Genomic DNA, 144,179 nt, shown 5'->3' on the forward strand with positions numbered 1-144,179 from the left:
TATATTTTATGACTATTGATGCAAAAACCCTAAACAAAATACTAGCAAACCAAATCCGACAACATATTAAAAGAATTATAGGAATTACTGCTACTGCCTCCAGCACTACCAGCCATGATGGAGCTGAGGGGAGACCACAGGCCCCACCATCCAGCCTCTCTTCCTTCCTGCTGCTTGCTGCCAACCTCCTCAGGACCTGTTCCAATAATCTGTTAAAACATGGTGGATTACTATGAAGTTCTAGGCATGCAGAGACATGCTTCACTCACAGATATTAAAAAGATATATCGTAAATTGGCACTCATGTGGCACACTGATAAAAATCCTGAAAATAAAGAAGCAGAAAGAAAATTCAAACAAGTAGCTGAGGCATATGAGGTGTTATCAATGCTAAAAAACGAGACACCTATGACAAATGTGGCAAAGAAGGATGAAATGGTAGCAGTGGAGGTGGAAGTCATTTTGACAGTCCATTTGAGTTCGTCTTTACATTCCGTAATCCAGATGATGTCTTCAGGGAATGTTTTGGTGGACGGGACCAATTTTTGTTTGATGTCTTTGAAGACCCATTTGAATAGTTTTTTTGAAATCCAAGAGGCCTCTGTGGAACCAGAAATAGGAGCACAGGATCTTTTCTCTCTGCCTTCAGTGGGTTTCCATCTTTTGGAGGTGGATTTCCTTCTTTTGATACAGGATTTACTTCATTTAGTTCACGGGGGCATGGAGGCCTTACTTCATTTTCTTCAACATCTTTTGGTGGTAATAGGATGGGCAACTTCAAATCTATATCAACTTCTACTAAAATAGTTAATGGCAGAAAAATCACTACAAAGAGAATTACTGAGAATGGTCAAGAGAGAGTAGAAGTTGAAGAAGATGGCCAGTTAAAGTCCTTAACAATAAATGGTAAGGAGCAGCCGCTATGCTTGGATAACAAGTAATTCAGTGCAAGCATTTAACAGAAATGTTAAACTATAACAAGCACCATTTGAGTATTAACAGGAACATTTTTTGAAGGTTTCAAACGAATTCAACTTTCAGTATAAATGTACCTAAAGTATTTATAAACAGCCCATCGAAGCACCTATTTGTCATAGACTTTTGAGTTTATTGTTGGGACCATGTTAATAGGACCATTTTTTTTCATTGTTGTCTTTAAAAATTGTTGTAAATTTCTGTATGCACTTTGCTTTTTTATTAAACTTAATCTAAGGTGAACCGTGATTCTTTAGTAGTGCTAGGACAAAATTGTACAATAGCACTGGCGTGGATCTTGCTTTTTCTATTTTGTTTGAAATGTGAGCCAAGTAGTTTGTTTGCTGCAAAGTTAACATTGCCAGGATGAATCTTCTAAAAAAAAATTTCATTTTTTCCCCAGTATTTAGTAGTGAAAGATATTAATACATTAATAGTGATACATTTCTGGTTTAATATAAATTAAGGATGTTTTCTAGTCATGCATGAATGCTTGCAACTTAGTAGGTTTTGAGAATTTTTAAAATATGTAACATTAAGCTTAGGTTTGGTAAACTTTGTCTTTGTCATTTGCTTACAAAAAAAGAAAATAAATGCTAATGTGTTTGGTGTATTCTTTCATGGATGGCATTTGTAACCTTCTTGTGTCTGTGTATGATTTTTGTGCCTGGGGTTCATGTCATAACTTAGCATTTTATTCTATCCATTATAGGTGGATACAGAATTTCATTATATGTAGACATTTTCTTTGGTCTATTTGGAGAGTATATGAAAATTTTCCTATTTATGTTAAGTAATTCAGCAATTTATTAAATATTTAATTATGGTAACATTTGTACAGGGGAAGGAAGAAACAGATGCAGATTTTGATTTTTAAAAGTATGTTGTTCTTTAGTATATATTAATTGATGTAAGCTCATTCAAGGACAGTATGCATGGTTCATGGATTGATTTAGATGTAAACCAAAATAAAGGTATTTTTTTGTTAAAAAAAATTATACATCATGAGCAAGTGGGATTTATCTGTTTAGCATGCAAGATTTGTTCAACATAAGAAAATCAATTAATATAACACATCACATTAACAAATTGAAGGGGAAATATAACATAATCACCTTTATTGTTGCAGAAAAAGCATTTGACAAAAAACAGAACCCTCTCTTGATAAAAAACATTTAAAATGATAGGAAGAGAAGGAATTCTCTTGACATGATAAAGGGCATATATGAAAAGGCCACAGCTAACATCCTACTTGATGGTGAAAAACTGAAAGCTTTCCCTCTATGATCAGGAATGAGACAAGGATGCCCACTGCAATGATAGTTATTCAATATTTTATTGGGAGTTCTTGCCAGAGCAATTAGACAAGAAAGAGAAATAAGAGGCACCCAAATTGGAAAGGAAGACGTAAACTTTCCTTGTTCACATATGATATGTTCCCATATAAAGAAAAATCCTTAAAAATCCATGACAAAGCTCTTAGAGATAATAAATGAATTCAGCAAAGTGGCAGTATAAAAAAAGATCAATACCTCCAAATCAGTACTGTTTCTATAGAGAAGCAATGAACAATCTGAAGAAATTAAGAAAAAAAAAGATCCATTCACAATAGCAAATAAAGGAATCAAATATATAGCAATAAATCTAACTTAAGTATGTACAGGAGTTGTACACAGAAAAAGACTGCTAAATGAAATTAAAGCCCTAAATAAATGAAAGGATATTCCATGTCCATGCAGTGGAGAATAGATATCATTAACATGTCAATACCCTCTAAAGCAATTTATAGATTCTGTGCAATACCAATCAAAATTAGAACAACCTTCTTTGAAGAAACAGAAAAGTCAATCATCAAATTTATATGGAAGCATCAGGGGCCCCAAATAGCTAAAGCCACTTTGAAAAAAACAAGAATTAAGTTGGAGGACTCACACTTCCAAATCTTTAAATGTATTGCAAAGACACGGTAATCAAAACACATTGTTCTGGCACATAGACAGACATATGTAGACCAATGAAATAAAATTGAGAGATCAGAAATCAATCCTCACATTATGACCCACTGATTTTTGAAAAGGTGGCAAAGACCACTCAACTGGGAAAGAATAGTCTCTTCAACAAATAGTGCTATGTAAGCTGGATTTCCACTTGCAAAGTAAAAAAAAAAAGGAGGACCCCTACCTCACACCATATACAAAAGTCAATCCAAAATGGATCACAGAATTTAATATAAGAACTGGAACTATCAAACTCCAAGAAGAAAACAAACAGAAGCATATTCAGGCAATGGTTTCTTAGACTTTACACCTAAAGCACAAGCAACAAAAGAACAAATTAATAAATAAGACCTCATCAAAATTATAAACTTTTGTGCCTCAAATGATTTTATTGTAACAATAAAATGACAACCTACCCAATGGGAGAAAATATTTTGATACCACATATTCAATAAAGGTTTAACATCCAGAACATTAAAAGAAATACTTCAACTTAACAAAAAGACATTCTGATTTAAAAATGACAAAAGATTTGAATAGACGACTATCCAAAGAACAAATGGCCAGAAAGCACATGATAAGATGTTCAATATCATTAGCCATTAGAGAAATGCAAACAAAAACCACAATGGGATGCCAGTTCATAACCATTAGAATGGCTGCTATTTAAAAAACAGAAAATAACTAGCATTGGAGGAGATGGAGAGAAAAAAGAACATTCATTCATCACTGATTATAATGTAAGTGGTGCAGCTGCTGTGGAAGACAGTTTGGCAGTTCCTACAAAAGCTAAGCATAAAACTACCATTATGACCCAACTATCCCATTACTAGGTATATACCCAAAAGATCTGAAAACAGGTATATGAATGGATAATATCCCACTGATGTTCATAGTGGCATTATTCAAAGCTTGCAAAAGATGGAAACAACCCAAGTGTCCATCAACTATTGAATGGATAAATTAAATGTCCACACCATGGACTATTATTCAGCCATAAAAAGTAATGAAGTCCTGATACATGCAACAACATGGATGAACCTTGAAGAAATCATGTTCAGGAAAATAAGTCAGACACAAAAGGGCAAATACTGTATGATCTCACTGATTGGAAGCAATTAGAAAAAGCAAACTCATAGAGTCAGCACCTAAAATATAGGCTACAAAGGGGTGGGATGGGAAAAGGGAATGGGAAATTAAGGCTTAAAGTATACAGGGTTCTAATTTGGAAAGATGGAAATATTTTGGTAATAGATGGTGGTGATGGTAGCACTACATTGAGGTCACAAATATATATATAGCAATATGATTAAAAAGGGTAAAGTTAGATTGTATATATGTTAAGAGAATATATTTTTTTTAAATCCATGGAACTAAATATCCAAACGTGGATCCCTAAGTTAAACTGTGTGACTTTAATTGATAGTACAATTGTAAAAATGTGCTATGATCAATTGTGGCAAATGTTCCACACCATAACAAGGTGTTGGTATTGGGGTGGCATATGGGAATCCTATATTTTATGCATGATTGTTCTGTCAATCTACAACTTCTTTGATAATTAAAAAAAGGAAAATTAGGGTGCTGGAATATAGGCAATTCTGAAACCAAAAAAAAAAAAAATGTTCCTTTGAAAAAGCTTAAGAAAGTTGGGGAGATAGTTAAGAAGACTTTAGGAAAAAACCTACCAACTGTCTTCTTGGATTTATTTTCTCTACAAAGAGAACCAACTTTGACAGCTACCCAGAGGACTTCAGAATCTTTGGGAGGTACTTGTGCCAATCTCTATTGATTTGACATTTGACTAGTATTGAAAAAAACCAAACCCTTAATTGGTAATTCTGAGACTTTGGAGATATGCCTAGGATTGCTTGAAATTTAATTAATGACATCAGGCACAGGCTCATCAGGGAAGAAACTTTATTATGTTTTCACAGAGATAAAATGTATGCTACTAAGAAACATGGTCTTTAAACTTAAATTCAATTATTTGGTCAATTGCCTTTTTATGTCCAGGTAAATGAAACACTTTCCCCCCTTTAGTTGCATTTTTCCTCTCCCATATGTTTTTATTTTCCTTCCCATGTTTCCCTTCTATAAAGAAAAAGACTTAACATATATGTTACTACTCTGGAGAGTTGGGCAAAAAGAGTAATGGGAGGGGTATTTTTGCTAAGTTCTGTGAATACAAAGATAAATAAAATCCAATTCCTATTTCTCAAAGAACTCATAATCTATGTAGAGAAAAGGTATCTATATACTCATTTTATAGTCATTAGTCAATGTGATCACTACCTTAAAGGAGTTTATATATAAAGTGCTATAGAAGAATAAGAGAACAATTAATTTTGCCTTGGTAGGTTTAGAAAGGTGTCACAGATATCAAATAGTAAATGGGGCAGAAATGGAGAGGGTGTTTTGCATATTTTAGCCCTCTACTGCTCAGGGCTGGTCTTTGGGTTTGAGATATGACTGATTCCATAAGGAACCATCAGTTAAACAGTTTCAGGGACAGAAGACAAAATATGAACAAAAGCAAAAGCAGAAACTGAGGGAAGCTGTCACCAGAGATTACTCTAGTCAAAGATGCCAAAGGTGCCACCCGCTTTGGGCCAAAAGTTTAAGAATCAAAGCAGCTGCCATCACATGCAGACCTCGAACATTCTTGCAATTTCATCTGAAAAAGAAAAAATGAAAGTAGAAACAAAGCACATAGTCTCACATGGCTGTCAGGAATAAGGTAGGTAAATGAGTCCCAAGCATCCACAAAAGGTACAGTTTAGGATTTTTCAAATGGTACTAGTGATTTATGAGAGCAGCAGACAGGGGCCAACTTACCTGTTTTCTCAAGAGGTGAATCTTCTAAGAAGTCATCTGCATTCCGCAACATCTGCCTCACTGCAGAGAGGATCAGAATATCCTTTAAAAGGTCCAGCTCCCACTCTGAAGCATAATTTCTTACCCTCAAAATGTTAGCAATAGGAATGCCTAGCATTCTGTTGACATTCATTATCTGTGGAAAAAGATATCTAATAAGCATAAGTCTGGTTGATTTTAAATACAATTCAAGAAAGAAACAAAAGATAGAGGAGGTGCCAAGAGGGCAGCTTAGCGAGGTGTGGGATTTAGTTCATCCTCCAGAACAGCTATTAAATACACAGGAACAATACAGAACAACTGCTGGCATGTCAGTGACCAGACACACAGCATTTCCCAGTCTGGACAAGCTGGACTGGCTGCAAGCCCCCCCAGAATTGTGAGTTCCCCAAGCCGTGGCAGCTGGCACCCCTCCCCCACTGGCTGCTTCCCAGAGGGGAAAGGAAAGAGACTTTACCAGCAGCAGAGGCTGAGCACAACTAAGCTTCAAGTGAGGAATTAATTCACAAATTCCAACTAATAAAAATAGGCCCCCAGCTCAGGTGAATCTGGTCAAAGCGGCTGTCACTCATTTTTGCCCTGGTGCAGAGGGGGCAGGGCTGACAGAAAAAGAAAAAAAAAAAAAACAGAAGTTTTTGTGGCTGTGTTTCTACAAAGGCTGGGCTACCTTTGGATACAGTGGCAGGGCTTCTCAGGCTACAACTGCCCCAGGGATAAGCAGAAACACGCTTGTTTGAGAGCTTGTCTGGAGCCTGTGCCTTCCCCAAGGGAGGGGTGAGGCCCAAGTCAGGTGGAATCCCTCCCTCAAGGAATTCAGACCCCAGGGCTTGGAAGTTGGAAGCCATTAAAACCAGCCTACAACCTCTCCTCTGTCTCCACCACACCTCCAGCAGGGAGAGTCTGCCAAAGTTAAGGTACCACATTATCTTATGCTGGTGGGACCCACAGGCAGACAAGCACCACATACTGGGCAGGATAAGAAAAACAGAGTCTTTCAACCTGCTGGGTCTCACCCGCAGAGAAAACTGATGCAGGTGACTCTTTCTCCTGACAGGAGGCCAGTTTGGTCTGGGAATATCTGGCTGGGGTGCATACTACCTAAGTAGACCCTCCTAAGGGTGGGAGGAAAGAGGTACCATCCAGGCAAGGTAAGAATCAAGAAAACAAGAACTGAAAAGTTCTGCTCTGTTAAACAAAATCTAATCTAGTGGTCCAGAACAAGCTGAACTGAATCTCAAAGAATAGACAGACAACAAATTCATCCAGCAAGAAAATCCTGGGTAAAAGAAATGAAAACAATCTCCAGAATTGTTGGGACAATTAAGGTAGCATGTATAAAATCCACCCTCAGCGATGCCGGAAACATGCAACATGGCCGCCAGGGCTGAAACAAAGAACAGCCTAAACTATAATCAGCCTTCTTCACGGAAGTAATTGTAGTTCGCGCCTAAAGTTCATGCCAAAAGTACTAACCTACATCTGCCCTCTGCCTTAGCAACAGCAGTCACCAATCCCAAATCATCCCTTTATCCTTATTCACCCAATTAGAGATCATCACCTATTCCTACTAGCTACCCCCTCCTAGAGTATATATATACCTAGCCTTTTCAATAAACTTTTGCAGCTTGATCAGAATATTTGTCTTGCTGCCATTCTTTGCGTCTCTTTGTCCCATGCCATTCTTCCCTCACAGGAGTTCGAGCTTCGGTTGATCATCCCGCGGGCCGGGACAACGAATAAACTAATTAAGGTAGTTAAATGCCTAGATGTCAGCAAAAAATAACAAATCACACTAGGAAAATTGAAGATATGGCCCAGTCAACAGATCAAACCAACAATTCAAATGAGATACAGGAGATGAAGCAATTAATTCAGAATGTTTGAACAGACATGGAAAGCCTCATAAAAAAATCAAATTAATGAATTGAGGAAGGATATAAAGAAGGCAAGGAATGAACAAAAGAAGAAACAGAAATTCTGAAAAAACAAATCACAGAACTTATGGGAATGAAAGACACAGTAGAAGAGATGAAAAAAAAACAAGGGAAACCTACAATGTTAGATTTAAAGAGACAGAAGATAGGATTAGTGAACTGGAGGATGGAACATCTGAAATTCAACAAGCAAAGGAAAATATAGAGAAAAGGATGAAAAAATATGAGAAGAGACTCAGGGAATTGAATGACAATATGAAGCACATGAATATATGTGTTGTGGGTGTCCCAGAAGGAGAAGAGAATGGAAAAGGAAGAGGAAAATTAATAGAGGAAATTATCATTGAAAATTTCTCAACCCTTATGACATACTTAAAATTACAGATCCAAGAAGTGCAGTGTATCCCAAAGAGAATAGATCCAAATGGATGTACTCCAAGACACTTACTAATCAGAATGTCAGAGGTCAAAGAGAAAGAGAGAATCTTGAAGGCAGCAAGAGAAAAGCAATCTATCACATACAAGGAAAGCCCAATACGACTATGCATAGATTTCTCAGCAGAAACCATGGAGGTGAGAAGACAGTGGGATGATATATTTAAATTACTAAAAGAGAAAAATGGCCAACCAAGAATTCTATATCCAGCAAAATTGTCCTTCAGAAATGAGGGAGAAATTAAAACATTCTCAGACAAAAAATCACCGAGAGATTTTGTGACCAAGAGACCGGCTCCACAAGAAATACTAAAGGGAGCACTAGAGGCAGATACAAAAAGACAGGAGAGAGAGGTGTGGAGAAGAGTGTAGAAATGAAGACTATTAGTAAAGGTAAAAAGAAAAAAAATTAGATATGACATATAAAATCCAAAAAACAAAATGGTAGAATAAAGTACTACCCATACAGTAATAACACTAAAGGTTAATGGATTAAACTCCCCAATCAAAAGACATAGATTGAGAGAATGAATTATAAAACAGGACCCATCTATATGCTATCTACAGGAAACACATCTTAGACCCAAGGATAAACATAGGTTGAAAGTGAAAGATTGGCAAAAGATATTTCATGCAAATAACAATCAGAAAGAGCAGGAGAAGCTATACTAATATCCAACAAATTAGAATTCAAATGTAAAACAGTTAAAAGACACAAAGAAGGACACTATGTATTAACAAAAGGAAAAATTCAACAAGAAGACATAATAATCATAAATATTTACACTCCAAGCCAGAATGCTCCAAAATACATGAGACAAACACTAGAAAGAGAAATTGCCACATCTACCATAATAGTTGGAGACTTCAATTCCACACTCTCATCAATAGTCAGAGCATATAGACAGATGATCAATAAAGAAAAAGAGAATTTGAATAATACAATAAATGTGCTAGATATAACAGACATTTATACACATTACACCCCACAACAACAGGACACAAATTTTTCTCAAGTGCTCATGGATCATCTCAAAGATAGACCACATGCAGGGTCACAAAGCAAATCTCAATAAATTTAAAAAGACTGAAATCATACAAAAAACTTTCTCAGATCATAAAGGAATGAAGTTGGAAACCAATAATAGGGAGAGCGTCAGAAAATTCACAAATACGTGGAGGCTTAACAACACGCTCTTAAACAACCAGTGGGCCAATGAAGAAATTACAAGAGAAATCCATAAATATCTTGGTACAAATGAAAATGAAAACACAACATATCAAAACTTATGGGACTCAGCAAAGGCAGTGCTAAGAGGGAAATTTATTGCCCTAAATGCCTATACCAAAAAAGAAGAAAGGGCAAAAATTGAGGAATTAACGGTCCACTTGGAAGAACTAGAGAAAGAACAGCAAACTAACCCTAAAGCAAGCAAAAGGAAAGAAATAATGAATATTAGAGCAGAAATAAATGAAATTGAGAACATGAAAACAATTGAAAAAATCAACAAAACCAGAAGTTGGTTCTATGAGAAAATCAATAAGATTGATGGACCCTTAGTAAGATTGATAAAAAGGAGAAGAGAGAGGATGTAAATAAATAAGATCAGAAATGAAAGAGGAGACATAACCACTGATCCCACAGAAATAAAGGAAGTAATGATAGGATACCATGAACAACTTTATGCTAATAAACTAGATAATGTAGATGAAATGGACAACTTCCTAGAAAGGCATGAACAACCAACATTGACTCAAGAAGAAATAGATGACCTCCAGAAACCAATCACAAGTAAATAAATTGAATCAGTCATTAAGAAGCTCCCAAAAAAGTAAAGTCCGGGACCAGATGGTTTCACATGTGAATTCTACCAAACATTCCAGAAAGAATTAGTACCAATCCTGCTCAAACTCTTCAAAAAAATTGAAGAGGAGAGAAAGCTATCATTCCCATCATCCTCAATGGGGAAAAACAGCTTTCCCCCTAAGATCAGGAACAAGATAAGGATGTCCACTATCACCACTGTTATTCAACATTGTGTTGGAAGTTCTAGCCAGAGCAATTAGACAAGAAAAAGAAACACAAGGCATCAAAATTGGAAAGGAAGAAGTAAAACTCTCACTGTTTGCAGATGATATGATACTATATGTCAAAAACTTCGAAAAATCTGCAACAAAACTACTAGAGCTAATAAATGAGTACAGTGTTACAAGATCAACACTCAAAATTCTGTAGTGTTTCTATACACAAGTAATGAATAATCTGAGGGGCAAAGCAAGAAAAAAATTCCATTTATAATTGCAACCAAAAGAATAAAATATTTAGAAATAAATTTAACTAAAGAGACAAAAGACCTATACAAAGAAAATTACAAGAAATTGTTAAAAGAAATCACAGAAGACCTCAATAGATGGAAGGGCATACTGTGTCCATGGATTGGAAGACTAAATATAGTTAGAGATGTCAATTCTACCTAAATTGATTTACAGATTCAATGCAATACCAATTAAAATCACAAAAACTTATTTTTCAGAAATAGAAAAGCAAATAACCAAATTTATCTGGGAGGGCAGGGTGCCCCAAATAGCTAAAAGTATCCTGAGAAAGAAAAATGAAGTCGGAGGTCTCACGCTACCTGTATTTAAGGCATATTATGAAGCTACAGTGGTCAAAACAGCATGGTACTGGGATAAAGATAGATATACTGACCAATGGAATCGAATAGAGTGTTCAGATATAGACCCTCTCATCTATGGACATTTGATCTTGGATAAGGCAGTCAAGCCAACTCACCTGGGACAGAACAGTCTCTTCAATAAATGGTGCCTAGAGAACTGGATATGCATATGCAAAAGAATGAAAGATGATCCATATCTCACACCCTATACAAAAATTAACTCAACGTGGATCAAAGAACTACACATTAGATCCAAGACCATAAAACTGTTAGAAGAAAATATAGGGAAATATCTTATAAATCTTATACTAGGAGGTGGTTTCCTAGACCTTATAGCAAAGCAAGAGTATTGAAGAAATAAATAAATAAATGGAAACACCTCAAAATTAAACACTTTTGCGCAACAAAGAACTTCATCAAGAAAGTAAAAAGACAGCCTACACAATGGGAGACAATATTTGGAAACAACACATCAGATAAAGGTCTAGTATCCAGAATTTATAAAGATATTGTTCAACTTGACAACAAAAAGACAGCCAACCCAGTTACAAAATGGGCAAAAGACTTGAACAGACACTTCTCAGAAGAGGAAATACAAATGGCCAAATGACACATGAAAAAATGCTAAACTTCCCTGGCTATTAGAGAAATGCAAATGAAAACCACAATGAGATATCATCTCACACCCACCAGAATGGCCATTATCAATAAAACAGAAAATGACAAGTGCTGGAGAGGATGTGGAGAAAGAGGCACACTTATCCACTGTTGGTAGAAATGTCAAATAGTACAACCGCTGTGGAAGGCAGTTTGGCAGTTCCTCAAAAAGCTAAATATAGAATTGCCATATGACCTGTCAATACCATTGCTTGGTATCTACTCAGAGGACATGAAGGCAAGGACACAAATGGACATTTGCACACCAATGTTTATAGCAGCATTATTTACAATTGCCAAGAGATGGAAACATCCAAAACGTCCATCAACAGACGAGTGGCTAAACAAACTGTAATATATACATATGATGGATTGTTATGCAGCTGTAAGACAGAATAAAGTTAGGACATATGTAACAACATGGATGGACCTTAAGGACATTATGCTGAGTGAGACTAGCCAAAAACTAAAGGACAAATACTGTATGGTCTCACTGATATGAACTGACATTAGTGAATAAACTTGGAGAATGTCCCAACAGAGACCATTTAGGAGAGAGAAAGAGGGTAAGATATTGGGTAATTGGAGCAGAAGGGATACAGATTGTGCAACAGAACTGATTGTAAAAACTCAGAAATGGAAAATGGATAGCACAATACTACCTAATTATGTTAAAACACTGAATGAAGCAGAATGCGAGAATGATAGAGGGAGGAGGCTGGGGGCACAAATGAAATCAGAAAGAAAAATAGACGATAAAGACTGAGATGGCATAATCTAAGAATACCTAGAGTGTATAATGATAGTGACTAAATGTACAAATTTTTAAAATGTTTTTGCTTGAGGAAGAACAAAGGAATGCCATTACTGCAGGATGTTGAAAATAGGTGGTAATTAATATTTTAAAATTTCAACTTATGTGGGAAACTAAAGCAAAAAATGTTTATTTGGTATGAAATTGATATTTTAACTAGTGCATTTCCTAATATAACTCATGTAGACAACTTAATTGAACACCAGAAGTACATAGAACCTTGAGTAGGGCATGAGATTTTGTTGGTTTCTCCAGAGTGATGCCCCAATAAATCCCAGAGTAATTTGAACAGTGAATAAAACAGTATTTGCAAAGTCTGTTTGCAAATGGTGAGAAAGGGGGAAAATTCAACTTCCTCAAGTTGAATCCTTGATCTTCTCACAAGCTGTGTGGACAACCAAAGCTATAGGCTGAGCCCCCAATCTTGGGGTTTGTTCATATGAAACTTAACCCTACAAAGGATATGTCAAGCCTACTTAAAATTAGGCCTGAGTCAACCCCAAGAGAACCTCTTTTGCTGCTCAGACGTGGCCTCTCTGTCTCCAGCCAACACAACAAGAAAACTCACTGCCCTCCCCCTGTCTATGTGGTACATGACTCCCAGGGGTGTGGACCTTCCTGGCAACGCAGGACAGAAATCCTAGAATGAGCTGAGACTCAGCATCAAGGGATTGAGAAAACCTTCTCAACTAAAAGGGGGAAGAGCAAAATGAGACAAAAAAATAAAATTTCAATGGCTGAGAGATTCCAAAGTGGAGAGGTTATCCTGGAGGTTACTCTTACACATTAATAGATATCACTTTGTTAGTCAAGATGTAACAGAGAGGCTGGAGGGAACTGCCTGAAAATATAGAGCTGTGTTCCAGTAGCCATGTTTCTTGAAGATGATTGTATAATGATATAGCTTTCACAATGTGACTGTGTGATTGTGAAAACTTTGTGTCTGATGCTCCTTTTATCTACCTTATCAACAAATGAGTAAAACACATGGAATAAAAATAAATAATGGGGGAACAAATGTTAAAATAAATTTACATTGAAATGCTAGTGATCAATGAAGGGGAGGGGTAAGGGGTATGGTATGTATGAATATTTTTCTGTTGTCTTTTTATTTCTTTTTCTGAATTGATGCAAATGTTTTAAGAAATAATGATCATGAATATGCAACTATGTGATGATATTGTGAATCACTGATTATATATGTAGAATGGAATGATCAAAAGTTAAGAATGTTTGAATTTGTTTTACATTTTTTTTTAAAATTTTAAAATATATTTTAAAAATTCAATATATAAAAAAACAAAAGAGCAATGGCTTAATAAATTTTCTTCAAAGTATAATTATAATTCAGATAATTATAGTTTTAAATTAGAATATAAGCATGAATTAATCTAGCAATGATCTAATTCTTCTTTCACCTGTGAATATGTTGTATATATACATACACATACATATACACATAGTATGATTGTGATACTCTTGCAATAGTATCTAGTTAAAACAGTGTTCTTTACCTGGTTCTGATAAGTTGAAGATTTATTCATGTTTAGAAAGTTGTCTTGAAGAATTTCATCACAATTATTCACTTTAGTAAGTAAGGCCACCTGTGCTACACCTATATTAAATAGATAAATAAGTTATTTTACATTATAAACAGCAATGTGTCATCAAAGTTAGCTAAATGTGTATGAAAGAGGCTTCCTGTGGGGTGATTTTAAGACTTAGAGAATGAAATATTCACAATAAATCTCAATATGGGGACTGAAATTCTAGTAGGAGAAATGATCTTCATCCAACATGAGACATTACTTCAAAATGTAACTACATTCACACTAAATTACAATAATCCATTTTCCAGTCAAATGGTGTGTTTTAAAGTGGTTAGGGGAAAAGAAATGATTTCTGGGCCTTGGGTATAGCCAAGGACCCCCAAAAAGAAAGGAAGGAGGCAGGTTATGTTATGTGAAAGCATTTATAAAAGCAAACTGCATTGATTTCACAGTTTTCCCTTAAACTACAGATTGGATGAGCAAATCACATTCCACTTCTAACTGAATCAAGGCTCTGCTTTTCTAGAAAAAAACTGTAAAAATAGACGTGGACTTCCAGTCAATAGTACCACATCTCTCCAAGACTGCTTTACTAGAGTTTTTAGCTTTTCTTCCTTCCAAAATTCTTGGGCCTGTGGTGATTCTCATTCTCAAATGATTGTCCTTATTGTCTTCTCTTCATTCAAGCCTCAGAAGAACAACTAGCAAAATTAGTTAATTAAGATGTGGTCTCTGGTAGATGGCAGTTCTCAACTGGCATGTATTTTTCAACCTCTGTAACAATGCGATTCTTCTGTTTCAAGTCAAAGCAATGTCTTCTTGGGGATCTAAAGTCAGCACAGTTAGATGAATTGGGCACTAACTCAGTAGAGTTATATGGATTCGGCACAGCCAACAGCATGGCATGTCACCATATGTCCTTGAAATAACTCACTTAGCACTTCTTTTCAGGCTCAGACTTATCCCAGACTCACCATAATATTAGAGTTGTCAATGATTATATTTTCTTATATACTTACATTTGACATAGCTAATATTTATTACAATCTTGAGGTGCAGAAGTTACTGTCCTCATTTAACAGTTTAGAAAGCTCAAGTTCAAGGCATGTACACTAACCTTCGCAAGATCCAAGTTCATAACTATTGAAATATGTAGGTTTACACAGCCAATAAAGGCCATGCTTTGTATAATAAACTGTACTACTTTCTCCAGTAGCTAAATATAGGCTATTTTTCTACCAATACACAAAGCAATAACACCATAGAGTATAAATATCCAAACAATTCTTTATACCACAACTTTCTAAAAGTTCAGTGAGAAGACATCCATTTCTAGCTTTTATGGTGTAAATATACTTCTCCCTAGTCTTTCTGATAAGTATAGCTAAAAACTTGTGAGCATAATATATAAAACAAACAGAAGAAGAATGAAAAGTAAAGAAAAAAATGAAGACTTTCTAGGAACCTCCGAACCTATGATGGTAGGTTTCTAGGTTATCTTTCTACTTCATATAACCTGCAGAAGCCTGCAACTTGGGAATGCCAATGGGAGCCGACCATAAAAATAAACAAGCAAACAAACAAAAAAGAAAGCATGCTCTCACTAGCCAAAGCATAAGGAAAGTAACAACCTAACTGGACAGAAAACTTTTAGAAAGTAGCCACATTACTCCAGTCAAACCCCACAGGGAAAAAAGTAAACAACAACAACAACAAAAACATCCCTACCTCCCACCACCAGGGAAGCACTCCTTATCACCAACCTCCATAATCCACTAGGAAAGCATCAAAGAATAGGTAGGGATCTCAGACATTTGTGCCTGCAATTTGCTAACTAATGCCCAACCCCTCTTGATGGTGTCAGTGGAGGCAACATGGAGATCCAGGACTTTTACCCAACCAGCAATAATGACATTCCCCTCTCCCTCCCTACCAGTGTCAGAAGAGGGCAAGTGGGAAGCTGGAACTCTCCGCCAGCCATAATAGGTTCCCCTACCAAATGAAGCTTAGTGGGAAGATGAAGTAATCTCACCTGCATCTGGCTGTTAAGAGAAACAGACCCATTGCCTACAAGTGCAGGGCATAGGAGGCCTGCTTAAACACACAATTTAAATAAATAAGATCCAGGGTTTTATAGCATTAATACTCAAAATATCCAAGATACAATCAAGAATCACTTGTCATACCACAACCGAAGAAAATCTCAACATGAATAGGAAAAGACAATCAACAGATGCTGACACTGTTCAGATTGCAAAGATGTTGCAATGATTTGACAAGGACTTTAAAGGCAACTGTCATAAAAATGATTGAAACAAATGAAAAAAATAGAAAGTCTCAGAAAAGAAATAACATATCCAAAAATGAACCAAATGAAAATTTTAGAACTGGAAAATACAATAACCAAAATAAAAAACTTAATGGATGGGCTTAACAGCAAAATGAGAAAGGGCAGAGTAAAGAATCAGTACATTTGAAGCCATAATAATAGAAATTGTGCACTTTAAACAGAGAGCAAATAAACTGAAAATAAAAATGAACAGAATCTCAAGAATCTGTGAGACTAAAACAAAAGAATTAGAATTAATGTCATTAGAGTCCCAGAAGGAGAAAAGAGAGAGTGTGGGGCTAAAATAAAGTATTTGAAAAAATCAGGGCTGAAAATTTCTCAAATGTAGTAAAAGGCATAAACCTAAAGAATCAAGAGTCTGAGCAAATCCTAAGCTGGATGAACCCAAATAAATCCATGCCAAAACATATCCTAATCAAACTTCTACACACTAAAGAAAAATAAAAATAGCAACAGAAGGAGAATAGCTTCTTATCTATAGGAGAAGCACAATTTGAATGACAAAGGATTTCTTCTCAGAAACCAAGAAGACCTAAAGAAAGTGGACATTTTTCAAGTGCTAAAAAAATACAACTATCATATCCTAACTCTATATCTGGTAAAATTTTCCTCCAGGAAAGAAAGAGAAATAAAGACATTCTTAGATGAAGGAAAACAAAGAGAATTTCTCCACAGCAGACCTACCCTCAAACACTGGGTAAAGGAAGTTCTTGAAACAATAAGAAAATTATAAAAGAGATAATCTTACAATGTCATGAAGGAAAAAAAGAACAACAAAAAGAACAAAACTATATTTAATACAATAGACTTTCTTTCTCTTACGTGTTTTAGAAATTATGTTCAACAGTTGAAGCAAAAAGAATCGCATTGTCTGATGTGGCTCTCAACAGATGTAGAGGAAACATTTAAAGCAATTTTATTATAAAAGGGAGAGGATAAAGATAATTAAGCAAAGTAAGGTTTCCATGCTTCACTCAAACTGGTAAAATGTCAACATTAGTAGACTGTGATAAATCATGTACGTATAAGCAATACAAAGAGCAACCCCTATAAAGTCTACATAAGGAGATATATTCAAATACATTATAGATAGATCAAAATAGAATTTTAAAATATTCATACAACCCACAGGAAGACATGAAAAAAGAAACAAATGAAAAGCAAAGAGTACAAGCAGAAAACAAAAAACAAAATCGCAGACTTAAGCCATAGCATAGCAATAATTACTTTAAATGTAAATGGTCTAAAGATATCAATTAAAAGACAGAGATTGGTGGTGTGGATAAAAAAATGATCCAACTCTAAACTGACTATAAGACATTAACTTTAAATGTAATCACATAGGAAGGCTGATAGAAAAAAGATGGAAAAAGGCATATAGTGCAAAAAATCAACAAGAAAAGTAGAAGAGGATCTATTAATATTGATTAAATAAGACTAGGGCAACAAAAATCACAAAGAACAAAGAAGCAAACATTTCCTTTACATACACTGAGACCTACATCAGATAATGCTATTCTTTTTGCTTCATTATATAATGATAAAAAGGTCAATATTCTAAGAAAACACAGCAAAATCCAAATGTGTATGCACTAAAAAAAAAACAAATAAAGCAATTAAAATAAAAGAACACATGATAGAAATGAAAGGAGAAATAGTCGAATCCATAATCGTATTTGGAGATTTCAATACCCTTCCTTAACAAATAACAGAACTACTAGAAAGAAAAATCTAGAAAGTATATCGAAGTAGTCAGCAACACTATCAACCATTGAGATCTAACTGACATCTGTAGCACACACCACACACTATTTTGAAGTGCCCATGGAACATTTACTAAGATAGGCTATATCTCAAATAATAAATCAAACCACAAAAAATTTAAAATAAATGAAATCAGTCACAGTGTGTTCTTTCACCAAAATTTAATCAAAGTAGAAGTCAAACCAGAAAGGTAACCAAAAAACCTCCAAGCACGTGGAGGCTAGACAACACCTGCTAAATAATTCATTAATCAAATCTCAAGGAAAATTACTTTTAAAAAAAATTACATTGAACTGGATGGTAGTGAAAATGCAATATATCAAAAGTGTGATATACATATAAAACAATGCCAACACAGTAATATATAGTACTAATTTTTGTAATAGAAAATAGAAAAGTCTAAAATCAATCATCTAAGTTCCCACATCAAACATTAGCAAAAGAAGAGAAAAATATACTCAAATCAAGCATATGAAGACAATCATAAAGAAAATAACATAATTCAATGAAATTAAACGCAGCAGAAGAATTTTTTTAATCTGTGAAATAGAAAAATGATTGCTTGAAAAGATTTTAAAAGTTCAGTGAACCTTTTGCAGGCAAAGAAAAACAAAAAAGGAAAGGCACAAGTCACCAACATCAGGAAAGAAACAGCGTAACTTACAGATCCCCAGACATCAAAAGGAAATACTATAGAGAATTCTACATAGTTAAATTTGACAACTTTGATGAAGCGGATTAAAACAAAGACAACAAATTACCACACCACACCTAATATGAAGTTAGTAATGTGAATAACTCTATAACTACTAAATAAATTGTATTGTAATTTAAAAATTCCTACAAAAGAAATCTCCTGTCCTGCATGATTTCACTGGAGAGTCAATGCAACTTTTAAAGAATTAACACCAATTCTATACAATCTCTTCCAGAAAACATAAGAGAAGAGAAATAATGCTCAACTAATTTTATGAGGCTGGTATTATCCTGATACCAAAACCTAAAAAAGACATTAAAAGGTACAAAACTGCAGTCCAATATCCCTCATGAATATAGATGCAAAAATTCTTTTAAAAATTACAGATTAAGATTCAGGAATATATAAAAAGAATTGCACACCATGAATAAGTGAGTTTTAGTCCATGGAGGCAAGATGAGGCTCAAGATTTGAGAATCTATCAATATAGATAGTTAAGAACAGACTAGAGAAGAAAATGACATGATTATATCAGTTTATGCAGAAAAGCCACTTAAAATATTCAATACCCATCCACAATAAAAATTTTCCAAAAACTATGAATAAAGGGGAACGTCCTTAACTTCACAAAAGACATTCAGCTAACATAATGGTGAAACACTGAATGCTTCTTCCTAAGATCGGGAACTACATAAGGATGTCTGTGCTGTACTATTACTATTCAAGAGAGTCCTAGAGGTCCTGGCCAGCACAGTAAGACAATTAAAGGAATTAAAAGAATAGAGATATTGGAAAGGAAGAAATAAAACTGTCCCTGCTTGCAAATGACATGGTGTTCTATACAGAAAATCCAAAGGAACTCAAAATCTTCTAGAACTAATAACTGAGTTCAACAAGGTCAAAGAAAACAAGATCAAAATACAAAACTCAACTGTATACCATATACTAGCAACAAACATAGCAACCAAAATTACAACTACAGCTTGACTGACAGGCGGCGGCGGCGGCGGTGGCGGTGGCGCGGTCACTACAGCTGGTGAGTTCTGGATCGCCCCGGGTTCCTACAGGGGGCCGAGCCTCTCCGAGAAAGGGTGACCCTCTCGCAGCTGCAGACCGGCTGGGGCCTGACCTTGCCAGGTTCACCCAATGCTGCGGTCAGTGACTTCCGGAGAAGATGGTGGCTTAGTAAGACGCGCGGAGCTTAGTTTCTCCTCCAAGACAGCTACTAGGGGAGTAGAAATGATACAGAACAGCTCCCAAAGCCACGACAGAGATAAACAAGACAGTGTACCCCATCCTGGAATGGCTGGCTGGCTGAGAGAACTCGCTCTGGTGAGATCGCCGAGGGACGCAGGCTTCACCGGGCGGGGCGGCAAGCGGCCGGAGTCACTCCCTTCCCCCTTCCCGGGCCTGCAGGGAGAATTGGACAGGCAGTCCCCTCAAACCATAGCGGTTGGCGCCCACACCACGCGCAGCCCCCCGGACCAACTGAGAGAATTGGATCGGAAACCCCCAGGCCGCGGAGAACGATGACGGGGGGGGAAGGGCCCCTTCCGAACCCGTGACTTCCCGGGAACGTGCACTCTCCCGGGCGGGCCGCTGCCGCTGGTGCCCTCCCGCCACGCTTGTCGCCCCGGGCTGACTAGGAAATTTGGACGGGCGCTTTCCCGGGCTGCGGCGGCCAGTGACCCTCCCCGCACTCGGACCCTGGGCCGGCTCGCACTCTTCCAAGCCGCTTCGGCTAGCGAACCTCCCGGACGGCGAGAGTTTTCCAAAGTTAAAGGACCCACAGTACCTTTTGCTGGTGGGACCCGCAGACAAACGTGTGCCACGAGCGCCACCTACTGGGTAAGATAAGAAAAAACAGAACCCAGAGATTTCACAGAAAAATCTTACAAACTTGTTGGGTCAGACACCCAGGGAAATCTGACTAAATGCCCAGACGCCAGCAGCAGAAGATAACGGTCCACACTCAGAAGATTGAGAAAATGGCCCAGTCAAAGGAACAAACCAATAGTTCAAATGAGATACAGAAGCTGAGACTACTAATGCTGAATATACGAACAGAAATGGAAAACCTCTTCAAAAATGAAATCGATAAATTGAGGGAGTACATGAAGAGGACATGGGCTGAACATAAAGAAGAAATAGAAAAACTGAAGAAACAAATCACAGAACTTATGGAAGTGAAGGACAAAGTAGAAAAGATAGAAAAAACAATGGATAGATTCAAAGAGACAGAAGATAGAATTAGTGATTTGGAGGATAGAACATCTGAATTCCAAAAACAAACAGAAACTATCGGGAAAAGAATGGAAAAATTTGAACAGGGTATCAGGGAACTCAAGGACAATATGAACCGCACAAATATACGTGTTGTGGGTGTCCCAGAAGGAGAAGAGAAGGGAAAAGGAGGAGAAAAACTAATGGAAGAAATTATCACTGAAAATTTCCCAACTCTTATGAAAGACCTAAAATTTCAGATCCAAGAAGTGCAGCACACCCCAAAGAGATTAGACCCAAATAGGCGTTCTCCAAGACACTTACTAGTTAGAATGTCAGAGGACAAAGAGAAAGAGAGGATCTTGAAAGCAGCAAGAGAAAAACAATCCATCACATACAAGGGAAACCCAAGAAGGCTATGGTGCAGATTTCTCAGCAGAAACCATGGAGGCTAGAAGACAGTGGGATGATATATTTAAATTACTAAAAGAGAAAAACTGCCAACCAAGACTCCTATATCCAGCAAAATTGTCCTTCAAAAATGAGGGAGAAATTAAAACATTCTCAGACAAAAAGTCACTGAGAGAATTTGTGACCAAGAGACCAGCTCTGCAAGAAATACTAAAGGGAGCACTAGAGTCAGAAACGAAAAGACAGAAGAGAGAGGTATGGAGAAGAGGGTAGAAAGAACGAAAGTCAGATATGATATATATAATACAAAAGGCAAAATGGTAGAGGAAAATATTATCCAAACAGTAATAACACTAAATGTTAATGGACTGAATTCCCCAATCAAAAGACATAGACTGGAAGAATGGATTAAAAAACAGGATCCTTCTATATGCTGTCTACAGGAAACACATCTTAGACCCAAAGATAAACATAGGTTGAAAGTGAAAGGTTGGGAAAAGATATTTCATGCAAATAACAACCAGAAAATAGCAGGAGTGGCTATACTAATATCCAACAAGTTAGACTTCAAATGTAAAACAGTTAAAAGAGACAAAGAAGGACACTATATACTAATAAAAGGAACAATTAAACAAGAAGACATAACAATCATAAATATTTATGCACCGAACCAGAATGCCCCAAAATACATGAGGAATACACTGCAAACACTGAAAAGGGAAATAGACACAAATACCATAATAGTTGGAGACTTCAATTCCCCACTCTCATCAATGGACAGAACATCTAGGCAGAGGAACAATAAAGAAATAGAGAATCTGAATATTACTATAAATGAGCTAGACTTAACAGACATATATAGGACATTACATCCCACAACAGCAGGATACACCTTTTTCTCAAGTGCTCATGGATCATTCTCAAAGATAGACCATATGCTGGGTCACAAAGCAAGTCTTAACAAATTTAAAAAGATTGAAATCATACACAACACTTCCTCAGATCATAAAGGAATGAAGTTGGAAATCAATAATAGGCGGAGTGCCAGAAAATTCACAAATACGTGGAGGCTCAACAACACACTCTTAAACAACGAGTGGGTCAAAGAAGAAATTGCAAGAGAAATTAGTAAATACCTCGAGGCGAATGAAAATGAAAACACAACATATCAAAACTTATGGGATGCAGCAAAGGCAGTGCTAAGAAGGAAATTTATTGCCCTAAATGCCTATATCAGAAAAGAAGAAAAGGCAAAAATGCAAGAATTAACTGTTCACTTGGAAGAACTGGAGAAAGAACAGCAAACTAATCCCAAAGCAAGCAAAAGGAAAGAAATAACAAAGATCAGAGCAGAAATAAATGAAATTGAAAACATGAAAACAACAGAGAAAATCAATAAGACCAGAAGTTGGTTCTATGAGAAAATCAATAAGATTGATGGGCCCTTAGCAAGCTTGACAAAAGAAGAAGAGAGAGGATGCAAATAAATAAGATCAGAAAGGGAAGAGGAGACATAACTACTGACCTCACAGAAATAAAGGAGGTAATAACAGGATACTATGAACAACTTTACGCTAATAAATACAACAATTTAGATGAAATGGATGGGTTCCTAGAAAGACATGAACAACCAACTTTGGCTCAAGAAGAAATAGATGACCTCAACAAACCAATCACAAGTAAAGAAATTGAATTAGTCATTCAAAATCTTCCTAAAAAGAAAAGTCCAGGACCAGATGGCTTGACATGTGAATTCTACCAAATGTTCCAGAAAGAATTAGTACCAACTCTCCTCAAACTCTTCAAAAAAATCGAAGTGGAGGGAAAACTACCTAATTCATTCAATGAAGCCAACATCACCCTCATACCAAAACCAGGCAAAGATATCACAAAAAAAGAAAACTACAGACCAATCTCTCTAATGAATATAGATGCAAAAATCCTCAACAAAATTCTAGCAAATCGTATCCAACAACACATTAAAAGAATTATACATCATGACCAAGTAGGATTCATCCCAGGTATGCAAGGATGGTTCAACATAAGAAAATCAATTAATGTAATACACCATATCAACAAATCAAAGCTGAAAAATCACATGATCATCTCAATTGATGCAGAGAAGGCATTTGACAAGATTCAACATCCTTTCCTGTTGAAAACACTTCAAAAGATAGGAATACAAGGGAACTTCCTTAAAATGATAGAGGGAATATATGAAAAACCCACAGCTAATATCATCCTCAATGGGGAAAAATTGAAAACTTTCCCCCTAAGATCAGGAACAAGACAAGGATGTCCACTATCACCACTATTATTCAACATTGTGTTGGAGGTTCTACCCAGAGCAATTAGACAAGAAAAAGAAATACAAGGCATCAAAATTGGAAAGGAAGAAGTAAAACTATCATTGTTTGTAGATGATATGATACTATACGTCGAAAACCCGGAAAAATCCACAACAAAACTACTAGAGCTAATAAATGAGTACAGCAAAGTAGCAGGTTACAAGATCAACATTCAAAAATCTGTAGCATTTCTATACACTAGTAATGAACAAGCTGAGGAGGAAATCAAGAAACGAATCCCATTTACAATTGCAACTAAAAGAATAAAATACCTAGGAATAAATTTAACTAAAGAGACAAAAGACCTATACAAAGAAAACTACAAAAAACTGCTAAAAGAAATCACAGAAGACCTAAATAGATGGAAGGGCATACCGTGTTCATGGATTGGAAGACTAAATATAGTTAAGATGTCAATCCTACCTAAATTGATTTACAGATTCAATGCAATACCAATCAAAATCCCAACAACTTATTTTTCAGAAATAGAAAAACCAATAAGCAAATTTATCTGGAAGGGCAGGGTGCCCCGAATTGCTAAAAACATCTTGAGGAAAAAAAACGAAGCTGGAGGTCTCGTGCTCCCTGACTTTAAGGCATATTATGAAGCCACAGTGGTCAAAACAGCATGGTATTGGCATAAAGATAGATATATCGACCAATGGAATCGAATAGAGTGCTCAGATATAGACCCTCTCATCTATGGACATTTGATCCTTGATAAGGCAGTCAAGCCAACTCACCTGGGACAGAACAGTCTCTTCAATAAATGGTGCCTAGAGAACTGGATACCCATATGCAAAAGAATGAAAGAAGACCCATGTTTCACACCCTATACAAAAGTTAACGCAAAATGGATCAAAGATCTAAACATTAGGTCTAAGACCATAAAACAGTTAGAGGAAAATATTGGGAGATATCTTATGAATCTTACAACTGGAGGCGGTTTTATGGACCTTAAACCTAAAGCAAGAACACTGAAGAAGGAAATAAATAAATGGGAGCTCCTCAAAATTAAACACTTTTGTGCATCAAAGAACTTCATCAAGAAAGTAGAAAGACAGCCTACACAATGGGAGACAATATTTGGAAATGATATATCAGATAAAGGTCTAGTATCCAGAATTTATAAAGAGATTGTTCAACTCAACAACAAAAAGACAGCCAACCCAATTACAAAATGGGAAAAAGACTTGAACAGACACCTATCAGAAGAGGAAATACAAATGGCCAAAAGGCACATGAAGAGATGCTCAATGTCCCTGGCCATTAGAGAAATGCAAATCAAAATCACAATGAGATATCATCTCACACCCACCAGAATGGCCATTGTCAACAAAACAGAAAATGACAAGTGCTGGAGAGGATGCGGAGAAAGAGGCACACTTATTCACTGTTGGTGGGAATGTCAAATGGTGCAACCACTGTGGAAGGCAATTTGGCGGTTCCTCAAAAAGCTGAATATAGAATTGCCATACGACCCAGCAATACCATTGCTGGGAATCTACTCAAAGGACTTAAGGGCAAAGACACAAACGGACATTTGCACACCAATGTTTATAGCAGCGTTATTTACAATTGCAAAGAGATGGAAACAGCCAAAATCTCCATCAACAGAAGAGTGGCTAAACAAACTGTGGTATATACATACAATGGAATATTATGTAGCTTTAAGACAGGATAAACTTATGAAGCATGTAATAACAGGATGGACCTAGAGAACATTATGCTGAGTGAGTCTAGCCAAAAACTAAAGGACAAATACTGTATGGTCCCACTGATGTGAATGGACATTCGAGAATAAATTTGGAATATGTCATTGGTAACAGAGTCCAGCAGGAGGTAGAAGCAGGGTAAGATGATGGGCAATTGGAGCTGAAGGGATACAGACTGTGCAACAGGACTAGATACAAAAACTCAAAAATGGACAGCACAATAATACCTAATTGTAAAGTAATCATGTTAAAACACTGAATGAAGCTGCATCTGAGCTATAGGTTTTTGTTTTGTTTTGTTTTTACTATTATTACTTTTATTTTTTTCTCTATATTAACATTCTATATCTTTTTCGGTTGTGTTGCTAGTTCTTCTAAACCGATGCAAATGTACTAAGAAACGATGATCATGCATCTATGTGATGGTGTTAAGAATTACTGATTGCACATGTAGAATGGTATGATTTCTAAATGTTGGGTTAATTTCTTTCTTTTTTTCCATTAATTAAAAAAAAAAAAAAGAGAAGGGGTAATTGGAGCTGAAGGGATACAGACTGTGCAACAGGACTGGATATAAAAACTCAGAAATGGACAGCACAATACTACCTAATTGTAATGCAATTATGTTAAAACATTGAATGAAGCTGCATGTGAGGTATAGGTTTTTTTGGTTTTTTTTTTCTCTCTATTATCGTTTTAATTCTTATTCTGTTGTCTTTTTATTTCTTTTTCTAAATCGATGCAAATGTACTAAGAAATGATGAATATGCAACTATGTGATGATATCAAGAATTACTGATTGTACATGTAGAATGGAATGATTTCTAAATGTTTTGTTAATTTTTTTAATTAATAAAAAAAAATTACAACTACAATGCCTTATATAAGCACTAAAAATAAAATGAAATACTTATGTATAAACCTAACATAACATTTGCAGGGCTTTTATACAGAAAACTTAAGAATGCTGATGAAAGAATCAAAGAAGAGCTAAATAAATTGAGAGGAATGTCATGTTCATGGATTAGAGGACTCAGTATATTTAAAATGTAAGTTCCCCTGTGATGATGTAAAGCTTTAAGAACCCCAGAAAAGACAGTGTTCTTAAGCTAATCCTTTCCCATGGGTGTACATAACCTATGGTCAGTGGGACCTTTTGATTAGGTTATTTTATTTGAGGCATGTCTCAGGTAGGGGTAATCTTCTTATTGAAGTACTACATAAGAGACGAAATTCAGAGAAGTACACAGAGAAGCTGAAAGAGAAAAGCCAGAGAAGCTGAGAGAAAAGCAGCCAGAACCCGACAGCAGTGAATCCCAGGAGAGAAGGACCAGCAGATGCCAGCCATGTGCCTTGCTGTGTGACAAAAAAAGTCCAGATCACTAGCATCCTCTCTCCCGGAAGAAGGTATTCTCCTGTTGATGCCATTTTTGAGGCCTCAGAATTGTAAATTTGTAAGCTAATAAATCCCAATTATTAAAATCCAGTCCATTTCCAGTATAATGCATTTTGACAACTTTAACAAACTAAAACATCCCCCAAAGTTGACATATGTGTTTAATTTAATTTCTATCAATATTCCAGCAAGATGTTTTATAGATATAGAAAATATAATTTAAAAAATTCCTGAAAAAGGAAAGAAACTAGAACGGTTAAAATGTTTTTGACAAACAAGAATAAATTGAGAAGAATCACTCCACACAGTTTTAAGACCAATTGTGCTTTTATATAGCTACAGTAGTCAAGACTTTGTGGAATTAGTGGAGAGACAGATAGATCAATGAAAGCAGATAGAGAATCTAGAAATAGACCTAAACAAGCAAGGACAATTGATTTTTGACAAAGGTACCAAGTAATTTAATGGAGGAATGAGTCTTTTCAAAAAAAATGGTGCTGAAGCAATTAGATATTCATCAGCAAAAAAAGAACCTTGTGCTACACTTCAAACCTCATGCTGAATTTACTCAAAATGGATCATATATCAAAATGTGAAACTTCTAGAAAAAATTTGAAGGACCTAGGACTTAGTGAAGAAATGACATCAAAAACAGACATGACACAGCACTATTCTTAAAAGAAAAAAAATCATAAACTAGACAATTAAAATTTTTCAAACTTTTCTTTTGTGAAAGATCCTATTAAGATGTTAAAAAGTCTTCAGATTTGAAATTATTATGTACCATGTTTTAATCTTGATCCAATTTTGTGGGGGCAGAAACCTTGATTGGATTGTTTCCATGGATATGTGACATATCCAGCTGTGGGTGTGACCTTGATTTGATTACATCCATGGAGATGTGGTGCATCCAAGTGTGGATGTGGCCTTTTTATCAGACAGAGATATGACTACCCATTCAAGATGGGTCTTGATTGGTTTACTGGAGTTCTTTAAAAGGGGAAACATTTCAGAGAAAGCTCAAAGCCAACAGAGACACCTGGAGAATGGTTTCTTCAAAGCCAACAGAGATGCTTGGAGTGCTGACAGAGAGAGCAGATGCCTAGAAGGGGACATTTGGAGTCCAGCAGACATTGCCACGTGCTTTCCCGTGAGATGCTAAGTAAGCCAGAACCCAGAGTAGTGTCCTATAGGAGCTAAATGAAGGCCCACAGATGCTCAGAGAAGAAACCACTGGCATTGGAAGCTGGAAGCAATGGAAGCAGGAACAAGGACCAGCAGACACCAGCCACATGCCTTGCCATATGATAGATGTCGGCTTTTCTTGAGTCACAGTATCTTTCTCTCAATGCCTTAGTTTGGACATTTTTATGGCCTTAGAACTATAAACTTGTAACTTAATAAATTTCCTTTATAAAAGCCATTCCATTTCTAGTACACTGCATTCTGGCAGCTTTAACAAACCAATACAAAAAGACTACAGACTAGGAGAAAATAATTGCAAACCACAAATTTGACAATGGATGTATACCTGGAATTTATAAAGATCTCTTAATACTCACAATAAAAGCACAAACAATCCAATTAGAAAATGGGCAGAAGATATTTAAAAAGTTTCACCAAAGAGGCTATTTGGAGGCAACTAATTTTTCATTAGGGCAATGCAATTTAAGACCATGATGAGATATCACTACATATTGATTATAATAGCTAAAAATTTTTTTTAAAAGACCAAATACCAGTGAGGATGCAGAGAAATTACATCTCTCATATATTTCTATTGGGAATGTAAAATATTACAGTCATTCTTGACAGCAGTTTGGGACTTTCTTAAAAAGCTAAATACAAAACTACATTATGACTAGCAATCACAGTCACTTAAGAGGATTGAGAACTTATGTTTATATAAAAAACTTTGCATTCAGCTAGAAGGAAAAATATAAGAGGATCGTACAGTAGCCCATGACAAACTCTGGGATCTATCCTGTAGTTATTTGTTAAAGAGTGCTTTGAAAACTATTGCTTTTTTGATTTCTTTGCTTTGTATATATGTTATACTATACAATTAAAAAAGTTTTAAAAAAAAAAACAAACTTTACATTAATGTTCATAGCAGCTTTATTTGCAATAACCCAGAACTGGAAGCAACCAAACGCCCTTCAAAAGAGAATGGCTGAATGAACTGTGGTATATCTAAGCCATGAAATACTACTCAGTAATAAAAAAGACTGCATGATAAATACATTCAACAAATGGATGGATTTCAAGACATTAGTATGAGGGAAAAAAAACAGTCTCAAAAGATGACACATTTTTTGGTTCCATATATAAAATATTCTCAAGATTACAAAATTATGGAGAGGGAAAAGAGCTCAGTGGTTTCCAATGTTCAGGGACGGTGGACAGGGAGGGGATGGTAGCATGTTGCTATGAAGAATTAGTATGCAAGAGAGCTATATTTTAAAACTTCCTGTGTATCTATTATTACTTCAAAATAAAATTTTTTTAAATATTATGAGACTTACCATGCTTTAATACTTCTTTCTGAATTGTTTTTAACTTTGACACCATTCTAGAGGAGATATTTTCGATGGAATTCACATCTAAGACATACACCACACAGTGAATCCTGTCCTTTGGTAATGGAGAAGTGATGAAGTCAGGATGATTGGGTGTAATTGCCTTACGGGGATTAAACTGTTATAGAAACACAAAGGTGGCATTTAGAGAGTCTCTGCTCAGTTAAGACACAGTTCATACTTCAAACACCATAACCACTATCTTCCAACCTGAAATTTCCCCTGACTCCCTGAAGCTAATCTTTCCTTTTAGTTAGCAGCCTCATTCAGTATTTTCCTTCGACCATGAGCATAATGACATTAAATCTTTCCTAAAGTAAAATCATGTCATAGCTTTGGTAAAAATAATGATTTACCATTAAAAATTAAGGAAAGTATGAAGAATCTTTAAAATAAGCCTACTTCAAACTCCAATCTTCAAAATTTACTACAATTAATATCTGTTATTCACCATTTAAGATCTCTAAGGATCTAGCATACCTAAATGGACAAATGGATAGAGGGGAAAGGAGAGCAAAAAATATATTGAAAATGACATTTCAGAGAAAATAGAAAATATTCCCTTTAATTTTGTAGAAGAAAAATAAACTTAAATAAAATAGATGAACCACCAAATTTCTAATTATTTCCCCCTTACCACAAGGCAATAATCTTTCTAGGGTTAAGTGAATCAAATATAAATACAGTAAATGTTGGATTCGTTAATTTTTTAGCTATGTTTCAATGTTGGAATAAGCAGATTGACTTCCTACTATAAACAATAAATGTTACTAAAGTCAGGATTTTCCCACATCTCTGGCTGGTAATTCATCCCTTTGTGAGAGATGTCTCCCTTTCCTCTGACTAGACTGTGAGCTCCTTGAGGATAAATTATTACATTCTTATTGAACTATGTGTTCCCAATAAATCGCTTGGTGTCTGGAACATACTGAGTTTTAATAAATGCTTTTAAATATGAATACATGGTTGAAGTGTCCAATTATAAACAACTGTTGGCAAAAGAAGTACCTATTTAGAACTTGAGGCTGAATGTAGTATACCCAATACTTTAAAGAAAAATTAAATTAACAGTTAACTTTCTTGAGCAAAGTACATCGTCTCATTTAATCTTATCAACTACCCAATGAGATGGTGCTTTAGTTTCCCAGGTTGCTGAAAGCAGATAACATGAAATCAGTTGGCTTAACAATGGGAATTGATTGATACTGAGAAAAATGTCCAAATCAAGGCATCATTAAGACAATGCTTTTTTCCCAAAGACTGGCTGTCAGTGATGCTTGACTCCTTGGCCACATGGCAAGGCATGTGGTGGCATCAGCTATCCTCTACCTTCTCTTCTGGATTTTGTCTCTTTCAGCTTCTGGCTTCTGTGGTTTTCTCTCCATGTGTCTAAATTTAATTCTCTTATAAAGAACTCCAGTAAGGGTAGCAGCCAGACTCTAGGCTCCACCCCCATCAAACAATAGGGTGGCAGCCAGGCTCTCCACAACCCCTCAGATATATGAGAAAACCTGGGTGATAATACTGTATCTGAAAAATGAGGTGAAAGACTGACCCTCAACAAGTGCCAGGGCAGAATCACATTTTTCACACGGGTGGGCTCATTCTCTTGACCTGAGATGTCTTCAGTTCAAACCTCAGTTTTCATGGTTCTGCCCTTGAAATTACTTTTTCCTTCAAACTGTCCCTTTTAGATCTGGCTGGTGGTTGTACCATTCATATAAATCTCACACACACAGAAAACTCGTCATCAATACACTGGGTTCCAAACTATCAGACAAAATAAATTTCTACATATCCTTTCTGGATAACTGCATTTCCAATCCTGACTTGTACTGAAATGGCTGACAATAGATCCATGTTCAGTTAAACCCTCACCGGTAGTACTATCCTGTGGGGACTTGCTTTCCAGAAGCTCCGAATTTTCTAAACCATCAATTTCTGGTTTCTTTGACCCTATAAATTCACACCTTAGCTTATCTTTTCCCTGCACATTCTCCTATAAATCACAAGGAAAAACCAGACTACTCTTTCCAATACTCAGCTTGGAAATTGCCTCAGCTAAATACCCAAGCTCATTACTTTCAAATTTCTGTCTTCCATTAACATCAGAACACAATTTTTCCAATTTCTCTGCCACTTTAAAACAAAGAGGGCCTTTCTTCCAGTTTCCAATAACACATCTATCATTTCTGACTAAGGCCTCAACAGAAGTACCTTTATCATCCATATTTCTACCAACAGTGTCTTGAAAGCCACTTAAGCCTTTTCTATCAAGCACTTCACAATTCTTTCAGGTTCTATCTATAACCAATTCCAAAGCCATTTCCACATTTTTGGTATTTGATATCTCAGTACCTATATTAGTTATTAAGCTTCTAGAATGCAATATACCAAAAATGGAATAGCTTTTAAAAAGGAAATTTATTAAATTGCAAGTTTACAGTTCTAAGCCTATAAAAATGTCCAAAATAAGGAATCCAGGGAAAGCTATCTTAATTCAAGGAAGGCCAATGAATGGGGACTCGTTTTGTCAGCTGGGAAGTCACTTGGCTGGAATCTGGTGGTCCCTGGCTCCTGGGCTCTGCTGCATCCAGCTTTTGTTCCTGTGAAATTACAGAATCCCAAAGGTTTCTCCAGGGTTTGGCTTCCCTTGGCTTTCTCCAGGTACTGGGTTGCTTAACATCTCATGGAGATGTCTGCTGGGCTTCAAGCATCTCCAAACATCCATGTCTCTGTTCTCCAAGTGTCAGTATCTATGTCAGCTCTGCTCTCTCCAAAATGTGTCCTCTTTTAAAGGACTCCAGTAAATGAAACAGGACCTACCCTGAAAGGGTGGAGTCACATCTCTATCTAATCTAAAGGTCACACCCACAATTGCGCACATCACATCTCCATAGAGATAATCTACTCAAAAGTGTCCACCTATACTACTGAATTGGGGTTAAAAAAAATGGCTGCCTCCATAAGATTGGATCAGGATTAAAATAGCTTTTCTGGGATACATAATAGCTTCAAAAAGGCACAGCACCCCACTCTCCTTGTACCAAAATTTGTCTTACTTTCTTAGGCTCCAGCAAATACTGTGAAATGATTCAGCTTAAACAATGGGAATTTATTTGTTCATGGTTGGAGACCAGAAAAAATCCAAATCACGGCATCATAAAGGCAATGCTTTCTTCCTAAAGTCTGAATGCCAGCAATCCATGGCTTCTCTGCCATGACAAGGTACTTGGCATTGTCTGCCGGCTTCTCCCTTCTCTTCCGGGTTTCATTGCTTTCAGCTTCTTGCTTCCATGGTTTCCTCTTTCTTTCTCTGAATTTCATTCTTTTAAAAAGGACTCCAGTAAGAGGATTAAGACCTACCCTGGATCTTGACTTAACTGAAGCAACCTCATCAGAAGGTCCTACTTCCAAGAGGTTTACACCCACATGAATGTATTAGCTTTAAGAACATGATTTTCTGGGGTACATACAATTCCAAAACTCTGATGGGTACTATTATTACATACATTTCACATGAAAAGATTAAGACTTAAAGGACAAGTATGTGACAGAGTCTGTCTTTGGATCAGTTATGTACTTATTGTATAATATTACTCTTAAATATAAAATAGCTAATTATTCCAATATTTTGTCTGTGTGACTTCAAAAATGCAAGAGGTTGAGGTATACTGTGGTATTAGTATGCATTGTTTTAAAGAGCTATGTCCTGCAGTTTTCCCAGGAACTTTTCTGGAACCTGGATGAGGATAATTCTGCCCTATGGCCTTGTTTCTCAATGCTATAGAAATGAAGAGCATTTACTCTAATTCATTTACATGAATGCTTATTCCTTTAAAGTAGAGCAGTATCCATAGATATTGAAACTATCCATAGAAGCTTTTGCATTAAATGTTATATATATATTATATATATATCCTATTGATCCTGCTTCTCTAGAGAACCTTGACTAATACAGGGCAAAAATCCAAGAAAAACACTGACAAAAATGATTTGAAATGTTTCAGATGCTGCAGAAATCCTACCTGATATCTGTTTGGCACACAGCCTTTCAAGATGTAAGGTATATCTTCCATGCACAGTCCTACTCCCTCTTTCTCACCCAGTCCCATGGAGTCACAGAAGGTAAAAGGCAGATATTTGCCATCTTCTTCATTTTTAACAGAATATATCCTATACTGTAAGGAGGAAAAAAAAGTTTTTTTCAAGTGGAAAAGTTCATTCTTTAGGAAGCATTGAAAACACAATGATAAAAACAAGAGATTGGTGAATGTTTTAAGCACAATGGTCCACAAATGTTTTCTCTAGACCTTTTGAGACTCTTAAAAATTATTGAAGAGGTTGAAGATATTTTATTTACATGGGGTACATTTAATGCTATTTACCTGTTGGAAATTAAGCGGAAAAAATTAATTTTTATCTATTTAGTTCATATTAGGGGAGTTGATTTATAGAACAGTCATGCATGCAAAACAGGATTTCCATACAACACCCCATTATTAACAACCTGCACTGGTGTGGTACATTTGTTTCAATTGATGAAAGCAAATTTTTGTGACTGCATTATGAACTATATATAGTCCATAGGTGAACTTTGGGTTCACCGTGTTGTGCAGTTCCATGGATTTTTAAAATTTTTATTCTAACAACATATATACAACCTAAATGTCCCCTTTATCCACATTCAAATATAATTTGGTGTTGTTAACTACATTTACAATGTTGTGCTACCATCATGACCATCCATTACCAAAATTTTCCAATTTTCCAATAGAAACTAGGTACCTTTTAAAACTTAAGTCCTTATTTCCTACCCCATACTGTTATCTGATAAAACCTATTCTACATTTTGGCTCTATGAGTTTACCTGTCCTAATTATTTCATACAATGAGATCACATATTTGTCATTTTTGTGTCTGGCTTATTCCACTCAACACAATTTCTTCAAGGCTCATCCATGTTGTTGTATGCATTAGAATTCAATTTCTTTTTATAACTAAGTAATAGTCCATTGTGTATATATACCACATTTTATTTATCAGTTCATCATTTGATAGACATATGGGTTGATTCCATCTTTTGGAAATTGTGACTAATGCTATTATGAACAACAGTGTGTATATATCTGTTCAATTCCTTGCTTTCAATTCTTATGGGTATATACCCCAGTGGGATAGCTGGGCCATATAATAATTATAAACTTGATTGTCTGAGGAACTGACAAACCGTCTTCCAGCAGCTGCACTATTTTAAATTCACACCAGCCATGACTGAGTATTCTTTTGACTTCATAACTTCTCTAACTTGTAATTTTGTTTGTTTTTTTAATAGTAGCCTCTCTACTGGGTGTGAAATGGCATCTCACTGTGGTTTTGATTTGGATTTCTCTAATAGTTAATAATGTTGAGCATCTTTTCATGTGCTTTTTGGACATTTTTATATCTTCTGTTGACAAATGTCCATTTAAGACTTTAGTCCAATTTTTAATCAGGTTACTTGTCTTTTTTGTTATTGAGTTGAAGGATTTTTTATATGTTCTAGTTATTAAACCTTTACTGGATATGTGGTCTCCAAATACATTCTCCCATCGCTTAAGTTGTTGCTTTACTTACATGATAAGGTCATTCAAGGTACAAATGTTTTTTCTTTTGATGAGATACAATTTATTTATTTTGCTCATGGTTTGGGTGTAATGGGTTTAAGAAACCATTGCCTACACAAGGTCCTTAAGAGGATTCCCTATGTTTTTTTCTAGGCATCTGTAACTGTGTTAATATGGTATATTACATTAAAAGATTTCCTTATGTTGGGCCACCCTTGCTTATTTGGCATAAACTTCACTTGATAAAGGTGTATAATTGTTTTAATATACTATTTGATACTACTGCATGATAGCATTTTGTTGAGGATTTTTGCAGTTATAGCCATAGGAGACATAAGTTTGTAATTTTCTTTTAGTATCTTCATCTAACTTTCACATGAGAGTGATCTTAGCTCCACAGAAAATTACAAATGATTCTTATCTTTTGTAATTATGAAACTGTGACATCTAACTTACATATTTTTATGAGGAATAAAAGTATTTTCCCAAAATATTAGATAAGTTTTATATTTTTATTTACTTTTTGCAATTAATTTTTATGATTCTCCTTAATTTCTGGCTTAATAGAAGATAGCTTGATTCTCATATCTTAATAGAAGATGGATGGATTTAATAGCTTTTAATAGCTTTTCAGATAATTGTGGCTAGCCCCCATTAATACATCAAAACAAAACAAGTGTTAATTTCTTAAAGATTAGTTGCATTGTGGAATCTGAAAGCTTATCAGTGAAAAATTTTCCCACTTGGTTACATTAAATCCATTTGGTTACATTAAATCCATTGGTCTGTCTTACATTTTGAATGTATCTTTTTACCCATGCATGATTTTGGAATGCACTGGTCATTTGGAAAATAATGGGTCATGCAGATCTTCCAAAACTGCCATATTTCATTGTATAACATTAAAATTACATATTCTTTAATAACACTATTAATCTCATCACTAAGTCACTAAGTGTTCAGAACCTTTCAAGCTCAAAATAGAGGATGCAAGTTTTCCAAAGTTCTAACTTTTGTTTAACAGTTCAAATTTTATCATTGAAACAAACATCATCAGTTGTTTTTCCTGAAATGATAGGCACAGTTTGTGCATTATTTTAACAAAGCAGTTTACCAGACTCTCCTGTGTTTTCCTGAATACTGTACAGTGTTTGGCTGGACTCTAGATTTCTTAAAGTTAATTAAGACAGTACCTACCTGTTTAATAATTGTTCTGGTGGAGGGACTGACTCCTAGAACTTACTACTCTTACCTTCCCACAATCTTCCAGATGTTTATTACATTTTGAGGTCCATTTTTACTCATGTCCCTCATGGATTTACCTGGATTAGAAAGCTCTTCTCTTTTTAAATTAAATTAAAATAATGTAATACATAAATGTTCCATTATATAAAAACAGTCTAGAACTGATCATGGAAAGCAAAACAGTGATTCACTTTGAGGTATTAATCTTCAGTGGACAAATCTATGTATACTTTAACACTATCTTTTTTTATTTTTTCATTTTTTATTAATGTATATTATATATTCACATACCATGGACTCATCCAAAATGTATAATCAGTGGTTCACAATATCATCATACAGCTGCACATTTATCATCACAATTGACTTTTTTTCTTTTTTGTGAAAAATGAAATATACAAAAAAGCAATAAATTTCAAAATACATTGCAACAATGAGCTGTAGAACAGATTTCAGAGTTTGGTATGGGATACAATTCAACAATTTTAGGTCATCAGGTAGCAGTGAGGCATGGTCCCTAGTGTACCTTACCAATGCAATAAAGGGACATAAAAACCCAACTCACCAAGATCTGGGGTGAGCATGAGCCAACTCCTGATCACAGCTTTTGATTAGCTACTTCAAATCACTGGGGACCTGGCTCTGAAGGCATTCATTGTTCCAAACCAGTACAGACAATGAAGGCAGAGGAGATATAAGAGCAGTATACTTTCTAAAAGCTTCAGGGGACAGTTGGGTGATTTGCTGGGCAGGTTAATAAAGCTTTGAGGAGCCCTAGAAGAAGCTCTTGGCACCTTTTCTGGTTCCCCCTTCAGACCTCTTTGTGGATCCCTGACCTTGTTCTAGCTGGGAAAGAATGACTTTGAGAAACTCTTCTCTGGTGTGCCCTAATCCCAGAATTTGCACACCTAGCAAAAGTAGTATGAGACAAAGAAAACAGAATAGGATACAATAGATGGCCTAGTGCAAAGGCTTTAAGTCTATTAGTGGAACAACCGGGAAAGGAAGATGGTAGGCCTCCTGGGAAGTAGGACTCCCAAACTCCTGTAAACAGGGGAAATTCTGAGGCCACTATTAAGTACAAGCCCAGGACAGGACATAGGCCCAGAAAGGTCAAGGAGGACCAGTCACTGTGGATTTTCCCTGGGCAGAGCAACCTAATAGGAGGGCTGACAACCAGTACTATCTATGTCACATCACCAGCTGGTTACAAGCACAAGAAATAAACATTAGCGAATAACCAGCTGGTTACAAGCACAAGAAATAAAACATTAGAGAATAATTTAACATACTAAAATGTACAGTGTCCAACAAAGATTATAAGGCAAACAAGAAGCAGGAAATGATGGCCCATCTAAAGGAAGAAACTAAAATTCCAGAGGATATAAATGATCATACTGTGGACATACTGGTCAACAAAAACTTTTTTAAAAAAATGATCTTCAATATGCTGAAATATGAAACATGGAGAAAGAATTTTTAAAGTATTAGGAAAGCAAGGAATGAAAAATATGAGACTCTCAATAAAGAGAAATAAATTTTTTAAAGGAGCCAAAATGAACAACTAGAGTTGAAGAACACAATAACTGAAATTAAAAATTCTGAGGAGGGTTTCAACAGCAGATTGGAGATGGCAGAAAAAAGAATCAATGTACTTGAAGATAAGACAATTGAAACTGGTCAGGCTGAAAAGCAGAAAGAAAAAAAGACTTTAAAAAACCAAAATAGCCTGAGACCTCTGAGACACAATCTGTGTATCAATCACTCATAATGGAGGCTCCGAAAGGAGAAGAAGGAAGACAGGGCAAAAGGCACATTTAAGAAACTGAGATAACACCAAAAGGACAAACTTGAGAAAAATAGGTCCCAGACTTACTGATCAAACAGTCACATACAAAGTATAAAAGAGTTATGAAAGCTCCAAGAAAAAAGCAACATGTTACGTCCAAGAGAATCCAAAGGAGATAAAATGTTGACTTCTCATAAGAAACCAGGGAGGCAGGAAGGTGATAGGTTGAAATACTTAAGAATGCTGAAAGAAAACAACCGCCAACCAACAATATCATATTGAGCAAGACTTTCTTTTGAAAATAAGGGAAGATTAAGACATTCCCAGATAAACAAAACCCGAGGGAATTCAAAACCACTAGTCCTGTCTTACAAGCAATGCCAAAAGGAGTTTTTCAGATTGAAAAGAAAGGACAATAGACAGTGGTCCCAAGAGGCATAAAGAAATAAATACCTCTGCGAATGTAACCATTTGGGTAAAAACAAATGCTAGTATCACTGTATTGTATTTTCTGGTACATAAATCTACTTCCAAATTCCTATAGGAGACAAACTGTAAATGTATAAAAAGTAAAGATAAATCTATGATTCTGGACATACAATGTATGAAGATATAATTTGTAACAAGTTTTTAAAAAGCTGAGATGGATGGAGGAGTATAGGGATAGTGTATATGTATACTATTGAAGTCAAGTTGGTATGAAACTGAATATGACTGTTATATATTTAGGATGATGTATTTTAACTCCATGGTAAGAAAAATATATACCGATAGAAATGAGAAGGAACTATATATTCTTAACTATAAAAAAAACAAATAAAAACGAATGCAGGCATTAACAGAAGAATTGAAGGACAAAAGAGGCATAAAACTTACAAAAACTAAATAACAAAATGGCAGAAAATGTCCTTCATTATCAATAATGACTAAATGTAAATGGACTAAACTATACAGTTCAAAAGCAGAGATTGGTAGAATGACCCATGCACACTTGAAAAGAATGTGCATTCTGTTGTTGGGTGAGGTGTTCTATATGTCTGTTCATTCTAGTTCATTTGAGTATCATTTAAGTTTTTTATTTCCTCATTGGTCTCTCTAGCTGTTCTATTATTGAAAATCATATTTTAAAGTCTCCTACTATTAATGTAGAACTCTCAGTTTCTCACTTCAAATATGTCAGTATTTGTCTCATATCTTTAGGGGCTCTGCTGTTAGATGCATATATACTTATAATGTTATGTTTTCTTGTTGAATTGACACCTATAACAATGTTTAAGGACCTTCTTTGCCCCACACAACTGTTTTTGATATAAAGTTTCTCTTATCTAATATTAGTTAGTGACACCAGCTCTTTTTTGGTAATACTTGCATTGTATTGACTTTAAGGTGAGTTTCTTTTAGAGAGAACATAGTTGAGTCATTTGCAAAGTCCCTACAGGGATTGGAGAAAAAATATGGAACTATTAAACTTACCTACCTGGGAAATTTCTGATTTTTCCTCAAGCATTGGGGACTCCCAATTTAATAAGCCAAGTCCTCTTGAGGCTGATATTTATGAAATTTACTTCCATAATGGTGACACTAAGTCTACTTATAAACACACTTAAGAGTCACTTCCAGAGAACCTATTTTATTGTTCAGATATGACCTTTCTTTCTTTAAAAAAGCTAAGCTCTGCAAATAAACTCATTCACCTCCCTGCTATGTAAGACATAATTTTCAAGGATGTAACTCTTCCTAGCAACATGAGACATGAATCCCAAGGATGAGCTTGGCCCTGAACCATGCAATTGAGCATGGCTTCTTGACCAAAAGGAGGAAAAGAAATGTAACAAAATAAGGTTTCAGTGGCTAAGAGATTTAAAATAGAGTTGAGAGGTCATTCTGAAGGTTACTCCTATGCAAGCTTCAGCCAGATATTACAAATTTTCATGGTCTGACAAGCCCTAACTAACAGTATTCCTTAAAACCCTCAAGAAAACCCAGGGTTCTATTTAAGACTCTACAAAAGTTTTACTTATTTAGTTTTATTTTTCAGCGAGTTAAAACCTCCAGATTTTTCCTATGCCAGGTAAGACCTGAAACTTAGAGGTTACAGTCTCTCCCAGGCCATCAACCAGTTGTATTCCTCTACCCCATAATGTCGGCACCCTTTTAAACATGAAGAAATTAGAAAGATCATTGCTCAAATATCCCTGGAGATTCAGAGAATGATAAAATGAGAGGGAGGAGTTGTAACAGAGAAGTTAGGATTTAGCAAATGATGATGACTACTGAGTCATCATATAAATATCTCTCTTTTAGTTTCTAGTGTATTAGAACAGCCAGAAGGAAATATCTGAAGTTGTGGAACAGTAACCCATACTATATTTTGAAATTTGCTTTATAACTACTTGTTAAATTATATTTTGAAATGTATCATTTTTATGTGTACGTTATATTTCACAATAAAAGTTAAAAAAAAACAGCCTCCCCAAAAGTTACATCCAAATAGCAAAGACTTTCCCTAGAAAATCATCCCTCAGAACCTACTAATAAAAGGACAAATTCCACTTGAATGGAACTCTGGAAAGGAATAGAGATTGGAGAAGGACTCCATAAACACTGAATCAAGAAAAAGGAACATAAACATAAACACAAAATTCAAGAAAGAAATTCACAACCCAGTCCTTCCACTCTGGATACCTCCACCTCATTTATTCCTGCACAGCATGAAAATTGCACAGAAGCAGCATGGCCAGGGTCTATTCTGCCTTAGAGGCAGACTATAGAGGCACTGATAGCAGCAAATTAGAGGCCTATGTACATCCAGGCACAGGGACCCAAGTATGCAGAGGCTTAGGGCAGAACACAAATGGTTGAGGAGTGCCACATACAAAAGTACCCCAGGGAAAAAAGTGACAACAGAAGAAGTTTTGGTAAGAGGTGCACTCAATTCAGTCTGTTTGCTGGATCACCAAAAAGCAAAATGCACCTTGCTGGATTGACCCAATACGACTCCCCAGGGTAAAGCAAACACTTAATGCGGGAAGAAACTGAAGGCAGAAAATAAAGGAGGAAACTGAATTGCTGTAAGACGGGATGGATTCCAGAACTGAAAACTATAGTGAAAAGGGGGCAATGAGTGAGGAAGAGGATTTATACAAATCATTGGAGATGAGGAGAAAATTCTGGGTAAAAAAAAGCAAACAGAACAAATGAAGTTTCCTGCAGAAGGAACAGAGGAAAGGAAGCTTTCTCTTGGAGTTAAAACAATGGCACACAAAAGGGAAATTTCAAAAATTGTATCATTATCCAGGACAAGAATAAGGTAAAGAAGAGCTGACACAATCAGGACATTTAAAAAATGAGCTAACCTAAAGGTGCAGAATAAGTTGAACAGGTGTCAAAGAAGAGCCTTAACACAGGCCAATACACACACAAAAAGCCTGGACAATAGGGTGAAACTGACCTTCAGAGATAACACCTCAAAATAATCAGATGTCCAGACATCAGCAAAAGTTTACAAGCCATAAGAACAAAAAAGATAAGGCTTAGTTAAGGGAACAAATAAAAACAAAACAAAACAAAAAGACAACTCATCAAAGAAATTCACACAAGAAATCTTGTAAAACGATTCAAGGAGATGAAAGAAAATATGGAAAATGTAAACCATACCTATAGTGGATATAGAGTTAAAGGACATTGTGCTGGCTTGAAGCACAGTATCAGGACAGGATCCAAAAATGACAGGCTCTTTTCACCTTGATCCTCTTAATTAGGTTGTTTCCATGGAGATATGACACACCCAATTGTGGGGATGACCTTTTGTTTAGATGGATATGAGATGCCACCTATTTAAGGTGGGTCTTAGTTTACTGGAGCACTTTAAAAGGGGAAACATTTTGGAGAAAGCTCAGATGCACATTTGAAGATGCTTAGAGTCCTGACGCAGATACTTGGAGAGCTGTTACATACAAACCTGAGCCTAACAGATAGTGCCATGTGCCTTTCCATGAGATGCTAAACAAACCAGAACCTGGAGAAAGCCAATACAGAGAAGCTTAGTGAGGGTGCACAGATGCCTTGAGAAGAAGCCAATGGAATCAGAAACACAAAGCAATGAATGGGGAGTGAGGACTTCAGACACCTGTCACGTGCCTTCTCAGCTTAGAAAGAATCATTGTTTGGACATTTTTATGGCCTTAGAACTATAAACTTGTAACTTAATAAATCCCTTTATAAAGGATGATTCATTTCTGGTATATTGCATTCCAGCAGGTTTAGCTAACCAAAACAGATTTTAAGAAGACAATGTGTGAGCAAAAAGAAGAAATACAAAGTTTAAGAAGAAATATAGAAATTAGAGGAATGAAAGACACAATAACAGAGATTAAAAATACACTAAAGGAATACAACAGCTGATCTGAACAGAGAGAAAAAAGAAACAATGAAATAGAAGACAGAAAAATTGAAATCAAATAGTCAGAAGAACAGAGAGAAAGTGGAATAGAGAAAATTGAGAAATGTCTCAGAGACTTAAATGACAGCACAAAGCATACAAACATATGCATCATGGGTATCTCAGAGAAGAGAAGGGAAAATGAAAATAAAGAATATTTGAGAGAATAGTGGACAAAAATTTCCCAACTCTTATGAAAGACATAAATACCCATGTCCAATAAATGCAAAGTACGCCAAACAGAAAAAATCCTAATAGTCCTGCTCAGAATCACAAACTAAATAAAAATATCAAATGCAAAATACAAAGAGAGAATTTTGACAGTGGCAACAGAAAAGCAATTTGCCACATACAAGTGTTCCTCAATAAAACTAAGTTCTGATTTCTCATCAGAAACCACAGAGGCAAGAAGGTACTGTTATGATATATTTAAACTACTGAACAAGAATAACTACCAACCAAAAATTCTTTATTCAGCAAAACTGTCTTTCAAACATGAGGGATAGGTGATGTCATCAACATGATGATGTAAGACATCCACTGGAAAAACTTCACCAGGGATTCAGCAACAAAAAGTACAAATCTCAAGAGCTTAGAAATCTGAAGGAAGGTAGAGACTACAGAGAGATTCCTAAAGCTCTGAAGTGGCAAATAAACTATAAGATAGGAATAATTCATCCCAATTGGCCATCCTCTTCCTTCCCCCTCACTTTGGTCCCATACTGCTTGGGAAGTGCACAGAGGCAGTAGCCAGGATCCTTCCCATCTCCTACCAGGGATAAAAACTATAAAGACACTCACACAAGTGAGTGAGACCACCTAGAATATCCAGACTCTGGGATCCAAATTCACAGAGACCTGGGGCAGAACACAAGCCACTGAGGAGGGCCGAATATAAAAGAGCCCTAGGGGAGGCCCAAGGAGGATTAGGGAGAGAAAAATATAATGTACTTCTCTCCCAAAAGTAGCCAGGAAGAAATTGTCCAAATCAACTAGAGATCTGGGGAAACAGGGGTGGCCCAGGGAAGCGTGGGTCAAAGAGACTGAAAAACCATAGGCAGGGGTTCCCCCCATGGCTCCTGGTACCCAACCTCATCCTTGAGGGGAGCAGAAGTGTTGACTGCATCCTTGCCTGGTGGACCGTAGGGGTCCTCATCCCCAAGTATGGAAGGCGACCCAGCTGAGTACTGGCCCAGATAGATGTCAGTGAAGTGAGAACACTGGACTGCCACAGATTCAGCACCTCCAAGTCAGACACTGGCAACCTACCTTATTGCAACTGTTTCAGAGGGGATATAGATAGTTAAAGCATCTCATCTGCTTGGCAGACTGGGAAGTGCAGAAAGAAAAAGGCTTTGTTCTATGCCTCCTGTACAGGCACCTGGCCCCGTCTGGAGGGAAATACTGATGATCCAACTGGCAAAGAAGAGCTTTAATACAAACCCAAGCAACAATGAGATCCTAGACAAGAGAGACACGCAGATATTCAGAATATACACATCAAGAAAATCAGATGACAAGATATTGGGAAAAAAAATCACAAATCATATAATGCATAGAAAGTTATGGTCTGGTAAAAGGAACAAATTAAAAAGGTGGAAGAGACACAGAAAGTAAAATGGTGCAGCTGCTGTGGAAACAGTCTGATGGTTTCTCAGAATGCTAAGCAGAGAACTAAAATACGACCCAGCAATACCACTACTCGCTATATAGTCAAAAGAATGGAAAATAGGAGCATTTGCAATCCATTGTTCATAGCAGCACTATTGACAATTGGCAAAATATGGAAGCAACTCTACTGTTCATCAACTGATGAATGAGTCATTAAAATGTAGTATACACATATGATGGAATATTATTCAGCTACAAAAAGAAATGAAGTCCAGGTAACATGCCAGAACTTGGATGAAACTTGAAGATATCAGGTTGAGTGAAATAAGCCAGAAATAAAAAGACAAATATTATATGATCTCACCAATTTGAAACAACTAAATAAGCAAACTCATAGAGTCGGACCAGCACATATAGGTTACCAGGGGATGGGTGGGGTTAGGGAATAGGAAGTTAAGATTCAAAATGAACATGGTTCCTATTTGAGATGATGAAAATGGATAGGTAATTGATGGTGATGATGATAGCACATATTGCAAGTGCAATTAAATAGCACTGAAATATATACCTGAATATGATTAAAAGGGAAAATGTTAGATTGTATATGTGGTAACAAATAAAAGTTTAAAGAATCATGAAACTGCATTATACAAACTGTGAGCCCTAAGTGAATCCATGGACTATTATTAATGGTACAATTATAAAAATGTGCTACTACCAATTGTAACAAATATTCTACACCAGTTTAAGGTGTTAACATTAGGATGGTATATTGGAATATCTTTTTCTTGTATGAATGCTCTGTAAATACACAACTTCTCATGTGAAGGAAAAATGTGAGTTAATTTCTGAGTTTGCAAATCAATTATCTTGTCATACACGTCTGTCCTTGTGCCAGCACCACACTACTTTTATTACCATTCCTTTTTTACTATGTTTTAAGATCAGGACATTTGAATTTTCCCACTTCATTCTTCTTTTTCAAGATGGATTTTACTATTTCAGGCCCCTTACAATTTCAATAAATTTGACTATTGACTTTTCCTTTTCTGCAAAGATTGTTGAAATTTCCATTGGATTGCACTGAATCTGCAAATCACTATGTGTAGAACTGACAACACTTAGCCTTCTAATATTTGAACATGTGCTGTTATTCCATTTATTTGTGTCTTCTTAAAATTTCTTTTAGCAATACACTGTAATTTTCTCTGTAGAAGTAGTATGCATTCTTAAGCATTTTCATGATAGTTGATTCTTTTATCTGTTAACATAAATAGAATTATGGGCTTGATTTCTTCTTTGAATTGTCCATTACTATTGAATGGAATCATTACTATTTTCACATGTTGATCCTTTACCTATCTTCTTTGATAAATTCATTTATTGGAGCTAAATTGTGATCTTTTAAAAATTTATTTATTTATTAATTAAAAAAATTAAGAACAAAATCGTTAACGTATCATTCTATTCTACATATATAATCAGTAATTCTCAATATCATCACATAGTTGCTTATTCATCATTTCTTAGAACATTTGCATCAATTCAGAAAAAGAAATTAAAAGAATAGAAAAAGAAATACAAGGATAAAGAGAAAAAAAAGATTATACATACCATACCCCTTACCACTCACTTTCATTTATCACTAGCATTTCAAACTAAATTTTAAATTGTGAGCTTTTAAAGATTTTCTCTATATTGGACCATGGCATCTGCAAATAGGGAAAACTTTACTTCTGCCTTTCCAATTTGGATGTCTTCTATTCCTTTTTCTTGCTTAATTACTCTAGCTAGACCATTCAATACAATGTTGGTAACTGTGGGCATATTTGTCTTGTCTCAGATATGATAAGGAAATCTTTCAGTCTTTCACCTTTGAGTATTATGTAGAATTTTCATATATGCAGTTTACAATATTGAGGAAGTTTCCTTCTATTCCTAATTTTCAAAGTGTTCTTATCTAGAAAACATCCTGGACATTGTCAAAGGCCTTCTCTGCTTCAATTAGGATGGTCATGTGGTTTTTCCCCCTTTGATTTGTTAATGTGATGTATTAAATTAATTGATTTTCTTGTGTTGAACCACCCTTGTATACCTGGGATAAAACTTACTTCACCATGGTATATAATTACTTTAATGTGCTATTGGATCTGCTAAGCAAATACTTTGTTTAGGATTTTTACATCTCTATTCATTAGAGAAATTGGTCTGTAATTTTCTTCTACTGTGAATCTCTTGCAGACAATATAGTTGGGCCATGTTTTTTTTTTAGTATGCTGTATGGCAGGGTCACATTTCATTCTTCTTCCATGTGAGTATCCCATTATTGCAGCACCATTTGTTGAATTTTGTTTGTTTGCTTACTTGTTTGTTTGTTTTTGGGGGAAGTGCATAGGCAGGAATCAAGCCTGAGTCTCCTGCATAGCAGGCAATAATTCTACCACTGAACTACCCTCACACTCCCAGGCCATGCTTTTTTAACTCCATTTTGCTAATCTCTGCCTTTTGGCTGGAGATTTTAACCCATTTACAGTTAAAGTCACTATTGATAATACAGGACTATTTGTGCCATTTTACTATGCAGCCATTATAAGTGTAATAGTTTTTTTGTCCCTCACTTCCATTAATAACTACTTTTATATTATTTAATTTTTTATTCACATCATAATAATGCCTTCTCATTTCTATCTGAATATAGTTTTCATCTATTTTCCTTGTGATTACTATGGGGTTAAAATTTGACATCCTAAATATATAACAATCATATCTGGCTTGATTCTAACTCAACACTAGCACATATGATTTTCCTATACACCTCTGCCTTCCACCTTCACTTCTGTACTCATTACCACTTCGATCCTTGTTTATTGTACAACCAAAATCACAAATTTATCATTACTTTTTATGCATTTGAACCTTAATACCTATAGTAAGAAAGAAATGGAGTTATATACCAAACAACACACTACAATAATATCGGCATTTATAATTACCCAAATGGTTACTTATAATGAAAGTGTTTATTTCTTTAGACCACTTTGAATAACTCTCCAGTGTCTTTTCCTTTCAGTCTGTAGAATTTTCTTTAGCATTCCTTGTAGGGCAGGTCTAGTTGAGCTCCCTCAGCTTTTGCTTATCTGAGAACATCTTAATCTCTCTTTATTATTATTATCATTTTTTGCATGGCAGGCACCAGGAATCAAACCCAGGTCTCCAGCATGGCAGGTGAGAATTCTACCACTGAGCCACCATTGCACCACCCTCTCCCTTATTTTTGAAATAAAGTTTGGCTGGATATAAAATTTTTGGTTGCCAGTGCTATCTTTCAGCACTTTAGGTATTTCAAACAATAGCTTTCTTGCCTCCATGGTTTCTGATAAAAAATTACCATTCAATCTAATTGTGGCTCCCTTGCATAAGCAGTGTGTTATATGATATATATTATCATTATATATTGATAATATGATCAATATATAATGAGGTCTATTTGTCTACATGTTTATCTTGCTTGGTTTTCCATGGGTTTCTTAAATGTGCACATATACATATTTTACTAAGTTTAAGTTCTGTCATTATTTCTCTTAATATTCTTTTTGCCCCTTTCTCTCTTTCTTCTCCTTCTGGGAGGCCCATAAAACATTTTGTTCAGGTTTGCTAAAGCTACTGGAATGCAATATAGCAGAAACAGAATGGCTTTTTAAAGGGGGGCTTTTTTAAGCTATAAGTTTACAGTTCTGAGGCCATGAAAATGTCCAAACTAAGACATTCATGATTCAAGAAAGGCCAGTAAGTCCAGAACACCTCTGTCAGCCAGAAAAGCACAAGGTAATATTTGCTAACTTTCTCTTCTCATTTCATAAGGCTTTCCCAGGGGTGATTTCCTTCTGCATCTCCAAAGGTCTCTGGCTGTACAGGTTCTGTTGGTTCTAAAGCTTTTTCCAAAATGGTTCCCTCTTAAAGGGCTCCAGTAGGCAACCCCACCTGGAAACACATCTCCAGGGAAACCATCTAAAAAAAGTTCCCACCCACATTTGGGTGGGTCACATCTCTATGGAAACAATAAAAAAGATCCCACATACCGATACTGAATGAGCTTTTCTTGAACATGTCTTTTCTTGGGAACACAATAACTTCACAATGGTATATGAGGTATATTTGTCTTCATATTTATATTGCTTGGCGTTCCCTGGGATTCTTAGATGTGCACATTCACATATTTTGCTAAGTTTAAGTTCTGTCATTATTTCTTTTAAAATTCTTTTTGCTTTTTTCTCTCTTACTTCTCCTTCTGGGAGTTCCATAATACATTCATTAGTATTCTGCATAGCACTCCAGAGATACATTATTTTCACTTTTAATAATTCTATTCTCTTTCTACTCCTCAGCAAGATGATTCAATTCATTTCTTGTATTCAAATTCACTGATTATTTCTTCAACCTACTCCAAGTGTGCTCTTGGAACTGTCCTGGGTAATTTTCATTTCACTTACTGTGGTCGTCAACTCCAGTAGTTCTGTTTGGTTCCTTTTTTAAAATTTTACCTCTTTTTTTAGACGCTCATATTGTTGATTCATTTTTTCCCTAATATCTTTTGTTTCTTTCCCTGTATTTTTCTTCATCTCCTTGGGCATTTTTAAGATTCTTTTTAAAAGGCTTTGTTCAATATGTTCCTATTCTCATCTTCACTCGTGTTTTTTTGGATTTTTATCCTCTTCCTTTGGGTGGACCATCATTTCCTGTTTCTTTGTTTTGTAATCATTTGTTGCACAAATTTTAATATCTTAAAATGTTATCTGAGGGATTTATTCCCTGAGATGCATTTTTCTTGATTTTGTAACCAGTTGGTAATATGACAGATTTTCTTAAACTTCAACCTTATCAGGAAGAATTGCCCAAGGGGACTAAGGTATGCAGGGTTTTCCATCTTCCTTGGCCCTTGCCTTGTCCTGGATTTTGCTTGTTAGTTATTTTCGAGTTCCTGTTTACAGTAGTTTGGTTGTCCCTTCTATCTTACAGGAGACCTGCTTCCCTTTCCAAATTGTTTGAAGTCAGCAGTCCTTTGCCCCAGATTAACTGTCATCTAATTTCTTATTCCTGTCATTTTTTCAAGCTGCTTTTTCCTGGAGGGCAAATTTTGAGAGTAGGGACACACCAAAGTACTGTCCAAAGTCAGTCTTTCCCAAACGAAATGGCCCGGCACCCATATGGGCACAGACAATCTCTAGAGTGCCCTTGGACAAAATCATGAAGGCCACATCAAGAACCAGGACTAGATTAGATCTCAAGTAGCCACTTTCTTTGCTCATCCATAAAAAGACCATTAAAGTTTAATGATGAGATTATATTAATTCAATCTCATCTTCAGACTCCACTCCACTCCACTTTTTTTTTTTTTTTTTAACATGGGCAGGCACCAGGAAATGAACCCGGGTCCTCTGGCATGGCAGGCAAGCATTCTTGCTGCTGAACCACTGTGGCCCACCCTCCACTCCACTTTTAATGCTAGTTTTCTTGCTATTTTCACCACATCTCCAGTTACTACCTTTATTAAAATCTTGAAACCCGTCAAAGTCATCCATGACAGTTGGAATTAACTTCTTCCAAATTCCTATTAATGTGGCTATTGACCTCCTCCCATGAATCATAAATGTTCTTAATGACATCTACAATCATTTCCAGAAGGTTTTCAATTGATTTTTCTGAGATCCATCAGAGAAATCACAATCTATGGCAGTTACAGTCCTTCAAACTGCATTTCTTAAATAATAAGACCTTAATATTAAAATTACTTTTTGATCCATAGGCTGCAGAATGGATATTGTGTAGGCAGGCATGAAAAAACAATCTTGCATATCACCAGCAGAGTTTCTGGGTGACAGTTCTGAGGCCATGAAAATGTCCAAACTAAGACATTCATGATTCAAGAAAGGCCAATAAGTCCAAAACACCTCTGTCAGCCAGAAAGGCACAAGGTGATATCTGCTAGCTTTCTCTTCTCATTTCATAAGGCCTTCCCAGGGGTGATTTCCTTCTGCATCTCCAAAGGTCTCGGCTGTACAGGTTCTGTTGGTTCTAAAGCTTTTTCCAAAATGATTCCCTCTTAAATTATTTTGAAAGGAATCTTTTTTCATGAGCAATAGGCCTCGTAGTGATCTTAAAATGAATATTCAGCAGGCCATTTTGTGAATAGATGTGATTGCCATCCAGGCTTTGCTTTTCCATTTATACAGCACAGGCAGAATAGATTGACATAATTCATAAAAGCCCTTGGATTTATGAAATGGTAAATGAGGACTGGCTTCCACTTAAAGTCACCAGCTGTATTAAGCTCTAACAAGAGAGTTAGCTCGTCCTTTGAAGAACTGAAGCCAGGCATTGTCTACTCCTCTCTCACTAAGAAAGTCTTAGATGGCATCTTCTTCCAACAAAAGTTTTCTTCATCTACATTGAAATCTGTTGTTCAGTGTAGCTACCTTCACAAGTTATCTTGGCTAGATCTTCTGGATAACTTGCTACAGCTTCTACAACACACATGCTGCTTTACCTTGCACTTTTATGTTGTAGAGATAGCTTCTTTCCTTAAACCTCATGAACCAACCTCTGATAGTTCCAAACTTTTTTTCTGCATATTCCTCACCTCTTTCAGCCTTCAAAAAACTAGAGAGTTAGGACTTTGCTCTGTATTAGGCTTTGGTTGAAGGGAATATTGTACTGGTTTGATCTTTTATCCAGACTACTAAAACCTTCTCCACATCAGCAATAAGGCTGTTTTGCTTTCTATCATTTATGGGCTCACTGGATTAGCACTTTTAATTTCCTTCAAGAGCTTTTTCTTTGCACACAAAACTTGGTTAACTGTTTGGCAAAGGGACCTAGCTCTTGTCCTATCTGGCTTTTGATATGCCTTTTTCACTAAGTTTAATCATTTCTAGCATTTATTTAAAGTGAGAGCTGTGGGACTCCTCCTTTCATTTCAACACTTAAAGACCATTGCAGCATTGTTAATGGCCTAATTTCAATAATGTCATTTCTCAAGGAATGAAGAGGGGAGAAAGAGAGAGAGAGATGGGGGACAGCCAGTGTAACAGTCAGAACACACACATTTATCAATTAAAATGGCTGTATTTTATGGGCGTGTTTCATGACATCCCAAAACAATTACAATAGTAACTGATATCAAAGAACACAGATCACAGATTACCATCAGAGAAATAAGTAACTGATATCAAAGAACACAGATCACAGATTACCATCAGAGAAATAATAATGAAAATATTCTGAGAATTATCAAATGTGACAGAGACCAGAAGTGAACATCTACTTTGGAAATATGATGCAAATATTTGCTTGATGCAGGATTGCCACAAAACTTCAATTTGTAAGCAATGCATTATCTATAAAGCACAAAAAAATGTAGTGCAATAAAATGATGTATGCCTACATTACTTTTTTACAACAAATACCAGAAAGTATTCTTCATGCAAATAAGTTTATCTGTAAAATATAACTCAACAGGGCAATTTTATTTCAATCTTTAGTCATGTTTTATATTTAACATCTAATTGTATATTACAGGAGGTTTATATCCTAAGAGAAAATGGCAAGAAATGAACAAACCTAATATTTTTAATTCATAAAACAAAATTCGCAGGGAATCCTGAAATAACTTACCTGTTCAGTAATGCCTGTGATTTCAGAACCCGCTATGGCTTGCTGAGTCATACGGCCTCGGAAAACTGACTTTACAGAGTTGAGAAAACTGGACTTTCCAGACCCAATTGGACCCACCAAGAGAATACGAATTTCTGGGACCAAGTTTGCAATAGGTTTGTAGGTCCTGAGGTTTGTCAGGAGATTTTCTCTGTACCTATTAAAATACAGTAGTTAAGTTTCCTCTTTTAACCACATTCAAATACATTGTTTAAAGGAGAAATTTTAGGTTGTATATATGATGGTACTAAAATAAAAATTAAAAAAAAATAATACAGGAGTATACAAAACAAACACACACATACACTATAGAGAATTTAAATACTGTTTTAGCCAAACAACAGCCAAACTTCTATTAAGAGAAGCACAGCTCCGGTGTTTCTTTCTTTTCCCTTTTAAGGGTGCATTTTAATTATTTACTCATTATTTTGACCTTATCTTCTACAAAGTATTTCAAATGGTTCTAATGTTGTGCATGTTTCTGCTTTAAGAAAAATATGAGTATGTATATATGACTCAAGTTAAACATTAAACAGCAAATCATTATAATTATTCTCAGACCTCATAAGCCCAATGAAAAGTATCAGCAACATTGAAGACAACTGATTAATTTCAATAAGGAATATATAAAGAGGAAATCACAGTAAAATATGTACAATGCAGGTATCTATAAATTGGGAAAAGGAGGCTTTGCTTTTAACATTTACCAAAGTTACTCAAAGATTTCACTCCTAAGGAAAAGATTCTGAGAAATTATCTAAAATTGTCATCCAGACTTTAGCTGAAAAACCTAGAAAATAACAAGTCCAAAGTGAAACATGAAGTCAAATTGATAAATTATCATGAGTTGAATTTTTACTTTCACATTTGTTCGTGTTTTTGTATATTACTCATTTTCTTACCTGTCTTTTATGTGAATAGAATTATGACTCCATTTTTATCATTCCAAGTGTTAAGACTTACATCATTCTTAACATTTCATTGTCATCACCTCTTATACAATTTGTTTAATAAAATGAGTAACAGATGGTCTAAAAACATAACTTACTGTGTCACTCCATTTATCTTCCCTATGTTGCCTGGATCATCCTTAATTCCTGTGGGAAGTTGGCATAGCATAGTCAGCTTTTAAACTTGTGTTTAGTTACACATGGCCACATATGCCTCCTAAATAAGGCTTAGTCTGTTTACATAACTCAGGGTTAATCAATTCAGTTAGTGTAGGAATGATTAGTGAGAGGAAAAGAAAAGATAATACTCTTTGCACATTTTACTTCCTCTGGACCTTTTTATATTATTCTGGCTTGAGGTCTGAGGCCCAACTCTGAAAAGTCATGTGTCAAAACAATCCTGCCTTAATAGCAAGGCCTCTCTCACTCTCTTCCTCCATCCACTCATCTTTATTCCCTCTCTCTCTCTCTCTCTCCTTCTTGCCCCTCATTTCTCCCTCCCTTCTTTTCTTTCTCACCATTCAGACTTCTGGATTTACTTTGCTCAAAGCAGACTTATTTTTCAGGTACTAACTTCCTAACCTCTATGTCCAGGTGCTAACTTGCTTTTAAGGAAGTATATCAACTGCCATGAAATTTTCTCTTATTCTTACTGAATATGGCCAACCAAACACAGACTAGAACTAGAATGTACAGTTGTTTAATTTAACCTACCTTCAACTCGTAAAACTTCACACTCCAAAACCTCATGCCAGGATCTGACGTTAAGTTGCTTACAGGCTGAAAGACCTATAAAAAGTTTCTTTGACTTTAGTTTTAAACTGAAAGCCTGCTCTCTACAGGAAAAAAAGTTCAATTCTTCATTAGTAATGTCAGGTGGACTATCAAAAAAAAAAGTTGGCATTGCAGTATTACTTGTCCTTGGAAATAAAAAACAGAAGGAATGTTTTGGTTTTCCAAAATCTTCATATAGTTTGGGATAGTGCTCAAATATAAAGACTCCAAAACTATTTAGTCTTGAATAAATGATTGTTACAGTGGGTCCCTGATAACTGCATTTCTGAAGCAAATCTGAAATATCAAACCCATGAACACTAGATTTATAAAGAAGACTCAAGGAAGCATTTCCAAGAAGTTTTTGCAGATTCATCTCCTCATTCCATGTTAATTTGGTTGTCACTGCCATTTTTCAGTAACTAATGGAAAAAGAAATACAGGTTGAGAGATTAATAGAGTTTAGAGTGGCTTAAAGCACAGATTTCTGCTTCTGTATCTAGTGAGTTCTTTTTTCCCCTGGCACAATTAAAACATATACAAATGGAACAGTAACAGGTGGGTATGAAAAAAGAAAATTAGATATTTTAGATATGAAAAAAATAATTAAATTTTGTTAAAGTCAGAAGGCAAAATAAATAACAAACTAGATTAGATAAAGGATAAATAAAAATGAATAAATTAGAACTAGGGTCAGCAAATTTTTTCTTAATAGGCCAGACAGTAAAGACTTTAAGCCATGTGAATGATAGGGTCTCTGAACTTTTGCTTCTTAATGCAAAACCTGCCTGGGACAATATGCAAACAAATGGGTGTGGTATCCAAAGAAAACTTTTTTAAACAAAAACAGGTAGCTGGCCCATAGGCCATAGTTTGCCAACCCATAAATTAATAGATATAACTAAGAAATTTAAACAAAACACAGCCTGTCAAATAAATAAATTAAAATATGAAAGGAATTACCTGATACAGAGGTCCTACAATGTCAGGCTAGACCATTAGTCCTGAAACGAATTCTTTGAATATGGCAAACTAGAAAAAGCGGATAATGTAAAAAGGCAGAACTTCAAAAGCACTGGAGAACTAACAAAGCAGTGAAGAATTGTGTTATTGACTAAGATTTGGAGAAGTAAATTCAGAAAGACACCTGAGCTGTGGGAAACTAAGTAAACCTTTTTCTATACTCATACAGTTAGGGGGATAATAATTGTTGTCTCCCTCCAGGCTGTGGGTAGGGTCTATGAAAGGATACAGGGAAGAAGAAAGAATAGACTAGAAATAAAACAACCTTAATCCCATCCTCCATTCATCTTAATCTATGATTGGATTAAGGGAGACCAGAGTTTTAGTGCCCTTAGCTGACTGACAGAGGCATAGTAAGTCTTCACGACATTAAGAGGACATCCTCTTAATTTCAAATTATGTTTTTTTCTTTATATATATTTTCAAAATCTGACACTCAAACAGAAACAACCACACAATTAAAGAAGCAAAATATGACAGGAAACCAAGAGAAAAACAAGAAATAGAAACAAACTCATCCTGATGGAGTTCACATATAGAGAAATAATATAAAGGAAAAAAAAATTCTGGATTTATATCTGAAATTAAGGATTTAAATAATACATTTAATAGAAGGTTTTGCTGGAGACCTGGGTTCAATTCCTGGTGCTTGCCCACGCAAAAAAAAAAAGCAGGTTAGACACACCTGAAGAAATAATTAGGCAGAAAAATATATAGCAGTTGAAGCATTGAGACACAAAACAGATTTAAAGAAATAGAAGAGAGAACAGAGGATATAGTAAAAATAAAAAGGACTGACATGTGAAACTGGAGTCCAAAAAGGAAAGAGGGAATAGGGCAGATATTCAAGTAATCCTACAATCCCCAAAAAGCAAGCAAGTCTCAAAACCTTTCAAAACACCATAATTTTCAATGCTCTGATCATAATGTAAATAAACTTGAAAACGGAAACAAGAAGATAATAACCCCCCCCCCCATACTTTAGAAAGCAAGTATGTTTCTAAACAAACCACTGGTCAAAGAAGAAATCTTAAAGAAAATTAGGAACTTTAATTAAATGACAATAAAATACTCATGTCACAATTTGTGGAATGGAGTTAAAATGTGCTCTAAAAATCGTATAGCCTCAAACACATGTGTTAGAAAAGAAAAGAAGCTGAAAATGAATGAAGAAAGAATTGGTTAGAAGAAAATATATCAGTTGAAGCACTGATTCCCTGACTCAAAAAGTCAGGGGAAAAAAGTGAATTAAGCATAAAGAGAGTAAAAAGAAAATAATAAAAATAAAAAATAGTGAAGCAAAACCAAGCATACAATAGAGAACATCAAAAAAGCAAAAGTAAGTCTTTAAAAAGACTAAGATGAAGAAAATTCTGCTGAAACTGAGAAAGAAAAAAAAAAAAGAGGGGAGAGTGTACCAAAATCAGGAATTTAGAAAACAACATCAAAATAGATTGTACAAACAATAAAAAAGATCCTTAGATGAATGATTTTATAACATTACATTTGAAACTGAAGTGAACAAATTCCTAGAAAAACACAACCTATCAGAACTGGTGCAAAAATACATTTAAAAGCTGATTTCATAATTTAAAACTTCCCCAAAAAGTCTCAAGGATCAGAGGCTGTAACTGATGTGTTCTACCGAACATCTGAGAAATAATACATAATCTTACACACACTCTACCAGAGGATAACCTAGATACCAACACCTTATAATGGTAGTGCAAGCCAGGGAAATTACAGTCCAATCTGACTCACATACACTGATGTGAAATTCCTCTGCAGAATCTAAGCAAACCAAAAAAAGATATATGTAAGAGGGATGATAGTTCACCAGTATGGTTTAGTCCAGGTATTCAAGAATTTTTTTAATATTTAAAAATCTAGTCATAAATCCAGGGGTGAAAGTCTCCCTCGCGTAGTGGGAGACGACACCCAGGGATGAGTCCATGGGATCAACAATGTCATCTTGACCAAAAGGGGGAAAAGAAGTGCAATAAATAAGGTATCAGTAGCTGAGAGAGTTCAAATAAAGTCAAGAAGCTACTCTGGAGGTTATTCTTATGCATGCTTCAGCTAGACATTGCTACCTACCATAACTCGCCAAACCCCGACCAAGATCATTCCAGCCAATCCTAAAGAATACCTAAGGCATTTTATAAGATTCTACAAAGGTTCCAGGCACTAGGGTAACTTTCCAGAAACCTACAACCTCCAGATGGGTCCCTGGACAAGGTAAATCCTGAAATGCAGAGGAGCCACCCTCTCCAGAACATCAATCCTCCTATCCCATATTATTGACAGGTCCTTCCAACATGAAAAGTTAGAATGGGCATAGCCCAAATACTCCTAAAGAGTGAGAGAAAGATCAAACGTAATGGTGGAGTTATACAGAGAAGGTAGGATTTAACAAACAAGTATGATTGCTGAATCATTATACTACTATTTCTTTTAGTCTCCAGTATCTTAGAGCAGCCAGAAGTAAAAACCTAAAATTGTAGAAGTGTAACCCATACAAACTCTGAAATCTGTTTTCACAACTATTGTTGCGATGTGCTTTGAAATTTATTGCTATTTTTCACAAAAAAAGTCAATTGTGATGATAAATGCAGAGCTATATAACATTGTGAACCACTGACTGTACACTTTGGATGATTACATAGTATGTGAATATATAGCATATATCAATAAAATGTAATTTTAAAAAAATGAGGGAGAGATAAAATAAGGTGGTACCAGTGGCTACGTGATTTCATATACTGTCAAGGGGTACCTCTGGAAGCTACACTTAATGCAAGCTTCAGCTAGATATTACTAATTGCCATGGTTTGCCAAATCCCAACCAACATCATTCTTTTTTTTTTTAACTTTTCTTTGTATAGTATTACATATAAACAAAGCAAAGAAATAAAAAAGCAATAGTTTTCAAAGCACTCTTCAACAAGAAGCTACAGGACAGAGCCCAGAGTTTATCATGGGCTACTATAAGATCTTCTTAAATTTTTCCCTCTAACTGCTCCAGAATGTAGGAGGCTAGAAGGTTTAAATATTTTTTTTATCACCACAATCGACTTTTTTTCTTTCCTTTTTGTGAAAAATAACATATATACAAAAAAGGTATAAATTTCAAAGCACAGCACCACAGTTAGTTGTAGAACATATTTCAGTTTGGCATGGGTTACAATTCCACAATTTTAGGTTTTTATTTCTAGCTGCTGTAAGATACTGGAGACTAAAAGAGGTATCAATTTAATGATTCAGCAATCATATTTATTTGTTAAATCCTATCTTCTCTGTATAACTCCACCATCATCATTGATCTTTCTATCTCTGTCTTTAGGGGTATTTGGGCTATGGCCATTCTAACTTTTTTATGTTGGAAGGGTCTGTCCCTAATATGGGATAGGGAGATGGAATCTAGAGAGTCTGGGCCCTCTATGTTTCAGGACTTATCTGGTCCAGGGACCCATCTGGAAGTTGTAGGCTTCTGAAAAGTTACACTCGTGTATCAAATACTTGTGGAAGCTTCTATTTTGCCCTAGGTGTTCTTTAAGATTGGCTAGAATGGTCCTGGTTGGGGTTTGGGAGGTTATGATAGGTAGCAAGGTGTAATTGAAGCTTGCTTAAGAGCAACCTCCAGAGCAGCCTTTCGACTCTGTTTGAACTCTCTCTGCCACTGATACTTTACTAGTTACACTTCTTTTCCCCCTTTTGGTCAGGATGAAATTGTTGATCCCACAGTACCAGGGCCAGATTCACCACTGGGAGTCATCTCATGATTTTAACCCCTTGACCAACATCATCCTTGATAACACTAAAGAACAACAGGCTATATCTGAGATCCTACAAAAGTTTTATGCACTAAGTTTACTTTTCAGAAACTGAAAATCTTCGTGGTTTCAAGGCTAGATAAGTTCTGAAACCCAGAGGTACTAGTTTCTCCAAGGATATCAACTAGTTCCATCCCGCTATCCTATAGTGTTGACATCCCTCAATTAGAAAAAAGATAGAATGGGCATAGCCCAAATATCCCTAAAGATTGGGAGACGGATCAAAAGAGGAGAACTATAACACAGAAGACAAGATTTAACAAATGAGTGTACTGCTAAATCATTACATTGATACTTCTTTTAGTCTCCAGTGTCTTGGAACAGCTAGAGGGAAAAATCTGAAATTGTGGAACTGTAACCCATACAAAACTTTGATATCTGTCTATAATTACTTGTTAAAATATACTTTGAAATGTATGGCTTTTTTTGTATATATATTATATTTCAGAATAAAAAATGTTTACCAAAAAAAGGTGTCAGCCAGGATTGGAAGTCTATCTTAAGGCTTGACTGGGGGGAGGACTTGCTTTCAAGCTTATATGTTGACAGAATTCAGTTTGGTGTAGTGGTAGAAACAAGGACCGCAGTTTCTTGCTAGCTGTTGATCAAGAGACCACCCTCATGAGGTTCCTCGCTAATGTTGGCCTAAGGCCACCCACAGTTACTTGACACATGAGCTTCCCAAAGAGAAGCAAGAGAAAGTCTCCAAATAAAGTAAACATTATAATCTTATGTAATAAAATCACAGAAGTGACATCCTATCACTGTTGCCATAGTTTATTGGTTAAAAGCTAGTCCCATTTCCCATCCCCATTCAAAAGGAAGGGACTACCCAAGAGCATGAGTGCAAACAAGCAGAGATAACTGGGAAATTCAATGTGTAAAAATTACCTATACTTCTATAAACCAACAACAAAACAAACAGCTTCATAACATAATTTTTAAAAGTACAATTTACAATAGCCAAAATAAATATCTAGTAATAACTTTAAAAGCTCCTATACAAAAAACTATAAAGTGTCATGTGAAATTAATGTAAAATGTAAATGTAAATAAAGGCAAAGCTATGAAAAATTTATATATTAATTAGGATTTTGTACACATTTATAATGAAATTCTAAACTTTATATAGAAATGACACTTTGACTGCAGACTTGCAGAGAATCCAACTAAGCCTGCCCAGATTCTTGAGCCAAAGAAACTGTGACATAATAAATGTGTGGTTTTTCATTTTTTAATTTGTGGCAGTTTCTTACACAGCAAAGAAAACTAGTACAAGAAGATAATATCAGAAAATTAATTAATGACCTTGGATTAGGAAAAATCTTCCCAAATTTTCTCTTTTCATGACAGAGAAAAAATTTTAATAGCACTACTAAGTCAAAAAAAAAATCTATTCCTTTTATTAAGTAATTATATCCAAACTACTAAATACATTTATGTCTTAACATAATAACTGTGAGAATAAATCATAAACATAAATTGGAAAAAAAAAATACTGTATCTTCCACTCCAAAACAAAAACAATTACTTATAATGAGACGTGTGTCTGTTGGGCACTCAACAAGTATCAGCTTGGATACCACCACCCTCATTTCTTGTTATCACAGTGAATTTTGCTTTGTATCACAGCCACTTTGAAAACCCAGCTTTGTGCAAATGTGACATCTTAGAAAAAATATAGGCAATCTAATGTTGAAACACAAGCTTACCTCAAGAAGTAGCTTAAGTGGCTTTTGACACTGCTGTGAGTTTGATGTGGCACGTAGGTTTGGGTACTACAGAGAAGGATTCTTAAGAACACAAAACCCACCAAACATGAAATAAAGTTTTGATAAATTGTATTACATAAAAACTAACAACTTCTGTCCACCAAATGTCTCAGAAGATGAAAAGGAAAGTCATAATGTGTGAGAAAATATATTTGCAATCCATATAAGCCAAGCATCAAAGATTCAGATTCTGATAGTATCTGTGCATAGGTGGGTGTGTATACTATACCTAGAAATCAATAAGAAAAGGACAAACAACTTATTAAAAAACGGGTAAGAGATTTTAACAGACATTTCACAAATGGCTGATAATTTTGAGAAGATGCTTCTCATCAGCAGTTGGGGGAATATGAAATAAAATAAGAAATTCCATTCCTTAAAAATTCCACTCCAACCAAAATGTGGGCACATGTACACCAAAAAGTTACATGCAAGAATTTTCATAGAAGCACTATTATAATATCTCAACACTAGAGACAACTCAAGTACCCACTACGGCATGGTCCAAACAGCAGAATACTATATAACATTGAAAACAAATAACTGCAGTCAACAAAGATGAATCTCTCAATCTTATCATTAAATAAAGAAACCAGAACAGGAAAGAATATAGCATGCAATACTATTTATACAAAGTTAAAGACAAATGAAAGACTGCTCTAAGATTCTGGAGACTAAAAGAAATATCAGTAAAGTGATTCAACAATCATATTAGTTTGTTAAACCCACTTTCTCTGTATAACTCCAAGATTACCTTTGATCTTTCTATCCCACTCTTTAGGGGTATTTGGGCTCTGGCCATTCTAACTTTTTCATGTTAGAAAATAATGTGGGGTAGGGAGATGGAACTAGCTGATGCTCTGGGGAGGCTGGGTCCTCTAAGTTTCACAACTTAACTGGTCCATGGACCCATATGGGCATTGCAGGTTTCTGGAAAGTTACTCTAGGGCATGGAACCTTTGTAGAATCTTATATATTGCACTAGGTATACTTTAGGATTGGCTGGAATGGTTTTGGCTGAGGTTTGGCAAGCTATGATAGGAGCAATGTCTAACTGAAGCTTGTGTAAGAGTGACTTCCAGAGTAGCCTCTCAACTCTGTTTGAACTCTCTTAGCCACTGATACTTTATTAGTTACACATCTTTCCCCACTTTTGGTCAGGATGGCATTGTTGATCCCATGGTGCCAGAGTCAGACTCATCCCTGGGAATCTTTCCCATGCCACCAGGGAGACTTTCATCCCTGGATGTCATGTCCCATGTAGTGGGGATGGCAATGATTTCACTTACAAAATTGGGCTTAGAGTGAGGCCACATCTGAGCAACAAAAGAGGCACTCCAAAAGTAACTCTTAGGCATACCTATAGGTAGGCTAATCTTCCCCACTACCTATATAAGCTTCACAAGAGTCTAGCCTCAAGATCAAGATCTTGGCCTTTTGATTTGGGTGTCCCTAATGTGTGACACAGTATCAGGATTCCTAATGATAAAGTTTAATATTTCTATATTTTTTCTCCCATCCCTCAAGGGACTTTGCCAATACTTTTTGATTATCTGCTTAATATATTCTAGGATGTAATCCAGGCATTACATTAAGCAGTCTACACTTCTATTTAAAAGCCTTTATTCCTATTCTGGGCTCCCTGTGTTTCAATTGTTCAAATGACCTATCCAGACAGGTTAATTGACATTTATAAAACACTATTCTCAAGCCACAAAATACAAATATTTTCAAGTGTATTTGGAAGATTCAGTTAGACTATATCCTGGGTCAGAAAACAATCCTCAACAAATTTAAAAGAACTAAAACCATACAAGGTAGGTTTTCTGACCATACTTGTCATAAACTAGAAGTTAATTACAGAAAGATAAGAGGGAAATCTCCAAACACCTGGAAATTAATCAATACAATTCTAAAGAATCCATGGATCAAATAGAGGAAGTCTCAAAAGAGAAATTAGAAAATATTGTAAACTTAACAAAAATGAAAATACAAAATATGAAAGTATATGGGATGCAGTTAAAGCAGTGCTTAGAAAGAGAGTTATAGCATAAAATGCTTATAGTAGAAAAGAAAAAGATCTCAAGCCAGCAGTCTATGCTTCTATTTTAAGGAGGTAGATAAAGAGGAAAATAAACTCAAAATGGGCAAGAGGAAATAATGATGGGAGTAGAAAAAAAATAGATGAAAGATTTTCATGGTATTACAAGTCAGAATAGTTGTTACCTTTGCGGATGAAGAGACCCTAGTGATTGATAGTGGGGAAAAAAAAATAGGTGCTTCTGGGTGGCTGATAATGATACATTCACCTGTTAGTGGTTTATGGTTGCTTAGGTTATGATATTCTTTGCACTATCACAGAGAATTTTGTTTTTCCGTATGTGTGTTATACTACAATCAATGTTTTGTCTTTTTTTTTAAGAAATACAAAGAAAGAATGTGGCACTTCACATGCATCTATTAGAAATCTCAGAAGAAGAAAATAAAGATGATAGAATAGCTATGTATGAAAAAACAACAGCTGACTCTTTTTCCAGAATTGAACATAGAGCAAAGGGGCACTATGGGTACGAAGTAAAATTAATAAAAATAAGCCCACATGTTTGTATATCATTGTCCACATCATTTATTAATGACAACTAGAGGATCAAGGGGAAAGAAATCTTAAAAATTGGCCCCTATAGGAATCAGAACATCAACAGAACTATCATTGGCAACCACAGATTATATAGCACAATGAAGCAACGTTTAAATTGTTGAGCCAAAAATAACTTCAACCTAGAATTTTTGAGAAATGTTATTTAAGAAAGAGAACAAAATTATATAATGACCTTCTCAGGCATATGACGGCTAAGAGTTTGCTCAGGGACAGACCTCACTAAAATTTTCCTTAAGAAAATAGTGACTCCAACCTTCCCATACACAAGTAAATATCCAGTTGGAAAACATACTAGAATTTAAAAAAAACAACACACACATACGGCCCATTGTCAAAAGCAGCAAATAAAATCATACACCTCAGAGTACATTTTTTAAAAGGCCTGAAAAAACTTGAGAGAAAATTATAAGAATTTTATGAGGAACATGAGAGATGAGCCTGATAAAAGGAGAGGTAAAAAAAAAATGTTGTTATAGACAGGAAGAGCCTTCTTGAAAATGGTATCAGTTTCTCCAAAGTTTATCTTTAAACTAAATGCCACTCAATCAAGCCCCTAACAAGATTTTCATTGAATAAGCAAGCTGATACTAAAGTTCATGATACAGGGCAGGCCACAGTGGCTCAAGCAGGGAGAGTTCTCGCCTGCCATGCCAGAGACCCAGGTTCGATACTCGGTACCTGCCCATGCAAATAAATAAATAAATATAAAATAATAATAAAGTTCATGATACTACTGGGAATAAAGAACAAGCATAGTTTTGAAAATTAACGAGGTGAGATATAAAATTGTAATAATTAGGAGAATATAACAGTAGCACCAAGATAGATAGATACACAGCTCTGAGAATGACCAAATCTCAGAGCCTGGATCCCCTAGGAAATAAAGTCTAAGGCAAAGTTTATATGCAAAAGCTTTATCATGGGGTACAACTCCAGAAAAACAAGTATGAGGTAAAAAGAAAGTGAAATAGGGAAAGACTTCAACCAAATACAAAAGTTCTCACAGTTGATTCTTAACCATTATAATTACGCAGTACTTTTCTGAATAAGCCACAAGTACCACTCTATCTTAGAGCAGTCATGGAAAGCATGGGGTGGGGTGGGGTAGGGGGCGGTTAACACTGTCTTGCCTTCGCAATTGTCCAAAGGAGTGTTACCTCCCCCATATTTCTTCATTGTTCTCACCCCACTCCTTAGACCAACTGCTGGGGAAGCCAAAGCTTTGCACCTGAGTACTAGACTGCTTGGCTAGGTGAGCCTACCTCCATCCTCAGAGAAGGCTGAGATGACTGGGACGTCAGGAGTTTTACATTTGGTGGTGGCTGGAGTTTTACAACTGCTGGATGTATATAGACTATCACTGGAGCCACTTAGGTTAAAAAACAGGTCTGGAGACCCAGGCCTAGGGAAGGGCATAGCCAAGTAGACCTCGAGACCTGAGGGGTCATACACTGGGTTCAGAAAACCTACACTTACAAGGAAACTTGATTGATGACATGATTAACTTACCTAATAAATGGTGCTGGACCAAGTGGCTAGCTGTAGAAAAAATTAAAAAATATTAAATCATGTCATCTTCATAACCTCATAACATCCTTGAAAATAAGTTCCAGTTAGTGTAAAACACTAAATGTGAAAAGTTTGGGTAGGCAATATTAGAAAATCTCCTTATGACCTTCACATTGGGAAGGATTTCTAAAATAAGGCACTAAAAATACAGACTACGAGGAAAGAAAGTTAACTGACTACATCAAATCTTGAAATTTTCTTAAAACAAATAAACTAAAAGACAAGTCACATACTGGGAGAAATTATTTACAATGCACATCCTACAAATATAATCAACATATGTCAAGAATTTCTATAAAGAATAAGGGAAAATCTGAAGAGCCAAATAGAAAAATAGTCAAAGTATATGAAGAGGCAATGCACAGAACAAAACCTTGGAAAAAATGTTCCATGACTCCAGTAACAGGAAACTGCAAGTTACACAATAATTGGATTTACTGAATATAACTTCACATCTAGACAAAAGTTCAGTCATACCAATCGTTGACCAGGATATGAAGATTTAGAAATGATCATATTACCCTAATGAGCAGTGTTGTTTTGGAGAGCAAATATATATTTACAATAGCATTGATTATGACAGCATCAGAAAAATAAACATATATAACATTTGGCATATAGATACAATGAAATATTAGGTATTGAAATGATTGATCTAGAACTACTTGCATCAGATTAAAGAAAATTTTAATCTTAAGTGAAAAAAGCAAGTTGAGACTGAGTCATTTAGCATGATACCATTTACATAAAATGTTAACAGAAAGCCATACATACTACAGATTGCATTTAGATTTATACTTTTATTTCTAAGGCATAAAAACAAGCACGACAATAAATTACACCAAATCCTGGATAGTGTTTCCCTCTGGGAAAGGAGGGAAGAGATGAGAATAAAGAATTCACAGACAACTTCAACTTCTATAACATCTATAATGCTTTTGCTTTTAAGAAAAAGAAAAATGATTCTAGTTGAAGATAGAGACATTTTTTTAAATTGCTACAACTGTAAGGAGATCACACCATAGGCCATTTATTTGTGTTTGCAATTTTCATTAAAGTAAAAAGCAAGTGAGAGAACGATTGTTCATTAGCCATTAGCAGCAATTTTGCTCGCAAACTCATTTTCAAAGAAACGAAAGCAGGCTGCTAGGGAAGGAACTTTGGAAGACAGTAAGTCACTTACCTGATTGTGAGTTTGACAAGGCTTGTAGAGGATCAGTTGCAGCAGCCACAGTATGGCAACAGAAGGTTCTGCTGAGATCCAAGGTTTTGTTTCCTTCCTGAAAGAAAGGAAGGAAACGAAACTGAAACCAGCAATGGTTTAGCTGGCAGCATACCTACTTCAGTTAAGTTTCTTTTCCCTCATTAGAAAAAGAGTGAAAAATATATATCCTTCTTGAGCAGATGAAAAAGTACATTGGTCCTTGTGTAGCCAACAGGTAGATGTGCCTGAAATGGCAGATATTACTTGAAAAAAAATTACTGTAAAACTTACAGCTAACATTTCTTGCAATTTAACTATGTACTGGCACTGTGCAACTACGCACATTTTCTAAACTTATCCTCAGAACAATCTGACAAAATAGATGCTGTCAGTATCCTTATTTTTCAAAGTAAGAAAATGAAGCATAAGGAAATTAAATTGTAGAAAGGCATTTCTCAAATCTGGGTTCTTTGTGGCCCCACACGGCTAACAGAAGTCAAAAGGAACAGGGCTAACGAGGAAAATGAGGTTTATTTACACCAGCTGAGGACTGGTGAGATTTTTCCCAAATCAGCCTGAAAAGTCTGAAGTGATTGTTTAATTGGCTTTCATATGCATCAGAGATAATGAGAGATAACCATCTTAATTAACAGGTAACAGAGGTCTGCAGAATTTCAGTATTTATCTTAGTTATTTCCTATTTCCTTAGGATTGACATTCTCTGACACCTGGAAAGATGTCTCCCAGGCTAGGGAGACAGATGAAAAGCTTATTCCTATCTGGAAGCTCTAGGTGCAAATTTTACATTTACATACCATTGCAGATTTACCTTTGCATATTGCTCCTTTGTGAGACTAAGACTTCCCATTAACAGCCTGCTTCCATCTTAAAATTACTTTCAAAGGCTGTTTTAAAGGTTACATTTTAAAGCTAGTTTACAATTTCCAGCTTTTAAGGTTATATTTACAAGTCATTGTTACAAAATGAATTTGCCCATGACGATTCAGCTTGTAGAATGGAATACCTGATGATATTCGAAAGCAAATCGGTCCACACCGAAAACAACACATGGAGATTCAGCTTTTCCTGAATTCACGAGGATGAAAGAAACACTGCATAGTTTATTTTCTCATTTGTACTTACTTAGGTGAAATAGAATTATTGTCCTAAGGAGGTACTCAGGGAAAGTCAGGGAAACAGACACTTATATTAGCATGCTAAATGCGGTTGTTGCAGGCAGCCCCTGTCTGTTAAAGCCACTTCCTGCTGCAGCAGGCACGCCCCTATTTACTCGGGCCATTCTGTTTGAAAAATCTCCCAGGCCTCGAGGACAGTCAATAGGCAGGATAAGAGAAGTCCCTTTGAAGCCCCCTCCCCCATAACCACTCATCTGTTTCTGTAAGACCAGCTTTGCACCCTTCCTGTAAACCAGCCAATCATTTACCTTGTCTTTAACACGTCATCCTGTCTGTAAAAACCGATGATAACTTTTTGTTTGGGGCTCAGACTTTCAGAGGCTATTTGGCTGAGTCTTATGGCCACAGACAATAAAACTTACTTCCTGAAACTTTGGAGCCTTGGTCCTGGTTTGTTCTGTTTCCACGTAATATTCCTGGAGGCTTGCAGACTGGAAAAAGTTCTAACTTGCTGGCATTGGCTGCACAAAAGTGTAATAAGCAATGCCTTGCTGACACCATGTGGTCACAAAATAATTGACCCTGGTACACTCTGTGAGATGCTATGCAGAAATTTAAAAGGGAAGTTATGAAGTCAGCAATTGTACTGGGAGAGGCTGACACATACCACCTACTCCCTGTCAGTGCTTCACAGAGAAATGCTATCATTAAGGCAGGACCTCCAGCATATAAACACTTGATAATGACTTTATTATTAGGAGAAACAGGGAATCCACTTAACAGTATTTTAAATAAAATGGCAGAGACTGGAATACAAGGGAAGGAAAGGCCAAAAGATAAAATGGGAAATTGTTCCCCAATACCAGATGTTCCAAACCCTGCTGGAAGCTATGGTCAACCAAAAAAGTATTACCAATTTGTCAAATAATGAGATAAAGAGAATGCATGAAGAAAAAGGTAAACCAAGTTATAATCATAAAGTGAATAATTCTCCTACTCCTGGCAAGGCAGAAAATCTTTGTCCAGCTCCCTTGACACCTCTACCCTCATTTAATCCCTTTCTTCCAGACAAAAAGATTAGGCCAAACCCCATTATCTTTGACTCCAAATTTGTGGCTCCCCTTTGGTTTTATGTTTCGTATTTTTTAATTGGGGAAGCTGTTTATATTGAGAAATTCCCTGATTGCAGGTTTTATCTGTACAGTTTTTTGAAAAAGTTTTATTATGTGCCATTCTTATTTTTTTTTTAAAAATTGTATACTGATGTTTCAAATATGCATTAACTAAAGGATTTTAAGTATTTAACATTATTCTGACAAATTCAATTTTGATGGTGATTGCATATGGCAAAAATGTTCACTTGAAGTAATGTCTTAAGTATGAAGGATATAAAGGATGTATTTTACTAAAAGGAAAGAGAGTAGTTTTGTCCTAAGATAAAATAAATGGCTGTTACAGGGTAAGGAAAATGTAAGACAAAACCTGAACAAATATAGTAAGTTGCTGAAAGTTTGTGGAAAAGGAAATTATGGTCAAAATTAGGAAAAGTTTTAGGTGAACTAAAAGGGAAGGTGTCAGAACCAGTACCCAAAACTTTAGCATCTACCCTCCCTTACATGAATTCAAGCTAGGGAACTTGGTGTGGTTAAAAGGCTGGAAAAAAAAAAGGCTCCCTCCAGCCTCAATGGAGAGGTCCTTACTATGTTGTTTTAGTAACCCCAACAGCCATCAGAGTGGTGGAAATCATCCCGCGGATTCACCACTCTCGGGTTAAGAGGACCACCGCAGACAACCCCTGGAGTGCACCCCTCATCCTGAACACCCGATGCATGTCATTCTCCAGAAGCCACTGTGCCCTTTTCCATCACAGCCAAGATCAGCTGACCAGGCCACAACTGAGCCATAAATGACCATCGTTGCCCTGCTCTAGCTCACTGGAAGCAGCTAGTCAATGCATGGCCGAAGCCTAAGGAGACCTCCAAGCCCTGCCTCAGTCACCCCAGAAGCTGACTGATCTATGCCCAGCCAAAGATTAAAGAATCACTGCATGGACATCTTGGCCTACTGAGTCTGTGGACCAATTGTCTTTTCTTGCTCTTTGCATTTGTCTTTCATTTGACAGTTTTAGCCCTCCTGGAAATAGGTCACCTGGAGTTCTTCCTGAAAACCAACTTTAATATGATAGGATCTTATCCAGGTCACTCCCCCTTCCTAGCTGCTGCCCAGAGTGTGTGCGTCTCCATCCTTCCCTGAGGCTAACTGTACATTCATGTGGTGGCACTCCCCATAGCCAGCACCATGTGCCTCACTCCTCTGTTTCTGCCCAGCATGGCCATAAGCCCTTCCAAGGGGAATGACACATGCCCCGCATGCCTCAAGATCACCTATGTTGGGAAAAAGTGAAAATTATAACCAGCATTCATGCCAGCACAGTTCTCAGACCTGCATTATTCTTCATGCATCCTAAAGGAAGGTCCCCAGTTTAGTATAATTCCACCTTGCCAGGTTCAGTAGTGCTGTTTTAGCTACTCTAGGGTGACAAGGCTACCACCATAACCCCTAGAAAGGGAAACAGTTCCCAAGTCAACCTGACCTTCAACACATGTACAGTTTTACCCCCCACCAAATCTGACACCTTTCCCTGTGTGATCTTCCTGGTAATGCAATGCATATGAGATCGGGGGGAGCTCTTGGCTATGCTGTGGTGAAGGCCTCCAGGGAGCTGGTGCCATGCACTTTGTCTCTTGCCCAAAGCTATGAGCTGGGCCCTTACTGGAGAAAAAAAACCTGGGTTCCCCAAAACATGTGACCAGAGCCAGGGCCCCACCAGCAACTGAGGGAATCCCAAAGCAAGTGCTGGGCATGGATGCCAGGAGGCACAGGCTGTCAAGGAAATAGATCAGACCCTCTGGAGGTGGCATTGCCCCTCCCTCACTTGCACACCTCACATCACCCTGCTTGGACCTGGAGGATGGCTGGTTAGCCAAAGGTGGATAAGATTCCTCAGGAGAGGAACAACCTAAGACAGGCACAGTCACAAAGGGGCCATCAGGAGAAAACTTAGAGCCAACAGAGGTGAAGCACAGACCCTCAGCACCACTGACCTCAAACTTTGCAGGGGACTAAACCCTGCATGGCTACCTTGTTTCCCATGCCTAGCTCAGATCAGGACATACCAACACCTGCAACAAGAAGAGGATGAGATATAGGTAATGCTATTGCCCACTGGTGTGGACGAGCATCAAAAGGGGAAATGTTGCAGGCAACCCCTGTTTGTTAAAGCCACTTCCTGTTGCAGCACGCAGGCCCCTGTTTAGTTAGGCCATTTCCTGTTTGAAAACTCTCCCAGGCTCAGAGGACAGTCAATAGGCAAGACAAGAGAAGTCCCTGTGTGTTGTGGGGCACACGAAAGAGAGACCACATAATTTAAAACTGCAAGCCAATTTGGAGTCTTTATTAGCCAGTTGGCGACTGCCTTAGAAACTTCCAAGGTGGAAGATTCAGAGAGCAGCACCTAGAGGTTTTCAAGGTGTGCTTATAAAGGCTAAAATTATGTTGTGGTTTTGCAGTTTCTAGCAAGCAAGTATATCATAGAAGCAGAAAAATGCCATTAGCTGTTGCCAAAACACATTCCATTTTCTCAGTTTCTTAACAGTGGTTATTGTTTAACTCTTAGGGACATTCTGCCCCAGCGTTGTGGGGACTTTCCCTACTTGGGCCTGACTGATGGCTCCTGGCCTTCCACATTCCCCACTGGTTTTATGAGAGAATCAAATCATTGTTTCTTTATTTTGATTATAAATTTGCTGATATTGGGTTCCAAGGACTAATAATTTAACAGTTTGTATTTTTCTTTGCACGTATGAGGTTAGACAGTTGACTATACAGGGTTCAAACATTAAGCTTAATAATATGAGAATTAGGGGACCTGCTATGGTGGACAAGAGAATGGTCAGCCATGGGGACCAGGAAAATAAGTTTTCATATCACTGGCAGAGGTCCCATCTGTCGGGTCTCCAAGGTGGCTGGCTGAAGCTTCTTTATCCAGACCAGGTCTCCAGGCTGTACCTGAAATAGATCTTTTTTAGGGGCAGGATTTGTTGGTCCTGGATGGGCTGCCTTCACCAGTTCCCGAGTTTGCTGGGTGGTAGATTGCAGGGCCTGTAATGATTTTAGAAGAGAATGGTTATTTAATTTAGCTATTCCCCCCCCCCCCAATTTAGGGATTAGTGGAGGTGGTCATTTAAACATGGTTTTATATAGGGTAATTCCCTTAACATAGGGAGTACATCTAGTCCTTAGGAGGGCAAATGGAAGGAGACTCACCCAGTTTTCACCATTCTCGAGCTTTAATTTATTCAAAGTTTCTTTGATTGTTCTATTCATTCGCTCAACCTGTCCTGAGCTCTATGGTTTATAAATACAATGTAACCTCCATTTGATATTTAATACTTTTGCTAATAACTGAGTAATCTGGGCAATGAACGCTGGCCCATTGTCGGACCCCATTGCAGTTGGGAGGCCAAATCGGGGGACAATTTCGGAAACTAGTTTTTTTATTACTATTTGTGCTGTCTCGGTTCTGGTAGGAAATGCCTCAGTCCATCCAGAGAAGGTGTCGATGAAGACTAACAGGTATTGTATCCATATAGACCAGGTAATATTTCCGTGAAGTCTGCTTCCCACTGCTATCCTGGGGCTTGTCCCCTCAGCCTGGTTCCTGGAGGTATTTCTTTCCCTTGGCTGGAATTTACCTGGGCACAGATGTGGCATCTGGACGGCATCTGCTGGGCTTGTTGCTGCAATCAGGGGATGTAATAATTTCTCTGTAAATTATTTCTCTGTAATAATTTCTCTGTAAAGAGGCTTCTTTCACGAAAATGGACGTGGCAGCAATGGCTCAGAGACATCTTGGCTACCCAGCCGCCACATAGTCTAGTCTTTTAGACAGGTAGGCAACCAGCCTTTTCCATGGTCCTAGTGTCTGAGTGAGGACTCCTTTTTCAGCAACGTGGAGCTGAAAAGGTTTGGACAGGTCTGGCAAGGTTAAGGCGGGAGGGCTCATGAGCACTTGTTTTAGCATTTTGAAAGCTTTGTACTCAGTCTCGGTCCATGTTAGGGCTTCCCCTTTTCCCCCTGCACTGATGTACAGGGGTTTGGCTACTTCTGCAAACCCGGGAATCCAGAGCTGGCAATATCCAAGTGCTCCTAAGAATTCCCACACCTGCCTTTTTGGTTTTGGTTATGGTATTTTTAGGATAGCTTCAATTCGATTAGAAGACAGGACTCTTTTTCCCCCTTTTAATTCATACCCTAAGTACATTGCCAAACTAGTGCAGAGTTGGGCCTTTTTGGCCGAGACCTGATAGCCCAACTGGGCTAACTTCTGTAACAAGTTTTCAGTTGCTTTTTTATAATCTGACAGGTTACTAGCTGCCAGTCGGCGGCCATCTACATATTGTAAGAGGGTTAACTCTGGATGCTTCTGTCTATAACGAGCCAGATCCTGGATTAAGGCCTCATCGAACAGGGTGGGGGAATTTTTGAAACCCTGTGGCAACCGAGTCCAGGTTAGTTGTACAGAGAATCCCCTTCTGGGTCAGTCCATTCAAAATCAAAGATGGGTTGACTTACCACAGCCAGGGGAAGTGAGAAGAAGGCATCCTTTAAGTCCAGAACAGTGTAGACCTGCTGGCTGGGAGGTAATAGGCTCAAGAGCATATGTGGGTTAGGCACAGTGGGGTGAATGGTTTCAATTCTTTTGTTTTTCTCTCAGAGATCTTGCACTGGCTGGAAATCATCAGTCCTGGGTTTTTGGACTGGGAGAAGGGGGGTGTTCCAGGCCGAATGGCAGGGGACCAGAATGCCTGCCTCCTGGAGTCTTTTGATATAGACTGCAATGCCTCTTTTAGCCTTTAAGCGTATTGGGTATTGTCAGGCTTTGATTGGGGTGGTGGTGCTAGTCAGCTGGACAACAAGGGGGGGTCCGGTGGGTGGCTAATCCTGGTAGGTTAGTTTCTGCCCATACGCCTGGTATTTTTTCTTTAAATTTCCACAGATATAGGCCTGGGGCCAGCAGTGCTACTTCTGCAGTAAGTAAAGACTCTTCCGATAAGGAGCAAGTGAGGAGGATCGCCGAGGGGGATGTATTGAAGGAGAGCTTGGCCAAATCGATTTTGAAAGAGATGGTGGCTTGTAATTTCTGGAGAAGGTCTCTCTCCAAAAGGAGGTACAGACATTCTGGCATTATAAGAAATGAGTGGGCGACAGTTCCTTCCCCAAGGTTAGTGATAGTCCATGGGTAAGACTTTTTCTTTCCTAGTGCTCCCTGTGTGGGGATTTTTCCCTTAGCTGTGGGAGGTAATACCTTCTGCCTGCTGGGGGATGGAAAAAGTCACCCCAGTATCCACAGGAAATTTTAGAGGCTTGTCCCTGATTTCTAAGGTGACCTTGGGCTCCCGGGGGCTCAATAGAATGAAGTCCCAGCCCCGTCAATTTACCTCTTCAACTAGAACATGGGCTGGTTTCAGTACTTTAAGTTCTTTTTGAGGACATTCATTTTTCCAATGTCCGTTTTTTTTTCATTTTTTGTTTTTTGTTTTTTGCACTAGGTGTATTGGTTTACACCTAGGTCCAACCATTTCCTTTGGTTTCCCTTTCTTTTTTAATGGTTTTCCATTTGCCTTTTTGTTTTTCCTGTTCAGCCATTGCAGATACTAAAATTTTGGCTGTTGTTTGGACTGTGTGGTCCAGGGGTCATCTCTATTATTAAAAATCTTTTGGGCAATTTTTATCAGTTCAGACAGCACTTTACCCTTAAATCCTTCTAATTTCTGTAATTTTTTTCTTATATCTGGGGCCAACTAGATAACAAATGCTATATTTACGGCTCACCTATTTTCAGGTGCCTCTGGATCTATAGGGGTGTACAAGCGATATGCCTCCAGGAGGTGCTCAAGGAAAGTGGCTGGAGATTTGTCCAGCTTTTGTATGGTTTCACTTACCCAAGACAAGTTGGTCGGCTTCTTGGCCGCCACTTGTATTCCCGGAGCAGAGTCTGGCGATACCGATCGAGAGCCTCCTTACCTCTATCAGTGTTGGGGTCCCATCTGGGATGGGTGGAGGGGAACACAGCCTCTAATCAGGTTGATTCAGTAGTAGGTTGTCCATCAGGTCCAAGAATTAACTTACTTGCCTCTCTCCTGACTTGGTCTCATTCCTTGGCAGTGAAGAGGGCCTGGAGGAGCTATTGGCAGTCATCCCAGGTGGGCTGGTGGGTAAAAAAGACAGTCTCCAAGAGGGAGATGAGCCCTTGAGGCTTTTTAGAGAAAGAGGGATTCTGGTTTTTTCAATTATATAGATTGCTAGAGGAAAAGGGGATATATACCATGAAAGGTGGGTGGTCGTCCCCTGGGGAAGGGCCAACCTGCCTCAAGGGTAAAATTGGAGCTCCAGAAGAACCTGGTGATTGTGCACCAGAAGAAGGGTGGTAAGCAGAGGCACCTCTGGTATGGGGGGACTGAAGGTCACCTCCTGGCTATTAGAGGGGCTGGTTGCCGCCTCTTGGCTGTTTTTCCCTGGTCTTAGAGGGGGTCGAGGGGCCGTTGGGTATGGGGGACGGTCCATCAAGAGTGGATCCCCCAGTGGTCCTGTCAATACTGGGATCCCATTAGTCCTTTCTTTTTGAGAGGTTTTTATTAAGAGCGCCATTTTGGCTCGGGGAGGGGGGTCTTTCTTTTTGGGACCCCAGGCAAGACCATAACCACTTGGGTTTTCCTGTTAAAATTTTAATCCAAATTAGTGTATAGGGGATTTGGTCAGGGTGGCCTGGATTATCAAAAATCCAGATAGATCTGTGGTTCCCTCAGGATGCCACTCAGGACCAAAAATTGGCCACTCCCATGAGCAGAATTTTTTCAAGTTGAAGGCGTTGACAGGGGCTCCATGGTCTCCAGCCTTCCACTGAAATTCCTGGAAATTTTTCAAAAAAAACATTGAAGGGGAGTATAGACAGATAAGCTTGACTGACCCATGGCAGTTATCACAAGAACGACACAGAATGTGACACAACAACACAGAATGTGATGAGACCAACAGATGAGGGAAGGGACAAACTAAACAAAGACACACAAAAGCCTTATCCTTTGATTCCTAACCAGAAGCCCCAGGCAACATCTTGCTCCGGGACCTGACCTTGGAAGTAATGCTGCGTCCAGCCTTCCAGAGGTCCCTGACCTGGATCCAGTAACAGACCTGTACTCACCGGTGGGGTTCACAGAAACAGATGACTCCACCAGATTTTGTATAATTTCAGAAGGTCCTGTAGAACTGGCCCAGTTCCTGGTCCTTGCCTGGGATGGAGGAACGTCTCTCCGAGGCCTTCGCCTAGGCCAGACCTCAGTTCCGGGTGTGGTCCCCGGGACCTGTGGTCACCAGATGTCCTGATAGGGACAATCTCGCTGGGGCCTCCAAATGTTGTGGGGCACATCAAAACTGCAAGCCAATTTGGAGTCTTTATTAGCTGGTTGGAGACTGCCTCAGAAACTTCCAAGAAGGAAGATTTGGAGAGCAGCACTTAGAGGTTTTCAAGGTGTGCTTATAAAGGCTAAAATTATGTTGTGATTTTGCAGTTGCTAATAAGCAAGTGTATCACAGAAGCAGAAAAATGCTATTAGCTGTTGCCAAAACACATCCCATTTTCTCAGTTTCTTTACACTGGTTATTGTTTAACTCTTGGGGACATTCTGCCCCAATGTTGTGGGGACTTTCCCTGCTTGGGCCTGATTGATTGCTCCTGCTTGGGCCTGATTGATTGCTCCTGGCCCTCCACATGTGAAGCCCCCTCTGCCCTAACTGCTCATCTGCATCTATAAACTCAGTTTTGCACCCTTTCTGATTTAAATCAGCCAATCATTTCCTTCCAACATCACCAGTTACCATATTAAGCATACCTTGTCTTTAACATGTCATTCTGTCTATAAAAACTGGTGTTAACCTTTTGTTCAGGGCTCAGACTTTCAAGGCTACTCAGCTGAGCCCTATGGCCATAGACAATAAAACCTAGTTCCTGAAACTTTGGAGCCTTGGCCTTAGTTTGTTCTGTTTCCATGTAACTTTCCTGGAGACTTGCAGCCTTGTCCCTGTTTCACACAACACTGTAAGAAAACTAAGGACAAGATTCCCTGGAAGCCAGGAAAAATGTTGCCTTATCCAGTCTTGGGGTACCAGTAAAGGTTTGTGTGATGGTTTGGAACTGTATGTACCCTACAAAAACATGTTCTTAATCTTAATTCCTTCCTGTGTAACTGAGAAATCAAGATTTAAGGGATGATTTTAATTACTGCATCACTATGTTACCAGACAAAGGCTGTGGATTCTTTCACCCTGTGCACTCAATAACCAATTCCTGAGAAACTGGAGTTTCAAAGAGAGAAAGAGTTTATTTCTAGGTGCATAGTAGGAGAGCAGATGGCCTAGTGGCCCAAAATCTGTCTCCCAAACTGCAGCAATTCTGATGGTTTCATTAGAGAAAAAAATGGGCAGTGTTTAGGGTAATGAGCACAGTGACTCCAGATGATATAATTAGAGGTGATCTAATTATTGAGCATGTGCAGATTGTTTACATGCTTACTCACAGACTATATGTAAGAAAATGGGAGAATGAGGATTTCATGACTTGTAGGTTAAAGTCTAAGTTGCTGTACATTTCAGGCAGGTGCATTTTGGCTAGACCCAGTCTCAGGTATCAAGATAATTTTCAACTTGGGGTGAGTTAGTTCTGGGCTGACCTTCATTAATAAACTGATATCTCCCAGTGATGCCTGTGGCCACACATCACCCCCACCCCTCTTGGCACAGTTTTTCCTTTAAAACCACAAGCTGTCAGGAAAAGTTGGAGTCATTTTTCCTTTCTTTTTGCTAGCAGGTTTCGCTGGCTCCTATCTGCCTGCTCTACCTTTGCTCTCTGTCTTTTTCTTTCTAGCAATAAACCCCTTAAGCTTTAACTTGCTGTCTCATTTGGAATCCTTTAGTGACCCTGTGCCTAACAGTAGTATGCTCATTTGAAAGGAAGTATGCCCCCTAGAAAAGCCATGTTTTAATCAAAATCCCATTTCATAAAGGTAGAATAATCCCTATTCAATACTGTATGTTTGAAACTGTAATCAGATCATCTCCCTGGATGATGTGATTTAGTCAAGAATGGTTGTTAAGGCGGGCCGCGGTGGCTCAGCGGGCAAAGTGCTTGCCTGCTATGCCGGAGGACCTCGGTTCGATTCCCGGCCCCAGCCCATGTAACAAAAACGGAGAAACAGAATACAATAAAACAAGAAAATGTTTAAAAATGTTTCCCTTTCTTCCTTCCTTCCTTCCTTCTATCCTTCCTTCCTTCTCTCTGTCTTTCCTTTAAAAAAAAAAAAAAAAAAAAAAAAAAAGAATGGTTGTTAAGCTGGATTTGGTGATGACATGTCTCCATCCATTTGGGTGGGTCTTGATTGGTTTATTGGAGTCATAAAAAAAAGAAAACTTTTTGGAGAATGGGAGATTCAGAGACAGCAGAGAATGCTACAGCACCACAAAGCAGAGAGTCCACCAGCCAGCGACCTTTGGAGATGAAGAAGGAAAATGCCTCCGGGGGAGCTTCATGAAACCGGAAGCCAGGAGAGAAAGTTAGCAGATGATGCCATGTTCACCATGTGCCCTTCCAGCTGAGAGAGAAACTCTGACTGTGCTTGTCATGTGCCTTCTCATTCGAGAAAGAAACCCTGAACTTCATCAGCCTTCTTGAACCAGGGTATCTTTCCCTGGATGCCTTTAATTGGACATTTCTATAGGCTTGTTTTAATTGGGACATTTTCTTGGCCTTAGAACTGTAAATGAGCAATTTATTAAATTCCCCCCTTAAAAAGCCATTCTGTTTCTGGTATATTGCATTCTGGCAGCTAGCAAATTAGAATAAGTACCAAGTCTCTTTCAGCAGGGACTGAATTTAGTCTAGAGGCTTGGAAACCAGGGTTATCTGTTCTGCCAGCACTCCAGAGACTTAGGGCATCTTAAAAAGCTTCAAAGAGAGAAAACATTTCCTGTTTCCAGTTCCATGTCTGGACATCTGACTAGGTGAGTGAGTCAACAAGGAGTAAATATGGATCAGAGAGTGAATATGGTGGTTTGAGTCCCCTTGACCTAAACCTGGGTCATGTTTCCCAAACAATTGCCTTTACTCTGCCCTCTACACCTGTTTTCTGGGTACCCCACTGTACAGAGTTTGAAACCCTGACCTAAATTTGTCTGCTGAGTGTACTCCTAGAAAATGAGTAATACAACAATTAATTGATATTTAATGAATTAAGTAGGCCTGTTTAATTGCTAGCCAGTGTGTTACCTAGATATAGTGAGAGGTTAATTCTTGTTTAATTGTTAATTGGTGGGTTAAGGGTTAATAGTGCATGTTTAATTGTTAGTTCATATGTTTGGTCTAGTTATTAATTGATGTGTTATTTAAATATAATATGTGTTAAGTGTCTGTTTAATTTGTTTGCTAGTGTGTTCTGGCATTTGTATTGGTCAAATGTCCCTAATTGGTTACTGATTACAAAAATTATTTTAAAAGGATACCTTTGCACCATATTGAAAATTGAAAAGATTTTAAGTATGAATATATAAAAACAGGTTTGTTTCTATAACATAATCTGGCCTCAAAATGATTTAAAATGAAGGTACTGTCATTACAGTTAAAATTAAAGATAAAATCATTCTCAAAAACAAAAGGCAAAAGTGAGATGAGATAATATATTCAATCCTTTATTTGTCCCTCTCAAAGGTATTTCTAGTGTTTCCATTTCTATTTGTGTCTTCCTGTCCGATGTATGTTCTCATACCTCCAAATGGTAATAGCTAATTAATAAAATTCTTAAAAAGCTCTATTTCAACTGCTTAGAAATAATTAGGTGCCTGACGTAAATATGTAAATCTATAATTTGGTACTTCTAAAATAAAAAGGAAAAACTCTCTGAGCATCAAGATTAAAAAACCTTATTTTTATAATTACTGTAAACAAACCAGGACATTAGAAAGAAATCACCCCTGGAATTTCCCTAAGGTAGCAGAAAATGCTGCTCTGGGAAAAGCAAAGACCTTTTCCAATGATCCTGGTCACAGCGTTTAGTAAAATAAATCTAATAATTGGAAATAGTTAAAGAAGGGCATAAGAGCACTCATAATTCTGGGGCCTTCACCTAAAACTTTCAAATCCAAGCTCAACAAGCTTGATTTCTTTCTTTCCAACCTATACCTTCCCCAAGGCCTAACCACCTAAAGCAATTATGGGCGAAGGGCTAGCCATAGACAGATATGGTGAGGTGTGCTCTAGAATTCTTTTTTTTTGTCTGGGCCTGGAAATTAGAAATGATAAGCATAACAAAATGCTACAGAATAGGCAGTGTTTGTTAATTTTTTTCAATAATACCTTTGCAATGGTAACTACAGTAATCAGGTCATTATTCAAATAAAATACCCCCCACCAAAAAAAGAGAAAAAATTTATAAATAACCTTGGGATAGGGGTAATTGAATAAAATTTAATTATCAAATTTCAGTAAGTAAAATGAAAGGTCTTTGAGAGATATGGAAAAATATTCCTGGACTTAAACTTGGAACAAATTAAACAATTGAAGTATATTTTCCAGAACTTGTTAGTCAGTATATTTTTAAAGTTGTTTGTAATTTAAGATATAAGGAAAACAAAGATTTTTTTTCAACCTCTGATAAAAGGAATTTTATGATAAATTTTCAGTTGAACAAATGTATTCTCCCTAAATCTATATAAACTTATTGATAAAATAAGCTAGCATTGTAAACACATTCTCAAAATTCCTCTTAAAATAGCCTAACTAGATAGATTAAGTTACATAAACTGAGTAATGTATCTAGTAATAATAACATACATAAAGCATAGTACAATTAAAAATATGCTAAGGCTTAAAACATTCTATTAAGAAATCAGCTAAGTTTAGTGTTCTAGTTTGCTAGCTGCTGGAATGCAATATACCAGAAATGGAATGGCTTTTAACAAGGGGAATTTAATGAGTTGCTAGTTTACAGATCTAAGGCCGAGAAAATGTCCCAATTAAAACAAGTCTATAGAAATGTCCAATCAAAGGCATCCGGGGAAAGATACCTTGGTTCAAGAAGGCCGATGAAGTTCAGGGTTTCTCTCTCATCTGGAAAGGCACATGGCGAACGCAGTCAGGGCTCCTCTCTCGGCTGGACAGGCACATGGCGAATACGGTATCATCTGCTAGCTTTGTCTCCTGGCTTCCTGTTTCATGAAGCTCCCCTGGAGGCGTTTTCCTTCTTCATCTCCAAAGGTCGCTGGCTGGTGGACTCTCTGCTTCGTGGTGCTGCAGCATTCTCTGCTCTCTCCGAGTCTCTCTCTCCAAAATGTTTCCTCTTTTATAGGACTTCAGAAACTAATCAAGACCCACTCAGATGGGTGGAGACATGTCATCCCCTAATCCAGTTTAACAACCGTTCTTAACTAAATCTCATCAACCAGGGAGATGATCCCATCACAGTCCCAAATACACAGTATTGAATAGAGACTATTCTACCTTTAAGAAATGGGATCCATATTAAAACATGGCTTTTCTTAGGGGGCATACTTCCCTTCAAACCAGCACATTTAGTAAGAAATATCAATATTTTTTGTAACCTGAATACCTTGATTTCAAAGAATCTGGCTTTTGGTTGCTTGGCCATTTGTTACCTCAGTATGTGGAAGAATTTGAGTTTATAGTGACCTTGTTAATGTCAATAGGTATATTTTTGTTAGTAAATGCTCTCATAAATAAGGAAAACCTAATTCTTAGCTTAAAAGAGTTTATATTCTATTTTAAACATACATTTACTGGGTGTAGTATAAGATAGTGGTGACAAAGGAATAAAAGTGCTGAAAGAATTTAAAAAGCAGATAAAGAATGACCTAAGGAGACCTCATAGGAAAGATGACATTCATAAAACCTTTAAATAGGAAAGTAACCTTAAAATAAACAGAGCTCTGAACTAGTTTTTTAAGAAGCTGTACTGGCTTGAAAGTATTATATATACCCTACAAAGATCATGTTTTAATCCTGATCCAATCTTGTGGGAGCAACCATTTCTTTTCAGCCTAATTCAATAATGTATGCTGGAAACTTTACATTATTTCTACAGAGATGTGACTCATGCAATTATGGATGTGATCTTTTGACTAGCTGGAGATGTAACTGCACATTCAGGGTGGGTCTTGATTAGTTCACTGGAGTCCTTTAAAAGAGGAAACATTTTGGAGAGACAGAACTGACAGAAGCCTCATGCTGACAGAGAGCAGATGTAGTTGGACAACAGTTGCTTCAGAAAACAGAGCCACAAATGTTTGGAGATGCTTGGACATAGCAGATATTGCCATGAGATGTAAAGCAAGCCAGAATCTGGAGAGAGCCAAGGGAAGCCAAGAGATGAAAGCCAGCCCTGGAGAAGCAAAATTAAGAACCCCCACATGGACAGAGACTGAAAGCAATGGAGCGTAGAAGCAAGGGATCAGCAGATGTCAACCACATGACTTTGCAGCTGACAGAAGTATTCCAGATCAATCAGTTTTTTCCTTGAGTAAAGGTAACCTCTTATATGTGCCTTAATTTGTACACTTTCACTTCTTTATGACTGCAAACTTGTAATTTATTAAGTTCCCCTTTTTAAAATCACATTCCCGCAGCTTGCAGATTAACACAGAAGCCATCACTTAATCTTGTAAACTAACATATTCCTGCAATTATTTGGTCCTTTGGAATTTGACAATGTTCTCACTGTCCATTTTATATTCTGATACTAATCTGAATGATGTTAAACAATGGTTTAAATTATTCTTTAAAAGCTACAGATCATAGAACCACCAAATTGTCACTTGCACTGCTTTACTTTAATATTTTTCTAAAAGTATGTGTGTTTAGCTATAGGTCAGAACTCCATCTTTAGCAAGGAAAGACTTTAAAAAGAAAAAGGCAGGACAGGTCAAGAAGGGTGGTGGGCAACTGCGTGCTGCCTTTGCCACTTTGAAAAAAAGAAGGTAGGACAAATGCATAAATTACACTTTATCTCTTAATTAACATAACGCTCATAAATGTGTAAAAGTGAAACAGAACAAAACTTCTACTATGGGTGTTAATATAAAGCAACTGTATAATGTTTTTATTTCCAAAACTAGTTCATTTAAAATGCTTATAAAAATTAGAGCTTAGATTATAATTTTAATTGTAATATTTAAATTCTAGAATGCTTTGCTCTTTGTATAACCTAGTAGTTCCATTAAACTTTATGGATCTATGTGACACCTGAGATGCAGATTTAGTTCTCCAGCACTGAAAGTCAGCATAAGTTCATACTGCAACTGTTTAAAAAAGACTAAAATGATCGAATTCTGATTAAATATGTGAAGAAACTGATCTGGATAAAACTAAGATAAATCAATGCACGAGGTAAAAAAATAACATTGGTCTGTATTTTAAAGTTTTAACTTTTGTGTGAGATTAAAGGAGAAATGTTTATTTTGTCCAAAATTTAAATTTTTGTAGCACACTATTTAATCTGTTTGGTCAGTTAATTTAAACACCCTAATTCATCTTTATTTGATATAGAACCTAGAATAAAGAAAAAAATCTTGATATTCTGTACAAGTTAATTTTATGATATGATGGATTTCAAAGTATTTGGGATAGAAAATGAAGAAATGTTTGCAAAATCCCTTGAGAGACTGGGAAAATAGAACTACTAAACTTCCCCACTCGGGGAATTCCTGATATTTTCTTAAGCAAGAGGGGTTCCCAATTGAATAAGCAAAGGCTTCAGTTTTGAGGCTTGCCTTTATGAAAATTATTCTGTAATAGCAAACTGAACCTACTTCTGATCAGTGCCTAAGAGTCATCTCCAGAAAACCTCTGCATTGCTCAAATGTGGTTGCCCTCTAAGCCAAACTCTGAACTTCCCCCTTATGTGAACATAATTTCCAGGGGCGTAAGCTTGGTCCTGGAATTACAGAATATAACTGGTCCTCACATGATTGGGCACTGGCCCTGGCATCATGAATTAGTTGACAAAAGCAGGGAAAGTAATAGAGTTTCGATGACTAAGAGATTTCAAATAGAGTTGACAGGTCGTTCTAGAGGTTACTCTTAGGTAAGTTTCAGTCAGCTATTGCAAACTGCCATATTATGGCAAACTGCAACCAGTAGTGTTCCTGGAAATCCTGAAAGATACCTTGTGAACTATAAAATTTTACTTAAGTTTGTTTTTCAGAGACTTGAAACCTCTAGATTGTTCCAAAACCAGAAAAGCTCTGAAAATCAGAGATATCGAAATCTCCAAGAACAACAACTAGTTTGATTGTATCATCCCTTTACCCCTTAATAATACCTCTTTTCAGCTTTGAAGCAGATAGAGTCATCACCCAGATACCCCTTAAGATTGACAGATAATTATCTTATGAGAAGGTGGAATTGTAACCAAGAAAACAGAATTTAAGAGATGATTTTGATTGCTGAATCATTATATAGATATTCCTTTTTGCTTTCTGGTATATTGGAGTAAACAGAAGGAAATTCCTGAATCTCTAAATTTTAATCCAGCTGCCTTGATCTCTGATAATGATTGCATAGACCTTCTTTTCTGTCCCTATGATTGAAAAAACCTTGTGATTAACCTTCATTTGTACCCAGTCATCAAGTTTTTCAACTTTAGAGTCTTGTAAGCATTAAAGACAGCCCCTAATATTTATTAATGAAGGGTCTTGGGTCAGCCCAGAACTAACCTATCCCAAGTCCAAAATAATCTTGATTACCAAGGCTGGATCTAACCAAAATGGGCCTGCTTGACATGTGCCATAACTTAGATTTTAACCTACATGCCACCTACACCTCATTCTGCCATTTTTCTACATATGGTCTGTGACTAGGCATGTAATCAATCTGCACATGCTCAATGGTTAAATTACCTTTGATTACATCATCTGGGGCCACTGTGCTTATTATCCTAAATGCTATCCACATTTTTCTTTAATAAAGCTATCAGAATTATTGCAGTTAAATCAGGCAGATTTGGGTTCCTAGGCTACTTGTTCTCCTACTATATACCTGGTAATAAATTCTTTCTCTCCTTGAAACCCTGTTGTCTCAGGAATTGGTTATTGCATGCCTCAAGCAAAAGAATCTATGGCATTTTTCCAATAACAGTGTGTGGAATTTAGTTCATCCTCCAGAACAGTTATTGAATAACCAGGAACTGTATGGAACAACTGTTGGGGGACATCAGTACCTGGACACATAGTGTACACCAATCTGGAGTGGGTAGAACAGCTGTCATCCCACACAGAACTATAAGTCTCCTGGTGCATAGGCTGGCACCCCTCCACCATGGCCATGGCAGGCTGATACCCTGAGAGGAACGGAAACAGACTTTACTAGCAGCATGTAGTTAGTTCAACCAAACTCCAGTTACAGAATTAATTAACAAATTCTGACTACTGAAAACAGGCCTACAGCACAGATAAACCTGGAGTAAGTACTAAAGAAACCAGGATTTTTCACCCTGGCAGAGGGGTAAGGCTGACAAAACAAGCAAACAAATAAACACAAACCAGAGGCTTTTTGAGTTGGAAAGCACAAAATACTGGGAAAAGTTTGGGCCACAATAAAAGGGGCCACACAGAACTTGGGAACACATAGAGATATGTACCAACTCCAGCTCTTTTCTACAAACCCAAGGGATAGGAGTCTGGCTCTGAAAAGTTGTTTGTTTGTTTGTTTTTAACTTCTTAACAGCTCATTAGACAGAACTGCAAGTACTCTCAGGCTCCAGCACTGCCCCAGGCAAGGGCATAATTAAGGCACGTTGAGAGATAAAATAGTCAGGTGGACTATTCCCTAAAGGGTGTATCTACCCCAAGAAAAGATGAGTAGGGCCCAGCTCAAATGGAGGCCATCCTTCAGAGAATTCAAGGCCCAGGAGCTGGAAAACAGGAGCAATAAAAGCCCACCCACTACCTCACCCTTGGTCTCAACCACACTGCCAGAAGGGAGAGTCTGCTGAAATTAAAGGCATCACATAACTTTATGCTGGTGGGAAGCTATAGCCAGACAAGTGCCACATGCTGAGAATGACAGGAAAAGCACAGAATCTAGAGCCTTCATAGTAAAGTCTGACAATCTGCTGGGTTTCACCCTCAAGGAAACTTGATACTGGCTACTCTCTCCTCCTTAGACATGAGCTTGTCTGATCTGAAAAAATTTGACCAAGATCAATCATTTCCGATGAGACCCTCCTCAAAAAATGAGACTTCATATAGGCAGGGCAAGAAACATAAAAACAAGAACTGAAAAATTCTGATCAATTAAATAGAATCTATGCTAGAGGCCTAGAGCAAGTATTACTGATTGCCAAAGAATAGACAGAAAACAAAGCCATCCAACAAGAAAAACCTAAATAAAAGAATATAAACAACTTTCAGAATAAACTAATTAAGGAAATCAAGTGCCTAGACACAAGCAATAAAATAATAGGTTATACTAGGAAAATCAAAGATATGGCCCAGTAAAAGGAACAAACCAACAGTTGAAATGAGATACAGGAGTTGAAACAACTAACTCAGGATGTTTGAAAAGATGTGTAAAATCTCATCAGAAATCAAATCAATGAGTTGAGAGAAGATAAAAGAAGACATTGGGCAAACATAAAGAAAAACTCAGAAGTTTGAGAAAACAAATGACAGAACCTATGGAGATGAAAGGCACAATAGAAGAGATAAAAAAAATTAAAAGACCCAAAACACTGGAGGGTGGTGCAATGGTGGCTCAGTGGCATAATTCTTGCCTGCCATGCTGGAGACCAGGGTTTGATTTCTGGTGCCTGACCATGTAAAAAAAGAGAGAGGGGAAAAAAAAAAAAACACTGGACACCTACAATAGATTTGAAGAGGCAGAAGAAAGAAATAATGGATTACAGACAGGAATACTGAAATCTGAAACACAAAAGGAAATATAGGGAAAAGAATGGAAAAGTATGAGCAGGGTCTCAGGGAATTGAATAACAACATGATGTGGACAAATATACATATTATGTGTTCCAGAAGGAGCAGAGAAGGGGAAAGCAGAAGAAAGACTAATGGAGGAAATATCACTGAAAATTTCCCATCTTTTATGAAAGACATAAAATTACAGATTCAAGAAGTGCAACATACCCAAGCAGAATAGATCCAAATAGACCTACTCCAAGACACTTACTAATCAGGTTGTCAAATGTCAAAGACAAAGAGAGAATTTTGAAAGCAACAAGAGAAAAGCAATCCACATACAATTGAAGTTTGGTAAGATTATGTGTGAATTTCTCAGGAGAAAGCATGGAGGTCAGAAGGTAATGGTATAACATATATAAGACTCTGAAAGAGAAAAACTGCCCACCAAGAGTTCTATAGCCCAAAATAAAATTATAGACCTCTTTGATGAATATAGATGCAAAAATCATCAACAAAATACCTGCAAATCAAATCTAACAACACAGTAAAGGAATTATATACCATGACCAAATGGGATTTATTCTCAGTATGCAGGGCTGGTTCATGCAAGAAAATGAATTAATGTAATACACCCATCCATAAATCAAAGCAGAAAAACCACATGATTATCTCAGTTGAAATAGAAAAGGCATTTGACAAAATTCAACATCCTTTCTTGACGAAAACACTTTAAAGGATATGAATAAAAGGGAACTTCCTCAACATGATAAAGAGAATATATGAAAGACCCACAGCTAACATCATCCTCAAAGGGGAAAGACCGAAAGCTTTCCCTCTAAGATCAGGAACAAGACAAGACAACACTGCCATCATTATTATTCAGCATTGTGCTGGAAGTTCCAGCCAGCACAATTAGACAAGAAAAAGAAATAAAAGTGATCCAAATTGGAAAAGAAGAAGTAAAACTCACTGCTTGCAGATGATATGATACTATAATGTCAAAAATTCTGAAAATCTAAAGCAAAGCTACAAGACCTAATAAATGAATACAGCAAAGTGTCAGGGTACAAGAGTAACACCCCCAAATCAGCAGCATTTCTATGCACTAGTGATGAGCAATCTGAGGAGGAAATCAAGGAAAAAATTCCAGTTATAATAGCAACCAAAAGAATCAAATATTTAGTAATAAATTTAAGGATACAAAAGAAATATACACAAAAAACTATAAGAAATTGCTAAAAGAAACCATAAATGACCTAAATAAATGGAAGTGCATGTTATGTTCATGGATTGGAAGTCTAAATATCGTCAAGATGTCAATTCTACCAAATTGATTTAAAGATTCAATGCAAAACCAGCTAAAATCCCAACAACTTACTTTACAGAAATAGAAAACCAAATAACTATTTTTTTTGGAGGGGCATGGTGCCTTGAATAGCTAAAAATGTAGAGAGAAATAAAAATGAAGTGGAAGGTCTTACACCACCTTACTTTAAAGCATATTACAAAGCTATAGTATTCAAAACTGCATGGTACTGGCATAAAGATAGATATACTGATCAATGGAATCTAATTGAGTGTGCAGAAATAGACCCTCTCATCTATGGACAATTGATCTTGATAAGATGGTCAATCAAATCCAACTGGGACAGTGCAGCCTCTTCAATTAATGGTGTTTGGAGAATTGGATATCCATATGCAAAAGTAAGAAAGAGGATTCATATCTCACACCCAAACAAAAATTAACTCAGAATGATCAAAGACCTAAACATTAGAGCTAAGACCATAAAACTTTTAGAAGAAAATGTAAGGAAATATCTTAAAGATCTTGTTATAAGAGGTAGTTTACTAGACCTTACATCTGAAACATAAGCAATGAAAATAGATATAGATAAACGGGATCTCCTCAAAATTAAACACCTTTGTGCATCAGAGAACTTTGTCAGGAAAGTAAAAAGGCAGCCTATGCAAGAGGAGACAATATTTGGAAACCATATATCAGATAAGGATTTAGTATCCAGAATATATAAAAAGATTCTACAACTCAACAACAAAAAGGCAAAAAAAAAAAAAAAAAAATTAAAATGGGCAAGGCATAAAAGGACACTTCTTTATTAGAGAAAATATGGCTAAAAGGCACATGAAAACATGTTCAATTTCACTTTGTAATAGGGAAATGCAAATCAAAACCACAGTGAGGTATCATCTCACACCCACTAGAATGGCCATTATAAAAAAAAAAAAAAACAGAAAATGACAAGTGCTGGATAGGATGTGGAGAAAGAGGCACACTTAACCACTGTTGGTGGGAAAATAAAATGGTGCAACCGCTGTGGAAGGCAGTTTGGTGGTTCCTTAGGAAGCTACATATAGAATTACCATATGATCCAGCAATCCCATTACTAGGTGTATATTCAGAGGAACTGAATGCAAGGATGCAAATAGACATTTGAACACCAATGTTTATAGTGGCATTATTTACAATTGCCAAGAGATGGAAACAGCCCAAATGTCCTTTTATGGATGAGCGGCTAAACAAGCTGTGGTATATACATATGATGGAGTATTCTGGTAGTTAGGTTCAGGTGTCAACTTGGCCAGGTGAAGGCATCTAGTTCTGTTGCTGTGGACATGAGCCATGGTACATGAATGCTCATTACATCTGCAGTTGGCTAGGAGGCATTCTTGCTGCAATGAATGATGGTTGATTTAATTGGCTGGTGCTTAAATGAGAGCTCAGCGTAGCACAGCCCAAGCAGCTCAGCATACCTCATCTTGGCACAAGCAGCTCAGTCTAGGCCTTTGGAGATGCAGAAAGAAATCACCCTAGGCAAAGATGTTGGAACCCAGAGGCCTGGAGAGAAGGCCAGCAGAGATAGCCTTGTGCCTTCCCATGTAAGAAAGAACCTCAGTTGAAATTGATCAGACTTTGACTAGAGATACAAATGAAGCTGACCTAGATAGGATTGGGGTAGATGAGAATACATGGTTGTGCTGGTTTGAAAGGAAGCATGCCCCCTAAGAAAAGCCATGTTTTAATATAAATCCCATTTCATAAAGGTAGAATAATCTCTATTCAATACTGTATGTTTGAAACTGTAATGAGATCATCTCCCTGATTGATGAGATTTAGTTAAGAATGGTTGTTAAACTGGATTAGGGGATGACATGTCTCCACCCATTTGAGTGGGTCTTGATTAGTTTCTGAAGTCCTATAAAAGAGGAAACATTTTGGAGAATGAGAGATTCAGAGAGAGCAACACTACAAAGCAAAAAGTCCACCAGTCAGCAACTTTTGGAGATGAAGAAGGAAGACGCCTCCCGGGGAGCTTCATGAAATAGGAAGCCAGGAGAGAAAGCTAGCAGATGATGCCGTGTTTGCCATGTGCCCTTCCAGCTGAGAGAGAAGCCCTGACTGTGTTCGCCGTGTGCCTTCTCACTTGAGAGAGAAACCCTGAACTTCATCGGCCTTCTTGAACCAAGGTATCTTTCCCTGGATGCCTTTGATTGGACATACCTATAGACTTGTTTTAATTGTGACATTTTCTCGGCCTTAGAACTGTAAACTAGCAACTTATTAAATTCCCCTTTTTAAAAGCCATTCTGTTTCTGGTATATTGCATTCCGGCAGTTAGCAAACTAGAACAGATTTATATATATAGCTGCCAAGTTGACAAGGGGTGGACTGTCATGGTTAGGTACAGGTGTCAACTTGGCCAAGTTGTGGTACCTGTTCATCTGATTGGGCAAGCACTGCCCTGTCTGTTGCAATGAGGACATTTCATAGGATTAGGTCATGATCACGTCAGCTACATCCACAGCTGATTCCATTTGTAATCAGCCAAAGGGGAGTGTCTTCTGATTACGGGAATCAGAGTCCTTAGTGTCTCTGAGTCCAGTCAGAGTAGAAAACCATTCATAAAAACCCATTTTTAAGATTCTGTTCCTTAAGAACCACTCCTGGTACCAAGATGTATTAGTTAGGGTTCTCTAGAGAAACAGAATCAACAGGGAACACTTGCAAATATAAAATTTATGAAAGTGTCTCACGTGACCATAGGAATGCAGAGTCCAAAATCCACAGGGCAGGCTGCGAAGCCGATGACTCCGATGGATGGCCTGGATGAACTCCACAGGAGAGGCTCACCAGCCAAAGCAGGAATGGAAGCTGTCTCCTCTGAGTCCTCCTTAAAAGGCTTCCCATGATTGCATTTAGCATCACTAATTGCAGAAGACACTCCCCTTTGGCTGATTACAAATGGAATCAGCTGTGGATGTAGCTGACGTGATCATGACCTAATCCTATGAAATGTCCTCATTGCAACAGACAGGGCAGCACTTGCCCAATCAGATGAACAGGTAGCCAACTTGGCCAAGTTGACACCTGTCCGTAACCATGACAATGGTAAAGAATGATATGGTCCATATTTTAAAGCTTCAACTTCTGTGTAAGACCAAAGGGAGAGATGTTCCTTTCATGCAAACTTGTATTTTGGTAGTATGTTATCTAATTTAACTTGTATGGTCAGTTTATTGGGCAACATAATTACATGGAATCTTGACTAGAGTGTGAGATCTTGTTTGTTTGTGTAGGTTAATGTGATGCCCTGATATATACCGCAGTTATTTGAGCAGAGAATTAAAAATATTTGCAAAGTCCCCTTGGTGGACTGGGGAAAAAGGTGCAAATATTAAATTTTCCCATCTGGGGAATTCCTGATATGCTTACAGGATTGGGGACAACCAATTCAGTAGGCTGAGCCCTCAATCTTGTGGCTTGACCCTATGAAACTTATTCCTGCAAAGAAGAAGCTAAGCCTACTTATAACTATGCCTAGAATCCGTCCCCAGAGAACTTCTTTTGTTCCTCAGATGTGGTCTCTCTCTTTAAGCCAACTTGGCTGCTAAACTCACTGCCCTCCTCACTAAGTTGGACATGACTCCCAGGCATGTAAATCTCCCTGGCAACATGGGACAGGACTCCTGGGATAAGCTGGGATCTGGCATCATGGGATTAAGAAAACCTTCTTGACCAAAATGAGGAAGAGAGAAATGAGACAAGATGGAGACAAAATGAAACAAAACAACAACAACAAAAACTTGTAACTAACCTTGTAACTGGATAACCAGTTATCCAGTTTTTCAACTTTAGAGTCTTGTAAGCACTAAAGACAGCCCCTAATATTTATTAATGAAGGGTCTTGGGTCAGCCGAGAACTAACTCACTCCAATTCCAAAGAAATCTTGATAACCAAGGCTGGATTTTTCAAACAGAGTCAGGAGGTTATCCTGGAAGTTATTCTTATGCATTACATAGATATCCCTTTTTAGTTTATGGTGTATTGGAGTGGCTGGAGGGAAGTACCTGAAACTGTTGAACTGTGCTCCAGTAGCCTTGATTCTTGAAGAAGACTGTATAACTATATAGCTTTTACAATGTAACCATGTTATTGTGAAAACTTTGTGGCTAATGTGCCTTTTGTTCATGATATGGACAGATAAATTTAAAAAATAAGGACAAATAAACAAATAATTAATAAATAAGGGGGATAAGGGGTAAAATAAATTGTGTAGATAGAAATACTTGTGGTCAGTGAGAGGGAGGGGTAAGAGGTATGGAATGTATGAGTTTTTTCTTTTTCCTTTTTATTTCTTTTCTGGAATGTTGCAAATGTTCTAAAAATGATCATAATGATGAATACAAAATTATGCAATGATAACGTGAGCCATTGATTGTATACTTTGAATGGACTGCATGTGTGTGAAGATTTCTCAATACAAATAAACATTTTTGTAAAATAACAACCCCCCCCCATTTCAGCCTTGAAGCAGTTAGAGTCATCACCCAGATATTTCTCAAGATTGAGAGTTAATTATCAAATGAGAGGGAGGAATTGCAACTGAGAAATCAGGATTTAAGGGATGACTTTGATTACTGAATCATTATATAGCTAATCTTTTTTGCTTTCTAGTATACTGGAGTAGACAGAGGGAAATTCCTGAAATCTCTAAATTGTAATCCTGCTGCCATGATCTCTGACAATGATTGTATGGACCTTCTCTTCTGCCCCTGTGATTGTAAACCTTAAAACTTCCTGGACCATACACTAAACAAAATAACAATAACAAAAACTTGTGACTAATCTTCATTTGTACCCAGTTATCCAATTTTTCAACTTTAAAGTCTTGTAAGCACTAAAGACAGCCCCTAATATTTATTAATGAAGGGTCTTCGGTCAGTCCAGAACTAACCCTCCCCAATTTCAAAGTAATCTTGATAGTCAAGGCTGGATCTAACCAAAATGAGCCCACCTGACATGTGCCATAGCTTAGACTTTAACCTACATGTCACCTATACTTTATTCTGTCATTTTTCTACATATGGTATGTGACAAGGCATGTTATCAGTCTGTGCATGCTCAATAGTTAGATCACCTCTAGTTATATCATCTGGGGCCACTGTGCTCATTATCCTAAACACTGTCCACATTTTTCTCTAATAAAACTATCAGAATTGCTGCACTTTGGGGAGACAGATTTTGGGCTGCTAGGCCATCTGCTTTCCTACTATGAGCCTGATAATAAACTCTTTCTGTCTTTGAAACCTTGGTGTCTCAGGATTAGTTATTGAGTGCATAGAGCAAAAGCATCCATGGCCTCTGTCCAGTAACACCTGTGTATGTGAATCCATTGTAAAAAGGACTTTTGATGAGGTTACTTCAGATAAGGTGTGGCCCAGGATGGGCCTTAATCCTATTAATGAAAACCTTATAGAAAGGTCAGAGAGTGAAAACCAGCCACAGAGGAGCAGCTAGAAGCTTAAGTCACTGGAACCTGGAAAAGAAGAGAGAGGCCAGGAGAGGCTGCCATATGCACTGTCATGTGACAGAGGATCCTAGGAAAAGGATCATTGGCAGCCATCGCCAGTATGCCAGACTTTGGGAAGAAAGCATAAACTTGATGATGCCTTGATTTCAGCTTCTCCTAGCCTCAAAACCATGGGCCAGTAATTCCCATTGTTTAAGTCAGCCCATTGCATGGTATTTGCTTTAGGAACAAGGAAACTAAAACAGTCTACTAGCAAATCAAATTTCAATTTCAAACAAAACTATGAATTACAAGAAGGAAGTGGAGTAAGAGAGAGCATGATGTCATCAGGGACTTCTGTCTATTACAGTAGAGTAGAAATAGAATGACATCATGGGATTGGCAAGCAGTGAGACTGGGGAGGTGATCAGACCCAGAAGTCTTTAAATAATTTGAATTTTATCACTAAGACAATGGAGACTCAAAAAAAGAAAATGAATGGCATGACCAAAAATTGAATATCTTAGAAAGATGTATGTTTCCTATTGCTTCACACCAGATTACCACAAATTTAGAGGCTTAAAACAACTTAAATTTATTATCTCACAGTTCCCATGGATGCATGGTCTAGTGTCATTCAGCTGGGCTCTAAATTCAGGGGCTCTCACTCAAGGTGTTGTATGACTGTATTTTCAGGAGAGGTTCTGGGGAAAAAATCTGCTCCCAAGGTCACTCAGGTTGTTAGTAGAATTGAGTTTCTTGCAGCTGTAAAGCTGAGATCCCCTTTTCTCCAGCTCTGAGAAGTTCCTTTCAGTTCCTTGCCATAAGGCTTCTCACTTATCCAAGGCACACCATCAGGCAGCAACAGAAAACTTCAAGGCCCACCACAGAGTCTCTCTCATCAAGTCCTTCACATGCTTGGCTCCAGGAAGAGCCTCATCTTTTAAGGGCTCACCTTATCAGACCAGACCCATCAATCCTAATGTCTCTTTCTTAAACCCCACTGTTGCATATGACATAAACTAGTCACAGGAGAGATATCCCATTTTATTTAGCTCCCTCCTACAGGCAAGATGAGGGAATTAAAGAAGAATGTGGGTCATTGGGAGTTATCATAAAATTATGCCTACCACAAAGGGCAAGACTTGGAAAGAAGAGGTCAGTTTTTAGCCTTTGCACTTTATTTATTTGATAAAAATCTATTGAGCATTCATATGCCAGGTTCCATGCTATACTCTGAGGACATAAGCAGACATAAATTCTACCCTTATGAAATCAACCCAGAGGGAACTTAGGGAGGCTTGAATCCAAAGTGGTGTCATTGAGAATGGGAAGGAGTGGGTGCATTCCAGAATTATTTGGGAAGCAAAATTGAATTTAATGATTAAGTGCATGTCAAAGTGAGGGGGGAGATGGCAAGAACTGCCCCAAAGTTTTGGCTCTGTTGACTGGACAAAACATGTGTCATTCAGAGTCTCTAGAGAAAATATGAAGGTCTAAAGCTGAGTGTTGAAGAAAGATGAATTAAAAATAGTAGCTTTTGCTCTGAAAAAGAGAAACCATACAGCAAGTCAAAAGAGTCTTATCTTAGTTTGTAAAAAAATCTTAATTTTTTTCTGCTGCAATAGAAAATACATAATAATCCATTAAAGGCAAAAGATAATTCCTGTACTTAAGAATAAGATTAGATGCAATGAAGAAGTTAAGGCAGAAACATTGTAATTTTTTGGTTCTTTTAAATATATTTTCAGTTGTTAGACCAAAGTCAATATGAATATGTAAAAGCTGCTTTCACTGAAGGGACCACAGGATGAGTTGATGTCATATATGTAGATTAGGAGTCAATATATCTCTTTTGTGCTACTGGCATACTTATAAGATCTGCTGTGTATGCCTTTGACCACTTAAAATGTGAAAAAATACATATACATAAATATAAAAGTATGTTAATATTTTTGTAAATAAATCTTTGAGAATGATATTTCTTTGTAAAGACGTAAAGCTTCTTAAAAAGTTGTCTGGATGGTGTTAAGTAGAGAGAAAAAGAAATATGGGAGATATAAAAAGAGAATGCTCCCATCTCCTGAGCCCTGGGTTGGTGGCAATAACAAGTAGAGATCATTCTTTACTTAGGGAAAATCCTAAATCCTAGACTCAAGCCTTAAAGACTAGAATGACTGAAGTTTTTTGCAATGTGGAATACTCCTGTGGCTAGATAGGGGGCCACCTGTAAAAGCTGTGAGCATGCTATGTGGCTAGTTGGAAGACAGAGTCACAGTGTGACTCTACCTTTGTACTCACTCTACTTTGTACTCTCCTCCTCCAGCCTCCTCCTGGTACAAGCTCAGAATCATTTGTATTTCTAGCACTGCCTCACCTCCAGTACTTCATCTTCCTTCCTCTCTGCTTCTTCGTTTCTTGGTTCCTTCCTTTTCTGTTTTCTACTTCCTTATCAACACCCTTGACTTCTTTCTGCTCTGCAGTTTGCCTCCATTTCTGCTGTCATAGTCTAGCTGTTGAATAAATAGTTGAAGAATGAATTAAATGAAACATAGGGATGACAACTTAGAGGCTTCCAAGATTACAAAGAAGCATGGCATGAACATTTCAGCAGAACACATTTTTCTGAAAGAAAAGTAGAGCATTTTTAAGAAAATATCTTTCTGAGAAAGTAGATCACACCATTTCTCATTTAGCTATGGAGAAATTTTCTTAAAGAGTTAATATGGGACTTCAAAAACTCTTGTACTGTAAAATGTTATACTTATGCAATTTTTTTAGGACTAGGAATAGGGAAATAACTTTTAAGAAATGGCTTACAAAAAGGCATTTGCTCCAAAAGAACACTTCAAAGAAGTTTGAAAATTTTACTATAAGGACGGTTATCATGCTGTAGTTTATCGCCAGCAGATATTAGATATGATATAAGCATATGGGTTATTTCTGCTGGACCAGGGTCTAAGGGGTATTGTTATATTAAGTCACAGTTCATAATACAGAATAATATAAATGAGTAAAAATTGTAAGTTAAAGACTTAATTATAAGGAAAATATTCATTTTCATTATTAAATGAAAATGCAGGTTTCATAATAACAAGCTTGGCACAACCATGAACACAAAATAGACAAAAGTTGTAGTTAAAAGAATATAAATTTCACTCTTTCAGTTCAAGTGTATTAGTTGTTATTTCCTTTAAATCAATTTAAATTCAATTCTGAACTCTCTCTGACAGGGTATTAGGAATTTATTCCCAGTCGTTGTTGGGGGCTGCTTGCTCTCAGAACTGTACCAAGGGCATCAGGATCCAGCAGCAGTGCAATAGGTGTCCAGCAGCAGTTAGGATGTATGCCCTAATTGAACAGGTCCAGTGGCAGGATCTTGGCTGGGTTCTTTCTCCTTGGTTCCTGGATAAGCCTAGTTCTACAGCTTTTCTGTTGTTGTCCATGCAATATAGTCCTGTTTTTGTTTTTTAAGTCAATTAGAGTTGGTTATTGCCACTGGAGACAATAAAACCCTGGCCAATAGCACTTACCTCTACCTTTTTTTCAATAATCTCATGTCTGTGATTTGATTACTTTAAACACCATTGACATACCAACAATTCCCAAGTCCTGACATCTTCCCAGAACAGCTGGCTGTCCACTTGATATCTCTACTGGATATCTAAAAGGAATCTCAATTTTTAACAGGTCCAAAAGATAACCTGTCCCAAGCATGCACTCACTTCTTCCACAGGATTCCCCATCTTGGTAAAGGATGCCAACAGGTACCCAGTTTATTAAGTCAGAGACTAAGAATTCTCTATTTTGCTCTCTTTTTTCCCCTCCATTTCCAAACTAGGAGGGGGCAAAGCTACCACTACAATATATTTTTCTAATCCTTTAGTCTGGCTCTATTACTTTGTTTAACCTGGACTAATGATACAAGCTCTGCCTTAAGTGTCTTTTGGTTATCTGTTGTTGGATAACAAAACACTCCTAAAATTTAATGACATGAAACAATAACAATTTATTATTTCTCAAGAGTCTCTTAATTGACCATGAAGTTCTGCTTCATAACATGTAGGCTGAAGTGCTATCATAGCTGAAGTCAAAATGACTTCAACATAAGGCTGGAAGTTATATCTAGTAACTGGGTAGGAGCTTTGCTGGGGCTTGATTTTCTTTAAAATGGCTGCTTGGATTTCTCATTTCATAATAAGTCAAAAGTTAATTCTTTGCATAGACAAACATAGTGACCAACATTTAAGAAGACTGAGCAAGAGAATAAAAGATAGAACAAGAGAGAAAGGTGAAAAACAATATCACTAAATATTCTAAAACATTAAAAATATACATTAAAATATAATATATTAAAAACATGAGATCATTTGAAAAGCTTTTTCAACAAATTCTCTTATGGACCTTACACCTAAAGCAAGAGCACTGAAGAAACAAATAAATAAATGGGAGCTCCTCAAAATTAAACACTTTCGTGGATCAAAGAACTTCATCAAGAAAGTAAAAAGACAACCTACACAATGGGAGATAATATTTGGAAATGACATATCAGATAAAGGTCTAGTAACCAGAATTTATAAAGAGATTGTTCAACTCAACAACAAAAAGACAGCCAATCCAATTACAAAATGGGAAAAAGACTTGAACAGACACCTCTCAGAGGAGGAAATACAAATGGCCAAAAGGCACATGAAGAGATGCTCAATGTCCCTGGCCATTAGAGAAATGCAAATCAAAACCACAATGAGATATCATCTCACACCCACCAGAATGGCCATTATCAACAAAACAGAAAGTGACAAGTGCTGGAGAGGATGTGGAGAAAGAGGCACACTTATCCACTGTTGGTGGGAACGTCAAATGGTGCAACCACTGTGGAAGGCAGTTTGGCAGTTCCTCAAAAAGCCGAATATAGAATTGCCATATGACCCAGCAATACTATTGCTAGGTATCTACTCAGAGGACTTAAGGGCAAAGACACAAACAGACATTTGCACACCAATGTTTATAGCAGCATTATTTACAATTGCAAGGAGATGGAAACAGCCAAAATGTCCATCAACAGATGAGTGGCTAAACAAACTGTGGTATATACATACGATGGAATATTATGCAGCTTTAAGACAGAATAAACTTATGAAGTATGTAACAACATGGATGGACCTTGAGAACATTATGCTGAGTGAGACTAGCCAAAAACTAAAGGACAAATACTGTATGGTCTCACTGATATGAACTGACATTAGTGAATAAACTTGGAATATGTTGTTGGTAACAGAGACCATCAGGAGATAGAAATAGGGTAAGATAGTGGGTAACTGGAGCTGAAGGGATACAGACTGTGCAACAGGACTGGATACAAAAACTCAGAAATGGACAGCACAATACTACCTAACTGTAATGTAATTATGTTAAAACACTGAATGAAGCTGCATGTGAGAATGATAGAGGGAGGAGGGCTGGGGACATAAATGAAATCAGAAATAAAGATAGATGGTAAAGATTGAGATGGTATAATCTAGGAATGCCTAGAGTGTATAATAATAGTGAAATGTACAATGTACAAATTTTAAAAATGTTTTGGCATGAGGAAGAACAAAGGAATGTCATTATTACAGGGTGCTGAAAATAGATGATAATAATTTAAAATGTCACCTTATGTGTGAGACTAAGCAAAAAATGTTTATTTGTTACAAAATTTATATTTTGACTAGAGCATTTCCTAATATAACCCATGTAGATAGTTTGATTGAATGTCATAAGTACTTGGAATCTCAGGTAGCTCATGAGATTTTGTTGGTTTGTCCAGAGTGATGCCCCGATGAATCCCAGAGTGATTTGATCAGGGACTGGAAAAGTATTTGCAAGCCCCCTTCGGGGAATGGTGAGAGCGAGGAGAAATTCAACTTCCCCAAGTTGAATTCTTGATATTCTCACAAGCAGTGTGGACAACCAAAGCTAAAGGCTGAGCCCCCAGTCTTGGGGTTTGTTCACATGAAACTTAACCCCACAAAAGATAGGTCAAGTCTACTTAAAATTTAGGCCTAAGAGTCACCCCCAAGAGAGCCTCTTTGTTGCTCAGATGCGGCCTCTCTCCCCAGCCAACACAACGAGCAGTCTGACCAACCTCCCCCTCTCTGCGTGGGACATAACTCCCAGGGGTGTGGACCTTCCTGGCAACGTGGGACAGAGATCCTGGAATGAGCTGAGACTCAGCATCAAAAGACTGAGAAAAACCCTAGAATGAGCTGAGAATTAACATCAAGAGATTGAGAGAACCTTCTCGACCAAAGGGGGAAGAGTGAAATGAGACTAAGTGTCAATGGCTGAGAGATTACAAACAGAGTTGAGAGGTTATCCTGGAGGTTATTCTTATGCATTAAGTAGATATCACCTTGCTGTTCAAGATGTAGCGGAGAGACTGGGGGGAACTGCCTGAAAATGTAGAGCTATGTTCCAGCAGCCATGTTTCTTGATGATGATTGAACAATGATATAGCTTTCACAATGAGACTCTGTGAATGTGAAAACCTTATGTCTGATGCTCCTTTTAGCTACTATATCAACAGAAGAGTAGAAAATATGGAATAAAAATAAATAATAGGGGGAACAAATGTTAAAATAAATTCAGTTTGAAATGCTAGTGGTAAATGAAAGCGAGGGGTAAGGGGTATGGTATGTATAATCTTTTTTTTTCTCTATTATCATTTTATTTCTTTTTCTGTTGTCTTTTTATTTCTTTTTCTAAATCGATGCAAATGTACTAAGAAATGATGAATATGCAACTATGTGATGATATTAAGAATTACTGATTGTATATGTAGAATGGAATGATATCTTAATGTTTTGTTTGTTAATTTTTTTAATTAATAAAAAAAGTTTAAAAAAATTTGGTAAGCAATATGAAGGAAAGCTGAACATATGTGACCCAGCAATTCTACTCCTAGTTATTATTATTTATATTCACCATGGGACATGAACAAGAATACTCATTGCAGCATTATTTGTAATAGCCCCAAAGTGAAAACTACTAAAGTGTCCATTAATAGTAGAGGAGATGAATATATTATAGCATATTCATAAAATAGAATACAGTAGAACAGTGAGAATGAATGCACTATAACTACACAATATTCATAGATGAATTCCATAAACATAATGTTAAGTGAAAGAAGCCAGATAGAAAAGAGCATGTACTGTGATCCCATTCGTATAAAGATCCCAAACAGTTAAAGCGTAGCTATAATGTTTAAAGTCAGAACAGTGGCTTCCTTCGAGGAGTAGTACTAGGAGGGGGGCCAAGGAGGAAAACCCTGATGGTAATAATATTATTATTCCGGAGCTGGGTGCTGGCTACATGTGTGTGCTGAATTTATGATCCTTCATTGAGCTGTACACTTAGGACTTGCATAGTTTTCTATATATCTGTTATATGCCACTAAACTGTTTTTAAGAAGAGAGAAAAGAAAAGGAAACAAACAAAAAAACCAAACACGATGACCATCAAATTAGTGAATATGACAGAACTCACAATTCAAATATCCTGGGTCTATGATAATATTGGGTCTAATTAGTTCTCATCATAACCCTCATTTGGAATGAATGTTCTGCCACAAGGGGGTCCTCTTGCTATACTCCCCTACTGACAATGACACTATTTTCTAGATTCTCTTGTTGGTGTTCTAATGCATTTTACCTGTTAGCCTTTCAAACTTCAGCAAGACACACTCTTTACTGAACACCATCATCTGTAAATGTACAGAACATAATTTGAAGCATGAAGCTTCTCTACAACACCCTGAAAATGGTCATCCAACTAAGAGTGGAATGTTCTTCTCCAAAATCTGTTCTCTAATTGCTAGAAGTGCCTCTTAATTTCATATTTAAATCTAGTCATTATGATTTTAGCCCTTATTCTTCCTCTGCCTAAAAGAGCCAAATTTCTCTTCTTTAGACAGAGTTTACATTTCCACAAGGCAACTTAATAGATATTCAAAATTTTGATTTTATTCAAACTGGATTTCACAAGATTATGATAGCCACACATGTATTGAATACTGCATACCTTATTAATTGCCTCGCATGTAGTAGAAACTCAATAATATTCATTTAATTCAATTTGTGAAGAAATAAGTGCAAGAACAAAGCAATGAAAATCCAAGAATTTGTAAAATTAATAGTTTTCTCTATCTTGTCCACAAATATTTTATTATATATTTTCAAAAAGGTGTTTTGTTTTGTTTTGTTTTTGCTGAAATCCATATATCCTAAATCTAAAGCACTATCTAAATCTTTAGTTCTTGAAAATCCACTTCACAAAGAAAATCACATCATTCTGGCAGGACCTGGTTTTAATTAATTCATGATGGTATCTAATAACCATTACTTTTCTTTCTAAGTTTGTTTATTCATTCATTCATTTATTCACCAAACATGTATGAGCATCTGCAAGGTGCTAGATACTTTCAAATGTAACAAACAGGCCCCCCTTTCTTGTTCCTGGTTTTCGAGCTACACGAAGAGCTGGACATGGAGATCTTGGCTATGAGAGAGTTCCTGCCTTCATGGAACTTATTTTGAGTGAGTTAAAATGGAGAATAAAAAAGTGAATGGATAAATTAGCAGGACAATTTCACATAGCAAAAATTGCTATATGGCTAATAAATCAGTTTATGTGATAGCAACAGGGAGAAAAGACACTTTAGATAGGGTGGTCGGAGGGGGGGTGCTTCATTGAAGATCAGTTGAGTTGAAACCTAAATAATGAGGAATTGAGCATGAAAATGACCAGGAAAAGAGTTTGAGGAAGAGAAAAGAGCAAACCATAAAAGACTCTGAGCCAAGAATAAACATGATGAAGAAAAAGGAGACCAAAGTCATCTGTAGGAGACAGCAGGGGAGAAGAGGGAAATAAAGCAAGTGAGCTTGGCAAGGACCAGATAACGCGAGGTGGTACCTGCCAGCCATGTCGAGGAAAATTTGTGTATTATTCCAGGTGAAAAAGGAAGCCACTGGGGCAGGCCATGGGGACTCAGCAGGCAGAGTTTTCGCCTGCCATGCCGGAGACCTGGGTTCTGTTCATCACTGTAGATGCTTAGCAGAAGGTGAATTTTAGAAGGTTTGGCAAAAGTGGATTTTTTAAAAAGTGGTTATCCAAGAGAGTAATGATGGTAGAATAGTCTAGAATGATGTTCAGGATACAAAGAAGTGAAGAGGTATAAAAAATACTTTGGAGAAAAGCCGAAAGAACTCGCTGGTAGATTATATATGGGGCTGGCAGAAAGAGAAAAATCATGAGCAATTCCTAAGTTTTTGGTGGAAGCAAAACTGAATGAAATGGAAACTGAGGAAAGATCAGATTTGGCACAAAGATTCAAAAATTCCAGTTTAGGCATACAATGTTAGATATCAATTAAACAGCTATGTGGCATTTTTAAGTTGGTGAGCAAGGTAGGATGGTGCAGGAATTCCATTAGAGTTCCTGTCACTTCATGATTTGTTCTTCCCCTCCCCTCTTCTGTTGTATGTAAATAATGTTAGTGAACCATCGCTCTACCCTTGCAGCCAAACATGCTCCACCAGAGCCATTGTTTAAAAAAGAGAAATTTAATTTAAGCCTTATGTATTGGGTATTCATCTCATTCCTCTCCCCAGGGATTAGGCACTGGTTCTTGTCCATTTTTTATGTTAACCTGAGCTAGTGCTCTTATTTACATAAAATGATTAGCAGAATGGTATATATATATATATATATATATATATATATATATATATATATATATATTTTTTTTTTTTTTTTTGCATGGGCAGGCACTGGGAATCGAACACGGGCCTTCAGCATTGCAGACAAGAACTCTGCCTGCTGAGCCACCATTGCCTGCCCAAAATGCTGTCATTTTAAAACTACTTATTAAGCAAACTTAAAAAACAAGACTTTTGACAGTTCATTACAAGGCAGATACCAATTGTTTGCTGTATCTACATTTATTTTCTCCACTAACCTCAATCTAAGCAGCCAAACCAGTTTGGCAAATAGATGGAAATTTATGTAAATTGGAATTGGATGCAGCATAATAACATTCTCATTGGTGACTGTTTTAAAGAAATGTATTCTAAAATCCACATTTTTATTTCAGTCAGAATGAAGAATGAGATAGAAAAAGAGAACGAAGGGCAAAAAGATTACAGACTCTCTGTATATTGCCACATTTACAACATTCTGAGTTTACTGGAAATTAAGTTTTTCTAAATTACAGGTGCTACAAGTAAAATCTTTAGTTTTAAAATTTATTCAGAAAAATATCAAAGCACCATTTAATAAAAGATAGAGTACATATAATAGTGTCACAACCAACAAGTATATATTTTCTTAGTATGAAAATCACATAATAAATTACAAGGGCTCGAAGAATTATAAATAAATTTCTCTTTTCCTTCTATAAAATGGCCAGGAAATCATTTAGCTCTTGAAATAAAGGAAAAGCACTCCAGAGAGTAGCAAATATTCTTCCCTACAAATATTAAAAACTTGAAAGATATGGGCTGAGAATAGAAAATATATGTATATAAATGTATAAAATGATGTTATTTTTTGAAGTCTGGTTTTTCAATTCAGTGATAAATAGTATTTCTTAAGAAGCACCATAGTATGGAAATAATTCTTTGAAGCTAGTAGGACATTCATTGGAATCTTTAACTGTTATTTCTAGCTGGGTTCCCTTATTCAAATTGCTTAACTATTCTGAGTGGCAGCTCTATCTCAATTTTAAAGATGAGAACTGCCACTCAGAATAGTTAAGCAATTTGAATTATAAAAGGTAATCTTATAATTTGAATTATAAGATTTGAATTATGATTCGAATTATAAGAGCAATTTGAATTATGAGGTAATCTTATAATTACCTCTAAGATTATTTAAAAGAGTACATGAGGTAATGTTTGCAACTAGTCTTGCACAGAATAAATAATAAATATTATTCCTATTTCTTATGATCACTTGAGTGAAGTCTTGAGGACAACATTAACCAAACTTTGCTTTTTACTGTTTGTAAAAGGTCTGATTTTAAAGCACCTCTTCAAAATTTATATTACTCATACAGTCCCATGATCTTCAAACTGGATTCCAGAAAATCTAAACAAAATCATTAAGGGCCCAGATGTAATGAAGAAACCAAGTACTGGTGAAGAATGACAGGGTTGGACAGAAGAAAAATTAAAAATTATTTTCTGCTATTATTAATTTACCAGTTTTTATTAAATATTTCTTATGTGCCTTGTTACTGAGCTAAGTGCTGAGGAGAGTGGCTAACAAAATAAATGTGGTTTTTATTCTCAAGGAGCTTTCTGTCTAGCACAGGTGACAGATCTTGAAAATAAGTTCACATAAATTTTTAAAAATTTCAAATGATGATTAGCATTATGATAGTCATACTATTTAAACCTCCAACCTGTTATTTCATTATCCAGCAGAATTTTTTTTTTTAATGTTTGCATCAGGGTATTCCCTGATGGGTGGGGTTAAGTCCAACTGCATGGAAAATTTGCAGACTTGAACACAATGGGACCAAGTAGAAAGGGGGAGGTGTGGTGTTGTCATTAACTATTGGATTGTGGTGACAACAGATCATCTGCTGGCCAGTGGTTTTGGGACATCACTCACGAATCAAGTTCCTGGTGTCCTGTCCTATCTTTGTTATTTGAAAGATTTGCACAGTAAGAACATTGTTTCCAAGTATCTTTTGTTCTACAATCTCTTTAAATTCCTCCAATCCTAATTTCTGACTCACCAGATACTCCCATATCTAGAATTGATGAAATATGTCTAAATTAGAATTTATATAGGAATATTCAGATTTGCATAATGCCCATATTTTCAACACTGTGTAAATGTTATTTTCTTTCACCAGCAGAATAGAGCAATTTATAAAGACTTAAAATCCTTTGTAAGGCCATTTTTAGGCATTTACACTCTTTGCTGATACAATATTAAATATATTTAACTGTATATGACAAAACTTCCTTTCAACTAACTTGAAACTGATTTTATTATACTCCATAGTTCCCACTACCACTTTTCAAGATATGAGTATTCCTTATTTTTTCTTCTAAATAAAGTAATTAACCTTGGAGGTAATCCTCCAATTCACCGACTTTCAGAATGATTTCCATTTCATTACTTGTCTCTTATTTAAGGGTATTCCCGCCATGATTTCATAAATGTCTGATTTCACTGTATTGGATACTTCCTTAAAATTGTTGGTTAGAATCTAGGGAGGATGCTCAAGGAATAGTGAATAAAATGTGCATGCTTTTAGACTGCTTTTGCAAAGCACAAAGTCCTATTCAAGTTGTGTCAATTAATGAGATTTAACTAGTGGGATGCACAGGGGAATCCTAGGAACATCGTTAGGGATCAAGGGAATTCAAGAAAAGTCAACCCCCCAGAGCCCACAGGGAGGAGAGGTACCACGGCGCTGGCCCTCATGCCACCAGAGAGTCTCCCGGGAGCCATGGCAGCTGGAGGAAGCCTGTCCTCTTGTTGCTTTCTCATCGCAGGAACCTCTGCGACTCTCTCCAGTCTTCTACCACTAGCATAGCTCCATTACTATCTGTGTCCATTTATCCTCCTGCTAACAATTGAATTGACTAATTCCTGAGAAAGATGTAATCTAGTTGGCCCTGTTTATTACCATCAGCCCTTTCCAGGTCATCTTAAAGATGCTCATGCCAGGTGCAATCATGCATGGCTGATAAAGTTACATGTCCTAGAACATGGGCACCCCTACTTTTCTCAGCCCAAACTTGGGGGAGAGCCATGTCTCTTAGAAGACAGGCAAATGCTCAACAGCGGAATAACCATCTTGCACTCATGAAGGGAAAACAATAAGAAAAAGCCATGTGCTAATAAGGATGGAGCAGAAAGTTAGAATCTTATTGACATCGTGGAGATGATCTGCCAAGCTTGGAGAACCTTTCTCCCATCTTCTCAGACCCTGAAAAAAACAAACCACCCTTTTTTAGTTAATCATTGTGAATTGGGTTTTCTTTATGCTACAGAAGGCAGTTTCTGACTGACATTGCCAAAATGAAACACCCTCATGAAACAACAATAATTCAATATTCATCTGACCTCTAAGCCTGTGGAATACCTTTGACAAATTCTGTCTTCAATTATATTTCATTAAAATGAATAATTGTTTAGCATTTTATCTTCTACTTAATCATTCCTTTTTTTTTTTACTCTACATTGCCACCCTAAGAAATCTCATCATTCTGTGATGGTGAAGTCTGCTATATTATACTAATACAAACCTCCCAACTAAACCTGACTCTTGTGTTTAGTTGACGACTAGATATCTGAACTTAACCTTTATATCCATAGATGACACTACAGACTCCATCCATATAAGATAAACCATACACTATATATTATATGCATATATTCTCACCATATATGATAATTAAAGAGCATTATCTTCCTCTCTAAACCTGATCTTTCTGTATTCTCTAATTTGGAAACTAGCACAGGCATTCACCTAGTTCACCCAAATCAGTATTATTGGCATCAGCCTTTATTCCTTCCTTTCCTTTGCCCTCTCAATTCAGTTGTCACCAAGTCCTTTTAATCTGCCTCCTAAATATTAACTCCCTGTTTCGTCTTTTCTTTTCTGCCACTGTCTTTGTTTAGGATGATCATATCTTGGCTAGACAAGGGCAAGAGTTCTGCCAATACATTCTGCTTACTGCCATGAGAGGTACCCCCCCTAAAATGTAAATTTTATCATGTGATTTTTTTTTTCTCTGTAAAATAGTTTGGTGACTTCAAGATGATACAAAATCCAATAGGGATCAATGATACAAAATCCAATAGGGCTCAATCTCTTCCAGACTCTCCAGATTGATTTTTTTATTGCATCTCATTATAAGCTCAAGTTATATAGTGTTCGTAACTCATCATGCTTCTCACACATCTTTGTATCTTTGAATATATGGTTCCCTAAGGCCTCAGCCAAGTTTTCCCTATTCTATCCATTCTGATCTTCACCTAGATTAATTGCCGGATAACTATAAGAATTAGTTCAGATGTCACCAATAGAAATGGTGGTATTATTAATAAGTTAATATATTACATATCAATATCATTTACTAAACTATAAAGCGGTTCTAGGAAATAAGTAATAGTATTCCCATTTTATGAGGAAAATTGATTCCAGAGGATTTAAACAATACATATGAGCCTAAATAAATGAAAGATATACTCATGTTTTGTTAATCAATGAGGTTTATGTTTTTAAGAAACCAAGAATTATTTACCTTAAGACTGCCAGATCTTATTAAATTAATAATACCCAATATGGGTTTCATATTCCCATTATATTTTCTATTCTTATGAAAGTAACATCAGCCACGCAATATGAGTTTAATGATTGCTACATGGCTTTAATATAAGGCTTTTAAAATTAGGAAATGCTAAAAGGAGTTTAGCAAATATTTGTTAAGAGGGATGGAAAGGAACACTATTTTGCAGGAAGGTGATATTATGTTACAAATCACACAGGATTAGTGCAGGAAAATTAAGCACCTGTTTTGAAGAACATGTAATGCAGAGATTAGAAGCCAACAGATGTTTTGGTAATGCATTAATGTAAAAAGAGCCTGCTCATTTCCTAAAGCTCTGTTCCACTTCACAGCTTCGTGCGTGGTGGCTTCATTGGACGTATTAAGAAGTAGTAATTTGCCTTTCATTATTTGCAGCTGTAGAAAGCTGATCTCAAATGAAGTATGAGCGTCTCACTGAGGTCTTTTATTTTCACCCAGACATCCAGCTGAGATCACTGAGACATAATGCATTTTGTAAGGCAAACTTTATGCCCATGCTTTGATAACTTACAGAAAAAATAAAACTTACAGAAAAAAATGTGTATATTTTGGAGTGCACACTGAGACTCCACATTATCTTTGGAGCTAGTAAATTATTTCCACAAACCATGAAAATCTTTGCAAATGTTGGCAGGCTGATCTGTATATCGTTATAACAGAAGTGGTTAGAGATAGATTAGATAGATCGATCACTCAATCAATCGATACATAGAGAGATAGAGTGCAGTCTATAAAATTATTAGACTAGGAATGGAGACAAAATAATCAAGTGCTAAATCAGCTCATTTTGAGACCAACATAGAACAGTATATGTTGAAGTAGGAGAAACTGGGAGGAACAGAAATCATCAAGTTTGTCCAGTTTTAAAAAATCATTAGCTTGTAGTTGTGTATAGTATCTCCTTAGTTTTTAAAAATAATTTAGACATGTTACTAAATCTAGTTTATCATTGCTGATTTTATTAATTTCCTCTTTATGTCTCAACTATGTTTTCTAGGCTTCTCAAGAACACTGGGTTGTTGGGTTTCTCTTGGACAAATGGCCAATTTTAAAATTTATTTCTCAATTTTCTTGTTTTGGTTATTTTTAAGTCATTAATTTGTTCTTTGTTCTATAATCTTATGTCATAAAAGCCATTCTCCTTGTGGGCTAGAAAGCCAAGTGTTTTTTAAAATTGCTTTTCTGGCTCTTGAGTGTATAATTTTCCTCTGAGCTTTCAAGATAAAATTATTTTTACCTTTTGTACAGAATTTTCTCATTAATCCATATTTCCATAAGTTTATTTGTTTTAAAAATTTAAAATCGTTGATCAAATTGCTTTGTTCAATTTTTTATTTTTATTTTTTAACAATTTAAGATCTTGAGTAACTATCTGGATACATTTCATATTTTTCATGAAATAGTCTCTTCTTCATTTATTCCAAATAGTGTGAAATTCTTTTATTTTTATATTCAATAGTGATTTATGTGAGCATACCTAATAATGTGCAGTAGATCAAAGTGGGTATGTGCACACATGCACAGGCATTTTTAATTTTGTTGCAAATTTCTGAATTTGTTAATTACCGGGTTTGAGGGTTCAAAGTAATATTTCTGCTTCTGGAATTAAGTGAAATTTTCTTTTTCACCTATTACATCATCGATTTTTGGGTTTTCCTACAAATGTATACAAATTCAAAAATTATTAACATTGTTACTGAAGTATCTGGCTGTTGAGGTATAACGTATTTCATTAGTAGAGAGTTTTATAATTTTGCACATAATGTTCCTATGAAGTTCATTAATATTTTATTGTCAATATAATTAATAACTTTTAATATAAAATTGTCCTGTTCAATTATTTATCTTAAATTGTTCTTTCTTTAATGTTAATATTGCTTCCCTTACTTTTGTTTCTATTTGCCTTATAATCATTCATTATCCTTTCATTTTTTAAATCACTTGTGTATGCTTTAGATTTGTCTTTTACAAATTACATGTTGTTGAAATATCATTTCAAGATCAACATAAGAATTTTGCCATGCAGTAGGGGTGTTTGGTTTATTTGCTTTCATTTACATAGTGAATATTACTGCTGCCTTATTTTGTACTTCCTTTTAAAAACTATACTTATTTTTAAAAATTTTTTATAGAGAGTATATATTCTTAGCTTTTATATACTCCATTGATTTAGAAGAGATATATCTGCTTTAAAATATACTACTGGTACATTACACTTTAAAAATTATAAACCACAATTTCTTGTATTATTGAAATCTGGAATGAACTTGCCTTATCTGACCCAAGGTAAAATGGAAGTTTATGTAGTTTTTCTTCTCTCCCCTCCTGTCTTTTAATCTAGGAAGTTCAATTTATATTAGTCACATCAAATTATTTTCAGTGCCACATATGTTTTCATTCAAGAATTTTGTTTGATATCTGTAATGTTTTAAAACAATATTAAAATAATTGCTTAAAATTAACTTTATTGAAGTGTTTTCTAGGTTCATTCATTCCTTGAGTTATTCAAATTACTCATTCTTAAATGTTAAACATTTATGTATTTCTCTCTTGACTGTGCATACCTTGAAATATTTCTTTCTCAAGAAGCATACTTTTGGGATATATTCTCTGAACTATTGTATATATGTATATATCTTTTCATTAGTATCACATTTGAACAGGAAATTGGCTGAATATAATCTTCTTTGAGCAAAACCCTTCCCTTCAAAATTCTGTAAATATTGATCCAATCCTTCTAGCCTTTTCATTTCAAAAGGGAAATAAAAGCTTAACCCTGCCTGACTTGGTCATCCTTGTGGGTAAATAAACTTTCTTTCTCTCTTCCTTCCTTTCTTTCCTTTTGTTTTTTTTTTCTATTTGGATGATTAAAAGCTGTTTTCTTAATCATTTCAAGCTTATTTCTTTAACCCTTGTAATGTGAAACTTAGCTAGTGTTTTACTGTGGATTTTTTTTGTATTAGAGAAGTTGTAAGTTTATAGAAAAATCATGCAGAAAATGCAGTTTCCATATATATCTCCCCATTAACACTTTGCATTACTGTGGTAAATTTGTCACAGTTGATGAAAGAATGTTATTAAGATTGTACTATTAACTTTAGCTCATGGCTTACATTGGGGTTTGTCATTTGTGTTGTACAGTCCTATCGTTTTGTTTTTTTCTTTTAGTTTATTCTAGTAGTATATATAACCTAAAATTTCCCTTTAAGCCACATTCAAATATATAATTCAGTTTTGCTAATGACGTTCATAATGTTGTGCTTTTTACTTAGAAAATAATGAGACCTTTTAATAAAGCCTTTTTCATTAATATTTAGGGACTTATTTTTTAAAGTATTTCCTTTGGAATGCATTTAATTCTTCAGTTGAACTTGTCTTGTCTTTTCTCTTCTTCTTTCACTATTTATTTCATCATTTTAATTCCTTATTAATTTTATTCTTCACTCTGTTTTTCAATCTGTCTTCTATTACTACAGACAAAAATTCCCCCAGTAACATTATGCTGTTTATTGTCATTTATGTGGATTTTAATCTTCTATTGTATTCTGTTTCTGAAGAATTTTTTGTTTATTTATCTCAACCTATTCTCTCATCATGCCTTATATTACTTCATTATTTTCAGAATGTTATACTTTCCTACATTTTTGGTTGTTTCTCTAGTATGTTATTTCCCGAGGTAGACTCCACCTCTGAAATCGCAGACTAACATTCCCTTTTCTTTCCCTGAAGAGTTTTTTAATTCTTTTTAATTCTTCTATATACTTTTCTTATATGACTTTGAACCCTCAAACCCAGTATGTTAGTGTGGATTTGTCATGTACCCCAGAAAAGCCAAATTTTTTGATCCTCATTCAATATTGCTTTTGATTGTTTCCATGGAGATGTGGCCCATCCAGTTGTGGGTGGTAACTTTTGTTGAGATGATTTCCATGGAGATATGTCTCCACCCATTCAAAGTGGGGTTACTTACTGGAGCCTTTTAAGAGGAAACTATTTTGGAAAAAGCTTTAGAGGCCAAACAGCAAGAGACCTTTAAAGAAGGAAAATGCCCTTGTAGAGCTTCATGAAATAAGAAGCCAGGAAGGAAAGCTAGCAGAGGTCACCCTGTGCTCTTCCAGCTGAGAGAGAAACCCTGAGCTTCATCAGTCTTCTTTGAGTGAAGGTAACATCTTATTGGTACCTTAATTTGGACATTTTCATGGCCTCAGAACTGCAAACTTAAAACTTAATAAATTCCCCTTTTTAAAAGCCATTACTTTCTTGTATATCGCATTCTGGCAGCTTTCAAGCTGGAACAACCGATAGACTGGCATTTGCCAACTCACATTGGCTTGGATCATTTCAGCTCATTGTACTCTTCATACTGATCAAATCTCCTCCTACTGCTGAAGAAAGGCTGATTGTTAGGCAAAAATCTTAGTTAATGCCCTAAGTAATAGTATTTATATTTATTAATAAATATTTGCATATATATATATATATAAGGTTAGTCTGAAATAAAATCTTCCTCTACTTCCCAATGTCCTGATTCTCTTCTTAGCTGAACTCAAGAATCCTTATTATGCATAAACTATTTATATATTAATTTGTATTAAGTTCTTCATTTATGTTCATCATCATTATGAATTGAGAAGTCCAGATGCATAGTGAAAAAAATCCTATACTATAATCATTCTCTAGTGCTCCAAGGAAGACAAATGAGTCTGGAGATCCATGCCTTCTGGAAACATGAATAGATATGAAATTTGCTTCCACTCTTTCTCTAATGCACTCGAAATCCCCTTAAAATACCCCCATAATTATTCTAAGTGGCCCAAGATGAAATTTTCCTGTGAGTAATTACAAAATTTTTTAATTATTTCTTTATTCTTTGTGAAATTGATTTTATGAATTCTTTAATATATTTGCAGCCAGTGTCAATAGATAGATTTTTTTGAAGGAGGTGAAATTATAATTTTATTTTGTAGCTGGCAGTCCAAAATTTGAATTCAGCGAAGTAATGTATTTGAAGAGCTCTTTTTTAATTTCAAAAATATTGATGGCAATATTTCAAGTTTCTTTTGAAAAAACTACGTATCTGGCATGTTTCTACAAATTAACAATTGCCTGGAGCTAAGTTGCATAGTCTCGTTTGGCTGGGAAATGTTTCTTCCAATTTACTTGCCCTTTACTACTCCTTGCTATTACAAAACTAAAGCTGAATAAGAAGTGACAGCCACCATTTTTCTCCTGCTGTGGTTTTATAGTTTTTCTAAGAACAGCATTAGAAAATTTGCATTTCTTGTAAATGTGTGTATTGTTTTGGGTTTCCCTGAAGCCTGAGACAGAGGTTCAAAGTTAGAGAGACAATCTTAGGAAGCCGGAGCAGTATGATTTAGAAAGGGAAGGAGTATACAAGAGAGTGTTTTGTTGAACTGATATTGTTATAAGCAATGGAGGCTCAATGGCCCCAATATCACTGTTGGAACTGTGTAAACTCCACCTTGATAACCAACCCTTCAAATGATAGGAGGCCAGAATATTTATCCACTGTTACCCTATCCCTGTAAGTTCAGAGCTGCACCTGTGGCATTAATTTCTTTCACTCCCTCTAATTTCTAGGCAGACTCAGCTCCTATGGCTTTGAGAAAAGACTATAGAGAGAAGAACTGAGAGACGCTGTTGCCCATCGCAGTCACAGTCAAAGTCAAAGTTGGGTAGAGAGAATGTGGGTTGGAGCAACAATGGCATCTATAAAATCATTTCTATGTCAAAAGTGGGAAAATAAAATAAAAATTAAAAATGAGTGATTTGCATGATTGGATAAATAGACAAAGTCTTTGAGTCAAAAAAGATAAAACATAAAACTTTAATATGAACCAAATCATAGTGAGAACTACAAATGTGCACAAAAATATGCATGTTATAAAAGTTAATATACTAAAAAAAAGACTGAAATTTTCACTGGGCTTTTTAAATTCAGATAAAATATATGAAATTACTACAAAGTGAAGTTATGAATTAAGTGGGAAAATAGCCCAAGAGTCATAATCCTTTTACAGATAGTAAATTTATAAAAGAGTGGTCATGGAGTGCAGCAAAAATTGTGTGACCTTGTGAAAATACAAAGACGTATTTTCAAATGCAAATCCAACTGGAAACACTGTTGTTCAGGTTATTGACAATAAGGTGGATAAATCACCAGCACCTTTTATTTAGTGTAAAGAAAAAGTAAATAATTTGTGTCTCTAATACAACTAATGAGTGTTGTGAATAAAAACCTCTGGTTATCTCTAGCTATTTGCGGGTCTATGTGCATTTTTAGAAGTCTAAAGTCCTTTAGGGGATATTATTCATGAATGAGACAATATACAAAATAGATTTATATTTCTGTGTTCAGAAAATTCTTGAAAACTTCAATGTAGTCTGCTCAAAATTAGTACCCTTGGTTGCAAACAATGTTCCTAAAATGGTTGGTGTTAACACTGGGCTTTTTTGAATATAAAATAGAAAACAATTATATGTTTGCTCTGTACTAGACATTGTACTAATCACTATACATGTATGTATATGAATATATATGTATCCATTTATCTTTATTTAATAATCCTTATAATAACTCTGTGAAGTAGTTACCATTTTACTCCAATTTGACAGGTAGGGAAAATGAGGAACAGAAAAATAAAGTAACCTGCCCAAGGTTACACATCTATTAAATGGAAGAGCTAGGATTTAAGCCCAGGCAGTTTGGCTCCAGTATGCTATATACCATTTCTCATTATGGAACAAGTCCATGATAACAATGTTCGGTAACAATACCAAACTTTTAAAGTTTATTCAGTCATTTATTATAAAGTTAAAATTGGAAACCACCATGGACAAGGCCACTAAGACTATAAAAGTGTAGTATCAAGGGTTGAATGTCTGTAAAGCAGTCTCTCAGAGTGGACGAAGCTTAGGACAATTGGTGAACGAATAGTCCTACTAAGGGGCTAAAGTGTAGCAAGTAGGCCACTTACAGCAGGCAGGCCCCTCACCCTTTCTTGTACATTTAAACTATCCTCTTTAAAAATTCCCCAAATTCCTCTGAGCAGTCAGAACTACATGTAAACAGGATACTTGCCCCGAGAATGGGTAAAACTGCACATAGGCAAGGTAAAACAAATTCCTGTAAAGAAACCCCTAACTAACCACTCATCCGCTTCTGTAAACCCAGCTTCATGCCCCTCCCGATTCAAACCAGCCAATCACTTGTCTTTAACATGTCATCCTGTCTATAAAAACTGACTAACTTTTTGTTTGAGGCTCAGACTTTCAGAGGCTACTCAGCTGAGCCCTATGGCCATGGATGAATAAAAACCTACTTTCTGAAACTTCAGAGCCTTGGCCCTGGTTTGTTCTGCTTTTGCATAATGTTTCGGGAGGCATGCAGCCTTGTCCCTGTTTTGTGCAACAAAAGAAGAGGGTTTTATTTTCATTGAAATAAACCAATTGCGTTAAGGTCCTCTAGAGTAACAAAATCAACAGGAGAGATCTGTCAATATGAGATTTATAAAGGTGTCTCATGCAACCAAGGAAATGGAAGAGTCCAAAATCCAAATCCAAAGGGCAGGCTGTGAAGCTGGCAACTCAAATGAAGGGTCTGGGGGAACTCCACAGGAGAGGCTCACTGGCTGAAGAAGCAGTGAAAGTCTCTCTTTTCCCTTAAAATCCTCAACTGATTGGATTATCTTGTTGGGGGAGGAATGGCTTAGCTGATGGAAGACACACAGATGCAGTCGACTGACTGATGACTTAATACACCAGCCTTCTAGTTTATCAACCAGACACAAATATCTTTGCAGCGATGGTCAGGCCAGTGCTTATCTGACCAGACAACTGGACATAATCATTTGGCCAAGCTGTCACCAGAATCTAAACATCACACCAAAAAATCAATATTTAAAGAAAAAGTCTCATTATTTCTCTGCAATGACCTCGGTATTTACACAAATGTATGATTAGAAGTGTATTTTCCTAGGAAATTTGAATCTTTGGAAAACCCATTTAGCATAGAAAAATCCAGTCTGCTTTTCTACTCTGAAATTTTCCAGAAATTAAAGTGATGGCTTGAACTGCAGCAAAAGTGTTAGATATAAAAACTTCCAAAAAACATTTTTCTGTTTAAAATCTTATGATAAAAATTAACATAATTCAGTTATCCTTTTCCAGTAAACATTCAGAAGTGTTTGACCCATGAATGGTTTTCCTTTTTTGATTCCAATTTTGATACATGATTCTTCCTCCGTTGATCATTTCAATTGGTATCTGTCAGAGGGGAGATGTTACTGATTTTATCCCAGCTGCCATCTTTAACCAGTGGTTGGGCTAGGTGACCTTAAGCTTCCTTTGAAGTTTTGAATTCTAAGTCTGAGGTTTAGAAAAGTACAATCTGTGCTCAGTCATGGAATGAAATACTCTTAGTGGTAAGAGCCCTTTACCATAAAAGATGGACAACAACTGAGAGTTAGAGAAGAAAGGACTATCTTTCTTTTTACACCCATGAAGTACTTCCTCAATCCGCTGGTATTCCTCTCTAAAATTCAAATGAGAGTCATTTCATATAGGAAAGGGGGACAGAGTAGACAGAGTCTCTAAAGGAATGCTTTATCATGATGTCTATCCTGTTCAGTGAGATGCATGCCAGCACTTGAGGCCTTTCAGACTGCACATTGCCAAAAGTCATACACTCTTTAAACATCTTTATATTAAAATATTAGAAATAAGCCTCTTTTTTCAGATCTATGTTTATTTTGTTTCTTTTTCTCCTCTGTTGAAGCACAAAGTTCATCTGAATTTAAAACTTGCCACCAGTTGTATTCTAGAAGATTTAAGTACAATAGAGTAATATGAGATCAGATTAATCAAGAAAGAAGCCAATAATTTCAAAATCAATGGAGTAGTAATTACTAAAATTATTCTATTATAATTACATTTAATATTTAATTTTATTGTTACATATTAGGCATGCAACAGTCCTTTGGGGTAGTTATTCCGAGTACTGTTCTTGGAAGAAGGCTGCCTTCTCAGTTCTTGGAAGACTATCTGCGTAAAGCACTCCTGACCACATGAAAAGAGTGAGAGTATGTGTATATTTGAATATAACTTCATACCAAGAACAAACTTGAAAATTTAATGGAGTTGTCAATCAGATTAGGAATTTGTAGTGGGCTCCTTGAATCTTCACACCTAAGAAATATGCAATGCTTTATTTCTCCATTATTTCCAAACCTTCTAACATTGCTCAATCAGTATTATTTTTTTTGCAGAAACTGGCAAATCCTTGTTCTAACTTTATTACCCTTCCTCCTCATTAATAGAGCCCTGATTTTTGGCTGAACACATTGTCACCTGAAATAAAAGTATACTACCCAACATTCCTTGCAGCTGGTGGGGGCTCTGTGACTAAATTCTCATCAATGGATGTCAGCAGATTGTTTTATAAAACTTGAGGAAATGATGTTTGGCAGTAGTTGTCACAGCTAGTTGGAGCCCATTATTTCCTTATGGATTTCTTTCTTCTCCTAGTCTTCAGCTCAGACATGATGTCTGAAGCCCCAGTAGACATTTTGGACCATGCAATCACCCTGAGGAAGGAAACCACATTCCAAAAGCATAAGGAAGAGAGTTTGGCTGCCTAATGAAGCTGTGGAGCTGCCATAGTAACTCTAGATTACCTAGGTTTCTTTCACATTAAAATAATAACTTCTTATATAATTCATTATTACTTGGTATTATTTTTTATCAAACCTAATCCAAATTAATGTATCAGTTTTGCAAACACTCAATAAGTAGTCAGTTTCAAAAATTAAATTTAGTCTGAGTCAGTAACTGCAGTGCTGGTTACTAAATTAAAATTTCCAACCAGGAAGTATTAAAAAATTAAAGAAAGGAGGAGTTGGTGCAATACCTAGAAGTCATCAAGAAACCAACCCTACCTTATTGGGAACATTCTCTTCTCTTGCCATCAAACTCTTGCCATCAAATTATTGTGGATTAGCCTTTCCCCTTTGTGGAGTGTTGGTACTGGTCCAGACTCTCAGATAATACAACTGGTTGTGGTGAGGAGTCATAGATACTCACTCAGTGGCCACCCTCACCTAGTCCCTTCCTCTCGCTCCCTACCCCCTCATTTTCTATTGTTACAGTATATTTAAATGCTACAGCCCAGGGGAGATATTAGGTCTAATGAAAGGGAGTCTGACCAGCCCTTGAACCAAGAACCTGGGAACAAGCATCCTGTGCTGGTTTTACACTGCTGTGCACCCTAGGAAAGCCATGCTCTTCTAATCCAGTCTTGTGGAGGCACACCTATTGTTGAGTGGGACCTTTGATTAGGTTGTTCCCATGGAGATGCAGCCCTGCCCATTCAAGGTGGGTCTTAATCCATTTGCTGGAATTCTTTAAGGGAAAGATATTTTAGAGAAAATTCAGAGCCAAGAAAAGCTGAGAGAGAATGAAAATGCCTCTAGAGACATTTTGTAGAAAAGGACCAGCAGACGCAGCCATGTGCCTTCCCGTGTGAAAGAGGAACCCCGATGCCAGCAGTATTTCCTCCAAGCATGTATCCTTTTGTTGGTTTATTAATTTAGACATTTTCATGGTCTTAATAATTGTAACTTGTAACTTAATAAATTTCCTTGGTAAAAGCCATTCTATTTCTGGTATATTGCATTCCAGCAGCTTTAGAAGACTGAAACACACCCCAGCTGCTTATCAGGGCAAGAACTCTCAGTGGCAGGGCCTTCTCCCACTGTGACCTCTAAGTACCCTCTTGGCAGCACAGATTTGTCCCTCCCCTCCCAAGATAAGTGTGGCATTGAAGCTGCCATCCACTGCCCTGACTGGAGAAGTTTGGCCTCCCAGGGAGACTGTAGAGAGCAGGCTTTGCAGCAGGCAGACCTCTCCTCCTACCACTTCTTCTGGTTCAGCTGCCTCCTCTGTGGAAAATCCCCAAACTCCCTCCCCCAGCCTCCAGAAATGGGTGAAACTGCAAGTGGGCAAGATAAGATACATTCCTGGGATAAGATCCCCTCCCTTACTGGCTTCTGTAACCCAGCTTCACGCCCGTCTCAATTTAAACCAGCCAATTTGTTTACCTTGTCTTTAACATGTCATCCTGTCTATAAAAACTAATGTTAACCTTTTGTTTGGGGCTCAGACTTTTAGAGGCTACTCAGCTGAGCCCTGTGGCCATAGACAATAAAACCTACTTCCTGAAACTTCGGAGCCTCAGCCCCAGTTTGTTGTGTTTCTGTGTAACATTCCAGGAGGCTTGAAGCCTTGCCCCTGTTTTGCGCAATGAGACCAATTACAGTGGGATCTCTTCTTTTGCTCTTTTGGACCCTTTGTGTTGTGTAAATAATAAAGCAGTCATTTGCTGAAAGTTTATGATGTGTCTGAACCTGTGCTCCCAGGATGCAGTAACTCACTGAAACTCGTTCTACAAGTTGCAAGGAGCAGAGAAGCAGCATGTACAAAGCCAAGCTTTCTAACTGGACTTTCTCTTTCTGTCTTCTTCCCCCTCCCCTCCCCTTCCAGGCCCTTAGCCAGCATGCCCAACAGGAGGTTTGGCACAATAAGGGTTTCAAGGCCAAGTTTTCAGCTGGCTTAGTTGGGAGTTCAGTTTCATGCAACAAGACTGAGAAAATAAGTAAATACATTTTAAATAGTGAGAGCCAGGTTTCTGTCCATCAGAGAAGAAATTTATATATACAGAAAGAGAGAAAGTTTGAATAAGTTCTGTGGTGATAGGTTGAAATTAGATGTGTTCACATGAACTCATAGTTATAACTATATAGAGAGATAATAGAAATAGGTTTAGGTGTGTGTGTGTGTGTGTGTTCTAGCACTGTCTTCTGAGAAGGCCTAAAGCAATGACACTTGTTTTAGTTTTCTAGGCTGCTCAAACAAATACCATGAAATAGGTCTGCTTAAACAAAGGGAATTTATTCACTCACAGTTCTGAGCCTGGGAAATATCCCAGTCAAGGCATCATTAAGGTTTTCTCACCAGAGACTGACATTCTGGCGCTGGCTGTTGGCAATCCTTATTTCCTCTGTCACATGGCAAGGCACATGGAACATCTCCTGGTCCCTTTCTTTTCTTCCAAGTTCTGCGGATGCTCAGTTTTTGGCTGCCCCATCTGTGGCTTTTTCTCTCCCTGTCTGAATCCATTCCACTTATAAGGGACTCCAGTAATATGATTAAGACCCATCTTGATTTAGGTGGTCACATCTTAACTGAAGTAGCCTTATCAAAAGGTCCTACAATGGGTTCACATACACCCAGGAATGGATTAAATTTAAGAACATGTTTTCCTGGGGTACATACAGCTTCAAACCACCACAATACTTCATTAGCAATAAGCACATCAGATCTTGGTTCCTAAAATTCCATTTCCCATCCCCTCTCTCCCAAATCAGACTAATTGGAGAAATGGCTGAATACAATGCTGCAAAGGGAAAATTTAAGCTGATATTGGAAGAGCTTATTGCATCAGAAAGAAAGGAATTGCTCAAATAATGTAAAAGATGTGTCAAATGCACACAAAAGTGAGTTTGTAGGGGATCCCATGGGTCCAATTTGAGCAATTTGAATGTCAAATAAATAATGAGAGTAATGAATTTTATCACTGTGAGCAAAGCAGGAGTTTACAAATCCATGCTGATTTAAATAAACAAGTGAATAAGCATACAAACAAATAGAGGAAAAAGAAAATCTCTAGTTTATGGGAGAATATCAACTAAGAAATAGAGAAGGAATGGCAGAATTAGAAACTCACCACTTGGCAACCAACATAATGATAACTGATTCAGGTAAGAATTTTAAAAAAATGGATGACAAAACTGGTAGGCAAAAATTTGATGAGGCAGCACATTCAGATAGTTTCTTAAAGTATCTCTCCACAAGATACTTATTAAGTATTTGTTAATTGCCAAGTAAGACATGCATACATTAACTTTACAGTGAAGAATCTTGGCATATATCTTAACAAAGTGAGAAAGCTTAACAATACTAATAATGGTATAAATCAACTTTATATGCCTACTGCATATGATGCACAGAAAAAAGCATAGCATCAATATTGGTGCTCCTGACAAAATGCATAAATTATGAGAAAATATGAGGTCATTCTACAAATTAACTGACCCATACTCTTCAAAAGTTTAAGCTCAAAACCAAGGAAGGACTGCAGAGATATTCCAGATGGAAGGAAGCTAAGGAGAAATGCAACTAAATGTACTTTTGGAACCTGGACATTATTGCAACAATTCATGAAATTCGAACGGCGTCTGTGAATTCATTGGTAGTATTAGATCAATATTACTTAGCAATATTTCCTGATTTTGAGAGTTTTATTGTGGTTATGTAGTATCCGTCTATGTAGGTAATGGTGTATCCTTCAACTTATCTCAAATGATTTAGAAATGTTACAGTTCGGGTGAAAGTTATATCACATCATTATATACTATTTATTATTTCTGAAGTGTTTATGTAAATTTGAAATTACTTTAAAATAAAAAGTTTAAGGAAAGAAATGGAAAGCGTTTCTTTTCTTAGTTATTGTGGATTAAGGAAGTTTAATCCAACAGTATGGTCCTGGAACAAAGACAGACAAAGAGACCAAACAGAAATGAAAGCCTAGAATTAAACCCACATATCTATGGCAAATGGGTTTTTGAAAAGAGTGTTAAATACATGAAGTGGGAAAATTATAAGCTCTTTAATAAATGCTGCTGGAAAAATTGGCTACCACATGCAAAAGAATGAAATTAGAATAGTTGTATATTCACACAATATACAAAAATCAACTGAAAATGGATCAAAGACCTAAATATAAGAGCTAAAACCACAAAACACTTAATAGGTAACATCAGAACAAATCATCATAACCTGGGATCCAGCAATGAAGTCTTAGCTGTGACAGCAAGAGCACAAACCACACAAAAAATTATAAATACACTTAATTTCATCAAAATTAAAAATGTGTATACATCAAAGGAAATTATGAAGAAAGTGAAAAGATAACCTACAGAATGGGAAAAGTCATTTCAAACCAACAAGCAACTAAGGACTTAATATCTAGAATATATAAAGGTTTTCTGTTTTTCATATTTTTTGTGTTTTTTCTTTTTGTTCCCAGAATATATAAAGTTCTTTTAAAATGCAATATCAAAAAGACAAACAACCCAATTAAAAGATGGGCAAAGGACTAAATAAACATTTCTCCAAAGAATATGTACAAATGGCCAATAAACATCTGAAAAGATGCTCAACATCAATAGCCTTTAGGGAAATGCAAAACAAAACCACTATGAGACACCAACTTTACACTTATAAGGATGGCTATTATTAAAAAACAAACAAACAAGTGTTAGGAAAACTGTGTTAGTATTCTATTGTTGCTGTAACAAATTACCCAAATTTAGCACCTCTAAATAACATCAGGTTTTTATCTTAAAATTCTGTTGGATAGAAGTCTGACATAGTCCTCACTAGGCTAAAATTAAGGCCTCAGCAGGGCTGCATTCCTTTCTGGAAGCTCTAAGGAAGAGTATTTTTCCTTCCCATGTCCAGCTTCCAGAGGTCACTCAACATTCCTTGACTCATGGCCCCTCCTCTATCTTCAAAGATAGCAACGTTGCATCTCTGTACCTTTCTTCCCTTGTCACAGCTTCTTCTCTGACTCTGACAATTTGATCTTTCTGATGTATTAGCAAAGGTTGTACATGAACACTCTTGGCTTTCTCTCAGAAAGCATTTTCCTAAAAATGAATCTCTTAATTCTAGTATTTTTTGCAATCTGGGTAGGCTGAGCATTTCCCAAACCGTCAAGTCCTGGTCTTTTTTTTTTTTAAGTTTTCGCTTCAATGTATCTATTTCACATTTTACTGTTGGCAACAAGAAGAAATCAGGCCATAGCTTCAAAACTCTGCTTGGAAATTTCCTGGGGTAAATGTATAATTTCATTGCTTACAAGTTTGCTTTCCCATAACTGCAGGGCATGGTTAGGCTAAACTTTCTGTCACTAAAAACAAAGATCATCTTTCCTCCAGTTTTCAATAATATGTCCCTTATTTCCTTCAGAATCTTCACCAGCAGTGTCTTTAATATCCTTATTTCTACTAACACTATGGTCACTATGATTTAGGTTTTCCCTAAGATGATATATGCTATCTCTATTATGCACCTCACTCTTTCTGATTTCTCAGTAGCAGAGTCATTAACATCCATATTCCTGTTAACAGCAAATCTGTTCAGGGCAATTATGATGGCTAGGTTCATTTGTCAACTTGTCCAGGTGATGGTGCCCAGTTGTTGGGTCAAACAAGCATTGGCCAACACATTATTGCAAGGATATCTCATGGCTGGTTTATTAGATGATTAGTCAGTTGATTTTATCTGTGGCTGATTACATCCACAATCAACTAAGGGCATGTCTTCCGCAGTGAGAAAATCCAATCAGTTGGATTAAACGGATCAGTTGAAGACTTTTAAGGGAAAAGATAGAACTTTCACTTTTTTTCTTCAGCCAACCAGCTTCACCCAGAGAATTCATTGCAGACCTTCACTACAGTTGCCAGCTAGTGGTCTGCCCTACAGAATTTGGACTTGTGCATCCCCACAGTTGTGTGAGACACTTTTATAAAATCTCATATATACAGGTATCTCCTGTTGGTTCTGTTTCTCTAGAGAACCCTGACTAATACAGCTATCAAGACTTTTCTAGCATGCTTATCAAAATTCTTCCTGTCTCTGTCCATTGGCCAATTCCAAACATAATCATTTTTAGGTATTTGTTACAGGAGTACCCACTTCTAGGTAACGAAATACGTATGAGTGAGGATTCATTCAAGGAAAGACAATCAGTAGGAAATAGATATTATTAAATTTATTGCAAGAAATTGGCTTATGTCATTAGTAGGTTAGCTAGATGAGTCTGAAATCCATATGATAGAGAAGTTCCAGTTGGAAGAGTCAACTGGAATCTTATTCACAGGTAGCATCTCTTCTTCTGAGAAACCTTCACTTTGCTTTTAAGACTTTTCCACTGATTGTATCAGACCTACCCAGATGATTTGGATAACGTTCTTTATTTAAAGTCAACTGATTGTGGACTTTAATCACATCAATGAATTGCATCCTTTGCAATAAAACCTAAATCAGTGTTTGATTGAATAGCCAGGAACTGTAGCCTACCCGAGTTGACACATCAAAAAAGATCATCACAAACCCTAATCTAAATATTCTCTCTTTCTCCTTGGCTTACCTAAAAATTTAACTGCCTTTAAGGATATCTGTATCCTCATGTGGGAGTTAATTATTTTTTTTCCCCTCTCTCTCATAACAAGAACCAAAGAATATAACATGGGACCAGTTCAGGCCCTGCCATACAACCTTACTTCCAGATCATTATTTTCCATTTTCTTGTAAAAGTGTTTTTTCTTTTAAAGCTCATGGCATTATACTCTATCATTTTCACTCCACTCCTAGGATCATAAATAGATTTTCTGGTCATTCCTCATCATCCGATGGAGACATTAGCATATGGCCAATAATCCTTGTCCAGTATCCACGTACGTGATTTATCTAACATCCCAGACTCTCAAGTGTTATCTTTCCCTAACAGCCCTTTAGTTCCATTTGGCCACAACTGCCCAATACCATGCTCACCTTCTGAGAAATAAGTAATGAGAAAATAGTATCAATCTTAGGAATTCTGGTCATAACCTTTCTGGTCATAAATTCTTATCACTTGTTCAAGATCACCACAGCCTCAGTTCATGAATATCATAAATATTTCCAATAGCGTGGCCCCACTAATCTTGTTCTATTCAAGGGTCCACCCCATTTTCATTCCTTTGCATATCTGCTTAGGTCTTGTGCTCCACTATTGTGACTTCTCTGTCGCAGATACTCTCATCCCTTCCCCCTTTCTTTTACTACACCTGATTGGTGAAAGCCCAAGTAGAATAAACCATACGGCTCACTCTCTCAGTATCTCTAATTAGTTGAATTTTGTTGGAGAAGCATCACAGTTGCCCGCCTTGCTTGATCATCAAGTTCAGCCCAGCAATCAATGCTATAATTGTTTCTCTAATGTAAACCCGATTCCATTCTCTCCAAGGACTATTTCATAACTTTTTGTCTAATTCCTAAATGCATTCTTCTCTTTTCTTTACTTTCCTTAAGTATTCATCCTTCAATAATGTTAAACAAAATGACAATTCAAAGGAACATAATAAAATAACATGTATTTCAAAATGTATATAAATATAAACCAACACACATCAGATATTTCTTACATACCAGGCAATGATTTAGACCCTTAATGTGTATTTATTCATTTATTATTTCAAACAACCGTGTGACGTAAGTGCTATTTCTCTCCAATTTACTGATAGATAAGGATAAAAGCTAAGGATTTCCAGGAGTTGGCACCAGAACACTAATCTTTGGGAAGAAAGCAAGCCTTGCCAGTATCTTGATTTGGATTTCTTCTAGCCCCAAAACCATGGCCAATAAATTCCTGTTGTTAAGCCACAAGTAGCTTGTGGTATTTGTGATAGCAGCTCTGGCAAACTAAGACAACAGCTATTATTAAAAGCTATTATAACTGAGAGGTCTCCCCCTGGTTCTATAGTTTTCAATAGAGCAAAATATTTCTCCAGTAGTAGGATTTTAAGCCAATTTCCTTCCCAAATATTAGAAAAACACTTGATACGTTAATAGTGTCTAAACACAACCCTAATTTTTCATGAGAGTCAACAGTTTCAATACATATTTTAGGAATGACATCTAAGTTAGTTTAATAGGACTATTTATATGCATTAATTAGCATAGAGATAAATATTATTTATAAAAGCTCTTAGGGCAAGAATCTGTTAGAGAGCTTATCCTACTATAACACTATAATATAAAATTAGAATGACGTTTAGTGGAATATTAGTTATAAAAGCATGCTAAAGTCAAATAAACATATACTCAAAATATTAGCAGTAGTTTTCTAATGTTCAAGTGCCCTAAATCACACAGGTTTACAAGCTTTAATAGTATCAGTTAACAGAACAAGCTGCCACATGATTTCTAGTCAATAATAATCCCATATATTCATCTAGTACTTATAACATACAAAACTGAGCATCAGTTCTCTTGTATTTTAATTTCTCATAGCTCCTTTTATTTCACTGTCTCATTCTGCCCTTTACCGTGCTCCCCTACTCACTTCTACCACATGCATGTGTCTTTGTACGCTCATGTACTCCCACAGAGTGACTGTCCTAGAGACATTGCCCAACAGAGATGAGTTGGAAAATAAGAATGGATAAAACTGTTGAGAGTACAAAACGAAGTTTTTTTTTTTAAGATGTATTAATTTCAGAATTATACAAAAAAAATTTTTAAATTAATTAATGAACATTTGCAAAGTACCTACTGTAGTTGGGTACTTTCACTGTTAAATATCTCATTTTAGTTTCAACAAAAATCCTATGTGATAAGAACTAGTTTACTCACTCTCCAGACAAGGGGAGACTGACTCTGAGAAGCTAATCCAATAAATACTTGCTGTCCATTAAACCGTAGTGTATGAATTGAGCTCTCTGTACATATGTTTAAAACTTAATAGAGAGAGCCTTTGTGATAAAACTGCATTTGCCTAGGATTAAGGCCATATGGTTAAATCCAAGTCTCCCTTATTCCCACCACTTCTCTGTGTGATATAAAAGTGTCACCTATTGTTCCTTAGTGACTTCTTAAAGAACAAATTTAATGAATTAGCATGTGTGGGCACATATGTAAACTGTAGGAAAACTGGAGACAGAAGGGTGAGAACAAAGTGTGTTTTAGGTTTCAAATTGAATTTAGGTGGAGCGACAGTGGCTCAGTGACAGAATTCTTGCCTGCCATGCTGGAGACCGGGTTTGAGTCCTGCACCTGCCCATGTTAAGAAAAATTGAAGTATTACTAGCAATATCAATTGGAAGGTGGTAGTCTGATACTCCTTTTCGTTTAAGTAACAAATTCTAAATAAAACATAGTTTTCCAGTGGAACTCAGACCTGTTACTATCAAATGTAACTTGGATTCATTCAATCCAAAACTATACACAAATTCTTTGTAAGGGCCAGATGCACTTCCGGACGCCAGTGAAACAATATATAAGAGATAAATGGTTCCTGTGCTCAAATTTTTAGAGTGGGGAACCAGAAGAAGAAGAAGCAAGCAAATTAATAATCAAGAATCAGGGTAATAAGGATATACGATTGCATCAGGAGTAGGAAAATGGGGAAAGGAAGAGTATTATATTCAGAATGATCAAGAAAGGCCTCTTTGAGGAGGAGGTATTTAATCAGAGACCTGATTAAGAAAACTGAGCCAACCACCATTTAAAGATCAGGAAAAGGGCATTCCCAGAAAAAGGCTGAACCCCCAGGGAAATCTTGGTTTGTTTGAGGGACAGAATGGAAACCAGTGCGGCTGCATGATGTGAGCTGAGGTCCGAGGATGCATGAAGATGACCTTGTAAGTGCATGCCATCCTTTTAAAAAAGAAATGAGAATTAATGCCAACTCTTTTGTAAGCCCCTATCTGGCAGGTGATGACTTTACAACTATACAAGATTAGGTTAAATTTTCAGCTATTAAAAAGTCACAACTTTCAGGGCTGTTGTGAAATTTAGATTACATAGAGAATGGAGAGCTTTCTCTGTCTCTTTACTAATTAAAAGAATAATTTCACATATTTTTGGCCCTGTGGACATGTTCTGGAGGTTTGGGTTAAGAGGGGTCTAACTACTGAGCATATAGAAAGTTGCCAGGATAGTCATTTATTATATATTCCTTATCCATTTATGATAAGCACACACGAATACCTTCCCTTGCATACATATGTGGGCAGAAAGACAACTCAACATAAACAGATGGATGAATGAAGGATGGAAGAAGAAAGGGAAGGCAGGATCTACAGAAAGACACTGGCCCAAGTTCTAAAATAAATGAGGGCAAATATAAAGTAAATTAAGCAGTAGCACTAAAGAATCATTAATTTAGTTAAAAAATTACATCTGGTGCAGTACCCAGCAGATACGAGTGACTCAACAAATATTCATTTCTTTCCCAAGTTTAAAATACCCCCTAATTTGGGGGATTACTAGATATCACATTATTTAAAATTTTTTTCCAAAATAAATTAAAAGCATTTCAACTCCCCCTTTGCAGATTGATAGCTATTTCAGTAACATTTTCTTGACCTATACCCCGTATGCCACCATTCTACCCTCCCCTTTCCTGCTGTCTGAATTTTCAGGAAATTCGAGAGGCACATACAGTCCAAACATAAAGTTCCTATTGATTCTCTCTATGTATTGAATGGCTGCTATTGATTTCCATTTCTCCTAGTTGCTGCAAGGGTACTACTAAATGCAGGTTCTCCTCCTTCTGTCACCTGTTGCAAGTTTAATAATGAGCAGCTTCTCACAAAGGAAGACACGGTGCTTGGAAGAAGTGAGACTCTCAGTACACAACCTCATTTCTTCAGTGACATGTTGGGCTCAGGCTTCCAGTCTCAGTGTCTAGGCCTCCGACATATACTGTCATTCAAGGTTCCTCAAGCCTTAGAACCTCGAAAATCCATAGGCTTAAGTAACCGACCTTTGTGTAATTCATGTCCTGTCTCTCTCTCTCTCCTTAGGGAACTCAGTAAGCCTCCTTGACTTTTTTTTACCTGGAAAGAACACGTGAGTTTATTACACACTCCTTCCTGGATAAAATACCATCTCCGATACAGTCTAGAGCTTTGAAACCTAAAATTCAGCTTATAGATTTTCTCGGTGAGTGAACAAGCTCTGGCGATATCTCATTTCTGACCCACACCTAAAAGGTTGTGAAATTCACCCCCACTCCAAAAGTGCTTCAGCTTTCTGAAGAGTAGACTTCCAAGGATGGCACAGAATTTTGACACTTCCATTCCCTGGGGTGGGGTGGGGAGTGGGTTGACAGGAGGATGCTTATCTTCTGTGACTTGTACATGATTCATTCATCTCCCCAAAGGCAACAAAGTGTGGTTCTGGGGGGCAACTCTGGTCACAGCTGAAATGAAGCACACTAGTTTAAATGCCCTCAGGGATCCCTAAATTGTATGCATAGACTATATGCTTCACATTCATGAAGAAAAAAGGAAACTGCTCATGTACTCAAACTTATTCCAGTGCCATACTGCGTCACCCACTGAAGAAAAATATCCATAATGTCTCTGTCAAGACTGTGATCTTTGTTGCTTTTTCAAAAATATATCTCAGCTACCTAGAATGGTGCTTTGCTTAACACAGAAAAAGTGGACAATATTTATTTGATGAAGAAATTAAAGTTGGCAGTGTACTGCTACTAAAGGTTATATGCATCCATAGTTAAAAAGAAATCCTTATTCAAGATTTTAACACGAACTTAAAAATGTGTTCGTGATGGCAATATCTCTGTGCCTCCATACTGAATTTGAATTAGCTAGTTTTGCTAATGACATTTTGAAAGACAATTTCAAAATGCCTGTTTGTTTTGAACATGCTGCAAGGCTAGAGAACCATGCTGAGCCAGCAGCACTCAAGCAATTTACAGGAAAGTCAACCCAGCTTCTTCTGATGAAACTGGAGGAAAGTTTCTGTAAGTGTTGAAACTCAAACTTTATACCACAGTTCTTCATGAATAATAGATCCTTGAAAAGCAATTTGAAGCTAGAACAGTTTGCACAAAATGATTAATCGCAAGATCCAAGTTATTATCATTTACTCTTCTTGCAAAAGATGTCTGGGTGATTTAACAGTCGCAAGAGCACAGCTGATTTGTCAACAGCTCTAAGATTTCACCAACTGCTGAACAGAGCCTTCTAGTAAGAAGAAATGCTGCAACATTCTACAGTCACACTCTCTCTTTACCAGAGATACAGACTTGTATGAAATGCTCCAAAACTCAGGCTCCTTGTCTCTAAAATGGAAATAGCGATAGTAGACACTGCTCTTACCCCACAGGAATTTGCACGGTAACATCATTTTCTTTTGAGGCCCAATTTACAGAAAACTTTTTTGTTTTTATAATTTGGATTAAAAAATTCATGAAATCATCTTAAAGTTTTATACACTTGAAATAATTTCCTCCCTTGTTAACGAATTGCAATTGCTGCACTCATTGGCAATTTATATTACTAGAAGCTTCAGTATATCTGAGTATTAGTCCTGATAAATAACTGCTAAATTCCCAAATCTTGAAGGACTAAACCAAGTCCAGCTCATTTTTCTCATGAAACAGTCCAGTACAAGCTGGCAGGGGGTAGAGAGAAACCTCCTCTCTGCGACAGTCGGTCGCTTATGTGTGGGTGGGTTCCTGTATGATGAAGGCACTGTCGCCTACAATACATGGCTCCCGAGGCTGCTCTGAACAAGGACAAAACCCCAGCATTTGGGCCGGCCACGGTGGCTCAGCAGGCAGAGTTCTCACTTGCCATGCCGGAGACTCGGGTTTGGTTCCCAGTGTCTGCCCATGCAAAAACAAAAAAAACCCCAAAAACCCCCAAAAAACAGCATTTGAGAAAGAAAGATATAGGATCATGCAAGAGGTTTTAGGAACCAGCCCTGGAAGGGTTGACACAGCTGCAGTCTACTTTCCATCACCCAGAACTTAATTTCCACTCCTCTAACTTCAAATGGCTGAAAAATGTAGGCTTTCTCCAGGCCTGGAGAAAATGAATTAAATTTAAGGAATATGTAGCACTGTTTCTTCCATAGTCTCTTTCCAGGGCTTCTATCATCCTGATATGATGTTATGATCAATAGCTTGCTAGGAATGTAAAGAAGCCTGGATGTGGGAAATTGCTTCCATTCCTCCAAAGGGAAGTCTCAAACTCTAGTAATTTCTTGCAGGAGAGAAATAAATAGTGTTTAGGAAATGTTGTGTAAAGCTGTAGAGGCTGAAAGTAAATATAGCAAAAAATCTTGAAAACCAAAGTTTACAAAACATTGTTATAAAATAATAGTCAGTGTGCTGGAACTGCAGTGTTTGCCAGGTAATGTTTTTGCAAAATAAAAACCTTAAGAACTATACCTGAAAATAAAAATAAACTCTCACTGTATATACCACCTTTTGATTTCCTTGCATTTATTCCTTCTTTATCTGTACACAGAAGTACACTGTAAAAAGAATTTAAGATTACGGTTTTTTTTTTCCTGGAACACCAATATAACTGAATAAAAGAGTCAAGTATGATTTAAACTAGGTTTCATATATATTTATAGGAATATAAATATGTATAAATATATATCAATATAAAAATATATTTACATTTTTTCCTTTATTTTGATTATGCCCTCATTTCCATTTTAAAATAAGGAGAAATCAAGGAGGGTAGAAAATAAGTGAGTGAAGATAATATTATTGAATATGTTTTAAAATTCAAAATTACAGATTTGGAAGCTCCTATATTTTGGAAAAACTTCCATTTGTTAATCCAATTAATCAAAATAATTTATACTAAAAATGTATTTTATGAAAGTCAGGGCAAAAGACCTTCTTCCTCTAAGTTTTTAAGCTTCATTTTAGTTAGCTGGCCATGATGAAAGTTCTTTTTACCATTTGTCATTTAACTTTAATTGGGCTGTGCTGATGTTAGATATTTTAGAAAAATTAGCATTTCTCATCTATTTTCCTATCACTAGCCTTAAGCATTACGACACAGAAAATGAAGTTCCATTACTATGTTTCAGAATCACCATTTGACCCAACAGTCAAAATGAGCCACCAGAATTTTTTTTCTCTAGAGATAAAATAGTATTTCCAGTTCAGATTTTCACAACTTATAAAAGAGCTTGAATCAGGACTCATTTGGTTGAAAGGGACAGAGAGCCAATTCAAACAATCCTAAACCCCCCAAAATCTATCAAATCCTGTTTCTTGGAAGTTAGGCACTATTGGATCCAGGAGCTCATAAATTCTAAGGGCTCTCTCTCTCTTTTTCAATTTCTTTCGCCTCCTCCTCACACTCTCTCCATTTTTCAACTCTTCCTTTCTCTCTCTGGGCCTAATTCTGTCCTACAGAAGATGAGTTTCTCCAGGTGATCATGAAGTGATCCCATCAGCATCATTGACTTTAGATGGTCCCAAATTAGCACTTCTTCTAGTAGGTAGTAGGGAAGGAGAGAACACAACCAATAGTCCCATGAATACTACATGGAGTGGAGGAGGGATGATTCTACACAGAAGGCTAGGCTGAGAAGAAAACAATTAAATATACATGGCGCATTTAATTCTCTTCCTTATTTAGAGGCCCTTAGTAAACAGCTGACCTCTGAGAGTTCCAAACTCTGACCTCAGAATGATATATATATATATGTGGATGATTTGCACTGGTACATGGACAATAAGTTCTATATTTAAAATTAAATTATCAGAATGTTTCTTATAACTCATTATTTTCTTATTTCAATAGTAGTAAATGTTAATTGTGGACAATTTAGACAAAAGGAAAATACAAACCGCCTACTAAAATTTTGGTAATCTTTTTCTGCATGTATATTGTGTATATGAATTTACAAATATCTGGTTCTTTTGAGTGGGAAAATATTATGTACAGTTTTCAACCTACTTGTTTCACCTTAAAGTACATTGCAAGTATTTTTCCACTTATTAATTATCCTATAGAATAACATCCTTTTAATAATGGCTCAGTATTTCATCAGGGAGTATGAGTCAACTTTTATGCAATTTACACTTTTATAAGTATAGATTGATTAAACATTAGTGATATAATTACCTATGGTGATTTGGAGCTATGTACCCCAGAAAAAACATGTTCTTAAACTTAACCAACGGTGTGAGCCCATTGAAAGTATGACTTTTTGAAGAGGTTACTTCAGTTAACATTTGGCTAAACTCAACCAGGATGGATCCTAATCCTATCACTGAATGACATTCAGATAGCGACATAAAGTCACAGGAAGCAAGAAGATGAAGGTTGACAGAAACCAGAAGAGTAGGGAGAGGTCAAGAAGGCTGCCATGTGCATTGCCACATGACAGAGGAGCCCAAGGCCAAGGACCACCAGTTGCCAGCCCCAGAATCCTAGTCTTTGGGAAGAAAACATTACTTTGATGATGCCTTGATTTGTACTTTTTCCTACTCTCAAAATTGTGAGCTAATAAATCACCATTGTTTAAGCCAGTCCATTGCATGGAATTTTCTTGAGCATCCAAGGAAATTAAAACAATACTTCTGATGCACTAAATTTTTATATAAACTGATACGCATTTTAGGCTATTGTGTAGTGATACCACCTGTCAATCAATAATTAAGTTCAACAGGTTGTATATTTGCCTAAAATTTTTATTGCATTTGGCCTTATTGTTCTTCAAAATAAATAATATATTAAAAGAAAAACTACTGATTCTAGTGATAATAAGTTTGAGTCTCATCAAATTAATACATTGACAAGAATGGAAATCATCAGTATGTCTAAAGAGAAAGTTTTTCAGCCCTAATTTTTCTTACTTTTATCTTTTTTTTTTCCCGTCAATCCCTTCTCCAAACCCTGGAAAACCACTGACTTGTTTTGTCCCTATAATTTTCCCTATTCAAGAATGTCATATAAGTAGAATCATACATTATATAGCCTTTGAGGTGTGATTTCTTTCACTTAACAAAATGCATTTAAGTCTCACACATGTTGTTGCATGAATCAATGGTTGATTCTATTTCTGCATAGTATTCCATTGTCTGGATATAAAGCAGGGTGATTATCAATTTATCTGTTGAAGGACATCTGATCTATTTCCAGTTTTTGGTAAATTCTGACTAAAACTACTAAAAACACCCATGTACCATGTTTTTGTGTGAATGTAAGTTTACAATTTACTTGATCCTAGGAACAGGATTACAAGCCATATGGTAAGTATATATTTAATTTTACAAGAAATTCTAAACTGTTTCAAAAATTGCTGTACCACTTTTTATTCTTACCAGCAGTATAAATGAAAGCTCCTGTTATCCCATATCCTCATCGATTTTTAAATATTGTCAGTTTTTCTTGCCTTCTTGTTTTAGCCTGTTATATTCCTTTAGTGAGATATCTCATAAGAACATTTGCCTGTTTCTTTTTAATTTCTAAATTTAATTTAATTTAGATTAAATATGTTCACATACCATATAATCATTCAAAGTATACAATCAGTAGTTCCCAGTATCATCAAAGAACTGTGCATTCACCAACACAATTGATCCTTGAACATTTTTATTACTCCATAAATAATAAATATTAAAATTCAAAAAAAGTAAAAAAAGAACATCCAAAACATCCCGCACCCCCATCTCCTCTATTATTTATTTATTTATTGTCTGTATTTTCTTATTCATCTGACCATACACTGAAAAAAGGAAATGTCAGTCACAAAATTTTTGCAATCACATGGTCACACCATGAAAGCTATATAGTTATATAATCACCTTCAAGAACCAAGACTAGTGGAATACAGTTCAATGGTTTTAGGCATTTTCCTCTAGCTACTCCAACACACCAAAATCTGGAAAGGGATATCTATATAATGTATAAGAATAACCTCCAGAATGACTTCTCAACTATTTAAAATCTCTCAGTCACTGAAACTTTATTTTGTTTCATTTCTCTTTTCCATTTTGGTCAAGAAGTCTTGCTCAATCCCACAATGCCAAGGCCAGGCTCATTATCAGAAGTCATGTCCCACATTGCCAGGAAGATTTACACCTCCGGGAACCATATCCCACAAAGGGAGAGTGTGCTGGCTTGAAAGGATTATGTGCCCTAGAAAAGTCACGCTTTAATCTTGATCCTATCTTGTGGGAGCAACATTTCTTTTAATCCCTATTCAATAATGTAGGTTGGAATCTTTTTATTAGATTATTTCCATGGAGATTTGACACACCAATGGTGAGTATTAACTTTTTGATTAGATGGAGATGTGACTCCACCCATTCCAGGTGGTTCTTGATTAGTTTACAGAAATCCTTTAAAAAAGGAAGTATTTGGGGGAGCTACAACAGAGCCATAAAGCGGAGAGTCCACACAGCCAGAGACCTTTGGAGATGAAGTAGGAATACCCACCCTGGGGGCGCTTCACCAAACAAGTCTGAAGAGAGGGCTAGCAGATGTCATGATGTTCGCTATGTGCCTTCCCAGTTGAGAGAGAAATCCTGAACTTCATCGGCCTTTCTTGAGTGAAGGTAACCTCTTGTTGATGCCTTAATTTGGAAATTTTTATAGACTTCCTTTAATTGGGATATTTTCACACCTTGGAACTGTAAACTAGCGACTTAATAAATTCTCATTTTTAAAAGCCTTTCTGTTTCTGTATATAGTATTCTGGCAGCTAGCAAACTAGATCAGGGAGATTTGCGCATTTCTTAATTGGGTTGTTGTTTACTTATTTTTCAGTTTTAAGAGTCCTTTATATATTCTGTTTGTCCTTAATCAGATACGTGAATTGCAAATTTTTTTCTCCCAGCCTGTAGCATGTCTTCTCATTCTTTTGTGTTCTTCAAAGAACAAAATATTTAACTTTTTTGAATATTAAATATTCTTCAAAGAACAAAATGATAAAGTTAAAATTATCAATGTTTACTTTAATGAATTATGCTTTTGGTGTTGTATCTAAAACTCATTGCTAAACCAAAGATCATGCAGATAGTCTCCTACAAGTGTAATAGTTTTAGATTTTACATTTAGATCTCAGCCCCATTTTGAGTAATTTCTGTTTCAGGGTGGAGGAATGTGCCAAGGTTTGTTCTGTTGCATGAGGATATCCAATTGTCCTAACACCACAGTTGCCTTTGCAGCTTTGCAAAAGCTCAGTTGACTATATTTGTGTGGATCTCTGTTGGGATTCTGTGCATTCTGTTCTGTTAATCTATAGGTAGAATTTACTACATAATGTGTGGGCTTAGTGCAAAATGAAAATGTGAGGATACATCTTCAAAAATTATTAAGAATTTCAAGACAGTGACAACAGAGCATTAAACCATGCACATGACACTTCTGAGTGCAGGGGCCTTTATGACTAAACAGTTTGCACATCTATGGCATCAAACCTGTCAAGATATCTGTCCTTTCACCCATACTATACCACCTTCATCGTTTGTCTTTTCATATAAATTTTAGAATCAGCTTGTCAATCTCTATAAAATACTTTGCTGAAATTCTGGTTGGGATCACATTGACTCAATAGATAAATTGGGAAGAGTTGACTTCTTAACAATTTTGAGTTTTCCAATCCATGAAAATAGTTTATCGCACATATTTTGACTTTTATATTTCTTTCATTAATGCTTGTAGTTTTCAGCTTATAGATCTTGCCTATATTTTGTTAGATGTCTACCCTAAGGCTTTCATTTTTATTTTGTAAATGGTGTTACTTTGTTTTTTATTTCAAATTTCAGTTGTCCATTGCTGGTACATATAAATACAATTGGCTTTTATGTATTGACCTTGCATCCCATGATCTTTTAAAATTCACTTATTAGTTATAAATTTTTTTTTGGGATTCTATGGGATTTTCTACGTAGACATTCATGTCATCTGAGGATAGGGACGGCTTTATTGCTTCCTTTCCCTTTTTCTTTTTATAAGTATACTCTACAAACCTCTAAGATTTTTCTGGCATTGTTGCAATAGAGATGGTCTCCTCTTAAGGAAATTAGCAATAATCCTTCTCCTATGAGCAAATTAAATTGAATAAACAATTATCTGCATCTTTGCCATTCAGTTCTTACCTCCAATTCAAGATGGCACCAGGTATCTCTATTTTATTTGTCATTATACATTAGACAGCTATTTTCGATCTTTTTACCTCCCCCACATGAAAATTGATGTTTAATCAAATTTTAGAAAGTCATAAACTTCATTTACAATTGGACATTTAAATGGTTCTCATAAATCTTTATTTAGTTTGATGAATAAGGATAGCTTCCTAATAATTCACGATAATTGACTTTAGAGAGTCCTAGTTGTATCTTCTACATGAATGGCCTGTGCTTCCTCCACCTTTATCTTGTTGTTACTACAATATAGGTTTGCATAGACCAAATCAGCAAGGTTTTCAATCGAACTGTGACTTGAATGGATAAATTATAAGAGAGATGGCTAGTTTCTTCCAGGTTTGCTATATGACCTAACTTGTTAGATGCTGATCAATTCTTCCTATACCTGGTTTCCCCAACAATTTTAGAGGAAACTACTAGACAATTACCTTTCTTCCTCAGTAAATCACTTTCACTTAATCTATTCACATATTTTTTTAAAAACTAGTTATTTTATTTTGGTCTGAACGATTCTCAGTTCTCAGTTTCACTTGCTTCCCCAAAGAATAACCCACATTTCATTTAGCCTCTAAGAACTTACACTAATTTCTAATTCTGATGACTGCTATAGAGTATTATTTGATGGCACTGAAAATCCAAATTGATTTTTACAACTTTTCTAGAAATAAATGACTTCTGGTTAGATAGGCAGGATGCAGCGTAATTTTGTGAGAAACGTCTGCTGTAACCTCAGGTTTTCAGATTGTTGTCAAGAAAAAATAACTGAGTCACCACCATAGCTGAGTGAACTACAGTAAAATGGAGTACCTAGTGCATATTGTTGCAGCAACACACAGGGAATTTTTTAAATATAAAACAATTTAGCCCATTATTCATAAAGATAATGAAGATCATAAATGCACTGACAAGTGCTTCATCCCCACTCTCTGACTACGGGGGCCTAAGAGGATGGGTTCCCATCCCTTCCATGTCCTATCCTAACCGATTTCTTAGTTCAGTCGTTCATTATTCAGCAGTTTCTGGTCGAGTTATCTTGAATGAAATCTGGATATATCATTTTGCATATTGCATCATTTATAATAGATACTCTGAATAATTTTGCTGCTATTTTCTATCATAAGTATAAACAGAGCCTATAATGGATTTTAAAAAAAAGCTAAAATGTCTGCCTTTAAAGGGAATAATTGAGCTAAATGCTTTTTTTGTAAGAAAAATTAGCTCTTGTAGTATTGGTCAATACGGTAATTATGTCCATATAACATGGAAGTGGCATGAGGTCATATACAAGTTTTCTTAGATAAGAATAGTTAGAAAAACTGAAATAGAATTGCAACCTTCAGAAAGTACGATTTCAAACTTGACGGCTACACTGGAAGCAGAAGCTTTATGGTGCTGTTTTAGGAAAACTTGGAAAGAACACCTTGCAAGCAATGCCAACACCCCAGAGCCCCAACTCCGGGCAGCATGTGGTTCCTCCTGTGCAACCTTAATGGCAGCTTCACAGTGCACAGGGTTCCATTTCCAGTGGTCTCGGTGTCCATCGTTCCTTCTCCAATTAGAGTGTTACTGGTATTTTCAGTCTGTTATTGTGTGTGTGTGTTTATGTTCATTTTACATATCTGTGGTGGCTCTAACTACAAATTAGAGATGTCTTGTGTGAACTGCCCCTGTGCTAGTTAAATGTTTTTTAATGTAATAATTCTTTGACTCATTTCTAATATTTAGAAGAAACTTTTGCCATTTTTCTATGGTGTGCTACATTTCTCTTGGGCTATGATCACTACATTTTATCACATCTTCTCCCCATTTACAATTTATAGTTTGTCCTTACCTCTCATTTAAGGAAAACAAACACTCTCTTAAAACAAGTCACCATTTTTTTTCTTACCAAATTGACAGCCTCATCCATGTATTCCATATTTCAGCAATCTCTACAATTTATAACTTTACGATCTGTTCCAATACACTTAGGAATTAAACAATATGAATATCTTTATTGCAATACTAATGAAAGTGGAAATATATATATATATTTTTCGCATGGGCAGGCACCAGAAATAGAACCCGGGTCTCCAGCATGGCAGGCAAGAACTCTGCTTGCTGAGCCACCATGGTTTGCCCAAAATCTTATTTTTTAAGGGAGCATTTATCACTGAATATTTGTTTCCTGATCAAATTGTTCATAAATAATGACAAAAGAATGATGCAGGAAGGGGACAATTTTATTCATTCATCTTTTCTTTTTTTAATATGGTCTTGCCCACTGAATTGTAAGGCCTGTTGAGGAAAGATTTTTGTGCCAGGTATTGACTGCTCTACTTCTAGGACCCAGACCAGTACCTAGCACAAAGTAAATGCGCAATAAATATTTACTGAATTAATAAAATATATGTTCAATAAGCTGTTTAACTTCCAAGAAAATATAGAAAATCAACCTGCATCTCCTTCCCTAAAATCAGTAAACAAGCAACTAAATTTTGGAGAAAATGAACCTGACACTCTGTTGATCTGTATGACCTCGGCTTCCAAAAATGTATGGGGAATCAACTTGTCTCTCTCCACCCTCTGCCACACGTAAAACATTGGAAACAAGCAACTAGGTTTTTTGAAGAAATTATCCTGAGACCCTGCACAAAGCTGAGACCTTGTGAGCAAGAAGAAACTTGATGTGAAAAAAAAATTCCACAATGCAAATGGAGTCAGCAAGAAAACCGGTGTGCCTCCATCTTAGCTCCAAGTGGAAAAATATATATAATAATAATAATAACAATAATACTCTCCCTGAGAATTTTAATCAAAGGCTATTTGAGGAGTATTCGAGGAACATCAAGGGCAGAAGTTCTTGGTGTGTGTTCAGGGACGGCCAACAAGCCAGAATGGCTGGGGAGGGAAATGAGGGAGGGGAGATAAATGTGTAGGCCCTTTTAGTCTATGGCCAGGTTTATTCAGAGTGAGCCATCGTGAGATTTTGAGAAGAGGAAAGGCCCAGGGTTCAATCTGGAGAATAGATTCTAAGAAGATAAAGGCCAAAACAGAGAGAATATTGGGGGTCTAATATAATACTCCAGGAAAGATTGATGGTGACATTATGACTTATTGGTTGGTGGAAACTGAGTGATAATAAATGGTCCCTGATTTAATAGAGTTTTAATTAAACATTTTATTTTGAAAGAATTTTAGATTTAAAGAAATTCACAAAAATAGTAGATTTCTTCTATGCTTTTCTTCCAGTTTCCCCTAATGTTATGTTATATGTTCATGGTGCTTTTGTCAAAACTAAGAGACCAACATTGGTATGTTACTATTAACAAAACTCCAGAGATATGTGGATTTCACTAATTTTTCCACTAGTGTCCTTTCTCTGTTCCAGGCTCCAATGCAAGATACCCCTTTACATTTAATATCATGTTTCCTTAGTCTCCTCTGGTCTGTGACAATTTTTCAGTTTTCCCTGTTTTTTATGACATTGAAAGTTTTGAAGAGTGCTGGTCAGGCATTTAACAGAGTGGCCTGCAATTTGGGTTTGTTAATGCTTTGTTCATTTTTAGACTGAGCTACGGCTGTTGGGGAACAATACTACAGAGGTGAAAGGGCAATTGTATCACTTCATATCACAGGGTACATGTTATCAAGATGACCTATTACTGGTCATGTTTATTGTCATCACTTGGTTAAAGAAGTGTTTACCAAGTTACTATTTTTCCCATACTCTGTTCTTTGGCAGCTATTTGTTAAGTCGGGAGGGAAAGAGGATTAAATTCCACCTCCTGTAGCAAGAAGTATTTACATATATTATTTGACATTCTTTTGTGAGTAAGATTGGTCTCTTCTTCCCCATTTCGTTATTTATCCAATCATTTATTTATATCAGTATGGAGTTATGGATACTAATTTTATAATTTACATATCACTATTTGTTACTCACATTGTTCCAGCTTTAACCACTGTGTACTCATTCGAGTTGGCTCTTGTGTCTCTTTGCAATACCCCCAACTTTGTGTTTAAGTACTTCCTTAGTTTCTCTCACTATAAGAAGCAATGGGCTCACCTTACATTTTTTTCTGCCCTAGCCCTAGAATTCGTCATTTCTTGAAAGAGTCCTTGTTACTTTCATTGGAGAATGGTATTTAAAAACCAAGATCTGGGCATGGGGTGAAAATCTGAAATATTTTGAAGAAAGAGCCAACAGGATTTACTGATAGATTTAGAGGAGGGTGTGAGAGAAAGAGAGAAATAGAGGATAATTGAACCTGAACAGCTGAAAAACTCATGTTTCATTTACTGAGATAAAGAAGGCTAAGGAGAGCAAGTACGTAAGAGATAGATGTTAAGGTTTGGACATGATTGCAGTGCTAGATATTCAAGTGGAAGTGTTCATTAGGCAGTTAAATATTTCAATCTGGATTTCATGGAAGACTGAGCCCTACCTTTAGATGAAGAGTTAACCTATAAAGACTGGTGAACAGCTTAACATGTGCATCAATGATTCCATTAGCGCTAAGGAAAAAATTCATGACAGTAAAGGTGTTTCAACATTGGAATAAATTACTTCAGAAATGTTATGGGATTTAATTCTAGAGGAGAATTTAAAACATACATACTCCAGGATTCTTTCCCTCAATCATTTTATAATAATCTTTGGAAGATCACTATCTTAGGGAGATGGGCCAAGATGGCGGCTTAGTAATGTGCGCGCATTTTAGTTCGTCCTCCAGAGCAACTACTAAATAACCAGAAACAGTACAGAACAGCTCCCGGAGCCACGACAGTGACCGGACATACAGTGTACCCCAGTCTGTACCAGCTGGACCGGCTGTGAGTCTCCGGAACAGTGAGTACCCCAAGCTGCGTGCAGTTCCCCAAGCCACGGTGGCCAGCGCCCCTCCCCCACAGCCAGCTTCCCGGAGGGAAAGGAAAGAGTGTCTAACAGTAGCAGGGACTGAGTCCAACCAAACACCAATAGTGGCATTAATAAACAAATTCTGACTACTAAAAATAGGCCCTCAGCTCATGCGAAACTGGTCAAGGCGGAGGTCGCCTATTGGGCTAACCGAAAAAGAGGAAAGGGGATGAAATGGAGCCTTCTGTGGCTGTTTCTATGGAGGCTTGGCTGCCTCTGGATTCAGCGGCGGGATTACACAGGCTGCAACTGCCCCAAACGCAGAAACAGGCTGCTTTCAGGGCTGTCTCCCACCTAAACCTTTCCCACGGGAGGGGTGAAACACAACTCAGGTGGAATCCCTCTCTCAAGGAATTCAGATCCCAGGGCTTCACAATTTGAAGCCATTAATACCAGCCTACAACCTCTCCTCTGTCTCCACCACGCCCCCAGCAGGGAGAGCCTTCCAAAGTTAAAGGAGCCACAACATCTTTTGCTGGTGGGACCCGCAGACAGACAAGCGCCACATACTGGGCAGGATAAGTAAAACAGAGCCCAGAGACTTCACAGGAAAGTCTTTCAACCTGCTGGGTCTCACACTCAGGGAAAACTGATGCAGGTGATTCCTTCCCCCCCAAAAGGAGGCCAGTTTAGTCCGGGAAAACCCGGCTGGAGTCTGTAATACCTATGTAGACCCTCCTAAGGGTGGGGAGGGAAAAGGCACCTTACAAGCAGGACAAGAAAAAAGAAAACAAGAACTGAAAAATTACCCTCTGTTAAACAAAACTTAAGCTAGAGGCCCAGAAAAAGCTGAACTGAAGGTCAATGAACAGATAGACAACAAACTCATCTAGCAAGAAAACCCTAGGTAAGATAAGTGAAAGCAATCTCCAGAATAAACTAATTAAGGTAATTAAATGTCCAGACACCAGCAAAAAATAACAAATCACACCAGGAAAATTGAAGATATGGCCCAGTCAAAGGAACAAACCAATAGTTCAAATGAGATACAGGAGCTGAGACAACTAATTCTGAATATATGAACAGAAATGGAAAACCTCTTCAAAAACCAAATCAATGAATTGAGGGAGGACATGAAGAAGGCAAGGAATAAACAAAAAGAAGAAATGGAAAGTCTGAAAAAACAAATCACAGAACTTACGGGAATGAAAGATATAATAGAAGAGATGAAAAAAACAATGGAAACCTACAATGGTAGATTTCAAGACACAGAGGTTAGAATTAGTGAACTGGAGGATGGAACATCTGAAATCCAAAAAGAAACAGAAACTATAGGGCAAAGAATGGAAAAATATGAGCAGGGGCTCAGGGAATTGAATGATAATATGAAGCGCACAAATATACGTGTTGTGGGTGTCCCAGAAGGAGAAGAGAAGGGAAAAGGAGGAGAAAAACTAATGGAAGAAATTATCACTGAAAATTTCCCAACTCTTATGAAAGACCTAAAATTACAGATCCAAGAAGTGCAGCGCACCCCAAAGAGAATATATCCAAATAGACGTTCTCCAAGACACTAGTTAGAATGTCAGACGTCAAAGAGAAAGAGAGGATCTTGAAAGCAGCAAGAGAAAAGCAATCCATCACATACAAGGGAAACCCAATAAGACTATGTGTAGATTTCTCAGCAGAAACCATGGAGGCGAGAAGACAGTAGGATGATATATTTAAATTACTAAAAGAGAAAAACTGCCAACCAACACTTCTATATCCAGCAAAATTGTCCTTCAAAAATGAGGGAGAAATTAAAACATTTTCAGACAAAAAGTCACTGAGAGAATTTGTGACCAAGAGACCAGCTCTGCAAGAAATACTAAAGGGAGCACTAGAGACAGATATGAAAAGACAGAAGAGAGAGGTGTGGAGAAGAGTGTAGAAAGAAGGAAAATTAGATATGATATATAAAATAATCTCTGGAAATGTATTTGTCTATATTGCATTGAATAAAAAGAAATTTGATAATATCTGACTAATTTTGACACTACAAACAGAAATATGGCATTAATTTAAACCTAAAGCAGACTTTTACCTGATAAATAGAAATTCTTTAATTACAAAGGCAAAAATAAAGTGAACAAATTTTATACTCCTTTATTTTTCAGTTCTTCTAAAACAAAAACCATCCAGCTTTACATCACTGATGGGTAGTTTAAGTTAAACTAAGCATAGTAGAAAAATAACTACTGCAGATGATATTAATTGCTATTCTTGTCTTAATAAAGCCATTAAAATTATATAGAGGGCTACTTGTATTTATTGTCTGGGGAAAAAAAGTTAAAAAAGGAATGTGTTTGAGCCATGTGAATCTTAGCTTAGCCTATCCATAGTTAAATTCAATGCTAGCTCCCTTAGTAATATTTAAAATGTGCAAACTGAATTGATGCAAAAATACATTTGCACAGAATTAATCAATGCCTCTTGTCTGGGGCAGCTTATCTTTTGAATCAGGTAACATTAATAAACATGGAAAGTCAATTCTGAAATGATGGGTTTAATTTTCACGTTGTTCACACCGTCTACAGTGAAGTGAAATTATTTTAAGGTACATATTTTCTTTTAAAATGTATTTATATTTATTGCTCAATATTTACTCCCTAAAACCTTAAGTTTTAGACAAAATGAACACTTCAAAAGTTATTCACACAATTTCTACGGGTACTTTATGGTTGCAAGTCCTAAAAACTAGCAAATTGCAGTTTGGTTTTTGTTTGGTTTTTGAGAATTTTCTTCATTGTCGAGTGGCCAAGAAAGGGAATGTATGAATATCTCCAAAACATGAAGACGATAGAAAAAGCGAGATTTTTTCCTACTTGCTATGGCATTTAGTACAGATATTCTTGCTGTAACAACATTCATGTTAGGAGTTTTTAACATTTCACTAACAGGATGATTTGTTTTCATTAACTAACATGTAAGACAAGGCTGGCGATAAAATGTAATATTGAAATCTCTCAACCATTCTTCCTCTGCATACATGGAACACTCTGATTCCTCAAAGAAAGTGAATTATTTAATTAAATCTTGATGTACAACAGGCCTTCCTGAGACTTACAGAGGTCAGCAAAGTGGTATGTAATCCATCACCATTTACAAGCTGTTGAATACTGCCTAAAGTCAAAATAGAAGGAGACAAGATAGTAATTGGTCATTTCGTCCAACAATAAAATGAATTTGGGTTTTTTCGTTGGCTTATTCCCTCCTTTTGTGCTTCCCTGGATTCTTAAGTCAAAAGAAATATAATCTTATCTCTAGCAATCAAATGAAAACTACTACCCAAGGGAAAATGGTAGCATAGGGGGTGGAGAGCACATACCTCTTCCAGAAACAGTTGGTGGAATGGCAGAAACAGAAACAACTGTTCTGTGGCTACAGAGGCCAGGGGAGCATTGTAGAGCATCCGAGAAAGAGCAGGATGAAAAGGCTGAGACACTGCAGTGAAAAAACTGAGCAAATCACTTGGTAGTGACTGCCAGAATCCATTCTCTATTCTCGAG

At 36.6% G+C, this 144,179-nt stretch overlaps 1 protein-coding gene and 1 pseudogene across 7 annotated transcripts; one reads left to right on the plus strand and one right to left on the minus strand.

Annotated features, from left to right (window-relative positions):
• Window positions 1–219: 219 nt before the first annotated feature.
• On the plus strand, window positions 220–1,016 carry LOC143650121 (dnaJ homolog subfamily B member 6 pseudogene; annotated as a pseudogene).
• A 3,859-nt stretch (window positions 1,017–4,875) lies between these two features.
• IFI44L (interferon induced protein 44 like) lies at window positions 4,876–70,822 on the minus strand. 7 transcript variants are annotated; one of them, XM_077120517.1, is made up of 12 exons: window positions 66,730–66,814; window positions 65,566–65,662; window positions 64,323–64,352; window positions 54,490–54,558; window positions 53,467–53,948; window positions 52,851–52,899; window positions 51,764–51,959; window positions 33,429–33,581; window positions 29,347–29,518; window positions 13,882–13,982; window positions 5,811–5,985; window positions 4,876–5,649 (listed from the first exon to the last, which is right to left on the minus strand). In XM_077120517.1, the coding sequence occupies exons 5-12, from the start codon at window positions 53,936–53,938 to the stop codon at window positions 5,615–5,617; spliced, it is 1,353 nt and encodes a 450-aa protein (XP_076976632.1). In that variant the 5' UTR covers window positions 53,939–53,948; window positions 54,490–54,558; window positions 64,323–64,352; window positions 65,566–65,662; window positions 66,730–66,814; the 3' UTR covers window positions 4,876–5,614. The 7 variants fall into 7 exon arrangements, with proteins under 7 accessions (XP_076976632.1, XP_076976631.1, XP_076976629.1 ...); XM_077120516.1 differs by lacking the exon at window positions 54,490–54,558; XM_077120514.1 differs by lacking the exons at window positions 54,490–54,558; window positions 64,323–64,352.
• Window positions 70,823–144,179: the final 73,357 nt, after the last annotated feature.

This window comes from Tamandua tetradactyla, chromosome 11, assembly GCF_023851605.1.
Source record: "Tamandua tetradactyla isolate mTamTet1 chromosome 11, mTamTet1.pri, whole genome shotgun sequence".
Classification (NCBI taxonomy): domain Eukaryota; kingdom Metazoa; phylum Chordata; class Mammalia; order Pilosa; family Myrmecophagidae; genus Tamandua; species Tamandua tetradactyla.

Bases quoted from the DNA above. Each gene is read 5' to 3' on its own strand.
- IFI44L (XM_077120514.1), bottom strand. From the start codon at position 53,938: ATGGCAGTGACAACCAAATTAACATGGAATGAGGAGATGAATCTGCAA. The intron at 33,582-51,763 runs GTAAGTTATTTC...TCCTCCTTACAG, and splicing joins TCACAGGCATTACTGAACAG to TATAGGATATATTCTGTTAA. The intron at 5,986-13,881 runs GTAAAGAACACT...CTTTTTCCACAG, and splicing joins CTTCAACTTATCAGAACCAG to ATAATGAATGTCAACAGAAT.